Genomic DNA, 144,179 nt, shown 5'->3' with positions numbered 1-144,179 from the left:
CTTCATGCAACAAAACTATGATGTTATTCAGTCATGCTTTATTTTTAATATCTGTGCGGTTTCTTTAAATTGCTAAAGCTGTGTTGTGTTTGGTTATGTATCACATGAATTAAATGATTAACTCTGAAAATTACATTAAACTTTCAATAAAACTTCCTGTTTTGACATTTGGATATGCTTTACAGCCTCTTGGTCTCTTTTGTTTTCGTGAAAAGTTGTTATCAAGGCATTTTTCCCACCTCTGTCAAAGAAAAAAAACGCATGTTGCTGTCTAGGTGGGGGAAAGGGGGTGGGGCAAATGAGGGCTTTACTCTGAGCTCCAAATAGCCTAGTCACTCATCTGGGTTAACGAATATAGGTAATAACAGCTACAAATAATAAAATAACTTTGTCAGTCTGTCAGAGGTCACACTGTTCTTGTGACCACAGCAGCTCTGTTTTCTCCTATGTTGTTAAAGAATGCAGACAATTAACAGCTTTCACGTCTCTCAGTGACAAATAGCCCTGAAAATGTAAAGCAGAAAACAGTCTTTTTTTCTCTTAGTATCTGCATTGATGAATGAATCCAACAAAGAAAACAGGTGACAGTTCTATTTCTCCCAGCTCTCACACTTGCAATGACTGTCAGCAGGTAACAGTTACGTAAGAACCATACTTTATCTTAAAACCCATCCAACTTATGGATTGCCAAGTTTGCCAACATAAGGTAGAATTAAAAACATGGTATAGAATACAATAGGCAGCAGCTTAGTGAAAGTGAAATGGTAAAATGTCTATGAAACAAAGTTCACCAAACAAAAATTGTTGTTTCTGCAGAGGGACAGCACAAAACAAATATTCAGGTAGTAGGGTTACAGTTCAAGACATTCTGTCTGTGTCTCTTACCAGACGTCTGATCAGGAAGTGATGAATACGAATGTATGCTGCTGACATGATGGCACGTCATTTGGTTGGCATATTTGCTTCAAAACAAAGGTGTGTCTATTGTTGGATATATTACTACTGCAGTACCATAAACTCAGAACTTTGGAAAATTAAGATTGCTGATGGCTGTAAGCTGGGTGTAATTGCTCAGTCACTTCTTGATGAAGAAGCACTACAGGAAGAACTATACCTTAAAAGTCAGTGGTGTACAGAAGAAAAGGGTTAAAACTAAATGCAAAAAATGTGCAATATTAATAAACAACTCTCAGCTGTAACTTACAATATAGCCAGTACTCTACTATAAATTGACATAGTAGTCAGTGATCTTGGCATCTTCACTGACAAGTTCCTCTCCTTCTATCTCTATGTAGCATTTGTATTCAGGAAATCCTTCTATCTAGCCATATCATCCGCGTCCAAAGAAATTATCATGTCGGTAGTCATTTCTGATCAGACCAGTTATGGAGTACAATACCCCCTTAGGCATGTATCTATCCAGACACATAATACAGCTTAAAAGACTCAGAGGGTTTTAACAAAAGTAATTCCTGGTTTAAAGGACCTTATCTATTAAAACAGACTTTTCCCTTTAATCTGCCTCCTATAGACTCCTAAACAGAGATCTATGTATCACATTCTGTGCCACTAAGAACTCAACACTATTTAATATTTTGCACCCCCCCCCCCCCCCAGGAAGACAAACATCTTTACTGTTACTCAAACTAAGGATTTAAATCTCTATCAAGACATAAACAAAATAAGTTGGAGGCACAGATATATTATCAAATGTTTACAATGTCTGTGAAACAATTGCATTTACATATAAAATTGCTTGACACTGTTCCATCCTTCAAGACAAGCTTGAACAAATGTCTGAACTTCTGCAAATGTATTGATCTAATAAGATTTGCCCTTCTGAAAACTGGATGTACTGGTAAGGCTGTTAAAGCATATGCAGTCACTAGACGTTATGATCCTATGATAGAATGAAACAGCACTGTAGTCTGCGGCTCAGATGATCAGAATTCTGACACATGAAACCCACAGAAAGATGCAGAGTTTTTGTGTGTGTGTGTGTGTGTGTGTGTGTGTGTGTGTGTGTGTGTGTGTGTGTGTGTGTGTGTGTGTGTGTGTGTGTGTGTGTGTGTGTGTGTGTGTGTGTGTGTGTGTGTGTGTGTGTGTGTGTGTGTGTGTGTGTGTGTGTGTGCGCGCGTATGTGTACGCCCATGCGTGAGTTTGAGTGAGTTTATGTGGGAGTGTGGTGGTATGTATTGTTACAAACTGAAAAGTTACTAGCTGCTGTCCATGCTTTCATTGCCAGCTGAACCACCAAACCATAAACAAAAACAATATAAGGGTTGCTTTTACTATTATTTTTTTATTAAGTTTCAACAGTTAATAGAAACACAACTAATGTGGACATGCCATGTGACCATCAAACGATATGCAGTTTAATTGTAATTTATTTGATGATTAAATAGAGTGCTTATTATACTGGATATCATGAAAATGACACCTGAATGTCTATTACTTCTACACAAAATACATTGTTATGTACACAAAGCTATATTCATGAAAGGAGGGAAAGAAACAAAAACGAAAGAAAGAATGACATTAGCCCTGGAACTAAAATCAGTTTATAGAACTTAATTATGAAAACTAGTAATATACTTAGTACGGAAGTATCAGGGACCTGGGGACCCAGGTTGATAGTAGTCTGTCATTCGACACCCATGTAGCTAAAGTAGTTAGGAAGACCTTCTACATTGCCCACCTTATCATGAAGGGATTCTCATCTAGATCAAGGGAGGTCATAGTCTCCCTATACTCATCACTCATCAGACCAATGATTGAGTACAATGAATGTATCTGACCCGACACTTGCAGCAGCTGGAGAGGCCACAAAAGTTCCTCACCAAAAGGATAAAGGGTCTCAAACATCTGTCCTATGCTGCCCGACTGAAAGAACTCCAGCTCTATTCAGTCGCCACCGCTTGCTCAGAGGTGACCTTTGCCTAACATACAAGGCCATGTCAAACCCAGATTTGATGAATATGCTTCACCTCAAAAATCTAGAGATAGATTCATCACCCAAAGACTTGAGGCAGAGCACTGGCCTTGTTCAAGAGAAATCTTGACCAATGGATGGGAGATACTGCTCAACAGAGGCACAGCAAAATAATGGGTATAGTTCCCCATACTGCAGATAGCCTAGTATGAACCTATGAACCTATGAACCTATGGAAGATTTAAAAGGAAGCAGAGCAGATGAGTTAGAGATGGCCTATAAAAAGAAAAAAAGAGTGGGAGATATGATGCCCAGCTGGTTTACAATCTAGTCAGGATACTGATGCCAGGAATTTCTGGCAGAGATCTCATTTAGCATTGTTGTGTTTTTTGGCTTTTCCCGGTTAGGGGTCACCACAGCGGAACTCCAGACTGCTAATGATTGGTAGTTGATTTTTACGTGCCGAGTTACCAGCCCTGATGCACAACCTTCAACCCATTCATGCATGTCTCCACGCAGAAGACGCTCTAGCTGAGAATTGTACCTCTTTATATTTCCTGGGGTCTTGTACTTTTAATGCAACAAATCTGGCTACATGATAAGGTATAGATGTCAAAAACTGTTTTTGACACTGACCGCAAGCAGCTTCTACCAACTTTGTTCCTCTCCTCATTTAAAAGCCAAAAGCTGAATAGGCTATGACTACTGTGGATAAAAGTAGCAATGCAATCTTTCAGAAGTGTCCTGGTTCAAAACCATGATTTGACAGCATTATATGAAATGTTATGAAGTCTGAGTGTATGTTCGACAGGATGAAAGTGCTTAATTTGTACTTTTATTAAACAGTGAGTTTCCACTGTTTCTGTGTTACATTTCATTAGTAATGCATTTTGGAAAATCTGCAGGACAATCTGTAAAAATAGCTGACCATTTTCAGCAATACACCTTGCCTCAAGCCAAGGTAAATGCACAGTTTTGTGGTACAAGTCACCTGACATGTTTAATGAATATGGGGAAGGGACTATAATACCCAAAGACAACTCTCACAGCCATGGGGAAATATGTAAAAATCTCCAAAGCGAATACACGAAGGTGAGAAATTATGCATGGACTGAAGAGATATGAGGTAAAAATCATATCCACTGAATCATCACCATGCTGCCCACGGCAAAGAAGCCCACTAATCATAGAATAGTTAAGCTCTTTCATCTCTACAGTAACCCAAGACATTTTCAGAACAAGCCAACAGTAAATGTGTATCAAAAAATACCAAGGGTAAAAACATGAAACCTCAAAACAACCAAATGAAGCATTTGAAATTATTAATACCAATCATTGAAAAACACAAATTGTTACATGATTTTTTTAAGTATACTGTTTTGAATACATTTGAACACACACACACACACACACACACACACACACACACACACACACACACACACACACACACACACACACACACACACACACACAGTTGCACAAATACCCTTCTGTCTGTCTCTCTCTGTCTGTAGTTGCACAAGTATCCACACACGCACGTATATATATATATATATATATATATATGTATGGGATCCAGACACATGCTCAACTAGCATATGTCCGAATCATAAAACATCGAACACACATACACAAAAGCGCTTAACATCGACAAGCGCTTCCATGTATGTGTGGCTCTTTTAGTAGATCGGACTACAGTGCGGATAAGGGAAAATTCCCTTTTCCCCACTGTAGTGCGATCTTGGAGTGAGAATAATAAAGTAGGGGGGGTGTGGGGGTGCAGGGGGGTGAAGCCCCCCTGCAGAAACGTAGATTTTTTTTTAAAACTACATATACACGGAAGCGCTTTTCGATGATAAGAGCTTTCATGTATGTGTAGTCGATGTTTTGTGATTCGGACATACGCTAGTCGAGCATGTGTCCTAGACCCATACATATATATATATATATATATATATATATATATATATATATATGGGTTACGGACGTTTGCTCAAATGAGCAAACGACCAAAACCCAAATGGCCGGGCATACCTATGCAAAAGTGCTTTTCACCGAAGAAGCACTTTCACGTAAGTATGCCTGTTGCTGAGGATGTACTATGGTGCGGGTAAGGGAAATTTCCCTTTTCCCCACTATAGTGTGGTCTCAAAGGGATTATATTAAAGTAGGGGGGTATGTTGGGTGCAGGGGGTGAAGCCCCCCTGCTAAAATGTAAATGTAGTGTTTTATTTTTTTCTTTGTAACACACTTTAACGAAAGCACTTTTTCGATAAAAACACTTTCGTTAAAGTGTGTTTGGTTATTATGGATTCGAACGTTTGCTCATTTGAGCAAACGTCCTAGATCCATATATATATATATATATATATATATATATATATATATATATATATATATATATACATGTCTATATCTATATCTATATAGGTATTTTTGTGTGCGCATTTGTGCAATAAGGCACGTGTGTGTGTGTGTGTGTGTGTGTGTGTGTGTGTGTGTGTGTGTGTGTGTGTGTGTGTGTGTGTGTGGTACAGATATCACTGCATACACAGGGGGAGCTGTAATGCATGATACTGAAGGGCGACGGACTTGCAATTTCTGGGTATGCAGCAATATTTGTTCCTTGTACACCCCATTTACCTCATTGTACTTATAAAATGGACATCTGTGTTTTGATATATTATGAATTCTATATTTAGCTATTTGTGTGTGATAATTAGATGTTTTCTAGTGCATTTTACGTTCAAATAGCTCCCTTGCTTATTTTAAGACATTGATAGATGTGTAACATAAGTTTTTAAATGTGTAGAAAAGGCTTATTGCACATCCCAGTTTACAAGCATGCTGTAAAACAACACAATACCTGAGCTGAGTTCTGGCAGGTGACTGAGCTGGATCAGGACATTAATATATCAGCAGCACAGAATATTTAAGGAGATGTAAAGTCTTACCTGGTAACACAGACCAAAAATTTTCTGAAGAGTAAGTATTTTGATGGTAACTCCAGCAACTGCAAGCCACATGTATACAAGCAGTAATGAGCCATTCATCATGTTTAAGTTGTTTTTTTTTTCTGACAGTATGCCTGCTGTACCCAAAACATATTCACAATAGGGTTACCACCTGTCCCATTTTGCGAGGGACAGTCCCTCTTTGGGCAGTTGTGTCCTGCAAAAAAATTGTAAAAATAGCCAATGTCCTGAGATTTTAGGGCAAAATTATTTCCTATATTTTATATAATCGTTGTATAAAACAGTTATTCTGTATCTGAAACACCTAAATGTTATCAGAAACAGAATAAGCAACTAAAATGCTACAAGAATAAGCTTTTATTTAGGCAAAAAGTGAAGTTTTGTCCTTTGTACTGGCCATGGGTATGTTTTGGCCTGGAAAATCTGATGTTTGTATCACAAATGTCCCACTTTGGGCATTTGAAAAGGTAGCAGCCCTAATTCACAAAGGTAATTAATGTACTTTTTATTTACTTTCCCTTCAGATTTATCTCTTAGGTCAGATTATGCTAAGCAGACTCATTTGACAGCATATGTATCTGTCACATGTATGTAATCTGACTCCTTCATTAGGATGTCTGCTTTCTATTGACTATTGTGACTGGTTTTGCTTCAAGTTGTTCACGTCTTATCTCTTCCTATACTGTTCATTTTCTTCTCATGGAGTTTATGCTTTTCCTTTCTTCGAGATTTTTGGATTTTTTTTACCTTACTGGATGTCATTCCTGCAACTCCTGTTTTTTTTTTTTTTTTTCTTTTTTCTTTTCTTTTTACTATTACTGTACTAACTAGCCCTAGGTGGCATACAGTATGAATTTGAGTTTTTAGTGATTTTGTTACAGTAAAGTGTGTTTAATTTGTGTCACAGTCCTGATTTTTGTTTTATTTCTTTTAATTCTTAACACTTTTTCCATGATACATACATTTTCAAGATGGTGGCAGTTTATTAAATTTTGAGTCTATGAGGAAGTAAGGCTCTAACTGTGTAAGGGAGTAGGATCTATGTGTAGAAGGAAGGCCCAGGTAGCCTGCACTAGCTAAATCCTGTCAAAAGATCAGATATGATGCAGAGGTAGCTGGCATTTTGTGTGTGTGTGTTTGTAAAAATAAATGTATGAATATATGGATCCGTATCACTTCATTGAAAAGCCATTTCACTGACACTCATTTCACTGAGACTAAATCACCTAATCTTCATTTCACTGAAGTTTCATTTCACCTTAAACTCATTTCACTGACAAGTAGCACTCTAAGGCAAGTCAAATGTATATGTCCATTTCTCCACTGTAGTGCGATCCTAGTGTTAGTATATATAGTTAGGAGGGGTGTGTGGGGCACAGCACCCCACATTGGATGGTGTAGGGGGTGTAGCCCCCCACTTAATTTGATTTTCTGTTGTCTGGTTTGGTTTTACATTATTTGGTAAAACCCAAGTAGGTGGGGGGGGCTACGCCTCGCACACCTCCTAATGTGAGGGACTGTGCTTCCCACACCCCTCCTAACTATATATACTAACACCAGGATTGCACTACAGTGGGGAAAAGGACATATACCTTTGACTTGTCTTAGAGTACTACTTGTCAGTGAAATTAGTTTTAGGTGAAATGACATGTCGGTGAAATGAACTTTAGGTGATTTGGTCTCAGTGAAATGAGTGTCAGTGAAATGGTCTTTCAATTAAGTAATATGAATCCATATATATACATTTCTAAGAAAAAGTACATTTAGTTGAATGTTCTTCAAATTCAGTTGATCATAAAAACGTGGGAGCATCCTGCAAAAAATATCAGCAACCAATGTATCTATTTCCCTTTTAAAATATTGTTGGTGTTTCCATCTCTAAAATCAGGTCTCAGATTTTCCACAATTGAAAAAAATAAACTTCTTAAATTTTACACATTTTAGACTACATCATAACATACCTTAACAGATTTTTGCTTTTAATCATGTATGTGTGCCTTACTCTCTATGCTTACAACAACCCCTCCAGCTGACACAGTATTTCCAGCAATACTTCCAGATCCCACAATAAGTGTCACCTAAAGTGTATTCCATTTAAGGCTTTCTGAGCATGCTACCTTACATGATGTAATTCTATCCCTGTAACTCTACAGTTAGATGTAGTGATGCACCACTGAAGAGGTTGACAAAGGTGAGAATAATGACAGGTTCTGTATGAAGTGACAGAATGTGTGACATCACCAAGTATGCATATGACCTGGTTACCACTCATGTGGGAGTGAATGACCTTAGATTTTTTAACTTGGAATCATGAAGAGACACATTGTTGAGCTTTCAGTGCATGTTTCTGAGGTTGGAAAGAAACCTGTCTTGAGCAATATGTCGCTGTTACCATGAACAATACCAAAATAAAAACAGCAACAAAAAAAGAAAAATGATTTCAACATTTGGCTCAAAAAACTGGCTTTATTCATTAGACAGCCAATGTTCATCAGTTTTGAGTGAAATGGTAGATGGTGTTGTGTGTTTCATCAGAGGTGGTCTTTATGTATCCTACAGGGCTTCTAGATGTTGGGTAAGACGTTCTCCATCCACTTAGTACAATTTTTGTGCAGTCAGCGTTCTACACCTACCAACTTAAAAAATCCCATTAAGGCCCATCTTAATGTCCACTGCTTAATTTCCCAAATTTAATCAAGGAAGCAAGACATTCAAAGTTTTTCTGGACCTTGAAAAGCTACACCTTTGTAAAACAGAGCAAAACTGGTTCAAGTGTGATGACAATACTCCATCTTTACTGGAATTTAATGCCCATTACTCATTCAAACCATGTGATGAGGGTCATTATATTTCCACTGAGGATGTGTCTGTCCTCATAATCTCATCACCTCATGGCTTCTCTAGCTGAATAATGATAAATCTCCCTCATATCCTGGTATCTATCCTGGTATCATTGTTAACTATAAAACCCTTTCCATGTCTAGCACAATCCATACCACATACCTAAATAAACCCATTCCCTTAACTATTAAACTTAGCACATTCATTCTGGGAGATTTCAACTATGCATCCATAAAATGGGCAACATACACCAGCAACAACAAATGAGTACAGGGTTCCCTAGACATCATCAGCATTAATTCAGTAAAGAATACTCTCCTTTATAAGGTGCTTAAAACTATGTGAATTATTCTTGCAAATATAGAACCTCAGTTCTCTAAACCTGTAGGTCTCTTATCATAGATCAAATAACACTACGATGCTATTTTTTCTTCCTTCTAAAAGGAACCTGCCTAAGATGCCCTCCAGTCCTAGTGTCTTCAGAGACTTCTCTGTGGCTAATCTTCTAGCGATTTCTGATGATGTAAGAAGATTTAAAAGTTTTCCAACACATTGGGGCCCCATAGCAAATGTGGGCAATTATACAACTGATTAGTAAACCTATTTAAACTGCTGCCCTGATGCATCTATCTCCACATGCTAAAAGTACAATGCCAAATTTAACCAAATTTAAAAAGATATGCCCATGTGGTAGAATCCTAGGATAAGGAAACTTTAAAATAAAAAGAAAAATGCTGACCCCAAGAAATAAACATATATCACTCAAGTTAAGGAGTGACATCATAAAGATAATCAAAGAACTCAGGTGAAGGTCAAGCAAAAATTAAATATTGTCACTTCATCCAAAGATAACCACAAAGCCTTTTTTTAGTTATGCCAGAAGTCTTAGGAGCAGCACTCAGCAATGAACCAAACAAATCTGCAGAGGTATCACCTGTGTGACATATTAGCAGTTACATTTGGTTCAAACTTCTCCCTTCTGTCCACTCTTTGTTCTTTCCCTCACTCTAGTCAGGCCATATCTCCACCAATAATTACCACAGAACAAGTTTTAAAAGCCACATCAAAATTAAAAACACTAGCTTTTCATGAAATCATATGATGCACCAAACTGCCTCTTTGTTAGTATAATACACTGCTTTGCTGAGTCCATCTTAAACCTTCTGAATCTCAATCTCTCACTAAGTATGTGGCAGCAGCCTAAAGGACAACTTGTGCATCCCCCCCACAACAAGAATAACCTTAACACTGACCTTGAGATGTGTAGACCAAATAGTCTTACCATCATTTGTGAATTAAGAAAATGTATCATTGTAGAGCACATAAACAGTGATTTTGGCAGATTATAGGTCATCCATCATAGTCACTTTTTCTTCATGAAATATAAATATTGCCCACTAAATTTGTAGAATTTATTTGAGGCAATCAATAAAGCACTGGATAATGGCAAAGGTACACATTGCCTGCATGCCCTTAACCAAGCGCTGCAACACTATCCCAGACTCAATCATTACTGAGAGGCTGACCAAATTATATATGACCCTGTAAATATCTTTCTGGATAACAAATCGGTTCCCAAACAAGACACAAATGTCCAAGACTGAAGTCCAGCTCATTTCCTAGTAAACGCACACTAACAGAGACTGCTGCAGGGTTATGTTTTGAAGTCACTTCTCTCTGGCATATACATTGCTGCTGCCCAACCCAATATCAAAGGTATCTGGATATTTTTGTTGATGACTTAAATCTTACAGCTGTCTTCAACTAACCAGATGATATCCATATTTTCCAAAAGGGCCATATTCACTCATACTCCTGGTGTAAGGACTGTGGTCTAAAGCTAAATGCAAAGCAATGCTATATTTCTCTCCTTAGGAAGTAAGAATACCTCTGCACCTACCTCCCGAATGATACCCCCATCAAACTAGATATTATCCTGCATGATTTGGAGGCATTCATGGGCAACAAACACTCTTTTGACCAACTAGAAAAACTTAACTTTTCCTTCCCAAAAAATGTCTTGGATATGAGGTTGCTAGGCTACATGGAAAACCTAAAAGCCTTATCACTCTACTCTGTTTCCTCACGATATCTATGTGGTAACTTCTGATTGGCTTACCTGGTTGAAAATGACCCTGTCCTGCATGATCTTTTGTGCGTTCATAAAACTGGTCCCCATCGTTACCCATTCTAAGAATCAAAATCTACATTATTGCATTAACAGAACTTATTTGTTGTACAGAGGTCTCTCCCAAGTTATCCCCTAACTATGGAATAAACTACCACTGTGTATAAAACAAAGTATGCCCCTAACTCTCTCCAAATCTTACATGGATGAGTTGATGGCTATCTAGAAATCCACTGCTTGTCTAGATCCCTAGCTCAAGTTAATAGGAATTGTAGTGGCTAAGTTCCTATTGGTGTCTTTCATTTATAGCCTAGCATACCACTCTGAACCTACAAGGAGTCATAAAACAATGCTTTCTAGCATTTTTTCTAAACCTGTAAGTCCATTTAGGCTTGAAACTTCCAGTGGCAACACTGTACAAGCTTTGTATCCTTTAGTGAAACTGTTATAAAGAAAATTATTTAAATGCAGGTCACTCAAATGGGATAACATCTTTTTGATGAAAGTATTAAGGGCAAATAGACTTCTAAGAAAGCTATGTTTTTATTAACTTCCAAATGGTATTACTACTGATACTGACAGCTTTATTGAGATTCTGTTGCTTTTTGGCGCAATGGTCGAGGTCTTCACCTCCCATGCACAAGGTACAAGGTTTGATCCTGACCTCCGATGAATGCCTGTTTGGAGTTTGCATGTACTCCTTGTGCCTCTGCAGGGTTCCTCCCACCTCCAAAAAACATACTGAGTTTTTCCATCTCAAAATTCACCAATCAATGGAGCTGTGCACTGCAGCACAGACTCTACATGGTGCCCTATAGGGGGAAGAATTGTACAGACCAACTGCTTTGGGCATCTACTGTGGTGCTGAGTATCCTCAAGATAGGAGGACACAGATCAGAGACTGAGCACCGTGGGAGTGCTAGCAATTTGAAGGTGTAATAATATGGCTCTGGGTGATTCAGTCATGTTGATTAATGTCACCAAAATGGGCATGAGTAGCTATGGGTGATAAGTGTGTTCAGGACCTGGCCTACTCCGATCTACACCCGGGACCCATGTTAATAGTGTAAGGGTTGTATGTGCCTCTATTTGCCAGTGTGTCCCTGCCATAAAGCCCAGCAGCTCTGGGTCAATAAGCTACTGGCCTGGCTGGTCAGTGTATGGTTGACCAGCCTGGGTTACCTGGGATAGCTCTGTTGAGAAAAAGCTGGATGCAAAACCTGCCAAATATGAACTGAGAATTCCTACACTTAATGTAGGTTTACTGAGAGGATGCAGCTTGGAAGTGGATGACATGATGACACAGAGGAGGCTGGATATTCTGTGAATCCAAGATACAAGGCTGAAGGGCAGTGCAGCAAAACCACTTGGCTTGGGATCCAGAGTCTCCTACTCAAGAGGGGGACAGGCTAGAAATGGTATGGGAATTGTGGTGAGAGGGAAAGTCTTCAGAAGGCAGTGAAGGATATCATCAGAATTAATGACAGACTCATGGCAATCAGACTCCAGTGTAATGATAGGGCAGTACTCATAATCTCAGCCAATGACCCATAGCAGAGTTGTGATAGTGAGGAAAAGGCAGCAGTTGCAGGACCTACTAGATAAAGCAGGACAACATTAACTGTTGTTGATAATGGGTGACTTGAATGCACATATCGTGACAGACAGAACAGGATATGAGGACTGCCTGGGCTCACATGGGTGGGCAACAGGAATAAAGAATGAGACCTTTTAGACTTCTGCCTGGCAAATGGCTTGATAGTAACCAACACATGGTTCAGAAAGAGAGACAGCCACAAGATCACATAAAAGAGTAGCCAACATGCAACTCAGGTAGACTTCCTCCTAGTAAGGAAGATACACTAGGGTAGAATCCAAGATTGCAAAGTCATCCCCACTGAAACAGTCAGCCACAGCAGAAACCACTGGTTACCATAATCAACTGTAAGCAGTGGTCAGAGAATGCTCTATGGTCAACAAAAACCGGGCTGAAGACCTGGAAGTTGACTGGATAGAAAATAAAACAGTTGAAGGAATTACTCAGGGCTCCAGTACCCCAAGAAGATGAGGACATAATGGAGTTGAATAAGAATGGCAGCGTCTGAAAACAGCGTGCGTAGGGACTACAGAATAGACATGTGGCCAAGCCAGATATAGAAATAAGGTACATAAGGAAATCTGGTGGTGGAATGTAGAAGTCCAGGAAGTGATCAAAAGAAAGGAGGAGTGTAGGAAAAAATGGGAGATAAAAAAGACTGACCAGGCTAGGAAGGAATACTGGTTGGCTAGCAAAGAAGTTAAGAAAGGAGTTGCAATAGCAAAGAATAGGGCATTGGAGGCACTCTACCAACTTCCGGAAAGTGACTCAGTAGGTGGTACAAAGAAAGTATGTCAGGTTGCAATGCAAACACAGAAAGATAAAGAAAATAGTCAGACACCCTTCATAAGGGATGCCAGCAACAACCTGCTCACCAGTCCACATAACATCAAAGGTAGATGGAAGGAGTATTTCCAGCAGCTTCTGAATGAAGAGACGCCACCGAAGCTGTACTACCCCAGAAAAGAAGAGGAGCCCACCTTTGAAGAAGTAAGAATAGCACTATGGAAAATGAAGTTGAGGAAAGCAGCAGGCTCAGATGAGGTCACAGCAGATGTGATAAAGATGCTGGGCAAGATAGGAAGAAATGGCTCCTGAGGGTACTAATAGCAGTGTAGAAGGAAAGGCGTATCACAGATGACTGGAGAATAAGCATACTTATGCCAGTGTACAAGAACAAAGGGGACATTCACAACTGTCAGCCATACCGTTCTGAATTTCCTATATTACACTTGGTAACTTCAAAAGCTAATAGAATAAGGTTTGGCAGCAATAAATACATATCAAGGGACTCCAAGCACTGGAACAATCTTTAATATTACTCATTACTTAAAAAGTTAAAAGCATGAAAGGCATGAGAAGCGTGGTGGGAGAAAACGAAACAGCAGGAAACTGTTTAATATTACCCTATACTACTTACAAAAAAAAAAATAATTCAAACTCTATACCATTGGTAGAGAAAGTAGCTCATTAACAAGGCAGAACTTTAGTCCTCTGTAGTATTGGAAAACTTAATCACATTTCTAGTAATCACAGTAGCTGCTACATTTGGCCGCAGCAGCAGTGTCCCCCAACACAGAGTAGACCAGGTAATCGTTTTTTATCGCACACAGTGGTGATGGACTGTAAGGATATAATATGACTTATAATTTGTTAGACTAGATTTTAATCAATATACTTTTTTTGCTTTTCAAAAGCAAATATTATAGACAAAAAAGGAGTTGCAATGGGAACAGCTTGCCTCTGTCACTTGTCAAACTAGTTTAATGGAAGGTGCACTAACTTTTTATATAAGCTTGATGTATTTAGATATATTTCCTTTTATGTTCAAGTTGAACATCAAGTTCATTCTGTGCCTATTTCTTACACTTTACAAAGCAATAATTTGAACAATGTATTTTAACAAATAGTGCCTGAGAATAACAATAATAATAATAACATCAGTAAATTTGCTAAAGACAGTTCTTACTAAATGTTAAAGAAATATAATAGGCAGTAAGTGGCAAAAAAAAAAAAAAAAAAAAAAAGAACTTTATTTCAGTGATGAAAAGCAATGTTACCATAACAGATAATAATGTTTACTGCCAAGGCTGATTTTTAACTGGACATAAAATTTAAATTAGATGCTGACAGAAATATATCCACATATATAACAATTCAGAACTGCAAAAAGCTAAAAATATTCTGTCACAAAGAGTGATAGAAATCTGGACTGGGAGAACTAAAACAATGACATATTCAGACAGCCATACAGTTATATTAGGGTTTGAAACCCATGAACTACAAGACACTTATCTCTGTGAAGACAATCCATGACACGGCTGCATCCCTTCTCCTCCAACTCCAGCCTCAGATCACACTGTTTTAGTATTTTGTTGGGCTGGCACATAGCAATTGCTTGATGACATTTTATCAGCACAGAATCAAAAAAGAAGTTATGTTCTTACCATAACGTTCCATGTTAGTTGTCTTCTTCTCGCCTTCTTCTTGCTGGATGGGTTCGGAGCCGACCTCGGCTCCGACTCGGCCACTCTAAAAGCTCGAGAGTTGGTTCTACCGGCTCGAGGCTCCCCTTATATCCCACAATGCTAGGCGTGAGTTACCTCAGATCTCGTTTGTAAGCTAGGCCCAGCCTATAATAGTAATAGAATAATTAGTAACAAAGTCCACCTCTATAAATAAGGGAGAAGAGAAGGGTGACCTACATCCTGATCCAGGAAATATGCACAGCAGAGCATATACCTAAAGTACAGAGGTGGTAGAAAGAGAGGTCACAATCACAACTCCTTTAGGTCTGTCCAGGCCAGGGGGCAGGAGGGTGGGACGCAAGAAGAAGGCGAGAAGAAGACAACTAACATGGAACGTTATGGTAAGAACATAACTTCTTTATGTTAAGTTGTCTATCTCGCCTTCATTCTTGCTGGATGGGACCCGTCCCTAGCACCTTGTCCCGGGTGGCCTAACGGAACAGACTCCTGAGAACAGTGGAACCAAAGTTAGCTCTATGCCTAGAAGCTAAATCCAACTTATAATGAGAAATGAAAGTGTGAGGAGTAGCCCAAGTAGCGCTGCACAAATGGTGTCAATAGGCAGTCTGTCTTGGAAGGCTAAAGAAGTAGCCAAAGCTCTGGTGGAATGGGCCTTAGGTTTATTAGGCAGCTTTTGGTGTCTAATTTCATATACAAGGGAAATCAAAGATGTTAGCCATCTGGATAATGATACCTTTGAAACTGAAAGTCCCTTTCTGCCTTCCGCATAGGAGACAAACGGCTGGTCAGATTTTCTGAATTGTTTTGTTCTATCCAAATAGTACCTCAATTGACGATGAACATCCAGGCAGTGTAATTTTTGTTCAGACCTATTGGAGTATTCTGGAAAAAAGACAGGGAGGTCAATGCTTTGATTTAGATTTGACGTCGAGACTACCTTAGGCAAAAAGGACGGGTTCGTTCGTAAGGATACCCTGTCCTTATGAAACAATAGATAAGGAGGTAGACAGCTGAGTGCTTGAATCTCTGAAACTCTTCTAGCTGAAGTAATAGCTACCAGAAAGAGAGTCTTCCATGATAGCAATTTTAAAGAACAGGAGACTGCAGGTTCGAAAGGGGGAAGAATCAAAGAAGTAAGAACTAAATTTAGGTCCCAAGGCGAAGGAGGATTTCTTATAGGAGGTCTGAGAAGAAAAACTCCTTTCAAAAAGGCTTTGCAAAGCTTGTGGGACATTAAGGCAGATTCAGAAATACCCACATGAAAGTTAGAAATAGCTGCCAATTGAACTTTAAGAGTAGAGGGAGATGAACCTGCATGGAAGAGTTCAGCTAGAAAATCAAGGACTATTTGGATGGAAGCAGTGAAAGGATCTATGTCCCTTCCTTGAGCCCAATATGTGAAGCGTTTCCACTTACTCAAATAAATCTTCCGAGTGGAAGATTTATGGGAAGCTATCAAAATGTCTCGAATGGAGTGAGATAATTGAGGAAGCCTGGCTAAGGTTGGAACTGGAGGAACCAAGCAGTGAGGTTCAGAGAGGGGAGGGCGATGTAACTGACCCGACTGATGGATCAAAAGATCTGGAACTAGGTCCAGATGCCACGGTCGCTCCAATAGAAATTGATGTAGAAAGGGGAACCACACCTGTCGAGGCCAGTAAGGAGTAATGAGGATCAATGAGGCCTTCTGAGCGATAGCTTTCTGTATCACTTGAGAGATTAGTGGGAAGGGAGGAAATGCATACAGAAGTCCCCGGGGCCAAACTTGGACTAGAGCGTCTCTGCTGGGTTGGCCTGGTAAAGGGAATAGAGTGAAATATTCTCTGCACTTGCTGTTTTGGGGAGTAGCAAAAAGATTGCAGCAAGGCTGACCCCACTTGAGGAAAATTTCTCTCACAACAGAGTCTTTCAGAGACCACTCGTGAGGCATGAGGATAGCTCTGCTCAACTTGTCCGCAATTTGATTGGACTTCCCGGGGATGTGCGTTGCTATCAGAAACCGCTGAGAAGAAATCACCCATTGCCACAATCTGAGTGCTTCTCGACACAGGGGGTATGACCTGGTTCCGCCTTGTTTGTTGATGTACCACACTACAGACATATTGTCTGTCTGGATTGCAATCGTTCCCAAGGGAAGAGAGTCTTGAAGGGCTTGCAACGCTAAAAGCACTGCTCTCATCTCCAGAACATTTATGTGCAAGTGGCATTCGTTTGGTTGCCATGTGCCCTGGACCGTCCTGCCCTGAAAATGCCCCCACCCGATCAGGGAGGCATCCGTTGTCAGAGTAGCAACCGGAGGGTGGAACAAAGGGTCTTCCCAACAAGAGCTGAGGGGAAGACATCCACCACATGAGATGATTTCTGCACGCCTGCGTGATCATAATGGTGTGGGACATTGGAAGTTGCTGGTATGACCATTGTGTAAAGAGCATCCATTGAAGGATCCGCATGTGGAATCTGGCTAATGGAAGCAGAGGTATGGCCGCTGCCATAATTCCCAACACTTTCAGAACTAATCTGGCTTTGATTCTGTTGTTGTTGAAAAGGAGTGAGACCAGTTTGTGAATGTCTGTTATTCTCTGATGTGTTGGTCTCGCAGACATGTCTACTGTGTCTAGATTTGCGCCTATGAAAGTAATAGTACGACAAGGCGACAAAACAGACTTTTCGCAATTTATTGAAATGCCTAACTTTTGACAAATGCGAAAAGTGTAATCCCTGGCCATCAGAAGGAGATGCTTGGTGGGAGCTGTGAGGAGCCAGTCGTCCAAATATGGAAACACCTGGAATCCTTGTCGTCTCAGGTGAGAAGCTACCACTGCCATGCATTTGGTAAACACCGGGGCAGTGGTGAGACCAAAGGGCAGGGCCCTGAACTGAAAATGACTGGTTCCCAGCCTGAAGCGGAGGAATCTTCTGGAGCGTCTGTTCATTTTATGTGATAGTACGCATCCTGAAGGTCTATAGAGCACATCCAGTTTCCTTTTCCCAACAGGGGAAGGATGGATTGCAGCGTGACCATCCGAAATCTTGTTTTCTTGACTGATCTGTTCAAGATACTGAGATCCAAAATTGGTCTCCAGTCCCCTGTTTTCTTTGGAACTAAAAAGAACCTTGAGTAGATTCCGGATCCTTGCTGGTCTGCTGGAACTGGCTGAATTGCTCTTTTTGCAAGCAGTTTTGAAATTTCCAAAACCGCTAGATCCCTTTGAGCGGGTGGAACATCTGGAAGGGATTTTTTTGATTGGTTTGGAATCCGAAGAAAGGGGATAGAATAGCCTTCGGAAATGACGGACTGTACCCATTTGTCTTGAGTGAGGGATAGCCAGGCTTCTGGGTAGAGTGACAATCTTCCCCCGACTGCCTCCGAAGGTGGGCAGTCGGGCAACACCTCAGGGATGCTGAAAGGGCTTATCAGAGAAGGCTTCCCGATTGCCCTGGTTCTGCGGAGCCCCCCTACCTCGAGGGCGACGTCTACCATTGTTATTCCCGCCTCTGCCTCTGGCGGGGAAACGACTTTGTGCGTCAGGCGAAGTCTCTTGAGATTGTTTACGGAACCACATTTTCCCACTTTTCTGGCCTTTGGGGTAAGGCCTAGAAGGAGTAGAAAAACGGACTCCGACGGCAGAAAGAGTTTTGCCATCAGTCTCGCACCTAGTCAAGGTTTCTTTCACTTGAGGACCAAAGAGAGATGATCCATCAAACGGGGAGTTAGTGAAAGACGTCTTGAAGGGGTCCGCAAAATTGCATAGCCGCATCCAGGCATGCCTACGTAAGGCCACACCTGTCCCTGCGGCCCTACTCACTCCATCAGCCACATAAGAAAGGAGGCGCATGGAGGAGTTGGTTATGGAGTTAAGGGTAGCCAGCTGAGTGTTCATCTTATCTTGAAAACCCGCAGCTGTAGGGTCCTTCAACATGTCACTCGCTTCTTTAATCAAGTCCCTTTGAAGACGAGTGAAATGGCACAGGTAGTTCAGCGAACGCATAGTAAATGTCGCTGACGAGAACATCCGCTTCCCGTATCTGTCCATGGACCTAGATTCCTTGTTAGGTGGATGGACAGGTACTGAAGGATCAGCTAGTTCCTTCTTAGTGGCAGCAGCTACCACCATAGCATCCACAGAAACTCCTTTTGTCAAGAACTGTTTGTCTGCTGGTGCCGTTATGAATTTTGAGGGTCTCCTGGGAGTGGGGTCCACTGAATCAGGAGCCGTCCATGCCTTTTTAGCTACCACCTGCATGAGGGGGTCAAGGGGAGACACCCAGGAGGTGGAAGGCGAGCCGAACGCCTCAAGGTACACAGATTCATCCTCCGAAGGGCTGAGGGCTGGCCAATTTCCCCTCTGTTTGAGGATTTCGAGAATGTCTGCAAAGGAGACATCTTCAGAAGGGGAACAGGGGGAACCCTCGGAATCATCTAAATCTGTGTCAGATGTGATGGACTCAGGTGAGTCAATGTGTTTCCTCTTACACTTCCTCTTCCGAGGGGGCTCTTCTGCCAAATCAGGAGAGGCCTCGGAAGAGGATGAAATCCCCACAGGGGGTTCCTGAGGAGCTGGCTTTCTGCGGTCCGGGATGAGGGAGTGAGTCGACTTGACCTGAGGCACCGTAGAGGAAGGGGCGGACGGAGCCGACTGTGGAGTAGAGCCAGGCTCTAACACACTCCGCATGACCTCGAACGCACCCCTGTCAGGCAAAGCCAGAGGTCCCCGCTCCGAGAAGCTGAGAACCTCCCTCAGCACCGACAGTGATGGCTCCGAGGCCGATGTCGGAGCCGAACTCACCAGCGCCGAAGCTCCGAGAGGAAGAGCAGGGTCGGACAAGGGTCCGATGCCACTCACCCCCTCGGAGCCGACGAGGGAAGTCCGGCGCCGAGAATCCTCAAAAGAAGAAATCGGAGCCGACGATGGAGCCGAAGACACCTGTATTGGCTCCGACGCTGCCACAGTCTCGGTTCCGAAACGCCCCGGCTCTGAGCTCAACGGAGTCGGAGGAGGAATATATTGATGGACAGGGGCAGGCATCGACTGATGAGTCGGGCTCTGAAGCATTTGGGCCAGTGCCTCGGACTTAAGAAGTCGACTCACTACCCTCTGGAGGTCATGATCAGACAGCCTCGATGACCTAGAGGAGTGAGATTTATGGCTCCGTTCAGACAGCAGAGGAGATGCTGGAGCCGAATGAACGGAGCCAAGGGATGGTGACCTGGATCTCTTCCTAGATGTCGGCTCCGAAGGTCTGGTCGGAGCCGACAAGGAATTTCTACTACCTCGGCTCCAGCCGGAGCCGAGGGAACCACAGAAGCTGTAGACTCATCGGCTCCAGCCGGAGCCGATGCAGACATAGGTTTTGTAGCTTTAGGTCTCGGCTCAGTAGCTGGAGCCGAGGACCTAGAAGCCTTAGAGGGCTTCCCAGAGACAGAAAGGGAATCCTCAGGCTTAAGTAGACCCCTTAGGATCAACTTATTTTTTCTTTCGTGCAGGACCCTGGGGCTGAAGCCGTGGCATACAGCACAGGAGTCCTGCAAGGTGCAAAGGACCCAGGCAGTAGACACAAGAAGTGTGACCGTCTGTCAGAGACATTTTCTGACAGCACGCATCACACTTCTTGAAGCCTGAGACCTTTGTGTCTTTAGACATCCTAGACAAAAAAGTGTAATCACACACACTCAAACAGACACACTGATTACACTAATCTTACTTTTAAAACTCAAAAATAAACAATTAATTAAAGTTTAATTAAGAGTAACACACACACACCACTAGGGGATGGAGAAAGGCCAGAAGGCCCGAGAGAGAACTTTAAAAGTTCTTGTGGGAAAAAAATGGGATTTTCCGGAAAACAGGGGTAGAAATCCACTACACTAAGGGAAATATATTTAAACTTAAAAATATAGGGTTTTAAGTATTCTAATTTTACAAAAAATACACTTACCAACAAGCCGGTAGAAAAACCAACACCTCGATGCTGTAGCGGCAAACGAGATCTGAGGTAACTCACGCCTAGCATTGTGGGATATAAGGGGAGCCTCGAGCCGGTGGAACCAACTCTCGAGCTTTTAGAGTGGCCGAGTCGGAGCCGAGGTCGGCTCCGAACCCATCCAGCAAGAATGAAGGCGAGATAGACAACTTAACATTCACTGTTTTTTCCCCCACAGCCAATATGTCTTCCAACATAGTCATTTTAAGTTATTTTTGTCTAGATGAAAGATATGGTTCTTTTTATTCTGTCACTTACAGAAAACAGTCATCTCTCCAATGAAAATGTACATAAAAATGAGACTGTGAGACAGGGACTGGAGAAGAAGCCGGGGATGAGAAAAGAGTATAAATGGGCATTCCTTTACTTGGAGAAAGCATATTCCAAGAAAGCAGACTTGTACAGCCTTATGATAGTTCAAAGTCACAGAAACATTGGTGGCATTAGTGCAGGCTATGTACAGCAATGCAGTTACACAAGTGTGGATAGTGTTCAGACTTACAGGTTCCCTGTGGCAGTGGTTGTACAGCAGGTTTAGCTCTGAGCTCACTGCTGTTTATGTGAGTGGTAGACTACATTTGCAAACAGTTTAAAGGGAAACAGATCAATAAAGCTGCTGAAAGAGTTGATGGGACATTCCAAGCAGTATACAGACAGAAGCTTTATTAATTGATAGGGGACTGGACAGTAAAACTGAAGACACAAGGGATGAAACAGAGTATAGACAAAGTAGTTTTTATATCTACAAATTGGGGAAATCAAAATAAGGTGAAAATTGACATAGAAGGGGAAAAGAATGGAATAGAGTAACTGCTTAAAGCATCTAGGAGGTGTGGTTCAGGACAATGGGAGTATAAATGATGAGGCCAAAGCTATAACCATAGGTTACATAGCCAAATGGCATAGTGTGTCAGAATTAGTATGGGACAGAAAAGCGCCATAGAAGCTAAAAAGTTGGTATATAAAACAATGGTGTAACCAGTGCTTCTGTATGGTACAGAAACCTGGGCAGTGAAGACAGAGCAGTTGAAGAAACTTGAAATTATTGAGATGAAGTGCCTGAGATGGGTGCACACTGTGGGATAGATGTAGTAAAGAGGACATCAGAGCAGAAGTTCATTTACTTACTGACCCTATCCATAAAGGACACTGCTACTAACCCATATTACATTTGAATAGAGTAAGAGAAGATCTTTGCTTTGTGTGGAGGAGCAGATGGTTTCATAGAAGGGGTATCATCTATGATACATAACTAACTTTCCAAAATGTTCTATTATTTTGCAAAATAGACTGAGATCCATTGAGTGGTTGTTCACTGTATCACTGCACTTATGAATGTGTAATAAGTCTGACATGATAAAGTCTGTTCTACTCTCTATATGTGAGGCAGGGATTGGCTCTTAGTAGCATTTATGAGATCAAGAAGAGAGAAAAGAATCTGAGATTATCTGCATCTATTGTTTGTGATTTATGCCCTTGATATATTTAGTGAGAAAACATTGTGGTCACTCCATTTTTAACAAGTGTTTGAGCAAGTGCACACTAAAGGGGTCATTGTATTCAGTTAAAATAATTAGCCCAATGAGAGTCAAGTACAGTGGAGGGATTACATCCCTGGACCTGGACCCTATACCTTTACATATAAGCTGCACAGTGAAAAATAAGAAAACTTTTGTTTACTGAGGATGCCTCTAGTCTTGGCACTTATTATTGTCTTACTTACAAACCAAATAGCTTCATCCTCCCTATCTGTCTCATTAATGCAATACGCAGATGACACCACTATTATATGTGCCACCCCCACCCTAAATGAGCTACAAAACAACTTTGCTTTAGCTGAAGCATGGTTCACTAACATTAAACCTATTCTTAATAAAAAAAAAAAAAAAAAAAAAAAAAAAAAAAAAAACTAATACTCCTTAGTCCTGGTTGATCACCTACTCCAAATAATGAATTTACCATAAAATCCATAGACAATACTCAGATCACCCCAACAACACACACAAAATTGCTAGGTGTTGAAATAGACAATAATCTAAAATTCGACATACACATAGCACAAACAATCAAGAAAGTAAACAAAAAGCTTGGTCTCCTTTATAGGAGCAAACAATCACTAAACATACCAAAGCCACTATTGCAAGAACTCACCTCTTATCCATCCTCCTCTATGCCTCACCCATCATCACTAATCTCCAACACACAGAACTAAACAAAATGGAATCTTGTTACAACAAGATAGCCAAGTTTGTGACTGATGCCTCCTATAGATCCCACCACTGTCTATCCCTCAAGCAACTCAACTTGCTGGAGTTGCCTCACCTACCCCTACTCAATCAACTCTCAATAGCACACAAGCTCTTCTACCTTCCTGACAAAACCCCAGCACGTCTGCAAATAATTCAGCCCTACATGACCACTAGTGCCTTAAGATCTACTAATCAAAACCTCATAAAAGTCGCCAAACACAAAAATGATTCTGGGAAATCTCTCTTTGCATGCACTATTGCCAGAACCTGGAATTCACTCCCAAGCCAAATTACGTCTACCACCGCTATTACCCATTTTAAAAAATTCCTGAAAACTCACTACGGAAACAGTTGGCTTTGTTCATGCCACACCTCTAGCTAATCCACTCCACTGCACTGTTGCAAGGATTCCATCAGAGATCACCTGTTTCCCCTGGTATACTTGTTTATCCACTGATATGTACCTTTCAGATTCAGTGACATAAACTGTATAGAACAAATACCTATCTTCCAAAAAATGTATGTGATTTATGTATTTTTCAATCATTATCATGTATAATGTACTATATACAACAAGAACTTGTTAATAATCACTGTAAATATGCTCACAGGTATTTCTTTCATAGGTGCTAATATGTATTTTTTTATATTTGTTTATATGCTTGCCTATATCTTCTCTCATATATGTACTGTTATATAGAGGTTTTCTCCCCGGGTCTCCATTGAAAACAGACCTGTATCCAGTTGGACTTCCTCAGTTAACAAATGCAAAATAAATAAAACAAAATAAATAATATTCTGCACAAATTCAATAGTCAGCTAGCCCATGGAGAAAATAAGGATCTCTTTTTGTCAACATTCCTTTTTGAAAACAAGACAGATAAATGTTGTCCACTATCAATCCTTACTCTTTCTGTGTTTCCAAAAGATGCAAATATTCTTCTGTAGTCCAGTAGCATTGCATGTGAAACTGTGGAAAAAAAAAGTATACAGTAGGAAATCTTGGGTGTTCAGATTGGCCGATACCAGTCAATGAACAACTTGCTGCCTGACTGCCTAGCACATTCTGATTGTCATGGTTATAGGTTCATAGGTTCATAGGTAGATACTAGGCTATCTGCCCTAGGGCATTTATAAGCCTAGCCAGAGTGTATTTGGCTTCCGCCTCCCTATTAGATTAGCCTACTGTGCCTCTGTAAAGTAGGTCACAGAAGGTACCCTTTTAAGATTAGTTTACTGTGCCTCTGTCTAGCAGGGACACAGAAGAGATCCCAGGGGTGAATTAGCGATTTCCCATCCACAGGTCCAGATTTCGCTTGAAGAGGGTCAGCGAGGGGTTATGTCTAACATGAATTGGGATTCTATTCCAGAGTGAGGGGAGCCTCTGGGAAATGAATCTGTCCCTCCAGCATGTCCTATTTATTTTTGTGCTGAGGTTTAGGTTCCTGGAGCATGTAGCTCTAAGGGACTTGGATTTTTTGAGGTGGAGCATGTCCATTAATTCTGGGTTTGACATGGCATTGTACATCAGGCATAGATCACCTCTGAATAGGCGGTAAGCAACTGAGTAGAGCTGGAGTTTCTTTAGTCGAGCTGCATAGGACATCTGTTTGTAGCCCATGATCCTCTTGGTGAGGTACTTTTGGGGTCTCTCCAGTTGCTGCAGGTGTCGGGTAAGTTACATCCCAAAAGGGGCATTGTATTCAATTATGGGCCTGATGAGTGATGAGTAAAGGGGAACAATGACCTCTCTTGATCTAGATGCGAATCCTTTCATGATAAGGTGGGCTATATAGAAGGTCTTTCTAACCACTTTGGCAACGTGATTATCAAAGGAGAGATTACTATCTACGTTGGTCCCCAAATCTCTAATTACTTCTTCCATAATTAATGGATTACCAGCTATGTGGTAATGTGTGGGCACCTTGTTTTTCCCAAAGGGGATGACTATGCACTTTTTAGCATTTAGCTTGAGGCCGTGGCTCTGGCACCAAGCATCCATCTCTGTGAGACCCTTTTGGAGGATGCTTGTGTCAGCTGGAGATTCGATTATGGCCCCCAGTTTGCAGTCATCTGCGAACTTTGTCAGCCATAATCCCCCATGTTAGCCTGAACCTCAGAGAAGTATATACCAAACAAGAGAGGTCCCAGAACTGAGCCCTGTGGGACGCCACTTGTAACTGGTTTGAATTTGGACATGGCACCTGCGATTCTGACCATGTGGGTTCTATCTCTGAGCCAGTTTGCAACCCATCTTGTGATATAGGGGTTGATATTTAAGCTGGTAAGCTTATTTATGATGCCTGAGTGGGGTATTGTGTCGAAGGCTTTTGCGAGGTCCAGGTAGGCTGTGTGGACTACCTTGCCCTCATCTATGGCTTTGGTAACTGTTTCAAAGAAATCAACTAGGTTTAAGAGGCAAGATCTGCCCTTAACAAAGCCGAATTGGGTAGGGTCCAGTATCTGGAGGCTCCCAATGTCTTTGTTTATGAGTTCCATGATAATACGCTCCATAGCTTTACAGACCAGACTAGTCAGGCTTATAGTTTCCGGGGTCCGTTGTGGCACCACCTTTGTGGAGTGGGACCACTGTAGCTGTACGCCATTCTTTGGGTACATATCCTGTAGTAAGGCTAAGTTTGAACAGTGACTTAATGTGAGGGTTCAGTTCTTCTTGGAGCTCATGTAAGACACAGCCTAGGACACCGTCCAGTCCCATAGATGCTGTGTTTTTTGCTTTGGAGAGGGCAGCTTTCACCTGTGCATCTGTGATGTCAGGGAGGTTACATTCAGTTGGGATAGGCATTTGCTCCTTTGGGGAGGAAGGGGGGGAGAAGTTTGCGCTGAATCTGTCTGCCAGAATGTTGGCTATATCTGTAGGTTCGGTATATTTTGTACTGTTATGCAACAATTCAGAGCATATCTGGGAGTTTCCGCCCATGTTCCTAACATAACTAAAGAAGGTCTTGTGATTATCTTTAGTGTCTAGGCAATTTTTCTTTTGAAACTGGCCTTTGATGATTTTATGAGGGATCAAAGTTTCTTGCTAATACTGATCAGAGATGACTTCCCTTTTTGGGATTTTGCTCTGTCATGTAGTAGCTTCCTCCTTCTGTTGTATAGCTTATTTATAGCCGGGGTCCACCAGACCGGTCTCCTGTTTTTGGATGAGAGAGTCTTGGTTTTATTTGGGATAGCACGATCCATGCATTCCTGCAGGTGCTCATAGAATGCATTTGTAAAGGATTCTGCAGATTGGGCTGTATTATCCTCTGGCCCAGGGGCTTTGAAGGATTCCACCTCAGTCGTGAGAAGTGCAAAGTTGGCTTTTGAGAAATTCTTTACAGTGATTTCCTTGGCTGGGGGTGGGGACGGGATATGGATGTCCAGGGAAATTTGTTTATGGTCTGATCTTACCAATGAGGGGTTTACCTCTGGTGTGGAACATAGAGTCCCCATGTTGGTGATAACCAGATCCAATATGTTGTTCCCTCTTGTGGGAGTGGTGACCAGTTGTTCCATTGCATTAGAGTTTATAAATTCAAGGAACCGTTGGGCAAGGGTGTTTGGGCTTGAGTAGTTTTCCCAGTCAATGTTTGGGTAGTTGAAGTCACCCAATAACATAGTGTTTGGAGAGACCTTCATATTCTCCAGTGTTCTCAGGAATGCCAAGTGGGGTTCCTGTAATAGGGAGGGTGTTCTGTAGTAGGCCACAAACTGAAAGGCAGTTTTGCCCGCTGTTAGTTGCACATGGATGGTTTCCGATGCTCCGTGCAGTGCCAGTAACCTGGAGGTGTAGGTATCTTTGATGAATATAGATACTCCCCCTCCTTTTGTGCTTCGGTCCGAGTTTTGGGGCTGAAATGCATGGTATGAGTTATAACCTGGTAGTGCTGGGGTGCTCTCAGGAGCCTTGAACCAGGTTTCTGTTACTGCACAGACATTGATTTTCTCCATATTGAGGAGAGCCTCGAGTGTGTGCATCTTGAGGTTTACACTTCTGGCATTGAGTAACATTACCTTTAGTTTTTTTATCCTTGGGTTGTCTATGGAGGTGGGTTTGTCCTTTGAGCCTTGCCTAAAAAAGGCACTATGGGGGTGCAAGAGCCTTGGCCAGTATACGAAAGCCTAAGGGAGACAGGTGCAAGCTGTCCCTAGCGAAGCAATGTGGCTTGTCGAGCATGTCATCCCAGGCTGACAGATACTGGATCCCCTTTGAATGACACCAATACTTTAGCCAATTGTTGAAACTGATCATTTTGTCTTTATACTGTGGCATCATTCTTGGTAAGGGCAAGATGCTACTCAAGGTCAGGGTCATACCAGCCTGGGCTACATGGTCAGAGAGCTCTTCTATGTCTCTTTTCATGTAGTCCAGGGAGGTACGTCTCAGGTCATTCACACCAGCATGGACAATGATGGAGTCATACTTGTACTTGTTTTGGAGTGACCTGAGTGCTTGCATTATGTGGCGGATCCTGGCACCCGACAGGCAGCTTACAGTGACCTTCTCCTTCTTCAGTCTGGTGAGCGGGACATTAGTGTGCCGGACAATAGAGTCCCCTATAACAAGTGTATTTGGTGTGTTGTTTGGCCTTAAGGGTTGTGACTGTGAGGCACACTGATTTTGTGATATATGTGATTCATGGGTATTGTTGAGGGGTGGCTGTTGCTTGGATATCTGCTTAGGAGGTCTTTGCTGTTTAGGCAGATTTTTATTTAGAGCCTCCGAGTATGTTTTTGTGTGTTTATGTGTTGGGTATGCAGATGCAATAGGTCTGTGTGAGACTGGATTTGTGGTGTGGGTGGTTACCTTTTCCTCCTGACTGACTGTGCCAGTCTTGGGTTGAGAGAGCTCTGCCTCCAGTTTGGCTGTGTAACTGCATCTCTCACATGTATTAGAGTTTGTTGGAAGGAGGAGAGGGTTGTCTGAGTACATAAGGCAATTGTAACATTGCCTCAAAATTCCCAGATTCACCAGCTGGACTGGAGAGTAACCTTGAAATTGACCCTTGGACATACCAGATTAGTATAGGGAACTTTTTTTTTACTGATCAGATTAGGGAAGGGAACTGATTTTTCACTTGATCAGGAAGGACCAATCGGGAGCCTAATACTTTTGAGAAGTCAAGGAGGGTGTAGTGCTTTAGTTAGGTAGTGTTTCCTTATAAGAGCTGAGCAAGTGCATGGCTTTAGAAAGAGAATAGAATGATTACTTTGAGAGTTTGAACAGTTCTAAGGGAAAAAGTGAAGAGCAGTCTTTGTGGAGCCTGGAATAGTTTAAACCCTTTTTAGGTGGCGCTGCCCGATGCTGCTCAGTGCGCAAAACCGCTCAAAGAGAGAGTTGTAGGGTTTTAAGAGAGAGAGAGATCAAGGAGTTTAGAATTGACCCAAAAAGGCCAATAAAAGTACAGCTTCTAGGTAGTAACCACTCCTCCAGGGACAGGCAGGCTGTTCAGTGTTAACCACTCCCACTGTTGAACACAGAGACTTCCCTTTAGCCCAAGCAAGCACTGGCCTTCTAGAAACTTCCAAACAGTTCAGAACAGGAAATCTGTAACTGAACTTTCTTAACTTTCAGAAAGTGGGAAAAAAAGCAAGATTTTTTTTTTGTTTTTGTTTTTCTTTTTGTTGTAGTTTAAAGGTAGCAGAGATACACAAGCAGCAAAATAATCACAACAGTGCAATAAATGACCCCACATGAGTGCTAGGCCAAAATCAGGTAAACTGCAGTTTTTAGAGAAAAAAAACGATTATAAATTAAGTGCAACACAGGAAATGCAGTAAACAGGCTCTAGATGTGTACCAAGGACTGTTACTGTTACAGATATAAACTTTAGCAAGCCGGAAAATGCCAAAAAGTAGGCGGCAAAGCAGTAAAACTTAACAAGAAATCAGAAGAAAATACGTTCTTAATATGCTTTGCATTAGTCAGCATGCTAGGCTGCACCTACTCCAGGTTCATTACAGGCCACACTTTGTACCTTATATTAATTTATCATGTTCAGACTTCTGCTACCCTATGTATTCCTTCTCCTTCATTTCTAGTCTCCAAAGGGAAGATTCTTTTCTTATAAAACTATACTTGAAAAATAGATGACAGTAATCACAAACAGCGAGCTTAGGTGAAACTTTTTTATTTATATTTGCACCACAGCATGGCATTTATTACTAATTTTATTAAAGCATTTATTGGCGATTGTTTATTTTAGAACACACCACTATAGTTTGTCCAAGTGTGAGCAGTGCTGACTTTATTGTCATTCCAATGTGGCTGTCAATTAAGTGTGCTGGTTGGTGCATTTTTAAATGCTATTCCAATTCTCTGAGCAGTAAAAAGTTAAAAAAGGTGTAAGTGAAAAATAAAAATAAACTTTAATAACTGGTATTACTGACTTAAGTTCAGTGAAAAACAACTACACACATCAAGCAAGAGGGCTTACTGCCCCCTTGCACCTCCCCTGCAACAAAAAATGTTAAGTGCCACTGCCTTGCAGTCCTAGGGGGGTGCAGGGGATGGAAGATCCTGATGGATACTAAGCCGGCTATTATTTTAATATCACATCTTCTTTAAAAAGTCTTTATCACATTCACTTCTTGAAAAATGAGAGTAAAAAGAATGAACATATAATTTTAATGTCAGTCCACATCACATCAGGGGCAGAGTTTGCTGTTCAACATCCTGGCGTGTCCAAATATAAAGAATCGTCCACTTACTTTTGCTATTATAAGTTTCTTGTTGATGTAGTTCCAGTAACTGCATTCCTTTTAATCAAGTATTTGGAAATTATTTTATTATTATGAAGTTATAATGGCCTGTTTTATAAAATAACCTTTAATAGGAAGTAGCTTCTTTTCAAAAGGTTTGTGTAAATTGTTACATTGGCTTCTTGCAGTACAGATTTGGCCTTGGCTTTTTTACATCATATTTGTTAATATATTCACCAAAGATCTCAGGAAGACAACACAAGGGGTGTCATACTTAGCTTTATGCAGGTTTTTATTAATAAATGTGTCAAGGCCCAGACAGCATCCAAGAAATTTAGGGCACATTTTTTTTTGGCTACAACATATAAAATACTGGAAAACATTACTTTCAGAGAAAAAGATGTATGTTTTAGATGGGATATTATATAAATATTTATGTTTTGAAAGCATTAGTACTTGTCACACTAAACATAACTGATTTTTAGACAAATGTCTTAACGGAAATGATTTGTAGCTTTGCATTTTTTTTACTGCAAAACCAAGCATAATCATAGTGTTGCAATTTAGCAAACAACATACCTATTGAATATGAACATACAACATTAACACAGTTATCACATGACAATGAATGGCTCTGTAACATGCAACATGCAAAATTGATATTAACTTTACTTTAAGTATCTGCAATTATTGTGCAGTTCATTTAATCACTACAGATGTAATGTTAGTGTCACTTGAAACAACACACATTTTATACTGCATTTGTTATCGTCTTTTATTGCAGAAATTAAATATGTTTCGGACTAAAGATAGTCTAGAACTAATTTTTTTTTCTATTCAAAATGTTAAGATTGTAGATACTGTGCTGTAGTAGCTAATTAAGTAATGATGGCCATTTGAATAAGACAGTGACCCGAGCTAGGTTTGTATCTAGGGCTACTACAGAGAAATACTTGGGATTACTGCATTGCACTACTATGCAGTGGAGCATCTCAGTTGCTGGTTGGTCAAGACATACTCTAACATGAGTCTTTAGACCCATATTTGAAGTACTGAAGTATCCAGCTGCCTGCATTGCATGGGACTTTCATCTGAAGCCTGCTTTATATGAACACCAGATGACACCAAAGATGGGACTCTTTAAGCCAGCTCCAAAACTTATGGACTGTGTTTACTACCTGGGCCCTGCAGCCTACTCATTTTGCCTGATTTTTTTAAATGTTTGCATTAAATGGTCCTATGGACCTCAGCGACCTTCATACACTGACTTAATACACTATATTCATGATCTGAGCACACATGCAAGCCTGCTAAGAATAGTAACCTGGATTTTGTATGAAACTTCATGCATGGAGGTTGTCATTTTCCCCATGAGCTAGTGCCCTTGATGCATTATGAATATGAAACTTCACCATTAGTAAGCAGCAATGTGTCACCTTAACGGTGATGTGCTTCTTTGCTGTATTTTCTACCTTGCACATCCGTATTGCCAAATATGAAGGGATTATCCAAAGTCACAGGGTTGTAGCTGACAATAGTATTTAATTGAACAGAATAACACATGCAAGTCACCAGCCTTTTTCTTAATTGTGAGACATTGCCAGTTAGGTCACCAAAATCTTTTGCCACTTATCTTTTGAAGTGAATGGCCCTATACTGGAAGATCTAAGTTATTAAGCAAGGACGCCTTATAACTTTCTATAGTTGGGAGATTTCTCTTAGAGTAATGAACAGGCAGTGCCATGTTTAAAAGTGGTGAGGGACTTTCCTTTTCAACCAAGCTATGAGAAAGCATAATGCACTCTTGAAAACATGTGCTTTTATTTTTACAAGTATAGCAAAATCTTGACCATCTATGCCAACACTTTTACAAGATGCATGCCTGGACTTAAATTTGCACATAAAGTGCATTTCTCTCCTCCTTCACATGTTTTGGTTGAGAAATATCTCAAGGAATTTTACACTAACAGTCCCATGAAATGAAGCAAATTATTAGCTTCTGAACTGTATATGCTTACCTGGCTGAATGGGTAAGTGAACACAAAGTCAGAAGAATAAAGGTTTAGCACAGAACATAATTTTTATTGTACTCAGCCTACATAGAAGTGACAGCCTTAGCATTTGCCATTGGGGTCCTTTAAATGTAATCCCTTCCGTAACTGCTATAGATAAACGTCAATCAAAGAAGAGATGAAAGTTGTCTATTATCTAGGTATCTGGGGGTTCTAAATCAAGAAAATGCAGTGCTGTCTGTCTGCTAGTCATTGTTTCATCACAAAATGTATAAGGATCAGAGCTGTTTTAGTTTGGCTAGATTTTATCTGTGAAAATCATAAAAAGAGCTCCGAGTCTCCCTTAAAACTGGCTGTTCCTCTAATTATTTTTTTCATCAAGATTAGGTAGTTGCCTGCAAATAATAACACACTGGTTATAATTTTATATGCAGTTCAGTCTTGAAGATCTATGTAGTACCTGATGTACTGACACCTGGCCCTGTGCCTTTTGTTAGAAAGAAGATGGGAAATAGTGTTGTATTAGGTGGCATTCAAGCATATTGGTGATAATAAATACTGTGACCTGCTAGAATAAATTATTTATGCATATGCTCTAGTTAGGACCATGTGTATTTCTACCTAACAGAATCAAAAGATTTTTCAAAATTTACAAATATTATTAAAGCAGGAATGGCAACACTCCCTTGTGTTTGCATTCAGTTGTACAGGAGCAGACTTTAATGAACCCACATGAGAGAAATAAACTACATTAGACAAAATAATTTATAGGGGTTTTATAAGAATTTTTCCATAAATCTTGGCTTCAGAAATGAATAACAAAATTGTCTGCAATTCTTTACGTTTGTGGGAGGGGTCGAGATTTTGGGAAAACACTTGTCCTTGACGCTCTTGTGGAATAAGATATACGTACAAAAACAATAATAATGAGGGGAGGGCAATGGCCAAAAATCAAGGACATTTTTTTAAATATTCTTTAATTCACTTATAAAGTTAAGAGGACAGCAAGCTTTGCATCTACATGCATTTTCTCAACAATAAGAAGCATGACTGACTGTAATCCTCAGTGATCCTCAGTGATTTGCCAAAAAATCAAACATGTTGGGAAGGCCAAGGTACAAATGTGAGGCAGAATCAGGGATATCTCAAACTTCTGGGTAATTGAGAGAAATAATTACAAGTCTCCTCTGTTCCTGTAACAGCAAGCACATTTGGGTACTTGGCCATAAGATTTTTTTATGTAGGAAAGTCCTGGCTATGAGTTATTGTTATTAGTGGGCTTTACAATGCAATGTAAAACCTCTGAACAATATTCAGTGTCAGATCATTTTAGGGAAAGTTTTCCGTACTATACCTATGAATCATATAGATCAGGCCTGAGCTATCAAAGAGAGACTTGACACACTATAAAGGAGAGTCAAAAGTTTAAACACAGATTAATTATCCTCCGGACAAACATTTGATTGCTACTATATAGTGCACAACTTTGGATTACTGTAAGGCTTCTTTGGATAGCAAAAATGGTGGCAAAATGTTTCTGGTTTCTCAGATGGCAGATTAAATAAATAAATGAATGTCTGTTCTTTGTAACTTATGATGAATCATCTGGCAGTTAGCAGAGAGGATTAAAGCAATGCACTGTTAGTTAACAACATTCTGCATTTCAGGGTTTGAATCCCTCAGCCTCTATTTTTCTACGGTATGTCTCGTAAACATCCAGTGCTCCTGGATGAATTCTGAAAAAGGTCTGTATGGATCAATATTCTGCTTTGGTTTGCAAATTCAAATAATGAAATAAATGAAGGCAGGGAAATTGTTTGTTATGAACTTTGGCATTTGTAATTGGGCTGAAATTTAGTAACTGAATGCAGCATTTAAAATTATTATCATCATATTAACAATTCTATAGCTTAATAAAAATGTCAGAATGATGTAATGTAGGATCATACATGTTATCCAAATTGCTATTCTGTGAGTGATCTTGCAAACGAAAATTTACCAACTTACTTTTACAGATAATTAATTAAATGCCCAAAGTGCGTATAACAATATGTGATAAATCTAAACATCTTAATAAATGCAGCAGGTTGAAATAATCAGTTGAACTGCCCAGCCTCCTAACCTACATTCAGCTCTGCCTCTGTCATTCTATCTATTACCTCCCCAATAAGTGTCCTGCCATCAAAAACCTAGTACAACATCACTCAGCCACAAGGCCTCTTAGATCATCAGGCAAACTACTACTAGAAGTCACCAACAGCTACAATAGCTTTGGGGATGCACTATATAGTATTTCAGTGGCTAAAAATGGAACTCTGTCCCTACTAGCATTCAAAACACATTATCCAAAGCTTCCTTTAAAGACCTCATCAGGCAACATCTCAAGCAAAGTTGGCAGTGCCATGATTGCTCCCCAGGCTAGTGAAAGCGGATAACATATACATACTAAATCTAGAGCACTTGATAATAGTTATCAGTCTTACTCACAAACACTGGCTAATCTACAATGTATGTACTGTACCTGTGTACTATGTATGTATTCTACCTATGTTCCAAATTTCAGCTGTACACCACAAATCTATTAATTACCTTTATTTTTAAAATTGTCCCATCACAGTAAGACACTGTTCAGTTCAATTCTCAGCTAAAGTGTCTTCTGCGTGGAGACATGCGTGAATGGGCGTACCTTCGTTGAAGGTTGTGCGTCAGGGCTGGCAACTTGGCACGTAAAAATCAACTGCCAATCATTAGCAGACCGGAGTTCCGCTGTGGCGACCCCTAACTGGGAAAAGCCGAAAGACACAACAACAACAACCTTTATTTTTAAAATTAATATTTTTTTGTTTGTTCTCTCCACTGCAACTGTTTATGTGCCGCATACCACTGTAAAAACATGTCTCTTGTAATTTGTGTGTATACTGATCATGTCTAAATAACTAAATGTGTTTGTAATTTTTCTTTGTGGAGCTTTTCTTCCCGGGCCTCTGCTGAAAAAGGGCCTTTTCGGCTCAGTCAGACACCCCCGGTTAACAAATGTAAAATAAAAAAATATATAAATAAACAGACATGCAAAAAAAAAACATTGTTAATGAAATCTGGCTTTATGGCTTGGATTCATATTCCTTTCACCAGCTTTGCATATATCATTTGCTAAATACTACATTTTGACAAAACAGATTTTGATTGCATTGGAAACTGTTGAATGAATGATGCATAGTAAAGCTGCAAGGAAATTCAATAGCACAATTATGTCTTCAAAAGTCAGAAAGCTATTTGTTTAAACAAAGTTAGCATTACAGACATGTAAGGAGACATCCCACGTGAATGTTGGAAGATGAGGAAAGAATTACATCTGAGTCTATCTAACCTTTCTGAAGAGTGAGAGAGTTTTTTTTTCAGTTTTCCATATTTCAGTTTAATTATCTTTTATCATAGATAATACCTCTACTAGACATGAATTTAATTCACACCTTTAAAGAACATTTAAAAGACTAATATTAAAGATAATTGCCAGCACTTGGAGAATGCAGTACTATTAACCCACCATGATTATGACAAAAATCTCAACTGAATAGTGTTGTGCTATGCAAATGAGAGGAGAGAAACACAGCAAATATAGCAGATAGAACTGTAACATACAGAGCATGTTAAAAATTAAGAAAGCTTTCCAGCGCAAAAATGAATTAGCAATCTGTATAGAAGTATGTGACAGGGAGGCATTCATGTAAAGATTGACATATGCTGAAAGCAAGTTATTCAAGCATACATCTGACTGGAGACTTGTAAACTGCTGATGAATTTCACAGATGCATCATAGCAAGGGCAGCTTCCAGTAAAATGCATAGCTCTTGTGAAAGCAAATATGTAGTAAATGCAAAACAATACATTTCATAGGTTCATAGGTTCACAGGTAGGTACTAGACTATCGGCCCAAGGGCCTAAGTAAGCCTAGCCAACAAGTTTCCCTGGCTTACGCCATCCAAGAAAATTAATTTCCTGTGTCCCTGTCGAACAGAGCCACAGAAGTAATCCCCGTGGTGTATTTCCTATTTCCCATCCACTCATCAAGATTTTTCTTGAAGAGTGCTAATGAGGAACTTTGCTTGACATAGATAGATAGGTAGCTTGTTCCAGAGTATAGGAAGTCTCTGGGACAGGAATCTATCCCTCCAGCATGTCCTGTTTATTGTGGTGACAAGGTTTAGGTCCCTAGAGCATGTAGCTCGGAGGGACTGGGATTTCTTTAGGTGTAGCATGTCCAACAGCTCTGGGTTTAACATAGCTTTATATGTTAGGCAGAGATCTCCTCAGAGTAGGCGATATGCTTCAGAGTAAAGCTGGAGTTTTTTGAGATGGTTAGTGTAGGACATCTGTTTGAGGCCAGTAATCCTCTTTGTGAGGTACTTCGGTGACCTTTCCAGCTGCTGCAGATGTCTTGTGAGGAACATTCCAAAAAGGGTGTTGTACTCTATAATGGGTCTAATGAGTGCCGAGTAGAGCGGAACAATTACCTCTTTTTTCCTGGATGAGAACCCTTTTCTGATGAGGTGTGCCACATAGAAGGATTTCCTGACTACTGTGGCGATGTGATTATCAAAGGAGAGGCTACTGTCCACCTGAGTCCCAAGGTCTCTTATCACACATTCAGCGTTACATTGACTGCCATTTATGTGGTAGTTCGTGGGTACAGAGTTTTTATCAAAGGGGATGACAATGCACTTTTTGGCACTGAGCTTGAGGCCATGCCTCTAATACCAGGCATCTGTCTAAGTAAGGCCCTTCTGTAGGGTGTCCACATCATTTGGGGACTCGACTATGGCTCCTAGTTTGCAGTCGTCTGGAACTTCATTAGCCAGAGGCCTTCTGTGTTAGCCTGTACTTTAGAGAAGTAGATACCAAACAGGAGAGGTCACAGGACTGTACCCTGTGGTACTCCACTTGTCACTGGTTTGAAGTCAGATTTGGAGTCTGCAACTTTTACAGTGTGGGTTCTGTCAGTGAGCCAGTTGGCAACCCATCTTGTAATGTAGGGATTTATACCTCGTTTAGTGAGTTTAGCTATAACTCTAGAATGGGGGATGGTGTCGAAAGTCTTGGCGATGTCAAGATAGGCTATGTGAACCACCTAACCCTCATCTACAGCTTTGGTGACTGCCTCAAAGAAGTCAATCAGGCTCAGAAGGCATGATCAGCCTTTCACAAACATGAACTGGGTGGGGTCCAGAGTTTGGAGGTTACCAATGTCTTTGTTTATGAGTTCCATGGCCTAGCACAAATGACACATAGCCCACAAACTCAATGTCCCACTCAACCACAGCCCATAAGGCATAACAACATACCCAACACTCTAGTCATAGGTGACTCTATAGTCAGGCACACTGATGTTCCACTCACCAGGGTAAACAAGGAGAAAGTTACTGTCAGCTGCCTGTCAGGTGCCAGGATCCACCACATAACACATGCACTCAGGTCATGCCGCAACAAGTACAAATATGACACTGTCATTGTCCATGTTGGTGTGAATGACCTGAGACGTACCTCCCTGGACTACATGAAAAGAGACATGGAGGAGCACTTTGATCTTGTAGCCCCGGCAGGTATGACCCTAGCCCTGAGTAGCATCCTGCCATCACCCAGAATTATACCACAGTATAAGGACAAAATTATTGACTTCAACAATTGTCTAAGCTTCTGGTGTCATTCTAAGGGGATCCAGTATTTGTCTGCCTGGGATGACATGATCGACAGACCACGATGCTTTGCCAGAGATGGCCTGCACCTGTCGCCCTTGGGATTCTGGATATATATATATATTCTGGAATATATAAAAATTCACATTTGCTTTACACTGTCAGTGCTTTAGGTTATTAATAACAATATTTAAAGTGGGTACAATTATTCCTGATTAATTTTAGGTTGTCCTCATTCTGTAGAGGGTTATGAATCATGTGAGAGCTGTGTGGGAATGCATTGTAAGTCTTGTTATTGGGATACTTAAGTTATGGATATGCCCATGCATAGAAGGATTGGTTTTAATGGTAAGGCACTGGGCTTTGGCAGTAATTTTATTTATTTATTTATTTTATTTAACATTTATTTACTGGGATGATTTGACTGGACAACATTGTCCATTTTCAGTAGAGGCCCAAAGAGAAAAGCTCCAGCAAAGTACATTTTTACTAATACATGTCTAGTACAACAAAGAAAAAGTTTACAGTTCATATGTATCTACTTACAGTCTATCAGAGATCAGTACAGCAATTAATATACATGGGAGATTAATCAACAAAAAATATATACATGACAGATGAGATTAACACATAAATAAAGTACAAATACAGTACAACATGTCTTAGATTTTCTTAAGCCTCTACAGTACATTTAGTATGTCATCTGACAGAATACAGTTTACAACTGCAAGGAAGACAAGGGGATATAGGTAAAGGAGAAGGAGGTTACAGGAGTTATAGAGTGGATAGAAGTGTAGTTAGAGGTTATATCTGAGTGAGGAAGACGTAGGGATATAGGGTAAGGGAGGAGGAGGTTACAGGAGTTATAGAGTGGATAGAAGTGTAGTTAGAGGTTATATCTGAGTGAGGAAGACAAGGGGATATAGGTAAGGGAGGAGGAGGTTACAGGAGTTATAGAGTGGATAGAAGTGTAGTTAAAGGTTATATCTGAGTGAGGAAGATGTGGGAATATAGGTAAGGGAGGAGGAGGTTACAGAAGTTATAGAGTGGGTACATGTGTAGTTAGAGGTTATATCTGAGTGAGGAAGACAAGGGGATATAGGTAAGGGAGGAGTAGGTTACAGGAGTTATAGAGTGAATAGAAATGTAGTTAGAGGTTACATATGAGGGAGCAAGACAAGGGGATATAGGTAAGAGAGGAGGAGGTTACAGGAGTTATACAGGGGATAGAAGTGTAGGTAAAGGCTATGTCTGAGTGAGGAAGACAAGGGAGTACAGGTAAGGATGAAGGAGGTTACAAGAGTTACAGAGTGGATAGAAGTGTAGTTAGAGGTTAGATCTGAGTGAGGAAGACAAGGGGATATAGGTAAGGGAGGAGGAGGTTACAGGAGCTACAGTGGATAGAAGTGTAGTTAGAGGTTATATCTGAGTGAGGAAAAGTTATCCAGGGTTAGTACATGAGGAGAGCCAGGTAGATGTTAGGTGATCCTTTAGCAGTTTCTTAAACTTGGTGGTGCTGGATGTGGATCTAGTATTGATGGGTAGAGAGTTCCAGATTTTGGCGATACTGTTTGAGTAGAGTGATTCACCAGCATTATTGCTACTTTTAGTGATGTTTACCAGGTTTTTGTTAGTGGAGTGCAGGGTCCAGTTCTTGGAATAATAAGTAAGTTGGCCTTTAAAAGCGGGTGTTTTTCAGATTGGTTGAGTATTTGGTGGACCACAGAGAGTTGGTTAAAAATTAGAAGGTTGGTTAATTCTAGCCATGAGAGTTCTTTTTGAACCTGACAGTGATGGGATCTGTTGCTGGCATCTGTAGTGAACTTTGCTATTTTATCATAGCAGCCATCTAGTTTGTTTGTGTAAGTTTTCTTGAGGTTAGTAAGGATGGGAGATGCATACTGGAGTGTGGAGAGAAGCTGGGTCCTGGAAATGGAGATTTTAGATTTGTTTGTGAGGAAAGGTTTGTTCCTGTGCAGGCTACCCACTTTTTGTGGACTTTTTGATTGTTTGATTTATGTGGTGATCAAAGTTCATGTTTTGGTCTATTACTACTCACAGGAGTGTTTGGTGTGGGAGATTGGGGTAATGATGGTATAGTTTGCTGAACTGATTTTGAATAGCAAAGAGGGGTCTGGTGATCCTGTATAGTAAAACAGGATGACTTTTGTTTTGTTGGGATTGAGTATTAACTGGGCATTGGTTAGCTAGGTTTCTACTTTAGAGAAGGCTTGTTGTGTTATTTCCTGAAGATGGTGGAGTGTTGGAGCTGCACAAATTAAGGCAGAGTCATCAGTGTATTGTATTAACATGGCTTCATTAGTGGCAGTATGTAGGCTATTAGTGAATAATGTGAAGAGAAGAGGGCCAAAAATGGATCCTTGTGGGACCCCTAAGGTGACTGACAGCAGTTGGGAGAGGGAGTTACCCCATTTGACTGCTTGCTGTCTCCCAATGAGATAGATCTGGTACCAGGTTAGTGTGGAGTGGCTGGTTTTAAATTTTGATAATGTGTTTAACAATCTGGAGTGTGAGACCATGTCAAATACTTTTCAGAGGTCCAGAAAGATAGATGAGACCAGGTTACCTTCATTTCTAAGAAGGTTGACAGAGTTAGTGAAGCTTAGAAGGGCAGTGGTTGTACTATGGTGTGGGCAGAATCCATGTTGAGTTTTGGACAGTAGATTGTTAGTGAGGAGATAGTGGAGGAATTGGGTATGGATGCATTTTTCCAGAATTTTTGGTAGTGGAGAGAGGATAGCAATTGGACGGTAGTTGGAAAGCTCTATAGAGCTGCCATCTTTATGTAGAGGAGTGGTGTGGGCTATTTTCCAGATAGCTGGGACTTGTTCAGTGATGGAGCAGTTTATAAGGACAAAGACAGCATATGCGATGGCTTCTGCAGTGATTTTGAGATAGTCTGTGGGTAGGTTGTCTGCAGCTAGGGTTGTTGGTTTAAGTTTTTTGAGGTATTTTTTATGGTGGCAGTAGGAATAGGTTGTAGAGAGAAGTTATTGTTGTTTTGTGCTGGAGAGAGAGGAGTGGGGGGCAGTGGCTAGTGTTTGTTAGTTTGAGTACAGAATTGGTGAAACATTTGTTAAACTGCGTAGATATGTCATCTATGGTGTTGTCAGTGTTTGGGGAGGGGGTAGTGATTTGACCAGGCTGAAGGAATTTCTTGAGTGCTGACCAGAACTTTTGTGGGTTTCCTTGGGTTCTAGTTGTATTTTAGCAAAATCTTTTTTTGTCTTGTCTTATATGTTTTTTTGGCAGAATTTCTTAGTTCTAGGTATTTCTGACGATTGGTTAGTGATTTGTTATGGTGCCAGTTCTCCCAGGCTTTGTCTCTTGCTTTTAGTAGAGCGCTGATTTCTTTGCTTAGCTATGGAGTGTAGTTGGGTTTTATCCTAATTGCCCTAGGCAGGGCAAGCGTATTTAGGATGCTAAGAAAGGTGGAGTTAAATAACTCCACTGCCTTGTCTAATGGAAGGTATTTGAGAGGTGCCCATCTGCAGCTTTTGAGTGTGTATATGAACTCTTGGGGACTGTATTTTTTTGTTTTTGTTTCTGATTTGCTGATATGATGGGGTTTTGGAAGAGTTTATTTGCTGCCGGAGTAGAAAGTTGGGGTGGTGGTCACTAAGGCTGTCAGGGAGACAGCTTGTGAGTTGAGAGAGGTTGGGTTGATTGGTGAGTATCTGATCTAGGATTGATTCTTTTTTTGATGTTTTGTCTATCCTGTTAATGTTTTGGATTAGTTGGGAGAAGCCATACAGATAAATGTGTTTTGTGGGTGCATTTCAGTTACATGAATACCAATTGATATTACAGTCTCCAAGTATAGATGTTTCTTGGGGGACTAGCTTACTTTCTCATTATAGAATATACTCGAGGGCAGGGATATTATTCCTTGGTGGGATGTAGACACCTACTATGTTTATTTGGTTTTTAGAATTAAGTAAAAGGTTTGTTAATAGTATTTCTGCATTAGTGACATCTGGGATGCTTATGTCCATAGCTCTGAGGGTTATATTACTTTGGTATAGCATGGCTACACCTCCGCCTGTTTTTACTATTCGATCTTGTCTATGTATATTATAGCCAGGGGGTGTTATCTCATGGTTGTTGATGTCTGATTTAAGCCATGTTTCTGTTAAGACAACTATATCAGGTGAATAGTGTGAAAGGGTGGTGTGGAGTTCACTGGTCTTGTTGAGAATACTTTTAAGGTTTATATTTAATATTAGGAGATTGGAGTTTCTTCTGGTGAGGTTTAGCGGGGTTGATGGTAGGGTGATAGGTGTTGTTGGGGGGCCAGGGTTGGGATGTATCTCTCCACTAAGAATTTTTTGTGATGCAATCTTAGCTATTACTTTTATGTATCTTTTTAATGCTTTATCATATGTCAGTGATGTAGGTGATTGTATTTTGAGGGGGACAAGGTGCAATCTGTAAAGGAAGGTGGTCTCAATATTAAAGATGTTAGCAGCAATGATAATGGAGGTTTCTATTTGTTTTCGCGGTTAGGGAGTTGTGGGGGGTTGCTGTTGCCATGTGGTGTTAAGATGTGCATGATACGATATGAGCTGTGCAGCTATTAATAGGAGGAGGAGGGTTGGAATTTGATAAAGTAGCATATTGTACTATCTGTGGACGTGGGTAAGTAGATATGTGTTTTTGTTTAATATGCGATTAATGTGAGGATAGGGTATTGGTGATGTATGCTTAGTGATTGGGTATGTACTGGAGGCTGTTTGCTGTGTACTAGAGATTAATTGTAGGTTTTTATTACCTAATTTAGGTTATAGGGTGGTTGTTGGGTATGTGAAGTGTTGTCACTGGAGGATGGGAGGAGTTATGTAGGTGTAGATGTAGGAGTAGTGGGGGCGGATAGAAATTGGGGACAGGATGGGGAGCCTGTAGAGCGAATGGAGTGGGATGAGCTGAGCAAGGTATGTGCAATTAAAAATTAAACTATTACTTGCTCTGAAGTCACATTTATAACGTTAGCCCTTCTTTTGATACTAATGCTTTGTTTTTGTTGTTGTTAAAAAGTAGTGTAACCCCTTTTAATTTAACCAGTTGGATGCCCAAAGACGTTACCTTGTCTGAGGGCTGTAACTGAACTAGTCAGCTATTGTTGACTCTAAGAGACAAACTGGAAGGGTAGTGGGGATATATCTCAGACAAGAAAGAACAGATGGCCAAACATTTCTTCAGAGACTTTAAGGGCTAGTATTATAGTTTAGAGTGGAGTGTTTTACAGACTTGAAGGTTAGAAACTAGGATGTTTCTGATTGGTGGTGGTGGTGGGGGGGGGGGGGCTGAAATCCCTACTGTGGGCTCATGCAGTTATGCTCAGTACATTAAGGATTACAGCAAAATAAAAAAATAAAACAACCTACTAATGCCTTTTGTATTATAATGAGACATACCTTTAAGTTCTGAAAGGTTCTTCTCGACAGTTGGAATTCCCACTGGCTTTAGTTATGTTAGTGGTGCTATTTGCCACAGGTTAGGTGCCACAAATGCTATAGGGTACAGCTGGGCTTGGGGCTGAGAAAAAAGACAGTAAAAGATGGTAGAGAACAGTAAGTTATTGTAAAGTTCCACAGATTTAAAACACAAAAAAATTAAAATACAGTTTAGAGAACAGTACCGACTTTTAAGAATAAGGGTGATGTGCAGAGCTGTAGTAACTACAGAGGGATTAAACTGATCAGTCACAGCATGAAGTTATGGGAAAGAGTAGTGGAAGCTAGGTTAAGAAGGGATGTGATGATTAGTGATCAGCAGTATGGTTTCATGCCGGGAAAGAGCACTACAGATGCGATGTTTGCTCTGAGAGTGTTGATGGAGAAGTACAGAGAATGTCAGAAGGAGATGCATTGTGTTTTTGTAGACTTAGAGAAAGCATATGACAGGGTGCCTAGAGAGGAGTTGTGGTATTGTATGAGGAAGTCGGGAGTGTCAGAGAAGTATGCAAGAGGGGTACAGGATATGTACGAGGGTAGTGTGACAGCGGTGAGGTCTGCTGTGGGAGTGATGGATGCGTTTAAGGTGGAGGTGGGGTTACATCAAGGATCAGCTTATTTGCAATTAGGGTTGCCACCTTTCTACTGTGCCATTTCCTGACAGACAAGCCCCGCCCCATGCACAATCAAGCCACACCCATTCCTTTTAATAGCCACACCCCTTTACTCCACCCTTCAGCATAAGTCTTTAATATCACATACAGTTACCAATAAGTAGAAAAATGTGCGACGAGTCAAAAGTAAATAAAAAAAACTTTATTTAGCAAAAACAGGTCAAGGTAAACATCACGGTGATGATAGACTAGAAAAGACAGTTCTACAGTCCAAGCATCCTATACAAATCATGTAATCATATATTCACTGTAACATCAAATGAGCTAAGCTTTGGTATAGACGGTATACCCTAGAAAACACAGATAAAAGGTAAACAGTTGTAATTGTGATGACAAACTAGACAAAAAAGCTACATTTAAGCCTCACTGTACTACGAAGACTGTACACCCTAGAAAGACACCCTAGGAAGAAACACAGGTCAAGGTAAACATCACGGTGATGATAGACTAGAAAAGACAGTTCTACAGTCCAAGCATCCTATGCAAATCATGTAATCATATATTCACTGTAACATCAAATGAGCTAAGCTTTGGTATAGACGGTATACCCTAGAAAACACAGATAAAAGGTAAACAGTTGTGATGACAAACTAGACAAAAAAGCTACATTTAAGCCTCACTATACTACGAAGACTGTACACCCTAGAAAGACACCCTAGGAAGAAACACAGGTCAAGGTAAACATCACGGTGATGACAGACTAGAAAGACAGATCTACAGTCCAAGCATCTTATACAAATCGCAAAGTCATTATATATTCACTGCAACCAAGTCCAAAACCAGATTAGAAACTGTTCTAGTTAATCACCACATGTTGAACATCTAGATAGTTACACACATCTTGTCACCATCAATGAATGAGATAGTGCCAGCACAGCTAGTGAATTAATATAAAATTAATATTTAAAAAATTCACTAGTAGCTGTGCTGGCAATATTTCATTCACCTTGTCACACTAATCTTTGAAAATCTACCTTAATTCCAAAGAATTAATCCATTAAAAAAAATCCACTTACCTCCAGAAAAATCAGCAGCAGGGCTACTAAAACAAGCTCTCAGCAGCAGAAGAGAACAGGCAGCTAAAGGGCCAGCAAGCAGGGGAACACACCACCACCCAGTCCACAGCACTTCTCCTCCAGCCAAGGCAAGACTCCAGCAAGCAAGGCAAGCAGCAGGGCTAAGGCAATCCTTCCAGGCAGCAGGGCTTCCAGGCAGGGCTTCCAGGCAGCAGGCAGGGCTTCCAAGCAGCAGGCAGGGCTTCCAGGCAGCAGGCAGGGCTTCCAGGCAGGCAGGGCTTCCAGGCAGGGCTTCCAGGCAGCAGGCAGGGCTTCCAGGCAGCAGGCAATCCACTGAAGACGACGTCCGACGGTCCAAGCAAGAATTTCAGATCTTAAAGCAGCACCCAAAAGTAAAAGGTAAAAACTTAAGCTGTAGTGCCGCTTTATATTCATAAATTTTCGCGGGCTTTGACTACTAACTCTACGTGTTGATTGGCTGCTTGCTGCATGAGCCTCGTCTGCAGCAAGCAGCCAATCAACGAGAGTCCAAGACGGGAATGTTTTTTTTTTTTTTTTAATACGCGCTGACGAGCCTGACATCACTATTTCCGGACTCCGAGTGCAAGAACCGGAGAACCGGAGTGCCCTACTGATTTCCGGGCACTCCGGAAAAAAAACAGAGGGGTGGCAACGCTATTTGCAATGGTGATGGACAGGTTGACAGATGAGATCAGACAGGCGTCCCCGTGAACTATGATGTTTGCAGATGACATTGTGATCTGTAGTGAGAGTAGGGAACAGGTGGAGGAGACCCTGGAGAGATGGAGATATGCTCTAGACAGGAGAGGAATGAAGGTCAGCAGGACTAAGACAGAATATATGTGTGTGATTGAGAGGGAGGATAGAAGAATGGTGAGGATGCAGGGAGTAGAGGTGGTGAAGGTGGATGAGTTTAAATACTTGGGATAAATAGTTCAGAGTAACGGTTTGTGTGGAAGAGAGGTGAAGAAGAGAGTACAGGCAGGATGGAGTGGGTGGAGAAGAGTGTCAGGAGTGATTTGTGACAGACGATTACCTGTAAGAGTGAAAGGGAAGGTCTACAAGAGGGTGGTGAGACCAGCTATGTTATATGGGTTGGAGACAGTGGCATTGACAAAAAGGCAGGAGTTTGAGCTGGATGTGGCAGAGTTAAAGATGTTAAGATTTGCACTGGGTGTGATGAGGGTGGACAGGATTAGGAATAAGTATATTAGAGGGTCAGCCCAGGTTGGAAGGTTTGGAGACAAAGCCAGAGAGGCAAGATTACATTGGTTTGGACATTTGCTGAGGAGGAATGCTGAGTATATTGCGAAAAAGATGCTAAGGATGAAGCTACCAGGTAACAGGAAAAGAGGAAGGCATAAGATAAGGTTTATGGATGTGGTGAGAGAGGACATGAAGGTGGTTGGTGTGACAGAGCAAGATGCAGAGGACAGGAAGAAATGGAAACAGGTGATTCGCTGTGGCGACCCCTAATGGGAACAGCCGAAAGAAGATGATGAGAAAACAGTAGGCAGTTGTGAAATACCACAATTTTAACAACCACAAAATAAACAGTTTAGAGTGTTAATCACAGTATAATGATTGGTGACTCAGACTTTCTTCGAGGGATGGTCTGGGGTATTTATGACACTCCATATTACATATTATAGATGGGAGATTTTGTTGACATATTCAATCTGATCAATGCAGATGGAGTGCAGAGGTTGGTGGAGATGGAAGGCCCTGGAAATAAGGATTAGGTAGCAGCATTGGCTGCTTTTGGTGGAAGGAGGCCAGGCAAGTTTAGGGCACAGACTGGAACAATTGGTTCCTGGGTTATATGTAACATACAGTGATAGTTTTGGAGAAAGACATGTCACAGACTTTGTCCCTGCTGGCTTATTTTCTTACAATCTGAGAGGCAGAGAGGCTGCAAGCTGGTAATGTCTGGCTGTGGTATGACCAGTGTTTTTATAAATGAGAAGCAGTTGACAAAGCCTTGCAGTAGTAGGTGAGGCATGCTGACATTTAATTAGTAGTGATGGTGGACAGAGGAAGGCACAAGTTAGGCAGACAAGATATGTTGGTGAAAGATTAGCGATATTAATTCTGGTAGACATTACTGGACAGTCTATTGGTTTAATCATATATGTTCTGAGTGAGGAAGCAATCACACAGTGGCCAAGGGCTGGTGCAAGTAAAAAGTTGGGTGGCAGATTTCATTGTCTTCCTAGGATGGGGTCAGGCAGTTTAATGTGAGGCAGCACATTCCCAGGGTCACAGGTAATTTTCATGGGCTAAGAGAAGTCCTGCCTTTTGGGGATCAGACAGGGAGGAAGACTTTCTCATTATCCCATTAATGTACAGGTACTTGCTACACCATTAAGTGGCTTTCCTGATACTGATGCAGCTCAGGAGCTGACTGAAGGCTTTGTACAGAGATTTTCTTTTGAGTTGGGGGGGCAGGAGGGGTACTTTGGCACAATGTGAAATCAGTCAAAGGGAAGGAAGAGATTGTTCAGGGCCTTTTGTCTAAGGAAGTTGAGCTTGGTAGGCTGGTCGATCCTTTCAATATACTACATTTCAAGAATTATTGCATTTCTCCATTAGGCTTGGTACCCAAGAATAAGTGGGTCTATATTAGAACACCGAAAGGGATGAATATCGAATGCTCACATGAGCGAATATGCAGGAACTTGATTTTTTTACTGCAGTACAGTGAAGATCGGAATATTTGCCCTTTCTTCACTGTAGTGCGATCTTGGAGTTGGAATATATATTTAGCAGATGGGAGTGAGGGGTACAGCCCCCCCCCCCAATAGCGATATTGGGTTCTTGTATTTTCACTCATGTAAGTGTTTGATATCTATCCCTTTCGGTGTTCTAATATAGCCCTGATGAAGCCAGGTGAGTTTAGGCTGATTCATTATTAACCTACCCGGAAGGATATTCAGCAAATGATTTCATTGCCAGATCAGATAGCCAGATTCAATATGCCTCCATGGATGGCACTGTGTACCTGATCATGGAATTTCAGGACCACAGGCTGGGAAAACTGGATATTGAGGTGGCTTTTCAGCTTTTGCAGATTAAGGACGAGAACTGCCTATTGCTTGGTATGTGTCTGGGTGGACTGTACTATTTTGATAAGGCGATGCCAATGGGGTGTGCAGTTGCTTGTACTACATTTGAGAAATTCAGTTCAGTGCTGCAGTTGATTTGGCAGAAGATGGGCTCTAATCAGAAGGCAGTCTATTATTTGGATGATTTATTATCGATTGGAGAGAGCAGGGATGCAGCTGAAGCAGGAATGGTGGAGTTTTAGGAGATGTGTTGCAGAAACTGAATAAGTTGTGCAATGATGAAATAAGGCTTGGAAGGGTTAAGATTTAAGAAGAAATGGAGGGGTGATTAGAGCAGGAAGTGAGGTACGTGGTGGTGCTGGTGGTGGTGGGGTTATGGTTTATAAGTCTAGGGGTGTTAGGCAAGCTTTTTTGGAGTGGTTCGAAGCAACTCTCCTTTCTTTCTTTACTTTTTTTTTTTCGGAATTTGATGGGTTTGTAGGATAGGGTTCCAGACCTTGTTATTAGGGTGGAACAAGAGGGATCATTCTGAACCCCTCCTTCATAAGTGAGCAGTGGTATGCTGCTTCAGAAGACTGTGGTGTGTTTAGAGTGAGCAATGGGATTTAATGATACATATATGGGGAATGGAAGGCAAACATTTTCTACACTGTCAGCTAAAATGGTATTCTGTTATTTGGTTGTAACCCTGATGAATACAATGGCTAACATAAAAATAAGTAATGTATTTATTGCATTTAAGTAATAAAATGGTCACAATGACCCTTTTAGGATGTTTATTGGAAAGGTCTTTGAGCAAACATAACCTCATTAATAACAGAAAAAGTTGCACAGCACACTTTTGGATAAAGATAACAAACAAACAACAAAAAAAAAAACATAACAACAAAAAAAATAAAGCTTTGCCTTAAATTCTTCTTACTGAGATATATCATCCACTCCAAAATTAGGCAAAAAATTACCCTAATAAAAAAAAAATATGTGAAGCAGCAAATAAACAACTTGTAAAGAAAATTTGAGTTTATTGTGTAGAAATTACTCCAATGTATATTAATCAAAGGCAAATGAACCAGCAAAATGTGAGATTGCATTCTGAGCCCTGCAAAATGGTAAACTGTATCTCATGTAGGTGGAAAGTAAATTGCCTCGTTAAAAACCATGCAAACAGCATGCCTACTAAGCTGTCTGAATGATCCCAGCAAAGACATTCCCCTGGATTTATTAAACTTCCATGCAGGAATAGCTTAGTCCTGCACGGAAGCGACCATTTAGGAGCAGGACGGCAGCGCGCCATGCATATTAATAAGGTGCACTGCCCGAGCTCCTAGGCTTAAATGGAGCATGTAAGAGTGCAGGGGGCATGTCTGAGAGCAGAGCTCTCAGAATGAACACGCCCCTGCAATGTAGAACAGTAGAAAGGGGAATGCAATGAGTGAGACCGCTCACAGATGTCCGCATATCCCCACCAACAGTCCCCCTTGTGTATAACAGCAACAGAATATAGTAATAAAATGAAGAAACCCTATTTTTTTTTTTAATCCGATTGAAGCTAATTGTAGGTGTATGGGTGTGCCCATCGCTTAGCTACGATTAAAGCAGCTTAAAAGGCTGAAGAGGATAACAAGGAAGATATATGCAAATGAAGCAGCACAGCAATAGTGTAGTGGGCAGAACATTCACCTACTGAGCAGGCATTCCCAGTTCGAGTTCCACTGCAGCACATTCTATTTTACATGGCAAAGCACGTTATGACCAATATTTTTTTTGCATAACCCACTGAATAACATATATTTATGAACTGGAGTACTGCAGTAAATGCACATGTGAAGTGTCAGAATCATAATGAATAAGGCACTAGTAAGCAGGTCTAAGCACAAATAAGCACTAGTAAGCATAATTAAGCACTAGTTAGCGGGCGTAAGCCAGTTTGTGCGGTGGTAAGAAATGCCTACACTGGCTAAGCAATTCTAAAGCTAACACTCTGTAAGCAGATGAAACGGCAGGTTAGCAGTGCTTACCATTGCACAAACCCACTTACAACTGCTCAAAAGTGCCTTAATTACTCTCTATCCAATGGCCTTTGTTCTGCCCATCAACAAAATAAACAGCCATGCAGATCTCAAACTCAGGACTCTATACACCATAGTGCCAGTAGCTATCCACCAAGCCATCACAGAAGTACAGAAGAATGAGGTAGTAGTAAACATGTCCCCACCATAGTATAACCAAACTGAACCTGTGAAATGCATCAGTATACAGTCATATGTGCCATAACCCACTACATAACATAAATATGTGAACTGGAGTACAGCAGTAAGCCCAGAAGTGAGGTGTAAGTGTAATGGAGTGTTGAAGTCTTCAATAAAACACAAGGACCCCACAGAGTGTATGTACACATCAATCAGGGATACCAGGCATACATATAACATGTAATGAATAATAACACAATGCCAAAAAGGCATTATAATGAAGGTCTAATGTAAGCAATGCTAAGCACTGCACAGGCCAGTGTAGGAGGTGTGAGCAAAGTGTAGAACAGCTAACTCTTTGTGCCCAGTGGTATACCCCTTTAAACAATGCCAATCTTAGGTAAGCAGGTTTGCCCATAGCTTAGCCTTTACTTAAACCTAAGAGGCAGGAATACATCTCATAACTGGTTGTAGGTTCCCCTTGCAGGCACTATGGTAGTAAGGGGAGAAGGAGTGCACTTCTGGGCACAGTACTGGTGCATCCAGGAGTCCAAGGTCATAGCAGGACTCCTAGTTAAAGACCATGCACAGAGACTGCTGCAGGGCCAGTACCAGAGCTCCCAATATAAGGTGGAGGCCAGGGACCATCTCGCCCGTGACCTCACCAGTGCCACTGGCATACCCCGAACTGGTGAGCAGGTCAGGCACCACTATGCCGACCTGAAGCGGTGGAAGGGGGACCTCTTGGAGGAGTGGCTCCAAGAGGCTAGAGCATCAGGGGATGTACCAGACATGTGTAAGTATCACCCCAGTATGTGTGCAATAAGTTCCAGCTCAGGTATATCATGGAAAGGTATGTCTAAATATTCCTCTTATGTCCCCCACAGCTGCAACAGAGGGGCTGCGAACCAGGAGGCCCACATCTACCACCTGGCATAGTTGCGATGTGAGGCAGGTCAGTAATACTCATGCTTTTACTGTCATAGGAAATAAAAATAAAAGTAGTAGTAAATGAATTGCTAGTATAAAACCTGTATTGTTCAAGGCAAGTACTGCATACACTAGAGAATATGGCAGGAAGAGTCTCATATTGTTTGTATGGCAATAAAAGTGTAATATCCTGACAAAACAAGTCTAACTGCTGGACTGCATGTGTATATTCTGGTATCATATGGTAATATAGATTTGCAATCATGTAATAGTACTGTAGTATTAAGTGCTGTTACCCACACCATGCACCATAAATTGAATGTGTAGGAATGCCTGTATATGACAGGTGTAATCCCCAGAGGCCATTTAGTACAACTGAGGGACACATAGATAGTAAAGAGGGAAAATGCAGACTACAAAAACCGAATAGCACATGCAACTGAGATATGAACTGTTTTTTTTTAGCACACACAGCCATGGTTCATATCCTGCCAGTGGTAGTAGTCTGCAAACAGAATCATACCCCACAACTGTACAGATATGTCAAGACTATCTATTAAAGTGGCCCATATCTATTGTCTATCAACTTGTCCCCTTGGGAATCAGTGGCATGATCCCAGACATATAGGCAGCAAACAGGAAATACAACTGATTGACACACATCCATGACAACAAACCTGGCACACTAGCAACTCCCCAATACCTTATGTGACTAAGAAGCCACGTATGTCCCATTTTCACCTCAACTTGTTAAGCTGTGGTCAGAGTGTGTACAGTAACAGAGTGAGATGTATGTGCATAATAGTAATGTGGAACCTGGTACTGTGTATGGGAACATTCAGGTAGTGCTAATAAACATCCCTCCCACAGGTCTGTCAGATACCAACACTGTGCCCAGAAATACAAGAATGATATGCAGCTGCTCTGAATAATGAGGTATTACACATCTCTGTCACCCACACTGTCCTACAACATATAACTGTCCAGGAAATCTGTATATGAGTGTTGTTATACAAGGTCAGAATGCATAAGCACAGGGGGATTAATAAGACAGAAAGCAGATTGGAGATATACAGCAATATCAACATAGTAGACACAACTGTGATGAACAGTGTTTAAGTTGTAGCAGACACAGCCATGATCTGAATCCTGGGAGTGGAATTAGACTGCATACAGATTCATATCCCACAACTGTACACATGAGGCCGGAATGTCCAGTATATGTGCCCATATCTGCTGCCTGTCCCCCTGGTAAGTCTGTGGGATGATCCCAGATGTGTAGCTAGCAAACAGGGAATACAAGTGATTGTCAACCATCATGAGAATACACCTGTCACTGTAGTAACCCCCGAAACCCCGGAGAGTAATATTTCAAGTATGTCCTATCTACACTTCCATGTTGTCAAGCTGTGACCAAAGTGTGTACAGTAACAGAGTGAGATATATGTGCAATATACTAATGTGTAATCTGGAACCTTGTGTGCCAACAGTCAGGTAGTGCTAACAAACACTGATCCCACAGGTACGTTGGATACGAACACTGTGCTGAGAAATACAGACTGATATAACCTGTACTGGTACCATCCACCCTGGTATTTTAGGGGACTGTGAGTGTTGCAGTTTCTCTGAATAATAAAGTATCACTGGTCACTGTCACCCACACTGTGCTACATAATATAACTGTGTAGGAAAGCATGTATATGTGTGTGTCAGGTCACTAAAGGTGGAAGAGGGCAATATTCTAGATATGTCCAGGCACACCAGCATGTGGTCAACACATGGCAAGAGTCTGTGCAGAAAGAGTTGGACAGCATAGTGCAAAACATCAACCCAGAATCCGGGCGTATGTGTACAAACAGTTAGTCAGTGTTAACAAACATTCCCTGCACAGGTATACCAGATAAGAGGTGTATACTGCAGGTAAAACCGGTTCATGTGTAATGATGTCGACAGCCATATCAGTGTCCAATATAAGTCTATAGGGTAGTGCAGTAAGACTTGTAAGGTACAGATAACAGCACTGACTAGGAAATTAATGTGGAGTACAGGAATATACTACTTGTTAATTCACATCTTTCTCCTCCCCCACCTTATCTCCAACAATAATCAACATACCCACCACAAATGATAATGTCAAATTTTTTGATAAATATTTTAATGGTTCCCATGCATGTGCCATATTGAATTATTCCAACATTTTTGGCATGGTGCCATCAATGTACATGCATGTGGTTCTTATTACTAATGTGGTCCCATATATGCATGTGTTTTGTTTGCTATGCAACTGTTCAGTATCTGGTGTCTGGGTTAATGGGAATATCTATGCATGCTGTTATACCTAACCCTGGAATGTGTTGACTATTACTAACCCATATATGATGATAAAATCTAAACACTATAGCACGCTTGGGAAGGCCGGTCCCAGCGGACCCACCTGTCCCACCTCAGCTGGCCGTGGCACCGGGCACCAGCATGTCTGGGGCCCAAACCCGGACCTCCCTGTCCGTTGGTCCTGCACCATCTTTGGGTGGAACCACCTCAGGGGATGGGGCTCACCCCCCCTGGGAGTGGGCGCGGACAAGCACCTGTCACCCACTGCCAGGTCGGGGTTGTGGTGTGTAGAATGATCAATGAGCAGTTCGGTGATCTTCTACACCAGCTCGAGGTCTGCGTGTCACAATTAGTCAGCCTGGCTCTGTGGCTCAGCTGCCAGCACAGCCACCTTCGGGGCTGTGAAGGTGCAGTGGTGACTGCCCATGGGTGGGGACCTCAGTCCCACTGTTACCACTATAGGGCTTGCGGGCTTCCGATATCCCAACACCTTTCCCCATCAAGGTGTTTACCCCCACATGTGTCATATACTGCCCCTGTATGCATCTTGTGTGTCTTGTCTGTTAACCTACCCAACCTACCTCCCCAAATATACATACTACCCCTACCCAACATCCCATCCTCACCTGAAAAAAAAAGAAAAAGGGCAATCTGTTCCCACAAAAAAATCACGCCCCATACATAGCTGTCCATTTTGCACATGTGTCCACTGGACACATCTAATCCAGTCTAACTGGCATCAGAACTTATTATTGTTGTCCTCACAACTCTCCCAGGGGTTTGAGTATCCAAATCTACCTCCAAATTCAGCATATATGCACAGCTGTTGCTGTAGAAGAAATTGGCAGATATGGACCTTCCCTACACCCTTCCTGTACATCCTGGCTATTTTCCCTACTGTCTTTCCCTCTTTGTGCCCCTTTTTTTCAGCACTTTCCTATCAACACCTTTTTCTTTTCTTTTAAAGAGATTAGCACAGGGGTAAGCAGCAGTAAGCACATTTAAGCAGCAGTAAGCCGGTTTAAGCCTGTTTGCGCAGGGGTAAGCAATGCCTACACACGTTAAGCAATTTAGAAGCTAACTGAGTATAAGAAACTGTAACCGGAAGTTAGCAGTGCTTACCTCCGCACAAACCTGCGCAAACCCACTTACAACTGCTTTAAAGTGCCTTAATCACTCTGTATCCAATGGCCCGTTTTCTGCCCAGCAACAAAATAAACATCCTCTGTAAGGATCGAACACAGGACAATGCATACCATGGACAAAGTGATTTATCATTAAGCCATGCCAGATATACATAAACCTGATGTTTTCAGAAACATATCATGCAGCCCAGTCATACAACAGTACAGAGAATGTATACCAACATTTAGATGTGTCTGTAAATATATTAATATCTAAAGAGATACAACATATCTATATATGTAGATATGTATATATATATATATATATATATATATATATAAATATATATATATATATATATATATATATATATATATATATATAGTTAGAAATATATATATATATATATATATATATATATATATATATATATATATATATATATATATAAACATATATGCATGCAAATGCCTACATCGACACATATATATGTCTACACCTATATGTCTACAGATACACAGCAAGTTACATATATGTATGCAGATATATAGCTATGTAGGTATATACGGACATAGCTATATATATGCAAGAAGATATATATAGCTATATAGGTATATATGGCCATACATCTGTAGATAGCAATGGTAGATTAACAGAAACATATATGTCCACATGCACCATTAATGGGGTTGAGAGGCCCCAAACAATATACGTCTTGTACGAAGTGGCATACCCCCCACCCACAGCCAAACACGTCCGCCCTGCAATACACTACCAAGTGTTGCAGATCCCATAACCAGGACTTGACACAACATGGGCACAAGATGTTAGCCGTACTACATCCCACCTGTATGATTTCAGGCTGGTATTGATAACATATCATGCAGTACAGACTGGCTCCCATAGGAAATGCAAAATGTGGAAGCTATCAACATCCCCAGGATATGTATACACAGACACATATATGCCGATGCAGATATACATATATGTGTGTGTGTATATATATATATATATATATATATATATATATATATATATATATATATATATATGTATATATATACACATGTGACTACACATACAAATGCAGAGATATGTACAGTAAGATACTTATGTAGTAGGTGCACACAATATGGTACAGCCACTATGCCTACAGAAAGCACCCTAACAACTGGACACTGGATAAGCCACCCATACAAATGATATTTGTTGCCGGCAACATATACCCACAGAGAGGTCATAGGATAAACACCACACACAGGTTTGCAGGAATGACATACCTTTATTTGTGTACTATTACAGATTTATATGCCATGTCATAAAGCTGTTCAGACACTGACATCCATATCAACAGAGTAATGCAACTGTGAAACAGTTATACTAATACAGTAGTCTGGAAAGGTCCACAACTGTTGCTGCCCAGGCCAAGCCCTTCAAACTGTACAATAGTAAAGACAGACTGGGCCACATGATACCGCACAATCAACAGTAAGTGATGCGGTTGTATATTCCAGCAGCCTCTCTTTACACTCTGTACACAATCACTAGGTGGTAAAGACTTCAGTTGACCAAATGGGATGCAACTGTTACATAACAAGGCATAACTGACACCATCACAGGCACACTGGCAAAGAGAACAGTCTGTATGGCAGGAGGCAGTAGGCCTGTAGTAACCCACTTTATGTAAGTTTAGTTTCATAGTTTCATAGTATAGTACTAGGCTATCTGCCCTGGGGCATTTGTAAGCCTTGCCATAGTGATGTGGCTTTTGCCACCCCATGAAATGGTACAAAAATGTACAGAATAAATCTAGAATACTGTGCCTCTGTCTAGTAGTGACACAATGAAGGTCCCCTTATATAATAGAATTAGTTTACTGTGCCCCTGTCTAGCAGTGACACAGATGTGACCCCTGGGGTAAACTTATGATCTCCCATCCACTCATCAAGATTTCTCTTGAAGAGAGTCAGTGAGGGGCTCTGCCTAATACGAACTGGGATCCTGTTCCAAAGCATGGGAAGCCTCTGGGTTATGAATCTATCCCTCCGCCATGTCCTATTCATACTTGTGCTGAGGTTTAAGTCTTTAGCTCTCGTGGTCCTGATGGATTTGGATTTTTTGAGGTGGAGCATGTCCATCAGATCCTGATTGGACATGGTCTTGTACGTCAGGCAGAGATCACCTCTGAGCAGGCGGTATGCTACTGAATAGAGCTGAAGTTTCTTTAGTCTGGCAGAATAAAACATATGTTGGAGACCCTTGATCCTTTTGGTGAGGTACATTTGTGGTCTCTCCAGCTGTTGCAAATGCTGGGTGAGGTACATACCAAATGGGGCATTGTACTCAATCATGGGTCTGATGAGGGAGGAATATAGGGGTACAATGACATCCTTGGATCTGGATGTGAATCCCTTCATGATGAGGTGTGCAAGGTAGAATGTTTTTCTAACCACTTTGGCAACGTGGGTGTCAAATGAGAGGTCGCTGTCTACTTGGGTCCCTAGGTCTCTGATTACTTTTTCCATACTCAGTGGGTTGCTGTCTATCTGATAATTTGTGGGTACTTTGTTTTTTTCCAAAAGGGATGACTATACATTTTTTGGCATTTAGTTTAAGGCCGTGACTACGGCACCAGTTGTCTGTTTCAGTGAGGCCTTTTTGTAGGATGTGTGTGTCTGCTGGTGTATCGACTATGGCGCCTAGTTTGCAGTCATCTGTGAACTTTGTCAGCCACAGCCCTCCCATGTTTGCTTTAATATCTGAGAAATAAATGCCGAACAAGAGGGGTCCCAGGACAGATCCCTGTGGGACACCACTTGTGACTGGCTTTGAGTCTGACATTGCTCCAGCAATTTTAACTTAATGGGTTCTGTCCTTTAGCCAGTTTGCAACCCATCTAGTGACATAAGGGTTTACTTTTAAGCTGTTTAGCTTATCTATGATGCCTGAGTGGGGTATTGTGTCGAAGGCCTTAGCCAAGTCCAGGTATGCTGTATGGACTGCTTTGCCCTCATCAATGGCTCTAGTAACTGTTTCGAAAAAGTCAACCAGGTTTAAAAGGCAGGATCTGCCCTTTACAAAGCCGAACTGGGTGGGGTCAAGTGTCTGTAGGTCCCCTATGTCTCTGTTTATGAGTTCCATAATGATTCTTTCCATAGCTTTGCAGACCAGGCTAGTTAAGCTTATGGGGCGGTAGTTTCCAGGGTCTGTAGAGGCACCCCCCTTGTGGAGTGGGACCACTGTTGCTGTGCGCCACTGTTCAGGTACATATCCCAAAGTAAGGCTAAGGTTAAATAGCATTTTTATGTGTGGGTTTAGCTCCTCTTGGAGTTCATGTAACACGCACCCCGGGATACCATCAGGTCCCATTGATGCTGTGTTTTTTGCTTTGTTTAGGTCGGTTCTCACTTGGACATCTGAGATGACAGGGAGATTACATTCAGCTGGGATAAGTATTTCTTCTTTTGGGGGTGAAGGAGGGGAAAAATGTGCACTGAACCTGTCAGCCAGAATGTTAGCAATATCTGTGGGTTCAGTGTATTTTTTGTTGTTGTGAACCAACTCTGAGCATATCTGAGGATTTCCGCCCAGGTTTCTAACATAGCTGAAGAAGGCTTTGTGGTTATCTTTAGTGTCCTTAGCGATTTTCCTCTCAAAGTTTCCCTTGGATGTTTTTATGAGAGAACGTAATTTTCTGCTAATGTTGATCAGAGATGTCTTCCCTTCATGGGATTTCGCTCTGACGTGCAGTAGCTTCCTTCTTTTGTTATACAATTTGTTTATGGCTGAGGTCCACCAGACAGGACTCTAACATTTGGTGTAGAGGGACTTGGATTTGTTTGGGATTGCATGATCCATGCATTCTTGGAGATGTCCATAGAAAGCATTTGTGAAGGATTCGGCATTGTGGGATGTGGTATCCACTGGCACAGTGGGCTTAAAGGATACCATCTCAGTCTTAAGAAGAGTGAAGTCTGCTTTTGAGAAGTTTTTCACTGTGGTCTTTTGTGCTGGGGGTGGAGGTGGGATATGTATATCCAGGGTGATTAGTTTGTGGTCACATCTCACTAGTGAGGGGTATACTTCCGGTGTGGAGCATTTTGTCCCCATGTTTGTGATGATCATGTCTAGTATATTATCTCCCCTAGTGGAAGAGGTGACTAGTTGTTCCAGTGCATTTGAATTTATGAATTCCAGGAACCTTTGGGCTAGGGTATTAGGGCTAGAATAATGTACCCAATCTATGTTTGGGTAGTTGAAGTCTCCCAGTATGATGGTATTTTGTGATACATTCATATCCTCCAATGTCTTCAGGAAGACTGAGTGGGGTTCTTGAGATTGGGAGGGTGGTCTGTAACATGCTACCAGTTGTATAGCAGTTTTGCCTATGGTTAGTTGCACCTGTATGGTCTCTGATGCTTCATGTGTTGCTACTAACCTGGAGGTGTGGGTGTCCTTTATGAATATGGACACTCCCCTCCTTTGTGGTTCGACCAGGTTTTGGGGCGAAAAGCATGATCAGGTATAGCCTGGTAGCTGGGGTGCTCTCAGGAGCCTTGAACCAGGTTTCAGTTACTGCACAGACGTCGATGTTCTCCATGCTGAGGAGTGCATCAAGTGCCTGCATCTTAAGATTTAGACTTCTGGCGTTGAGCAGCATTACTCTTAGTTTTTTCCATTTTGTTTTCTAAGGAGGTGGGTTTGTCTTTTGAGCCTTGCCTAAAAAGGCACTATGGGGTGGCAAGAGCCTTAGCCAATATCCGGAAGCCCAGTGGTGACAGGTGTAAGCCATCCCTTGAAGCAGCGTGGCTTGTCCAACATATCATCTCAGGCAGACAGACATTGGATCCCCTTAGAATGACACCAGTACTTGAGCCAATTGTTAAAGCTGATCATCTTGTCTTTGTATTGTGGTATCATTCTTGGTGAGGGCAAGATGCTGCTCAGGGTCAGGGTCATACCAGCCTGGGCTACATAATCGGAGAGCTCCTCTATGTCTCTTTTCATGTAGTCCAGGGAGGTGTCTCAGGTCATTCACACCAGCATGGACAATGACGGAGTCATATTTGTACTTGCTTTGGAGTGACCTGAGTGCGTGTGTTATGTGGTGGATCCTAGCTCGATAGACAGATCACAGTCACCTTCTCCTTGTTCAGCCTGGTCAGTGGGACATCAGTGTGTCTGACTATGGAGTCACCTATTACTAGTGTATCAGGCAAGGTGTTTGGCCTTAAGGGCTGCGATTGGTCGACACACTGATTTATTGAAGTATGTGTTGCATGTGTTTTGTTTTGAAGTGGTGGATTTTTGGATGTCTGCTTTGGGAGCCTCTGTTGTTTTGGTAAGTTTTTATTAGAGCCTCCAGTATGTCTTTGTGTTTTTATGTTTTTGGTTTGCAGTTGTGGTAGGTCTATGTGGGACTGGGATTGTTGTGTGTGTGGCTGCCATCTCCTCCTGTCTGGTCATGCCAGCCCTGAGTTGAGAGAGTTCAGCCTCCAGTTTGGCTATATAGTTGCATCTCTCACATGTATTTGTGTTTGTTGGGAGGAGGAGAGGGTTGTCTGTGTACATGAGACAATTGTAGCATTGTCTCAAGATACCCAGATTGACCAGCTGAACTGGAGACGACACCAGTAATCTACCACTCGACATGCTAGAACAGTATAAGGGAGTGGTATACCTTTAAGGGAAGTGGATATTCACAGGGGTGGTAAGTAGATGTAGTGCTTTACTTAGTACGAGAGTGCTTACTTAGTAGAGAAGTATTGAGAACAAGTGCTAGGCTTATAATACAGTGAGTAGTCTGGTTATACTAAGAGTAGAGCTTCCTTAAGGGAAAATTTGAAGAGCAGACTTGGCGGAGCCAGAAAAGGTTTAACCTTGTTTAACCGGCGCTGTGCTATGCGCACGACCACGCAAAGCCGGTAAGGTAATGGACAACACAGGACCTACACCACAGCCCAGAGAGGAGGAAGAAGAGTTGGAGTTAATATTTAATATGTTTAGCAGTAGGGGTTATCCTATTCCTATGTTAAAGGATGTTGTTGGCTATGTTAAAAGGCAATGGGGTATTAAGTTCTTACCCCTTTTAGGTACATCATATGCAGTTAACAAGTATATGGACAAGAGTGTAACTACAACAGAAGCCTTTAACAGAGTATGTGCGATAATGTACACTCCATACTCTAATTATGTAAAAGAAATATTAAATAGACATTGGGACTTGATCACAATAACAGATAGTATAGGCATGACTTTAGGTAATCATCCCAAATGTATATATAAAACAGCCCCAAATATTAAAAAGTTATTAGAGAGAACAACACGTTCAGAGAAATTTAAGACGACATCTAGAGGAACTTCGAAGTGCGGCTCCTGTAAACAATGTAGATACATTAATGAAGCAGTGGGAATTAAGTTAGACAATATAAATAAGACATACATCAAGTGCAGAGCAGGCAATTGCAATACCAAACAAGTTGTTTATCTTGCAAATTGTACAGCCTGCCCAGCATATTATATAGGAAAGACGGAGAGAAAAATCAAAAAACGAATATATGAACATTATTATAAGATCCAGATAAAAGATATGAAGAATGCTTTATATAAACATATATTCAGCAAAGGGTATCAACACAATTTTAAATTTTCTATTATTGAACAGATTGACAGTGGTGTATGTGGAGGGAACTGGAAAGTGTATTTAGCTATGATGGAAAGCAAGTGGCAGATATATACAGATGCCACAAGATTTCCAGGCATCAATGATAGCATCAGTATAAAACCTTTTTTAATACTTGAATACAATGTGTATGTCATGGCAATAGTTTAGTAGTAACATATACATATATATGTTTTATTTATATATATTAAATATATACATTTTTATATACATTTTCATACATTTTTATACATATACAAATTTTAGATATCAAATTATGTTTTCTTTTTGTATTCTTTGTATTTTATTATATTCATATATGCATTCAGATTTATTATATATTAGGAAGTACTGTGTGCATAATCAGAGAAAACAAAATATCTCTTTAAGGTTTTAAACATTTTTTGGCGCCAAATTGGTTATTTAAACTGTATGAGATCTGTGCTATTTGGTTCTGAAGAAGTCTGTATTCTAATAGATGAAAGTGCTTAACCAAATGTGTTGGAGTTTTATTCAATAAAAGAATTTGCCTGTTCGAGCTGCGCCGTAGATTATTTATCCTGCACCAGTAGTTGGAGATATTTTTGTGGGTACCTCTTAATGCATGACATATGTACAAAGGTTCACTGAGTTGTGGCTGGAAGCACATACACAGGGCCAATATTGACATATTGCTGTGATAGCATCATACATTTACTGTTGCAACAGGGTTTGTTGCAACAGATGTCCTATGAGGGATATGAAGTCAGTAACTGTCATGGCTTTCACCATTTACAGACTGCACTTGTCACACTACCTTCTGCAGTTCACAGATACATGCTCTGTGGGTAACACATGAAATGAAAGGCACCACACACTGCCCAGTCTGCAGATGACCCTACAAATAAGGAGTCCTCATAAGCAGAGAATTAACTTGGCAGGTATTAATACATGTAGGGCAGCCATATCCGCACACACCCCGTTAAACCAACATGATTCTGAATGCAGTATAGCAACACTTACACTCTGTAGTCAGGTCAGGCACATCCACCTCCTGTGTGTTGGCCTGTTTCCACAGTGTATTTTGTCAGAGGTAAACTCCAATCCATCTGAGATGCTGTTTGCCAAACAACAGATCGAGTTCCTGCTCACAGTGAATGACATGACCCAACACCAACATGATGTTCCTAGATATTGAAGTGTGTTTCCATGCAATTGGCTTTGGGAATGTTACCACAGCTGTTCCACATGCAATCAGCTAGGGGAGGGCTGCAATTCATGCAGGGACCATCAGCTGAGCATGAGCATTACCTAAAATACACATGCTGCTGCCTAATCAAAGTAGGTGTAGGTCTCCATATCTACCAGTGAGGGAATGAGAGAGGCAGACAGAGGCAAAGACAAGTCAAGGAGGGGTGGGAGAGTAAAACTTAAGCATGTTTGGGTCATACACCTGCCAGCACAGGGTATCAAACCCCTGACGACTATGTAGTTCTATCACAGTTCTATGCAGTTTTTGGATGCACTACATAGGTTACCTGCTGCGGAGCTCTCAGAACGTATATGTGATGGGGAGTGACATCTGCAACAGGCATACAGTAGCTATACGGTAGGTGAAGTACACGTGCCTGTCCACATGAACAAATGCCAGTGTCAACACAGCCAGACTCTCACAGGGACACACACACAGTGACACACTTGGCATGGCCAGGATTACAACTCATCATCACTAGTGAGATTGCCACAACACATTAATGTGCAGGTATCACATGCACCACATGGGCAATGAGGAGGTTATATGGGCAAAGGGTATGGGGAGGTGCTGACATCAGACAGCATGCTACAGTATGCCAACAGGGGTTGTAGTGAGTGTGGATGTGATCATATTCATCATACAACACACACACAAACACACTGGGTGCCAGTACTGACATGCATGGGTGCATTTCTGCACGGGTGTGTGGTGGTCGACTGTGCCAGATGGCTATACAAGGCTAGGTGATGGGCATACCTTGGCAACAGGCCACATGACAATGGTCTGCATTGTGGCTCAGGGCTGTAGTTTCTGCATTTGCCCACACAGGTAGGTATTGTAACCACCATCCAGTCACCTGGGTGACTATTGCATGTGGTCAATGCTGTGCATCACTTGCCATGCATGTGTTTATTAGTCCATGACATGGATGGTGTCTGGGTTGTGCATATCTCCCACATGCATATACAATGACATGTGGAACTGTACCTGGGGTGTCCGGCCCATGTAGTTTACACAGATTATCATCAGATGTGCCAGTCTTGGCCACCTGTGGTGGGAACTTTCAATGGACAGCAGGTTTACCCTGCACCTACATTGATAGCATGCTAACTGCATTCCCTGGTGTCAGTGGCATCTGTCCATACAGGGCATGTTTTCAGGCATGGTATGCCCTTTGTGGGTCACATGTGATAGCACCACAGGTGTTGCAGGTGTCCAGTGGGGAACATGCACTGTCTGCATGTACTTGCCTATTGGACAGATGGACAGGGTGACATGCCCTCTGTAGTCAACTGCAATCACTCCATAGTTACTATCAGTGGCCAATATGCAGTGTACTACAACATATTGGCTGCTGCCTAGGCATGTGTGCGTGTGTATGAGACATGGGTTGAGAGTGTGCTCTGGGTAATACTGGGGTTGCTAACTGTAACTGCCTGGCCTTGATGTCACATGTATGGGTATGGATTTGCACCCCAGCCTCTCAGCTATTTCACATCTGTTAGCCCTGTATGGTGGACATTGTGATATTTACTAGGGCCACCTTATAAGAAATTTGCAAAACCCACTCCACATTGGGCCCAGGTGTCACACCCACCTCCACACAGGATATGAGTTACAAACACACACACCTGTCATGTCTGGGAGTAGAACCTCTACTTAACTGGTTTATTACATTACAGATTTATGCAGTTATTGTACTCACCATGGAAATTACTGGAGTACTCTTTCCCCAAAGGTGTATATCACATTGGATGACATCAACAGGATTGCCAAAGTATGACATTCAAATCGTAGTGAGTATGGCTAGGCTAAAATGCATTGCTCCCTACACAGACAGTGACACACACACAAAACATCCGCAACTGACATGTGTGGGTATAGTACCACTAACAGAGATCTATATCACACTGCAGCATGGAGCTGTTATATGACACACCATGGGGTTTACCGGAGAACTCCTTCCCCAAAGGTGTATTTCACAATGAATGACATCACAGCCTTGCCAAAGTAAGGGATTTGAATTGTACTGAGTGCGATGAGCCTATAATGCATTGCTCCCTGCACAGACATTGGAACACACACAAAACATCCAGAAGTGCCATGTGTGGGAATAGAACCCTACCAGAGCTCTATATCACACTACAGCAGTATGCAGTTACAGGACATGCTACAGAGATTTCAAGGCTACAATCATCCAGGAGGTGTATTTCTAGGTGGATGACATCAGCAGCCTTGCCAAAGTTGAGCATTTGAATTGTAGGGAGTGTGACTACCCTAAAAAGCATTGTTATCTACACAGACTGACACACACTTGCCAAGTCTGGGATTAGAACAGCTACCTAACTAATTTATCACACTACAGCAATACGCTGTTATAGGATGCACTACAGAGATTAATGCACTACAACCTTCCCAGCATTGTATTTCTAGGTGGATGACATCAGCAGCCTTGCCAAAGTTGAACATTTGAATTGTAGGGAGTGTGACTACCCTAAAAGTATGGCTCTTTACACAGACAGAGTCATACAGACACACACACACTTGCCAAGTCTGGGATTATAAGAGCTACCTAACTAATTTATCACACTACAGCAGTACCCAGTTACAAGATGCACTATGGAGATTACTGGGCTACAATCTTCCCAGAGGTGTATTTCTAGGTGGATGACATCAGTAGCCTTGCCAACATTGAGTATTTGAATTTTAGGGAGTGTGACTACCTTAAAAAGCATTGCTCTCTACACAGACAGACATACTTTCCAAGTCTGGGATTAGAACAGCTACTTAACTAATTTATCACAGTACACAGTTACAGGACACACTACAGAGATTACTATGCTACAATCTTCTCAGAGGTGTATTTCAAAGTGGATGACATCAGCAGCCTTGCCAAAGTTGAGCATTTGAATTGGTGGGAGTGTGACTACCCTAAAAGGATGGCTGTCTACACAAAGTCATACAGACACACACACACTTGCTAAATCTGATATTATAACAGCTACCTAACTAATTTATCACACTACAGCAGTACGCAGTTACAAGACACACTACGGAGATCACTGGGCTACAGCTTTCCCAGAGGTGTAGTGGTGTAGTTCTAGGTGGATGACATCAGCAGCCTTGCCAAAGTTGAGCATTGGAATTTTAGGGAGTGTGACTACCTTAAAAAGGCATTGCTCTCTACAAAGACAGAGTCAGAGAGGCACACACTTGCTAAGTCTGGGATTAGAACAGCTACTTACCTAACTTATCACACTACAGCAGTATGCAGTTACAGGACATGCTATGGAGATTACTGGGCTACAGACTTCCCAGAGATGTATTTCTAGGTGGGTGACATCAGCAGCCTTGCCAAAGTTGAGCATTTGAATTATAGGAAGTGTGAATACCCTAAAAATCATTGCTCTCTTCACAGACAGACAGACACACACACAAACACACAGTTGCCATGTCTGGGATTTGAATTCCTACCTAACTAGTTTATCACACCACAACAGTACAAAGTTATGGGATGTGCCACAGAGATTACTGGGCTACAACTCTCCCAAAAGTGTCTTTCACAGTGGATGACCTCAGCAGGCTTGTCATAGTAGGGCTATGGGGAGGGCAGTGTGTGTGCATGGGCCATAACCCATTCATCTAGAGGTTGACACACCACATGTGGGCACACACAGGGTCATATTTCACAGGTACGAATATACAGCTGCTAGATGGTTACTTCCTTGTACAGTCATGTTGCACAGCTGGCATGTGCACCACATAGTCTGTAATGCTGACAGATACTGGTGGCTAGTATCTGCAGTGAGTGACATCTGACCCTCATGTGGTTGGGGCCCTTTGACTGTGTGCTGGGTGGGACAGGCCTGGATGGCTCCTAGTCAGGTCACCCTCTTCCACACATCTATGTACGTCTACCTTTGGCTTATTATAGTGTGTTGTTCTTACATATATGTCTGTATTCCTATCCACTGTGTGTGCAAAGCATGAGTGGTGCATACTGACGAGTGTCTGCACTAACAACTGTGACTGCCAGATATGTCTGGTCCACTAGTGTTTACAGACATGGCCTTTTGTGAGCATGCCCAGTATGACCTTTCAGTATGCTGTTGACGGACATTGCCTTCATGTCTCTAAGTGCGTGAGCATGCCCAGTATGCCCATTTGTATTTAATGTGTGGATCGAGTCCAGGTAGTTAGCACTGCAGTGCTGACCTTTGTGTTGTACACCGACGGATGGCATGCTGTTTTTGCAGGGTATCCATCAAGCATTTGGCATTGACAGTTCCTACATTTCTGCATAGGATGGGGGGGGGCTCATGACTATTTCTCCATTTCTACACAGGATTGGGGGGGCACACCTGACTGTTACTACATTTCTATGTTGGATGGGGGGCACACCTGACTATTTCTACATTTCTACACAGGATTGGGGGGGCACAACTGACTGTTCTTACGTTACTACATAGGGGGGTCACACCTGTCTATTTCTACATTTCTACACAGGGTTGGGGGTGCACACCTGACTGTTATTACATTACTATGTAGGGTGGGGGGGCTCACCTGACTATTTCTACACAGGATGGTGAGCACAACTGACTGTTCCTACATTACTACATGGGGGGGACACTTGTCGATTTCTACATTTCTACACAGGGTTGGGGGGGCACACCTGACTGTTATTACATTACTATGTAGGGTGGGGGGCTCACCTGTCTATTTCTACATTTCTACACAGGATTGGGGGGGCACACCTGACTCTTATTACATTAATGCATAGGATGGGGGGCACACCTGACACTTGTACACATTTGCTATGATTGTACTGGTATGTCAGGTACTCCATTTCATTCTGCATTCTTACCTATCATGCTGACTGGAAGCATACCAGTGTACTACAGATTGTAGCCTTGGATGCCCTACATATTAGTGTCTGACTTCCTACCCTTCAGAACTAACATCCCACTGCCTGACCTGCTGTGTCTGTGTAGGCCGGGGGGGGGTGTTAACCATAGCCATTATTCAGGGGCCATAGCACAGGCTCTTTTTGGGTTTGTCTACACCTGTCCTGCTGGCTAAGACTGTTGTTGGGTATGTGAACAGCCCTGACTGGCATGTGTGGGTCATAAGGACACACATGTCGCTCAGCACATATCCTGCAGTGGGTTTTGTCACCCTGTGTAGTACTGGCTACTATGGTGACTCCAGTATGTGTAACAGATGTCATGGTGCCACTATGGGTGTCTACTGTCTGCTGCCATAACATTCAGCCATCCTTTTCCCTTGTATGCTCACATCCATACCATAGATACAGGTGACAGCACATTCTACTCCATTTGGCAATTGGTAGGTTGATTGACTTACCTTGAGGGTGTGCCAGACTTGCAGATGGTGCTGGAGGGCTGCCTATGTTGAATGCACATAGTGCACTCCCTATACATAGTTGAGCGCAGGTAGTGTCATGTTTGGCATCCCTTTTACTGTATGTGCGAGTCAGAGAGAGGTGTCATTCCCTGGGTCCCTACTGTGTCAGTGTATGTGCTATACTTGTTTCTTTGCCGCAGCCTCAGCATACTTGGCATGCCTCCATCTGCCTACTGGGGCAGGCTCAGGTTGTTCCTCCTCTGAGTCACTCTGTGCCTGTGCAGGCCTTGGCATTGGTGGGAGGTTGTGTGGCCCTACCCCATGCTGTTCCTGCTGCAGCTGTTTCCACAGGATCATATTGTGTAGCATGGCACATACCATGACAATTTGGGTACATGTAGCTGGTGAGTACTGCAAGGCTCCACTGGATGTGTCCAGACACTGGAATCGTGACCTGGGCATCCCAAACACACACTGTATTATAAGTCTGATCTGTGCGTGTACCTCATTATGGTGTTCTTGTTCAGGTGTGTGTGCATTTCCGATGGGTGTTATCAGCCATGACACCAGTGTGTAACCAGCATCCCCCACTACGTGACTGTAGGGGATGCCCCCATTGGCAAATCTCTGGTACAGCTGTATCAGATGCCATATGTGGGAATCATCATAGCTTCCAGGGCAGCAAGCACACACATTCATTATAATGCCCAGGGCATCACATACAACCTGGCAGTTGATGGAGGGGATGCCCCTACGGTTGATGTAGGCCCCACCCTGATCACCAGGTGGTGTTTTGATGCATATGTGCTTGCAGTCTATAGCACCCACTACTTCAGGGTATTCTGCTATGTGGTGGAAGAGATGCATATTCCTGGCCAACACCTCATGGGTGTTGAGGAAATATATGTGCTCACTGTCATGTGCTGACATGGCATCCAGGAACTGGTTGAATACTCTGGATGCTAATGCCTGTGAGATCCCCATGATATCCCCAGTTGAGCTTTGGTAGGTACCTGTGGCTAGTATTCATAGGCCTACACATACCTTGGTATCCACTGGAATGGGTTCCCTTCGATCAATTTGGTGTGTCAGGTGTGGTCGGCACAGCTCAACAATTGGCTGTAAAAGGTCTCTGTCCACCCTATAGAACTCCACTGTCTACAGCTCTTGTAGCCCCTGGTAGGTTACCCTGGGTCTGTACACTCTTCTCCATCTCCTCACTGTGGGTTGATTGGCAGCATTCACATCCTCACCTCCCTCAGTTTCTTGCACATGTTGTTCTATCTTGCGTGCTGCAGCCCTTCTCATTTTGTAGGTTTGTTTGTTAAAATTTCCCCGCTTGTATACACCGGTGGTGTAGAGTGTGGGAAAAACCAGAGGAGAAGGTGTTTGCATAGTTTGTAGTAATGTTCTGGGCAGGGCTGGTCTTCTGCCTGTGTAATTGGCTGATTCTGATACATTTCACTTGCCAACTAAGCTAGTCCTCCTTGATTACATTCCTACTGCTGTTTTCCCTTCCCATTGCCTTCCTGTTTAAGCCCAGGTGTGTGCCGCACAAACACAGTGCTCAAATGTGCACAGTGCTGCTATTTCCTGGTTCAACTTCTTTTTTCTTCCTGTAAAACCTGGTGCGCGACGCACACACCCGCTTAGGCTTTGTAAAGAGTGCTAGGCAGGTTTGGACACACACCCTAGCTTAGCTGTGCTAAGCTAGGAGCAAACCCAAGCCACAGGGCTCCAATCTGCCTGCAGTATGCCTGACAACCCCCCTCCATGATGTCACCTAACTCCTAGGCTTGCACCAAGCTATTCCTACTCTTACACTGTTGGGACCTGGCTCACATGCTGGAGTAAACTGGGATTCACTATCCTTCCCCTCATTTGCATAGGATTGCCTGCTAATGCATAGTTACATGTCTCACACTGAGCCTCCCCCCTTAGCAACCACTACTCACTGGCCATGTTGTCTTCTGCCTGCCATTGACTTCATGGCAGAATACTGATTTTTAGTTAGAATGCTTAATTTAGGTTCATTTCGTTATTTTCCCCCCAATCCCATTTGCACGCCACTGCCCTGCGATTAAACAGCCATACTACATGATATGCAGCCTTTATTTGGAGCTATCACAGCTCTGTTTTGGATTTTGCAGAAATGTACTCGGTTACTAACCGAGTACATTTCTGCAGATAGCATTAGTCTTGCACGGACGGTTGCAAGCTTCCTGGATTGCAAAATCACCTCATTTGGATAGATTTCTTCTGTAAATGGGGTGATTTGCATACAAGAGCTTCCTCTGTGCAGGATTAGTGCAGGAGTGCTCGTGCATGCCCCTGCAGGCTGTTCCTGGATCGCACGGCAGACATATTACCTGCTTGATCTCCTACACCAATCTTGCATGCCGTGCAAGCTTTTGAGAATCTGGGGAATTGTTTATGTATCTGATATATCTGTACAGCGCACTACAAAGTTAACCAAAATATCGTACCATAACACACACAGCAGCGGGATATTATTAGCTGTGTGCAATAAATAGTGAACATGCCTGATCAATTTCAAAAATAACAACTAACATGCTGAACAGTTTAAAAAAAACATTTGTGGCAAGCTATAAACAAAAGACAAATATCAAGTCGGGGAACAATATTTAAGAAATCATACAGCATGTAATCAGCATACTGCAGCAAATAACATGCAAGCATGTCTCATAACAGATGCATAAACGTCATAATGTACAAACAACTATCACATTCTATACTAAAGGAAGGGAGAGATGGAAACATTCACAAACATAGGCATTGACACACCCACTCAAAATGCCAGTACTCACCTATCACCAGTAAAACACTATTACTGATATTGGAGACACACTGCAGGCCATTCCAAGATAAGCATTGTTTCACAAGTAAATACAAATAAGAAAAGAAATGTGATACTTCAATAAGTATAAATTAAAAAAAAAACTTTACATAAAATTAGAATATAATCTTCTCTCTCTCTGTTTCTCAGCCTATCCATCAATATATCTATATAGTTATACCAAGATTTGTCTGTACATAGAAAGATACATAGATCCAGCTATCTATATATAGGTGTGTCTGTATGTGCATATATGTGTGTGAATACATATGAATTGATCTAACATAACAATGATTGTAACACAGGTGATGAAAAAAAATTATCTCTAACTCAGTCTGTTTCACACAACTGTATATGTCCTGGCGCACTGCATATTCAATCAAAACCCACTCACATATGCATGCATACTCTGTATTATCACTCAAGACAACAATTACAAACAGCACACACAGCAACATAGACATTATTACTACCCATGTGCATGTGCGGGGTGCAAGTACCTCTTCACCCCAACACCCTACAACTTTATATATAACAACTCCAAGATTGCACAACACCAGGGCAGGGGCATATTCCCACTCTGTACTATAGTACAATCTCATTTAAAACAGATGTGGCAACTCTAGATTGACTATGTGTAATATTTAGCAACACATGCATTTGATATAATGTACCATACCTGAAAAAAACTGCAAACACAATATTGACTGGAGTACATTTGCATACACTTTTTCCATGCCTTATAGACTTTTTAGGGGACATTTCTGTCTTGCTTCCCATGCCATCAAAAACTTTGCCCTTGACCTCCTGTTTTGCCGCAAGTCAAACATCTCCTCCAACACTATAACCAAGGATATAAATCATCATCACCAGATTACTAAAATATGAAGGAGAGACAGTTCTATAACTCAGAATCTCTAAAACCTCTGGAATGAACTTCCGCTGCATGTTGAACATTACAAGTCACTATCTTCCTTTAAATATAAACTAGAAGACAGTATAGGCAACCACAAATTTACTGCAGGATTGTCTGGACTGACCCTCATGGAGAGAGGATGTTCTGCAAGTGAGAGGATGGTGGCCACTGACACTAAGATCAAGGGAGATAAACCTAATAGAAAAAAATGAGTACAGCTAACAGGAAAGTAAAGCAGGAGGTGTTTTTTTTTATCTAGGATTATATTTTTAGGATAAATCGCAGAATATTATACAGTGCTATAGTTTTTGAAAGGGGAAGTTACTGAAGAAAGTAATTATGAGTTACTAAACTTAAAATGAAATCACAAACTAAAAAAACACTGTAGGAAATGGATATTTAAAGTAGGAAATGATAAAATATAACCAAGGCTGCAGGACAGGATAGTGAACATGATTTTCTCATTGAGTCTTACTCCTGTTTTCAATCAAAGTATTGTCTTTCATATAGAGTAAGGACATGGAGGGAGTTCTACACCAGTGACTAATGTCAAAAGCACGTAGGACAGCAGTAGTGAAGTAACACATGGTCCTGTGTTCAGAAGTCACCTGGCAATGAACAGTACCAAGGCAAGAGTGACAGTTGGATTTTACTTGTCAGGCATCATGAAAAGGAGTACAACATTCTGTGATTCTTGTCAAGAATGTCAGAGGACTGACTCCATCCTGGATTTAAGATTCCATTGAGTCCAATGCCTAATATAGAGGTGCCCTTTCAATGCATGGCTGTGTACATAGTGGGATAACTAATAAAATCTTGTGAATGGTATCAGCAAATAGCAGTAATAATAGACTATGCCACAAAATTCACAGAAGAGGTGCCATTATGAAAAGCTCATATGAAGGATATTGTTAGAGAATCAGTACTGTTATCCTCCTAAGGAGGTGTCACTAGACATGTGTACTGACCAAGGCATTTGCTTTATGTTAATGATACTGTATCAGTTACGTTAGTGCTTTAAAAGCAAACAAAAGAAGACATTAGTCTGCCACCAACAGAATGATAGCTTATCAGAAAGGTTGAAGAAAACACTTAAGTCCATGCTAAGGAAAGTTAATCACACAGATGGTAAAAACTGAGAGCAGTTATTACCCTATTTACTATTTGCAGCCCAAGAAATCCCACAAACTTCAACTAGGATTGGCTAATTTGAACTTCTGTGTAGCAAGTATCTAGAAGGGTGGCTTTGTGTTACCAAGGAAACATGGGTGAAAGAGAAACCATCATTTAAAGTGTGATAGAACACTATTTTAGTTTGCAAGACACATTAAGAATTTGTATGCCCATAGTGAAGAAGCACATGCAAAAAGGGAAGGATATGTGACAATGAGTTTATAATACAATCTCTGACTTAGAGAATTGTTGCCCATGTGGTCAGGTATTAATATTAGTATCTTCCACAGTGAGCATTTTTTATTTTTGTCAAAGTAGCAAGGACCATTTGAGGTGAATGAAAGTATATAACTCAATGAACTATATGGTTAGACAGCCAGGAAAGAGAAAAATAGAGCAGCTCTGTATCTTTAACACACTAAAGCCATGGAAAGAAGTAAAATGTTCTGTGGTTAACTTGCAAGTGGAAGTTCATACAAAAGAGATCAGAGAATCTCTACCTGAAGTGCAGTTAGAGGAATGTGTTCCAGCAGGAAATAAGAAAAGTTCTGATTTACTGATTGTGTTGCATTTATGAGTTGAAATCTGCAACAGATTACAGGAAACACCTACCCACTACAAACTGTCAAATTGTTTGTACTAAGAATTCCATTGTCAGAGTTCTAGGTCACATTACATAGACTCTAGAAGTAAAGCCAAGTTGTGTAAGTTGAACGCACCATAACAGTAGACTGGTCACTGCTGTAGTAGCCTTAGCTGTATGGGTTATATTGTACCAATTTAACAAGGAAGAAAAAGCTTCAGGTTGTGAAATGACATAATTTTCAATTTGGGCACTATTAGAAACAGGCTTAGGAAAGAAAGATCCAGGACTGATCTCAAATTATTTTCTTTCTTGGGACTGAGAGCATCCATAAATAAAAATCCTTCTCCACCTAGGAAAGAGGAACTGGTTATATCACTTTTTGGGACAGTGTGTGATGAACATGTGGAAATGAAACAGTCTGAGCTCCAGGATGAGGAGTGACCCCTGGAAAGGAGGAATTTCCTCCTACCCTGATGAATGATTTTCAGAACCCATTTTTCTGAAATATCTGTCACCAAAGAGAAAAAAATGAGATTCAGACTTTCTGGAAGAGAAAGAGGGCCAGGGTGGGAGGGGGTTCTCTTAAATAGCCACTCAGACTTTTTGGATTGTCCTTTATTTGAGGAGGTTTAATAGTTCCTTTAGAAACTCCTTGCCTCTTCTTATATACCAGTTTACCTCAATTCTGTTGAGATTGTCTATTGTGTTTTTTTTTTTTCTTTTTTGCTTAAAATTGGAAGACGATCCCTTGGAAATTTTGGAAGAGGAGAACTGAAAACTCTTAGTTATTCCGTGGATCATCTTACCCCTTTCATCACACTATTTGATCACCTTTGCAGCAGAGGGGCCAGATATTAAATATATATCCAAGGGAGAATTAAAATCTCATTTTAACATCATCTGGAATGTTCTGAGAATGCAGCCAATCATCAACAGAGTCATACACACACTGCAAACAATAAGTAGTGACCTGTGCAATGGAAGGAACTAAGTTATTTAAAGTAGATTTTTCTTCACAAGAAGATATAGAGAAAAAAAAACATTCCTCCTACTTCCACAATATGATGAAATAAACTTTAACAAATGAGCCTGATAATTTAAAATTCTGAAATTCAAAGTTGCAGAAGTATAAACTTTTTTTCCCATATGTATTAGAATGTGTAGGATTGGAATTAAAGTGCTTAGCAGTAGAGGCATCAACTAAGGCAATAGCTGCTGAGTCAGGTTTCGGAATGATGTATAATAATTTAAATGACTGAGAAAATGAGGGTAGATACACACCTTTTAAGGACAGTTGGCTGACTATCACGAAAATTGCAGGCAGTAAGACACACATCCTCTAAAGCAGAAAGAGCAGAAGGAATTGGTGTAGGTTCTGGAAAATCCTTCTTTAACAACTCATAGTATTTTTGAGGGACTATGAAACTGCAGTGTTCTCCCGCTGAAAACAATGGGACATTATAGCAATAGTCTCAGAGAAAGAGAAACCCCCCACAGCGAGAATCAGAGAGAGATCCCCTCTGAATCTGAATCAGACATCTGAGGACAAATCCCTGAATCCATCCCTGTTTCTTGTTCAGATTCAGAATCTTGAATCTCTTCAGAAAAGGAAGCATCCCTCTGTCTTTTACCAGAAACTACTCTACAAGAAGAATCAATAGCCTGAATCAAACACTGAGCCAGTCCCAGTAAACTACTCCTATCCAAAGAAATTTGAGGAGGAGTAGATACATGCTTCGTTTTTTGTTTCTTTTTGATGGGAAAAATGCAGCTAGCTGTGTTACTAATGGCAGCCGCTGCTTTGCCAGGGATGGACACAGCATTCTGACACTACAGGAAAACATTTCCTGTTCCCTCTCCCATGACCGACAAGAGTGGCTCTCCCTGACCCCAGTAGCTGCATAGGATGTGGCGAACCTCAGGTCCATAGGGGCTGTAGATGTTACACCAGAGGGATCCAGAGTAAAAGATGAGTGGTCTGAGGTACACCAAATGGCCATGGCAGGGTCACCCACCTGCATCTGAGGCAAACTGCTAGCCTGCTGTGGTGGAAAAAGCTGTTTGCTTAACATTTTTCTTTTTGTGGCTGGAAGAAGGACTGGCCATGGCAGTGACAATCTGGTCCATGGTCAAGCTTAAAATGGTGCCTCTACCCTGGGGCAAAAAAGCAACAATGACAGTAAAGCTACCAGTCCACAAAAGATTTTTTTTTTGCCAGAAAAAAAACACAGTAAGAAGCACTTTCAAACACTGTAGTAGCTCCCCAACCTTAAAGTAAACACATTTTTTCCACAGAAAAAAAGTTTATCTGATAGATAACACAACTTTTAAACTGACAGAAACGAGCACTCTGTTTAAAAGTACATTACAGTCTCAAGGCAATCCATTAAATCACAACCCTCTTAGCTTTAAAATATCTTTCCTGAAGAGAAAAGTAATAGACTATCAGTAAAAAATAAGAAAATGGAAGTTTTTACCCGAAAGGGAACTTATCTGCCAAGCTACGGAAAGCACACGCCAACTGTCCATTCTCAAAAGACTCAGTGGAGTGTACTTTTCAGTGGCAGTAAAGCTCTGAAGTGCTTTGCACCCATTCTTGTCTTTTAGTCAGATCAGCTCAAGCTGCTTTACAGTTTAGATGCATGAAAGTTATCTGGAAGCCTTGGAAGCTGGCTGGCTGTTATATCCTTGGCAGGATATAGCCCCCATATGGCAAAGGTTACTGCAACAGTGATCATGAAAGGTATCTAGAAGCCTTGGAAACTGGCTGCCTGTTATATCCTTGGCAGGATATAGCCCCCATATGGCAAAGGTTACTGCAGCAGTAATCCATATGAAGAACATCTGGAGAGCTACTTGACCTACAATAAATAAAAACACAAGTTTGCTATACTTAATAAGCATAGTTCCACTGAAGTAACTAAAGAAAAAAATTCATTTTAATGAAAACAAACTTTATATAATTAGAGCATAATTTCAACAAAATGAAATGATAACAAAACTCCTTGCTCAGGATGTTTCATTTTTACTGGTTCACAATCAAGCAAGACTTCTATGCCACAGACATCTACATTGACTTCATTTATTGTGGCAATTAATCCCACTTCATGTGCCATGGCTCTGCTGAGCACATTATTTATGTATAACTACAAATTGACTGAAATACCTGAGTATTAACTGGCTGATATTCCTGGATTCTATAAAGCCAGTCTTGGAATACAAAAAATTTGGACTAAAATATACTAAGCAAAAGAGTGTTATTTCTTAAAAAATGCTCTTCTCTGTGGTTTAGCAACCTCTGAGGTGGTATGTGTAAGACTGGTCATTGTGGAAGGCTTGGTCTCAAAAATTGGAGGTGCAATGTTCATGTCCTGCAAAAATCCAGCTTTAAAAATGTGTGACATTTGCTGTCCTCTTGTATTTACAGATTTTTTTTTTTTTATAATTCCAAGACTCACACTTTTAAGCCTTATTACAATAGGGTTGCCATGAGATTTTACCTGCAGGCTATGAATTTTAGCCTCTGCTTCATGCAACTATTGATATTTCAAGAATCATTTATATCTAGGACATGCTATCTGTCTCATGCAGCTACTGATACTTCAGGAATCATATATATCTAGGACATGCTATCTGCTTCATGCAACTATTGATACTTCAAGAATCATATATATATATATATATATATATATATATATGTATATAATATGTATGTATATATATATATATATATATATATATATATATATATATAAAATATATGTGTGTATATATATATATATATATATATATATATATATATAAAATATATGTGTATATATATATATATATATATATATATATATATTTATGGGTCCACTTTGTAATTTTAAAATACTGAAATCTCGAATTTCAGTATTCCAAAACCACAAAGCCGAAAACCCAACCACAACTCAAAAACTCAAAAACACACAACCGCGAAATTCAAAATCCTGTACCCATGCTACACATACAGTACACACATAAACATACACAAAACTCCCCCCCCACAATTGAACAAACTAATCAAAACTACATATAAGCAGGGGGGCAAGACCCCCTGCAACTCCCATGTGGAGGGCAAGCCCCCCACACCCGCCTACTTATATATTCTAACTCCGAGATCGCACAAACAGTAGCACAAAAGAAACTCACACACACACATCTTACAGTCCCTCAAACATGCACATAACAGTCACAACACACACTTACACTCACTAAACCCCTAACCAACATACTTACACACACAAACTTACCAAAATTAAGCCCAAACATCCACATTCCGTACCACCGGAAGCAGAAATTCAAAATATCCGTGCTTCAGTATTTTGAATTTCGCGCTTATGCCGGTTTTGGAAATGTGAGTATTCGGCTTTGTAAACTCAAAATACTGAAATTTGAGATTTCAGCATTTCGGGTATACAAAGTGGACCCACCCATGTATGGATATATATATATATATATATATATATATATATATATATATATATATATTTATATATATATATATAGGGTGTGCCATCTCATACAAGTAACAGGAAAATGGCCCAGTCTTTTACACCTCCTGACACATGTAATAAATGCATTCATAAATAAATTAATTAATTATAATAATAGTAGTCATAATAATAGTAATAATAATAATAATAACAATAATAGTCACTTGACATATATAAGTAACTTTTAGCTATTATTTTATGCAATGAGGCAGAAAAATGAAGTACAGTAACACAGTCAACTTATGGACTTGCGCAGCAACATTAAAAACTGCATGGGGTCAGTATTCCAGGTTGTGTTAGGATAGACATAATAAAACATAACAAAAAAATAATTTACACAAAGCAAACAAAGGATTTTAAAATGTGTTACAGCAATAAAAAAATCATAAAAATATTTCATTTGTTAAGGGGAGTTAAGGGACAAAAAGCCTGTTTTCAGTTATCAAAAAATAACCAAATACACACACACACACACACACACACACACACACACACACACACACACACACACACACACACACACACACACACACACACAGAGCAACAAAGTAGAAGGGTGTAGGCTAACTCTAGTTATTCAAAATGTGAGATAAATTCTATAATAAAGAATACATGTCTGGGAAGATAACATTGTGAAAACATTCTAATTCTTCCCAATTGAATGATATAAGCCTAAACTTACAGGCAGCAGAAGAAAGTGAGTTTAAAGTATCAAGATTTTTGTTACCAAATAAAGGTTTGCTAACAAGTTATGAAATTCACTAGTCACAATGAACAAGCTGTATTTTTGTTATTAAATATATTTTTCTTAAATATATATCATGATATCTGTATTGTTGTCTGCATATTTGCTCTAGTAAAAATTTTACACCGGATGATCTTCATGACGTAACCCTCCCCATTTATCTGGGCTTGGGACTGGGACAGAAAATACACTAGCTTGTGCATCCCCCAGTGGCTGGGCAGTGTGACAGTAGTGAGGTCTGCAGTAGGAGTATGGATGCATTCAAGGTGGAGATGGGATTACATCAAGGATCAGCTCTGAGCCCTTTCTTATTTGCAATGGTGATGGACAGGTTGACAGACGAGATCAGACAGGAGTCCCCATAGACTAAAATGTTTGCGGATGGCATTGTGATTTTTAGTGAGAGTAGGGAACAGGTAGAGGAGACTCTGGAGAGGTGGAGATATGCTCTAGAGAGGAGAGGAATGAAGGTCAGCAGGACTAAGACAGAATATATGTTTGTGAATGAGAGGGAGGATAGAGGAATGGTGAGGATGCAGGGAGTAGAGTTGGCAAAGGTGGATGAGTTTAAATACTTGGGATCAACAGTTCAGAGTAATGATGAGTATAGAAGAGAGGTGAAGAAGACAGTGCAAGCAGGGTGGAGTGAGTGGAGAAGAGTGTTAGGAGTGATTTGTGACAGACAGGTACCATTGAGTGAAAAAGAAGGTCTGCAAGATGGTAGTGAGACCAGCTACGTTATATGGGTTGGAGGTGGTGGCAATGATGAAAAGACAGGAGTCAGAGCTAGAGGTGGCAGAGTTAAAGATGTTAAGATTTGTAATGGGTGTGACAAGAATGGACAGGATTAGAAATACGTATATTTGTGGGTCAACTCAGGTTGGTCAGTTTGGAGACAAAGCCAAGGAGGCAAGATTGTGTTGGTTTGGACATGTGCTGATGAGGGACACTGGGTATATTGGGAGAAGGATGCTAAGGATGGACCTGCCAGGCAAGAGGAAAAAAGGAAGGCCTATGATAAGGTTTATGGATGTGGTGAGAGAGCATGTGCAGGTTGTTGGTGTGACAGAGCAAGATGCAGAGGACAAGAAGAAATGGAAACAGATGATCCATTGTGGCTACCCCTAACAGGAGCAGCCGAAAGAAAAAGAAGAAGATATATCATGATAGCTCACATATAAGTACATATATCCGTGCCTGTTTATGTGCGTTAGGATTACTGATCTATGCTTAAATTGCTCGAAAGTTTCACTGAAGTCAGTTGGCTCATAATAACTCAACATTTGCAGATATGCCTGATATTCAGAGATGTAAACAAGAACAGTAACAGTCCTTTCAAATACAAATGCATTGTTTTAGAGTAAGGCAGAAAAGGCAGACAAACTATGAAGCATGTTCTACTAGTATTCTCCTGCATTCTTGTCAGATACTGTGACTATGGGTTCCAGGGAATATTAACGGACAAATAGACACCCCCACATATGTGCACACTTTTAAACTTAAAATTAGATTTGAAAAGTATTTTTTTTTTAGTTTTTTTTGTTTTAGTTTCATGAGTATATGAGTATATGTGCATTTAAATATGTGTGTGTCTATGAGGGGAAGCAAAGTACAGTTGATAGTTTTTAAAACGTTTCTACATATCTGTACTGCCTCGCCCATCAAGCTATGCTGTCTGCAGACTACAACAACATGTAAAAGTTTGTGTTGGGAAAGCTGATATTTTCAGTGACTACAGTGGAGTCGTCCTAGACTGTATCTGTACATCAGCAAAAAAAAAAAAAAAACTCTTCTTGGCTGCAAGGCCTTAACATGAACAATTTAAAGAAGCTTGGAAATAGATGAATTACAAGCCGGAAAAAATGCATGCAGTGCCAATAGAAAAGGAGGAAAAGAGCTGAATTAAGTAAACTGGCAAATTCAGATTAAACAAAATTACCTACATTACATCTACAAAAACAAAAAATGTATAGCTTCAACATGATTGATTGCAATGCTAACAAGAGACACACGCACACACGCACACAAACACATTCTAACAGTAGCAGTTCTTTCGCCAAACATTTTTTACGAAGTTGCTATATATTTGCAATAGTTGATTTAATTTCTGTAAAAACAAAATAGAGGGACACGAATGATATAAAGAAAGACTTTCACCCAAATCTCACCCACACATACGCACATTTAATGTAAACACATTCAGGAAATAGAATTTACCTTGTTTTGTTATTAGCTGCTATGTTTTGAAATGTATTCATCCTTCCTTAGTAAACCTACAGTTGTTAAACTTCTGAAGCAATTTTTTTCACAGAGGCAGAATTGTAGCCAGAAATTTTAAATTCGTGCAGTAAACCGGCATGTAGTTTCCCTTCCCATGATACATGTCCTTTGGTCCATGACAATTGTCCTGTACGTGTAGTTAATCATACAGAGTATGTAGTAAAATTATCGTAACAAAACTAATTACCCAGTTAATAACATATGTGTGCTGTGCACACGCTTGGACACCTGTATCTTCTTTGCTGGTGTGATAATACACTTCTGTTTCTTTTATGCCTGTGGACATTTAAGTGGCTTTCATGTAGTAAAATAATACCGCCTGAGATACTAATGACCGCAGTGTGGTTTACCTATTGCATGCCGACTAAGGATATAGTGGATCTGTGGACTTGATGCCACGTCCGGCACTCAGCATCAGTCAGTCCCTTAGCGGTGATAACAAATCCCGAGAAATGGCTCAGTCAAAGGGAATCTACTAGGGTTGCTATCTTTTTGAATGCCCAAAGTGGGACAATTGTGGTGCACACGTCAGATTTTGTAGGCCAAAACATGCCCATGGCCAGTACAAGGGACATAACTTCACTTTTTTTGCCTAAATAAAAGCTTATTCTTGTAGCATTTTAGTTGCTTATTCTGTTTCTTATAACATTTAGGTGTTTCAGATACAGAATAACTCCTTCATGCATCTATTACATAAAATATAGGAAATAATTTTGCTCTAATATCTCAGGACATTTGCCATTTTTATATTTTTTTGCAGGACAAAACTGCCCAAAGAGGACTGTCCCTCACAAAGTGGGACAGGTGGTAACCCTAGAATCTACTAGGGAAATAAAAAAAAGTGTGTGTGTGTGGGGGGGGGGGGGGGTAGGAGCTGTAAAAAAAGCCTCGGAATTAATAGTTATATTCTAAGGTTAATAATGGGAATCCGAATGGAACAGGAATTTTCCTATGGCAAATGCACAGCTTATCAGTTTCTAATAAGCGTATTTTGTATTACGCTGGGACTGGGTAATATATAAAAAGTCAATGAAACAAATTGGGAAGTAATAAAGAGATATATCCTGGACGTGCTTAGAAGTGTTATGTATTTTCTTGTTCGCTCTTACATTGTTACAACGTGAAAAACACGGCATAAGTGCATGAGTTTGTGAAGTAGCCTGATACCAGACTTGCACATATACCGCTGATCATTACAACCCCCATGCCTCTCAAGGTACCTCCTTACGAGGAAAGTGCTTCATTTAGTGTCTTAAAAAGTTCCTGCTCCTCAAAGTTCCTCGTTGACGGGGTCTGCCACAGATTCACCGTTAGGAAGTTTTAAATTGATATCCATGGTAAACAGAAATGAATCATATTACTTCATTAAAAGATCTTTTTTTTTATAAATCCTTTGACAATCTTAATTGAAGTTGTTAGTAAGCTGTTAGTAGGTATTCTACATTGTGTCCATTTGTTCAACATTATGAGGACTAGTGTTCCTCATTTTGGCGATGGAAGGTTGAGCTATGCCGAACCCACACACACACACACACACACACACACACACACACACACACACACGGCCTAAACGTACGGTACTATGATTGCATGATTGCAATGTATATAAGCAAAAAAAAGGGAATATTTTTATTTTTGTATAACATTATTGAAAGCGTAGTACACACCACCATATAAAAGAGAGTTGTTTTATTCGGAAGTCTGTCGCTTCAGGTCCAAATGACTGTAACACAACTTGAGTAATAATTTTCCTGCTCATGTCCACTATGTAAAGTATTGTAGATTAATAAGTACATTCTCTCCCAACTCAAACCAAAATGCTTTTCTAGTGCCTGAACATTAAAATACGTATCTTTCAAAATTGCATTATGTCATAGATATGGCTTCGCTAGCATAACTACATCTATACCTCTCAGCTGTCCCAGATTTTAGCATAATGCCCAATTTTTTGCCTCATATTTTTGGTTTGTTCCTCATAAAATTTGTGGTTTCGGGCAAATCACTGAGGATTGAAGGCACTAAATATGGACGTGCATTTGAGTTTCAGACTTCATATCCTTCGGAAAAAATGCATGTAATTCTAACAACTTCCCAAGTTTATAAAAAGGATATTTAAACGCTGTCCATATTTTTGGTCCTTTGTTCCTCGTGATTTTAGTCTTTGTCTAGATTTCTTGCCCTAAGAGCTTGAAAGGTAAACGAGTCTGACTTTCAGGATAAAGAAGGAATAAACTAACTCAGCGTATCTATTCAGCTGCACACACCTACTTAATATTTTCGATCCTGTAAACAACCCCTAAAGGGGTAAAGAGCGACATAATGTTTAACACAAAACGAATACGTATTTTAAAATGGGAGATCGAGGTACACCTGAACTGCACCTGTGAATGGAACGTTTGAGCGGTGAAGTAGCCTATCAGAATTACTTTTCCCGATAGGCAGGCAGGCCACCCGCACGCGCACACTCATACTCCCACACAGCTGAAGCTCGGCAGAGCCCAAATCAGCCCCGAGAGTGGAGAGCCAGAGGAGCGCGCTGGTGGCAGTCGGACGCATAAGGCATCAGTCGTGCAGAGCATCAGCACCTATCCGACACGTCCTTCCCCACTCCGCTGTGAGAGCGGCACGGTTTGCACCTGCTTCACTAACTTTGATGGATATTTTTTTCATTCCGTTCTGGAAAAATGCCTGTTATGAAAGGATTATTGGCTCCTCAGAACACATTCCTCGATACAATTGCAACTCGGTTTGACGGCACACGTAAGTCCTGCCCAGTTTTATCAGTATGAATTCCTTTCAGGCATTACAGCATCTGGTTTGCGATGTATAATATAGTAATCCCGCGCAAACTGTAGTTACTTAAGACATATGTTTCAAAATCGTCTGTCTGAACAATAACGGTTTATAGGGCAAAACGATTATACTTACACGCAGTAATGCAATAAGATATATGCCTTTTTAATTACAATACTCGCCATGCTGTTGTGTAAAGAGACATACAAGTTCACTACTCCAAAATTCTTATGAGCACTTGCAACCCATATCTCTTCACACACTGCGGCTAATGAGAGTTCATTGTTAAGCACTCTAATGTCATTCCATTTGGGATCATGTGAATTCTTTTTTGGGTTGCCACAGTCGGAATTAGTTTTGACACAGTAGTAAAGTGTAAATTGCGTAAATGCGCATGTGGCACTGTTTTACTGAATCCAGTGAATGCTCTCACGCCAGGTAATTTAGTGTTATTTCTTGTAAAGTGGCATAGTTCCATTTTTTAAAAACATGTAGTCAAGCAATACACTAGGGTATGAATCAGAGCAGTGAGCGAGCTAACAAATAACGTTTCAAGACCTTGTTGTACTTCAGCACGTTGGACAGCTCAGGGACAAGAGAGTCGAATCTTGATAATCGCAAACTTGCAAGGTGTGGTAAAATAGGCTAACGTAGAGCAGTACACCGACTTTATTGGTTTGTAAGCTGTCTAATGCATGGGCAAATAGGGCTTATTTTTATCCGGGCATGTGCATTCCATCTTCGCAAACTTGTAACGTGGTAAAATAAGTGGCTAAGGTAGAGCAGTACACACAGACTTCATGGTTCTATAAGCCTCCCCTAAAACAGGGAAATTGCGCTTATTTTTATCCTGGCGTTTGTATTACCGTTGCAGGTTTTAAATTACCTTGTTTGTACCACCCCTGCTCTACACTTACACCAAACAAATACTGGCGACCTGTAATTAAGGAGTATCCGCTAGATATTTTAAATCCCTTGGAAACCTTTTACTTTCTCTTTTGTAGTTGCGGTGGTTGGTGTACTGATGAGACTTTTGTTATCCCATTTGCTATCTTAAACATACAAAAACACCTTTTAAGCAGGCTAATTTCATCTGAATATAGATGACAATGTGGCATAAGAACTTATCTCGTTATTTAGTATGATGTGTACTTCCTTAGGCAAGACTTTGGAGAATGTGATTAAAAGCAAAACAAAGGGTAAAAAAGCTGCAAGAGAGTCAATAATAAAGTAATGTAATTTTAATAAGACAGTTACTGTATTGCAAGTGGATACTTTTATAAATCTTCCAACCTTGGTGCTGGCATTAACACTGAAGTACACATCACTATAGTATATATCGAGGTACATTGCAATGATGTTCCCTACTTAATTATTATTGTTTTTATAATGATGGGTTATGGTATAATATTTGTCTGCTTTATTAATTCCATTCACAAAATGCCACAGACATCAGAAGCATTCACAATGTTGCAAGGTAAGAGAGGTTGGAAGGCTTGTAGATATCATTAATTTAGAAGTGATTTTAAATCAGACTCTTGCAAAATACAATTCACAAAATGCTGATTTTATGGTTGCTAACTATACAGCTGCAAAATAAAGGACAACTGTCAATGCATCCATAATCTGTGCTGTCTATTGCATGTAAATTTCTACAAATTTATAACAGTTCAATATCCTTCAGCATAAAGAGTAAAACAAATATATGACATGAGTTTTGCCTGAAAGACATTGCACATTGTGTGTTTTCGGTGTTTGTGTTGGTGTGATGGCGGTGGTATGTAAAGTAGATGACCATTCATGGGACAAATACCTACATACTATATACTTTTATCAGGTAATTAACTGATTGTATAGGTTTCTAGGCTCAATGGAACTGTCTAGATGTGAACTTTCAAATCTAAGTATTTTCTCAGCAAGACAGAATGCATATCAAGATATGCATTATATGTATTAGCTTAGTACAGGTCACAGATAAGTAAAACAATTTTCCAAACCACATTACAAAAGCACAAATATTGCAGTGATGTTTCAGAAAATGCCAAGATATTCAACACCTTGTCATTACATCAGTTCTATTAGCTTAAAAAAAGAATGTGTTGAGCCACAAATAATTACAACATGCTTGATGTATTTGTGAATGTGAGGTTAGACTGATTGCTAAATTAACATACCTGGACTGAACAGATACATCATGTGGTTGCTTTAAAAGGTTATATTAAATCTTGTGTGTTTTTAATTTAATTTTTCGCACAGAGTTTCTTTCTTGTTTAGTTTCTTTGAGTATTTAGGTATTTTAATACCATGATGGGAATACACACCATTTCTAAGTCAGGGCATAATAATTAGAACATGCATTTACGGATGTGAGGTTAGACTGATTGCTGAATTAACATACCTGGGCTGACTGAACAGATACATTATTTGTTTGCTTTTAAAGAATGAAAAGTTAAATTACATCTTGTGTCTTTTTAATGTATGGATTTGTGCAGAGTTTCTTTCTTGTTTAGTTTCTTTGAATATTTAGGTGTTTTAATACCATGTCAGGAATATATACCATTCTTAAGTCAAGACTAAATTAAAGTTCATGAAATCAGCTTTGCTTCAGTCACTGATATTTGCCAAGACTGTGCTTCTTAGCACCTGTAATATAGTCAGATGTGTCTCTTTCTGTAGTTCACATGTGGTTACCTGTATTGCTAGCATCCATAAATATGCATGCAAATTCTTTTTTATTAGCATAATTGCTTTTGCTACCACTGGAGCTATCTGGGGTCAATATTCCTTCTAACTGAGTTTCTGTTTGCATGTCCTGATATTTTATGGGTGATGACTACTTACAGCTGTTCCAGTATATATTTAGAAATGAGCAGATAAATTAAAAAATAAATAAATAAAATAAAAAGGTTCAATCCAGCACATAAAAAAGGAAAAACACACATTCTTTTTGAGGCTTCCTGATGGGGGAAGGGCTGACCTAATTTAGAAGCAACCACATAATTTAGTTTTCTTTTTGATGATTATTTTTTGCAGGTCTCTTAGACTTAAATTATTTCAGTTTTGCTAAGATGTTGTTGATACCAACTTGTTCTGTAGGCCAGTTCTTCAAAGAGGCAATTATTAAATTAGACATCAGAGCCATACTGTGTTTACAGCAGCTGTGTGCGGGTTTGAATGTGAAAGCTTATTTCATAATCTTATTTTTTGTACTTTATGTTGCACAACACTGCCCTCATATACACTCAGAGTGATATTGCAGCTGTGTCAATAAAAGGCTGTTCTCCTCTATGTACATGTAGAAACACAATTATGACACACCAGCGGAAGTGTGGTAGAAGGAAAGGCACAGTGACACTGTAAAAGCACCATGCTTTCAGGCAAGGTGAACAGATTTTATGACATTAACTCTTTGTCTCATGTGTACAGCTGGCTGCTGATTTTGGCTATTTATTTCTTCCTACTAGTTGGTACACCTGTAAAAAAAAGTGAAGTAAACAATGAAGTGCATAGTTCAGGATTAAAAATGATATGTATGCAACTTTCTTATTTAAATTTTTAAAGTAACAAGATCTAGCTTACTTCTGCTAAGTCTGTAATATGGAATATTAAGTATTTATAAATTTTGCAGTGAATTTTTAATGGATCTCCACATTCCTCTGGCCAGACAGGGCAATTTACCTTAGTGATCTACTCTATCAACATTTGAATGTACTGCATTGTTATTGAAAATATATAAATGCAGACAGAAGTGACAATGCATTCATTATTGCAAATTTAGATATGATAAGCGGCATTTATGAGAAATGTAACTGGGCAAGCAATCTCTTTTTGAGTTTACATTTGCAGACTATTGCTCCATATTACTGATGTGTTTATTATATGGTAGTAGAGATACCACGAAGAAGGAACTTATTCAATAGCTGGTAAATGTCACATGGTAGTACTAAACTTATTACACCTTTCCACTCTTCTCAGCAAATTCATGCAGTAATCGCTGACAGCATATTAATTTCACATGCTATGCTTTACATATGAACTGTATTAGAATCCTGCAATTTGATGCCAAGGTGCATGAATAAGTGGTTTGTATTTTGCATTTGAAGATAAAAAAAAACTATCAATTATACATATCCACATGCATATTTATTTTGTGTGTGTGTGTGTGTGTGTGTGTGTGTGTGTGTGTGTGTGTGTGTGTGTGTGAAAGAGAGAGAGAGAATAGGGTGTAGACTGAATTTCTGTATAAATGTGTATAGTGTGTGTGTGTGTGTGTGTGTGTGTGTGTGTGTGTGTGTAGGAATGGAGGGTAAATATTATAATATCCTCGGATGCATTTTTTAATATTAGTTTGCAAAAAAAAAAAACATGCTACTTACAAAGATCCATTCGGTAATTACTTTCAGAATGAAAATATATTATATAAAGAAGAAATATTTTGGAGGGAATACTGAAAACAATTGTTGCCTGATTTGTACTTCTTTATTGCAATGTCTATACATAATATCCAGCAGTAGTTTTAAATATTGTATCATTGTTTACAAAGATTCAGAGAAAAAATACAATATATGTTAACCTTTTTTATATATCAAGTAGTTCTAAGAAAACCAAAAATTAAGTATAAGTTTAGGGTTAGGGATTGTGATTTAGCCCACTTTTTTAGTACTTCACATAGCTTTGATATTTTTGTTTGTACAGTACAGGCTACTTCTGTCTATCTATGCACCTTTTTACTTTTAGAAATTAGATTTAATAATGACATTGATTCTTGGCTTAGCACAACTTAGGAATTTCACTTAAAACTGTGCACAGATGTTCTGTGTTGATGCTGGGGTTCTTGGAATAAGGCTTATTAAGTTCTTATCATTTTAAGAACCTAAGAGTTTAGTATAATGCTGTCAATTGCTTTATTACTAGGAAGTGCTTTTTCTCTGCAGAGCAGATGTCCTTAAGTACTCCTAATAGTTGAACATTTTTTTTAAAGTCAGATACAGCAGTGTCATTTATGAGGTAGCATTTATCGCATTTATGGACTATGCATTTACTGCATTTGTTAGTGTGTTAACCTAGTGTATATGATTGTGGAGCTTTTCTCCCCGGGCCTCTACCAAAAAAAACACTGCCCAGTCAATTTGCTCTATGAAGTAGATTACTGACTTGTTTGTCTGCTGTTAAGCATCTATATTGGTGAACAAACAATACATCAGAATGCATTTATTAGTTGCTTTCAAATGGCGGCATAATATAATTCCATTCAGTAAGAAACGCATATAGCTATCAAAGAAGTCATCTAACAGCATTAGTTCCACAGAGACAACAACTCTCATGTGCATGGAAACATTTAATGTCAAATACTTGATACATGACATTTTCAAATGAATTTACATATGGTTAGACAGCAGACAGACATTTCTTAAATTGAATGTCTCTTTATCTGGTTAACTTAAGGTGGAGATCTGAGTCTGCATGCTAGAGACTAAGAATTCTTCTTCTTTTGGCTTTTCCCTGTTAGGGGTCACCACAGCAGATCATCTGTACATCCATGATTGGCAGTGGAGTTTTACAGTGTTGAGTTGCCAGCCTGGCACCCAACCTTCCACAGAAGGCACACACACTTACACCTAGGGCCAATTTAGAGTGTCCAATCCACCTACTGCATGTCTTTGGGATGTGTGAGGAAACTGGAGCACCCGGAGGAAACCCAAGCGACCACAGGAAGGACATGCAGACTCCACACAGTAGGCACCCCAGCCAAGAATCGAACCGGAGAACCTCTTGCTGTGAGGTGACAATGCTAACTGCTGCACCACCGCGGCTGCCCATGCTAGAAACTAAGAATACTGTACAATAATATAAAATAACTCCTTTCTGATTGCCACATATTAAAAATGCACAGATTACAAGAAAATAATTAAGTCAGTAACTAACATGCTTGAGAGCAATGTCCCACATGTTTTGTACACTCTTTTAATGCTCCACATGTTTTGTACACTCTTTTAATGCTCCACATGTTTTGTACACTCTTTTAATGCTCCACATGTTTTGTACACTCTTTTAATGTTCCACATGTTTTGTACACTCTTTTAATGCTCCACATGTTTTGTACACTCTTTTAATGCTCCACATGTTTTGTACACTCTTTTAATGCTCCACATGTTTTGTACACTCTTTTAATGCTCCACATGTTTTGTACACTCTTTTAATGCTCCACATGTTTTGTACACTCTTTTAATGCTCCACATGTTTTGTACACTCTTTTAATGCTCCACATGTTTTCTACACTCTTTTAATGCTCCACATGTTTTGTACACTCTTTTAATGCTCCACATGTTTTGTACACTCTTTTAATGCTCCACATGTTTTCTACACGCCTTTGTTAAAGGAGCTGAATCATCCACAACCCCCTTTTGCTCATTTTCTGCACGGGGTCAGGATGTCGTGGTAACTGGCACCATTTCTCTTGATTCACTGCCATACTTGTGCCTTCTTCAACATGCATGCCTGACTGTCACAGATCTTCTCTCACGCAATCCATCCACCTCTTTGCTGGATGTCCTTGTTTCCTCTCACCTTCTTCCTGTCTGTCCCAACTCTTCTTCACCAGATTGTTTTCTGCTTTTCTGCACATGTATCTGAACAACTGTAATCTGTTTTTTTTTTTTAATCTTTTCTGCAATCAGAGCTACTTTGGCTTCTGCTGTTGTGTCCTCATTTCTTTGTCTGTCCCACAGTGTGCATCCTACCACCCTTCTCAGGCACTTCATTTCCATCACCTCTGGCTTACTCATCTGCTCTGCCTTCACTGCCCAGGTTTCTGTACCATATAGTAGTACTGCTCACGCCAGCTTTTTTGGCATTCTTATGACATTCAGCATACCTGACACTGTATGCCAGTTGGCTGCAGCCCCTCTGCTTCTAGCTTTGATCTCTTCATTCAGACTTCCCTTCTCCTCAACCACCCCCTCTCAGGTACTTGAAGCTATTAACCTGCTCCACTAGCTTTCCTTCTATATAAATTCTCAACTGCTTCTGATTACCCCAATTTGCTGCCATTACCACTGTCTTATCTGTGCTTAGTTTCATTATATGTGACTTCAGTTTTACATTCCATTCCCATAGAATTTGCTGAAGGTCTTGCTTAGAGTCTGCCTGTAATGCCAGATCATCTGCATACATCAGCTTTGTTGAACTGTCCCCTCTGACCTGTTAGCTAAAAATATTGTTTAATTTTAAACAAGAGAAAGTGTTACACTGATATGAAAATTACGGTAGAAAACTATATTTTTACTGGACTGCCATTTTGTTTTCCCTATAACAGGCAACTGGATTCAAGATGTCTGTAGCAGAGAACTCATTTTACCATGTAAAATTACTTTATTAAGGTAAAGGAGAACAACATGTTATTAATTAGAAGAATTATAAAAAGGGAGATTATGGCCACCTACTTAAAGAATTTTTAGGATCTGCTTAGAATTTGCAACGAACATATAGCCATACCCAAATTAGCGATAGAAAAAATTAATTACTTAATTTCAGAGAAAATTATTCAAGATGATAAATGGAATAAAAATGAACTACAACAGCAGGCTGAAAAAAAGCAATCTTTTCCTGGGCTCATCAAAAGAAAAATTTGAGAAATAGGAATAGTGTACAAAAATCTCAGAATATTGATTAGTTGAGAGAATGTATATCTATGAAGTGTCGGAACAGGGTTTTATTATACACCAGGAAGTGAAATGTGCAGCAAAAAAGAAAAGAAATATGTGACTAGATTTTAGGATGAGTAAGTGTTGTGATCCCCAAAGTTGAGAAACATGACTAGATTTTTGGCTAATTAAATATTGAGATTCTACTGTACGGTGTCAAGATAGAATGATTAATACACTTTTTTTCTTTCTTGCTTGCAAATGTAGGCATTTTTGCAAGCTATATTTAAGCTCTGTTCAATCTGTGATGTATTTGCTTCCTATGGCTTAAAAATGTGTGCACTTTTGTAGTTTTTTTCTCTGTAAATGAAAAAAAATCTATGAATAGAAATGAATGAAACGTATTTAAAAAGTAATGAGTAAATTTCAGTGGATTGTCAGAAAGATCTTAATTGCTTGCATACAGTTAAGTCACACAACGGTTTACAGAGAGGAAAACCAATGGACATGACACATATAATCATAATGTACTTCAAAGGGACTGCAGCACAGGTCTATAAAATGAAGTGGACATTAATATGCAAACAGATCATACATATATCCGGTCTACTGTTAGTTTATCCTTTTTCATTGCTCTTCTGTGTGGGAAAGAAACCAATGATATATGTTGTAATATAATTACATTTAATTGTCTGTGGGAAAGGTATTGATGTAATTCCAATGATTCTTGTTTTTTGCGGGAACAGAATAATGACCCAAGATGTAAATATTTGGAACAAAAGACAATGAATTGTCTTAGACTTTGTCTTGTAATAGCCATAGGATACCTTTGGTATATTTATATAAGTTCTGTTCTATATTGTATTAGTTTCTGTAACTTTGAGTAGTTAGCTAGTTAAGGTCATTAGTTCCCCAATAAGAGACAGCTAGGGCTTATATTTATTCATAGATCAAATTTTCTCTACCCATTCTGTCGATACAACTGACTGCTTTCCTATTTTCTTGTCATTGTTTTGATCTCTGCATATTTAATCTGTATTAGGAAAGTTTTCTTTAGTAAGTAAGATGTTATTTATTCACTTCTAAAATCAAGTGACTGCTATTTATTATGTATATATTATTATTTATTATCTGATTAGATGGTTATCATTATATAGAGTTGGATACTGATAAAGGTGAAATACCCCCCTCCAATTAGATGGATTGCTCAGTCATATTGCCAGCAAAATATTAATTGCAATTATTTGCATTTGCCTAAAATCAAAAGTAGTGAGGAACTGATGTGTTTAGTTACATAACCATACCTAGGATGGTGTCATCACTTTGTTGCCAAGATAAACTCTGTGGGGAATTGAAGAGTTTAATCAGCTTTACCTTTGAAGAAGACACGTGACTCTTAAGCAATGTCTGATGGAATAGCACGTTTTCTGTTGCAGGTATTTGGGAGATAGTGCTGTACAAAGAATATTATTCTAAAAAGATACTTTGACCTTTTCAACAGTGGGTTTGGTGTTTCTTGACTAGAACACAACAAGGTAAAACAGCTGTGAAAAGGTGGAACTGAGAGAAATGGTTTCATAGAGTGAACAATTTTACAGCTTCTGTGCCTTAAGAAAATCAAGGCTATTGTGAACAATTTTACAGCTTCTGTGCCTTAAGAAAATCATGGCTATTTTAAGAGAAATGAGTGGCAATATGCTACTTACACTGCCATGTGAATATAAAATAAATGTTTAAATAGAGTAGGGGAACACCAAACATCACTAGAAGCAGTTGCATTATAATTGTTAAATGCATAGTAGGATTGTGAATTAAGCTGATTACATCTGGAGTAAGAGAAAACATGCAGGAGTCTGCTGCACATTTCAGGTATTTGCTTTCAAAGAAGCTGCAATAAATGCACATTAGAGTTATGTAGTGTCTTTGTGAGACCTCAGTACCCAAAGGGGGCCATATTCGTGCATCTGTATGACTATTTGGGTATAAAACAAAGTCTGCATTAAAATCATGTGCATGGGTGTCATCATGTTTTCATGTAGTGTATCTTACTGCTTAGACTTTCTTCCCTAACAGAGAGGAGGCAAAGCCTGCACATCTGAAACACAGTGATTTCACTTCTGCCTCGTGAGTTGAGAATAACAGAGTAGTTCATGCTCAGTAATACTCCCTACAAAAGAAACTGTAGAATAATACTAGCGACTGGCTAGTGTAGGTGATCACAGACCACTTGGCCTCATTTCAATCACACTGTTACACTGCAGATTACATGGAAGATGTGGCATTAGAATAAAGAAGGACATTATATACATGTTATAAACTAAGACTAACAAATTTTGAAGTATTAAAAGTAAATTAAAACAATTGTCAGATAGCATTTTTAGTCTATTAGTGCTATATGCCATGCTATCAAAGCTTGGGGAAAATGCAGTGACTTCTGAGGTAACTGAAAGACACTGAAATGAAAATAATAACGTGAGTTCAGTGAGTATAAGAATCCATTGCAGTACACTGAGCATGTTCATTAGGCTCAGAAACAAGAATCGGGTTATAGTCAGAATCATACAGAAGAACCTTACTATTACAAGCTTATTATAATGAGGCACTAATGTATGTATGTTTCCACTATTAGAAGGCATTGCTGCACCACACACTTGGCAGACACAGGTGCATTATTTTGGAAATAAGTCACCTTTGAAAGCTGTTAATGTACCTCACGTCTACCACTCATAAAAATGTGGCAAAGGAAATTGTCTAGCAGCTTTGAAAGCTGCTGGTTGATTATATATGCATTTTGCTTATGGTTGCTATTTGTGCAGCAGCATAAGGTATGCCTCAACATTTACAACTGTTACACATTCTGTAATCCTACACTTTTTCACTGTAATATATAAGGGCAGCTAACATTCTCCATTTATTACACCAAATCATGACAATTTCTCCAAACATAACTTCAGTTTGTTTTTGGTCTTGAAGTGGATTCCAAGAAATCCAAGTCTCAAGTCTTGCTCTTCACGTTAATTTCTTGGAATGGATTTCTTGATCAAAACAAACTGAATATGAACAGTGACCTGATCACAAAAAGAGTTAATTCAAAGCATGGTATACAAAAGGGAAACTTACCTTTGGTAAATACAACAGGAGTGCTCGGCCAAGGGATATTTGTGTTATATGAATGATAGTGTGTAAGTTGTGCACAACGAAGTCTGCAGTAGTAAGAATAACATTGTCTAATCCATATATTTGTATTCTAAAGGGTAGCAAATGCAATTTCATTTAAGAAAATCTGGCTAGGGTAAAAAAATATATCATAGAATGATGACAGTAGCTTATTGGAAGTGTATTTCACACCTCTGTAATGTGCTTTTTATTCCTGAGGAAAAAAAGTATCTGTAATATGAATGGAGTTAATGTTACCGATCTACTGGTTCATTATACATGATTCATTGGCCATATAAACTGGGTATCCCAGCTGACAGATTATAAGGTGGTGTAGTTAGGTTCATACAAATTATGGAGTCATTTATCAACATAAAAGTATTATGTGTTGCATATTTAAGCAGAGGAAGCAAGTTCACTATTGCCATTTTATTAAATCTAGCAAGAAAATCTTAGTGCAATATTAAACAATTTCAACTTTCATGAATACCAACACAATATTAAACTCACAGATCTAAAACATCCAGGTTGCTTTTGAAAAGAAGACATGTAAACTGTCTGAGGAACTTTAGACTGACAGACTAATCATGATAGTTTAAACATCTCTTTTCCTTAATTATTTTATTTCTAGATGTTACTTGTTAAATTCATGACATTAAATCTCTTTGAAGCATATATTAGATGCTTCTATATGTTGATGATACAGAATTATGAGTTGATTACTGTTGAGTGTGAAAACATGGTGGTCTCATAACTTGCTTGCATATGACACTTTCCTATAAGCTCTGATCACCATTACACAAGTAGTGTCCACACGTCTGAAGATTACCTTCATCACTTCAATAAGATGAATGGTGACAGATGAGTAAACTCACCTAAAGAAGGATATATGTATTAAAGGATGTCAGTAAATAAAACGTACTCAATGCAATACAATCCTTCCTGCATGGGAAGGCTATCCTTATTACCCTTATTAGGAAATTGTATCAAAATGCCAAATCATCTGATATTCTGGTAGTTATATTACCTTATACTATCAATACTATGATTTTTCATATAATAAAAATGAAATACTCAGATAATAACATGGAAATCATTAATGAACATCCTCAGGTTTAGTAGAGATTGATTTTAGTCTGCTAGGCTGTTTTTTTTTTTTTTTTTTTTAACATTCTCTAGTGTGATATTTCTGAGATTCTGATTTATTGGGCACAAGGGCACACACACAAATGGAAATAAGTATTCATTACATATTTCCATGAATCAGAGACTGTTTTTAACTTCCTATCCATTTCTGAGTAGCACACTTTGAGTAGGTATTTCAACAATGACCTTTAAATGAGTGTATGAAGCTATCTGTGAAGAGTTTTTATTAACTTTTATCTGTGCAGTCTGCTAATGTCTTTTGGATAAAACATAGAATATCTCTTATTGTGTTTTCTTTTGCATATGCAAGTGAAATATTGTGTTACAGTAATTGAGTAATACATATATATAGCATCATTCTGTGGATATCCTACAGCATTATATTTGTGTCTGGAGGAAGTTTACTGAAGGAACATTTCACTGTGGACTTTTAATGCATGTACTCAACTTTTTCAGTCTGTAACTATAACTAGAAAAGTCTGTATCTGGAAATGGTAGACATTCCTGTCTCTCTCTATCTCTGTGGTATTTGATATTTTTCAGTTTGCTGCATTAATATTACTACCTGATAGATTTGCTACCATTTAGGTATGGAGAGCCTTGTGGATGTTTCTTTATTAGACATTGTATCATTGTATAGTACTGTGATGTGTATCTGACTGGTTTTTATAATGTTACAATATTACAGTTGTACATAATGGCTCAGTACCTCTTACAATATTATAAATGTACATTATTCCTGGTTTTGCCATGTAGACAAAGGTTTGAACTAACTGAATTATTCGTCATTTGAAATGATTGAGATAACAGTATTCTTTCTCGTAATGGCAATTCTTTTGAAATGGTTGAGAGACATTAATATTATTTCCCCTAACATCAATTTGCTCCAAGGGTTAGGTACTCAAATATGAAAAAAAAAAGTATTTTGTCTTTCTATCAAGAAGGATACCTATATGCATCTATAAACTGTTGTTTTTTCCCTAACTGTGGGAAATAAAGTTTATTCACAGAGTTCTTGTAATGCTTCATCCTTCACACATTTATATGTCAAGATTAAATTGCGTCAATCTAATACAAGTTTATTTAATGCATCTTTAAAATAGATAATCTTTTATCATTGCTATGTAACCAGAGAGATGTAATTTGCTAAGTATATAATGTCTGGATTCTGTCTTAGTTACAGATATCCTTTAAGCATATAAGAATAGATACTAGTGCCATATGCAATCAGTGCATACATAATCAGTTCACAGGTGAATATTAGGAAATCTGTATGCAGACTATTATATGACTAGCCAATAACCAGACAGTGACCAAAAGTAAGAATCAGGCCCTGTATGTTGTTTCTGTACCTTGTGTCTGTGAGGTAAATGCCTTAAACATTATGGCAATCCCAACTCCATTGGAGTAATATAGTTATGCAGGGATGTTAACATTTCTTTATGTCTTGAAGCTATTGTTTGCAGTTTTTTTCTTTATCTTTTTTTTCCCTTTTGCCTGCAGAGCATTGAGCTTCTCCAGTATTCCCTGGTAGTGAGGAACTTCTTTCTGATCCATCAGGAAGATAGCCTGCATGTGGGATAATCATCCAGACAGAAATTGGTCGGTATTTTTGCACCTGCCATCATCCCAGGTATGAAAAATGGCTTTTAGCTATAGCCTTAAAATCCTGTTCTGGCACTGACATCCACACCTGTGATTCCTTCACATCCATGTACATATGTGGGGAGAGTAGCTACCCTCACTAGCGTGGGCAGCCACACTGCTCATTCCTACTGGACTGGCTCCTGCTATTAGTGCTTATGAGACCTTTGTCCTATGAGACCAGAGTGACATGCATGGCTAGCCAAGCAACCATCTCCCACTCTCTCCAAATATACACTGTACATCTTCTCTGCTAGCATATCCATCAATCAAGCTGTTACTTGAACCCAAATCACAGAGTCATAGTCAGGACTTCATCCTTCTGTTCCACAGGCCTGCTATTATCTATAATGTGTTTTTTGTAATAGAAAAGTATCTGCTAATTAGCAAGTTAACATTTGTTGTTAAAATGTAACATATCACTTACCATTATGCTTAGGTCTTTAACTTGCGATTATACTGATAATAATTCCTAATTAACAATACATGGGTACAATAAATTGTCATGACAAGAAGGCATAACTTTATATTTTTTTATTTTGAAAATGCACATTGTTATTCTGAGCCAACTTAAGCAGAAATTTCAAATGAATCTGCATATTTGCTTGGTCATTATGTTGTATGGGAATGTATAGTGTGTCACCTGGAATGACTTCCTGTTATGTGAATCTGTTTGGAGAGTATAAAGGTTTGTGTGATTTTTATCCTACGGATCTTTATGTTTCAATTACTGTAATATGGTATTTCCATTCATTCTTATCCCTGGTTCTATTTCTAGTTTAGTATTTTATTTTCTGACCTTGCTTAGACTTTAGAAAAAAGAAAATCACACCACCAAAGGTAGTCCAAATCCCAAACAAATTTAAAAACAAACAGTTGAATGTATCACCATGAACAGAGCACAGAATTCACATAAACACTTTAATGCAACAACGCCAATAACATAAGTAGCAAGACAAGCGCTTTCAGCCTTAGCCTTCCTCAGATCCTGTTTATTGAGCTTAAAACTGAATGTATAAAAGCTTGAATAGACCAGTCATGATCTTTTGAAACCATTGCATCACTTCCTCATGCAGTAGTTGTCACTCAAAGTACCACTCCTTCAATTTACGTCACTTCCTCATAATAGCTATCATTCATATGAAGCATTCTTTCAGAACTGGTTTCAACGGTGGTCTAAATGGGAGGAGATATCAATAGCTTTAATATTACTATCCCAAACTAAGGGAGTATTAATTTGAGTGACAGCTACTGTGGGGAATGTGTGTGCATGCTTGTGGGTGCATATATTATAGTTAAGTTATGCAATGCACACGTATATGTGTGTGATTGCGTGCACATGTAAATTACAAATTAATCATAAGAATAAAAGCAGAAATGCTAATTATATAATTACACTCATCTGTAACTTCTGAACTACTAAAGGATGAACCAAATTCAGAGTATGGCATGTGACATAACTAAGGAACTTTAAATTGTAGGCAAGCATCACAAGAGGCATAATGGTATTTTGACTGGAAATGACAATATATCAAGTCATTTTTATCAAGAAGAAGAGGCAATGGTACTTAGATGAATCATCAAGTGCCTATCAAGCATTGTATAGCAATCTTATAATAAAGTTTTATAATACTTGGGCTCCCAATTTTTGCTTCTGCCTCCAAGAAAAACATAGCCACACATCTCTACCAGCATCTGCTGAGTCATTACAAACTCATGTCTCTGTAAGCATCACTGTATCGCTCTACAAAAAAAAAATGGCTACCCACTAAGCAAAGATCTAACCTACATTTAGGATCCCAACTCTACAAACTACTCCAACTACACAAATTTAATCCTCTTGCTGCTAGACTTAATGAAAAATCCTCCTGTCGTGATGGTTGCTATTTTGTCTTGTCCTTAACCCTTTAGGCTGTGTACTTAACAGATTAGGTCTTGGTTATAATTTGACTCCAAGAAAACATCCACATGTAAACACTTTTTTTCATCTTGTTTTTGTGGATGACTTAAACTTATAGTTCATCAGATGAGGAGTTGAAAGCACAACTGAAAGTGGTTAAAACTTTTTCAGATGAGCTAAGACTGTCATTGGGTCTTGATAAATGTACAAAAGCAACATTTAAAGCAGAAGAATTGGACCATCAAGAAGTTATCAGTCTGGGATAGTAAAGTGATAAAAAGGAACATGAGCAGGAATTAGTGTATAAGTATTTGGAAACTGATGAGGGCTTGGCAATAAAACACGAACAAATGTGAATAAAACTCAGTAAGGAATATTTCAGAAGATTAAAACTAACATTGAAAATAGCCCTGACATCAAACCAATTTGTTCTTCCTGTTTTAACTTACAGTTTTGTTGTGATTGACTTGTCCCAAAAGGTATTGTATTAATTGGCAGAAAAACAAGAAAAATCTTCATGGTTATCGAATGAATGATATATAAAAATCACTGTATACCAAGACTATATATCTCTCATTCTAAAGGAGGTAAGGGCCTTCTCAAAATCGATTACATGTATATATCTGCAGTCGTCGGACTGCATACGTATCTGCCATCCTCACTAGATGAAAGTTCTAAAATGAGGGAAGCAAGTCTAAAAAACTTCTCTGCTTAGTTTAGCAGAAGCATGTCAGTGTCAAGCAGGAATGGAAAACAAAGCAAATGTAGACAAAAATTGGGCAGCAACTGAATGTGTCAAAAAAACAAATGAAAGTGAAAAATGAGAAGGCAAGAAATATATAAACAATGTAAATATTGGGGTAAGCACTGAAAAATCCTGGAACAACTTCATGTTGATCAGGAGTTGATGCAGGAATGGTTGAGGAAAGGTGGATTTAAACCAAAAGATGAAGGATTAATGTCAGTGGCCTAGGTTAATGGACTACATACATGTTGGATTAGAAAGTCCATTGAAACAGACAAATGCAGGTTCTGTAAAACAGGACTGGAAGCAGTTGCACATCTTGTTGCTGGGTGTTATACACTAATGGCAGAGGGCCTAAATAGTGAAAGACATAATAAAGTGGCAAGACTGTTGCACTGGGGATTGTGCAAACATTATAACACTGAAGTAGCTGAGAAGCATTGGAAACATGAGCCAAAAAGCATTATAAAGAATGATGATGTTTATATCACATGGGATCACCCATCACCAACAGTTCGCTTTGTTTGTCTTTTTGGCTTTTCCCGGTTAGGGGTCACCACAGCGGAACTCCGGTCTGCTAATGATTGGCAGTCTATTTTTATGGTGCCGAGTTGCCAGCCTGATGCCCAACCTTCAGTGAAGGCACACCCATTCATGCATGTCGACATGCAGACTCCACATAGATACAAGAAAACCATATATAATTCATAGGTTCATAGGCAAGTACTAGGCTATATGCAAAAGGGCATTTATAAGCCTAGCCAGAATGTGTTGGCTTTCTCCACCCCCTTAGATTAGTTCCCTGTACCTCTGTCCAGTAGAGTCATTAGTTACCTGTGCCTCTGTCCAGTAGAGCCATTAGTTCCCTGCACCACTATCCAGCAGAGCCATTAGTTCCCTGCACCACTGTCCAGCAGAGCCACTGCAGTGATCCCCCATCCACCCATCAAGGTTTCTGTTGAAAAGTGTTAGTGAGGGGCTCTGCCTGATGTATATTGGAATCCTGTTCCAAAGCATGGGGAGTCTTTGGGATAGGAATCTATCCCTCCAGCATGTCCTATTTATTGTTGTGGTGAGGTTTATATCTCTAGAACATGTGACTCTCTGGGATTTGTTTCTTTTTTTAGGTGGAGCATGTCCATCAATTCTGGGTTGGACATGGCCTTGTATGTCAGGCAGAGATCACCTCTGAGTAAGTGGTATGCAACTGAGTACAGCTGGAGTTTCTTGAATCGGGCTGCATAGGGCATCTGTTTGAGGCCAGTAATCCTCTTGGTGAGGTACTTTTGTCGCCTTTCCAGCTGTTGCAGGTGTCTTGTAAGGTACATCCCAAATGGGGCATTGTATTCTATGATGGGTCTAATGATTGATGAGTAGAGAGGCACAATAACCTCTTTTGTTCTAGATGCAAACCCTTTTGTGATTAGGTGGGCCACATAGAAGGATTTTCTGACCACCTTGGCAATATGATTATCAAAGGAGTGATAACTATATACTTGGGTCCCCAGATCCCTTATTACATTTCCTGTATTTAGGGGACTACCACCTATGTGGTAGTTCATGGGTACTGTTTTTCGGATGACTATGAACTTTTTGGCATTTAGCTTGAGGCCATGATTTTGACATCAGGTATCCATCTCAGTGAGACCCATCTGGAGGGTGTCTGTATCAGCCGGAGAATCAACTATGGCCCCTAGTTTGCAGTCATCTGCGAACTTGGTCAGCCATAGTCCTCCTATGCTTGCCTGTACCTCTGAGAAGTATATACCAAACAGGAGAGGTCCTAGGACTGAGCCCTGGGGGATGCCACTTGTAACCGGTTTAGAGTCGGATGTAGAGCCTGCAACTCTCACCATGTGGGTTCTATCCATGAGTCAGTTGACAACCCATCTCATGATGTATCAGTTTATGTTAAAGCTGGTGAGTGTGTCTATAATACTTGAATGGGGAATGGTATCGAAAGCCTTTGCGAGGTCTAGGTAGGCTGTGTGGACCTCCATTCCCGCGTCTAATGCCTTGGTTGTGATTGTGTCTTTCGGCTTTTTTCAGTTAGGGGTCACCACAGTGGAACTCTGGCCCACTAATGATTGGTAGTTTATTTTTACATGCCGAATTACCAGCCCTGATGCACAACCTTCAACAAAGGTACGCCCATTCATGCATGTCTCCATGCAGAAGACGCTCTAGCTGAGAATTGAACCGGACAGTGTCTTACTGTGAGGCTACAACGCTACCGCAGCACCACCACCGTGGGTCGTCTAATGCCTTGGTAACCTTCTCAAAGAAGTCCACCAGGTTTAGGAGGCATGATCTGCCCTTAACAAAGCCAAACTGGGTAGGATCCAAGGTTTGGAGGTTCCCAATGTCTCTGTTAATGAGTTCCATGATGATGCATTCCATAGCCTTGCAGACCAGGCCAGTCAGGCTTGTAGGACGATAGTTCCTGGGGTCCATTGTGGCTCCACCTTTGTGGAGCGGGATAACTGTTGCTGTGCACCACTCGGGTCTATATTATGTCCTCGAATGCTTAAAAAAGCGAACGCTGATTGATCAAACTTATTTTCGCAAAACTGCAAAGTATTAAAGCAGCAGAAACTCAAATTTTTTCCTAGGGAAAGAATTCGGTTGTCCATTTCTGTTGCTTCAGTATTTTCAGTGTTATGGTGGAAAGTTACCGGTCGGATTCAGGTAAGTGTGTGATTGTGTGGATGTGAGTGTTAGGGTGATTTAGGTGAGTTAGGGTTAGGGCTCAGGTTAGGTTTGTGTGAGATTGAGTGAACATGAGGGTTAGGGTGGATTTAAGTGAGTTAGGGTTAGGGAGCGAGTGAGGTGAGTGTGCGATAGTGATGGACCTTAGGGTTAGGGTTTGGCTTATGGTAATTGGGTAGTTAGTGGTGTGTGCATAGTTTAGTGTAGGGTTAGGGATCAGGTTTTAGGTGTATGTGTGTGGATTTCTGTTTGTTTGGTGTGTTTGTGTTGTGTGTATGTGTTTTGGATCAGCAATTTTTTTTTTTCCTGGGAAAAAAATCACTGATCTGACAGTTCGAGATTGTAAGCTTTCTCTTAAATTAGGTTGATCAATCAGCATTCACTTTTAAGCGTTCGATGATATAATATAGACCCTGCCACTCTGTGGGTATGTAGCCTGTAGAGAGGCTGAGTTTGAACAGTGTGTTTAGGTAAGGGGTTAGTTCATTTTGGAGCTCTTGTAAGACACAGCCTGGGAGCCTGTCTGGTCTCATTAAAGCTGTATTTTTGGCTTAGGATAGGACTTTCAGCTTTTTCCGGTTACTGACAGGGCCCTACATTCTTCTGGTATGATTATGGGCCCTTTAGGGGGTGAAAGGGGGGGTGAAGTTTGCACTAAACCTGTCTTCCAGAATGTTTGTAATATCAGTCGGTTCATTGTATTTTTTGCTATTCTACACTAACTCAGAGCTGATCTGAGAGTTTCCACTTAGGTTCTTGACATAGCTAAAGAACACTTTGGGGGTTTTCTTTGGAGTCATTAGCAATTTTTCTTTCGAAACTAGCCTTCGATGATTTAATGAGGGATTGTAGTTTCTTGCTGATACTGATCTCGGATGTCTTTCCTTCTTGAGATTTTACTCTTTTCTGTACTAGTTTCCTCCTTCTGTTGTACAGCTTGCTTATGGCAGGGGTCCACCAGACTGGTTTCCTTTTCTTGGAGGAGTAAGTCTTGGTTTTACTTGGGATAGCATGAGCCATGCATTCCTGCAGATGCTCAGAGTGCCTTAGTAAAGGTTTCAGCAGCTTGGACAGCATTGCCCTTTAGCACGGGGGCTGTGAACCTTTCCACCTTGGTCTTTAATGTGAAGTTTGCTTTTGAAAAGCTTTTTATGGTGGTTTCCTTGATTGGGGGTGGGGGCGGAATGTGGCTATCCAGAGTGATAAGTCTATGGTCTGATCTAACCAGCAAGAGGTTGACCGGTCGCCCATGTTGGTGATGACCACGTCCAATATGTTCCCTCTGGTGGGGGTGTTGACCAGTTGATCCAGTGCATTCGAGTTTATAAATTCTAAGAAGCATTGGGCAAGGGAGTTAGTACTTGAGTAGTTCTCCCCGTTTATGTTTGGGTAATTGAAATCACCCAGTATTAAGGTGCTTGGTCGGACCTTTATATTTCCCAGTGTCTCCAGAAATGTGGAATGGGGGTCCTGGGCCATGGTGGGTGATCTGTGGCAAGCTACAACTTGGATTGCAGTGTTGCCCATTGTTAGTTGCACATGGAAGATATCTGATACATTGTGCTGCACCACTAACCTAGAGGTGTGGGTATCCTTGCTGAATATGGATACACCCTGCCTTTTGTGTTTCGGTCCTGGTTCTGTGGCCAAAAGGTATGGTATGAGTTTTAGCCTAGTCATGCTGGAGTGCTATCAGGAGTCTTAAACCAGGTTTCTGTTACTGCACAGATGTTGATGTTCTCCATACTGAAGAGTGCCTTGAGTGTGTGCATTTTGAGGTTTAGACTTCTGGCATTGAGTAGCATTACCCTCAGTTTTTGGTTACTTGTGCTATTTATGGTGGTTGGTTTGTATTTTTTGAGCCTTGCCTAAAAAAGGGACTATGGGGGCAGCAAGAGCCGTGGCCAGTATTCGAAAGCCTAAGGGTGACAGGTGCAAGCCATCTCTTGAGAAGCAACGTGGCTTGTCGAACATGTCATCCCAGGAGGACAGATACTGGATCCCCTTTGAATGACACCAGAAACTTAGCCAATTGTTGAAATTGATCATTTTTTCTTCATACTGTGACATCATTCTTGGTGAGGGCAGGATGCTACTCAGGGTCAGGGTCATACCGGTCTGGGATACATGATCAGAGAGCTCTTCCATGTCTCTCTTCATGTAGTCCAGGGAGGTACATCTCAGGTCATTCACACCAACAGGAACAATGACAAAGTTGTATTTGTACTTGTTCTGGAGTGACCTGAGTGCTCGTGTTGTGTGATGGATCCTGGCACCTGACAGGCAGCTAACTGTAACATTCTCTTTGTCCAGCCTAGTTAGTGGGACATCAGTGTGCCTGACTATAGAGTCACCTATTACTAGTATGTTGGGTATGTTATTTTGCCTTAAGGGCTGTGACTGCATGGCACACTGATTATGTGAAGTATGTGTTTCATGGTTTGTGATGGGGTGTGAAGGTTGCTTGGATGTCTGCTTTGGAGGTCTCTGTTGCTTTTGCAGATTTATATTTAGAGCCTCTGAGTAGGTTTTCATGTATTCATGTGTGTTATTTGCTGGTGTTGGTTTATTAGGTCTATGTGAGACTGGTGGTGTGTTACAAGTATTACCCTTCTCCTCTTGACTGTCAGTTCCAGTCTTGGGTTGAGAGAGCTTTGCCTCCATTTTGGCTGTATAATTGCATCTCTTGCATATATTAGTGTTTGGTGGTAGAAGGAGAGGGTTGTCTGTGTACATGAGGCAGTTGTAACATTGCCTCAAAATGCCCTGATTCACCAGTTGGACTGGAGAGTACACTGGAAACTGCCCTTTGGACATGCCTGAATAGGTAGAGTAAGCCGTTTTGTGATTGACTGGTGGGGGCGAATAGAGACCCTTGTCCTTATGGACAGTATAGGGGGAGTCTAGTGCTAGGATTAATTAGCACTTGCTATGAGTTTTAAGCAAGTGCTTGACTGTGAAATGAATCATTTGAGTGCTAAAGTTGAAAGTTTGTCTAGTTTCAAGGGAAAAATTGAAGAGTATACTTTGTGGAGCCGAGAATAGTGTAACTCTAGCTAAATGGCGCTGCCCAGTGCACAAAACCGCACAAATGCAGTTTTTATAGCAGGGAAGTGAAAGAGATAAAAATTAGCCCACAATGGCTGATAAACTACTAACTTTTGGGCTGAAACCACTCCTCCAGGGACAGATAGGCTGCTGAAAGCTCTCCTCTCTCACAGGTGAACAAAGAAACTTCTTTCTATCCAAGTAAGGTATGGGCAATACAGAAACTTGTAGCACAGCCCTGGATTCAGCAATAATCTGAAAACTGGACTATACTAGACTATAGTAGTCCAGGAAAAGAAGACAAAAGTAGCATTGGACACTGAAATTGCTACACCCAGTGATTACAGTTCCTTACGTATAGAGGGACACAAAGCCATTTAATACCAGAATCTGTAGGTAGACCTGAGAGCAACATGGAAGAGAGATACCCAGACAGTTCCAACAGCAGTCGGAGCAACAGGACTCATAAATAAGAATTTAAAGCTGCATCTAGATGAGCTACCAATACATGTAACACCATATGAATTACAGAAGGTGTCAGTTCTGGGAACATTGTGAGTGCTGCACAGCTCTCTTTTGGCTAAAATCAGACTGAAAGAATACTAATTTCATAAACATCAATCATTAATGGGGTCTATTCCTGTCATGGTAATAGAAACACAAAAGACTTGGAGAAATTAAACAGAGTAACAAGTAATGTTCCTATAACCTTATAGCCAGTAATCGAAAAAAAAAAATATATATATATATATATATATATATATATATATATGTGTGTGTGTTTGTGTGAGTATGTATCTCTCTCTGTAAATATATATATATATATATATATATATATATATATATATATATATATATATATATATAAAATGTGTGTGTGTAGGTATGTATGTGTGTGTGTGTGTGTGTGTGTGTGTGTGTGTGTGTGTGTGTATATATATATATATATATATATATATATATATATATATATAGGTTTACTATCATATGTCTGAAATGCATCCATCGAATGATCACTTCCATGAAAAATAACAATGAAAATAAAAGCATCGTTCATGCAAATGTACAAAACTGGTAATGTTGACACATTGCCATTCAACGTACCCAACATTACCCAGCAAACCCTACCTACCAGCCATTTACAATTAACGTATTGCAGGGGGCCAAGCCACCCTGCTCCCCCATGCTAATTATATATACAAACTCCGAGATTGCACTACAGTGAGGAAAAGGATACATTTCCTGATCCCCACTGAACTGCAATCTCCAAGCAGAATGTCAACCTCACAAAAGCAAATGTACACTAGCATTCACTGTTGTGGAGTTGACCATTTTTGGTATGGCTTTCTGTGACCTGGAAAATATCCTTTCGACTATCCCTGTTCAACTGAATACCATCCCGAAATTTGGTAGCAAACATATATATATATATATATATATATATATGTGCTCCCTCTAAACTTTACCACAGTGGCAACCATTGCCTCATGGAATCATACATTAAAACCCATTGGTTTCACCAACTCAGCCTTATAAACTAATTTGCTATTTAATGGCAATAGACTATAAACTTGGTTAATAATCTCCAACGTTTTAATCAAGTTTTAATATATACCATTGTTTCTGTATATATGGTATGTACTTGAAATTTCAGAGCAGTGTGAGTCGACACTATATGCTGTCTTTATTTTGTAGATTTAGTCATATTTTATGTTACACAGTAGCTAAAATATTAGCCAATTTAGTAGAAAGTATGACAGGGCAGTAGCTTTAAGGAATACTAATCATAGTCAATGCTAAGAATTTATTTTAATAAAACCCAATAGGTATTCAAGATATGAATAATGGTTCTGCAGACACATCCTGATCTGTAAGATGGGTTTTACTGTAAAGACATCCTTTATTGAAATTCAAAACTTGTTTAAGTCCAAAGAGTTAAGTCTCTGCTGCCGGCCAAATAGTTCTCATTTTTACAGAAAGATGATCCATGGCTTAAAGAAGCTGTTTTGACTTTAATTGTATTAGGATCTGTTCATGGATGTAGAACCAAATAAGGTGATTTGAGTGCCTACCAGGATACTGGGGTACATACATGTAGTTTGCTGTTTGACTTAAAAAAAACTGCAACATTTCTTGATCTAGTGGTAGATTATGTCGATAAGGAAGACAACTATGTATTTTTTCAAAGAATGGAAGAAATATTAAAAGAAAAGCCTGAAAAATAAAGATAAGTTGAGCTCTGTCAGATTTCTTACAGAAATGTATTATTTGAACAAAGAAATCTTAACTGCAAATAACTGAATATTTTTACACTTTTATGTCATTAGTCTTCATGCATATAGAATACTTTGCATATGATTTGTATATCATTCTAGCCCTTAAAATGAAATACAACCATTGTAGTACTGTAGTAGGTCATCTGTGCTGAACAATTTTATGTGATGCTATATAAAACCTACAAGACATACTGAAAGGGCCTTGCAGCCTACCAATGCTACAGGTTGGTGCAAAATGCTGCTGTTCATTTTTAACACTGGCTCCTGAACTATGAATATGGCTGAAAAAATATAAATAAATAAGCTACATAGCTAAATCAAGGAAGTGAAATAATGAGCAGAAAACTATGAAGGATTGTAAAGACCTGGTCACTGTACACGTTTCTTCTTATAGTGATATCACACCAAACTGATATTCTAGTCTTGAATTTGTATTATTGCATGAATGAGAGTACATCATATTGTGGAAGAAGTTATATCACTTTCTTATCTTCTGCAATTTAAAAGGTGCCCACATCTGTAAATGAATAACTTACTCTGTTTTAAGTAAGATCTATATTACTTGTTCATTGCTTTAAAGCAGTACAGCTTGTTCATGCTTAGACCACTTTAAATTTAGGTTTTATATTTCCTTATTAAATAGAATGTGCTTTACTATTTATATAACTATTTTTGGGCCAAAACTTAAATTAAGTTATATTTTAGAATCAGTACCCATGGTCTTTCTTTGAGGTATGGACTATGAGATATTGCCAAACAGAAAAAAAAAAAAAACTTTAGATATGGGTAAATTAATGTTCATTTTTTTCCATCTCAAGTCTGAAGAAGCTAGTGCAAAGACATAAGCTTTAAGCAGTAAGGCTAAATATCTTCCATATCTGGCATCCCTTTACACAGTCATCTTAATAATGTATTCATTTATTTATTTAGTTATTTAGATATTTATTATTTGTTTGCCTTTGTTTACCAGGAAAGACAAACTGTGTACTGAATACCTTTTCATTGAAGGTCTGGGAAGAAAAGCTTCATTAACATTAAAAGACAATGAAGACAATGCAAACAAACATAGAGAACATTCATATATTACATCTGTTTGCTATCTACAAGCCTTATACAATAGACTTTTCAACTTTATGAAGAAAATATAGTTATTTATCAGTCTAATACATTATCTACTATTTATGCACAAGTACTAAACTATTACACATATAGGCCTTGCAGAGTCACAAATGCATTCAGTTTAGTCCCACTATTAAAAGTGCTGCAACATATACGTTGAGTGGATACAGTGCGTTTCAGAACACAGTATAATTTGGTGTATTAAAGAAAATCAGGGTGCTGTAAATAATGTCTATGTGTTATTAAGTATTAGTGTAAAACAGTGTTATTCTGTATCAGATGTTATGGTGCATTATGAATAATGAATATAGAATTGTGTTTGTTTTAATGGAGATCTCTAGAAAGTCATCCCAGGGAGGAACAGGAGCAGAGCCAGTGTTGCTGCAGAAATTGTTATATCTCAGATTTGAAGGTGGGTAGATTGATTAGTTTGTATAGTTATAAATCAGTATGCATCCTTCCATCTTAACTCGCATACACCACTTGTTTTGAGGAATGGTGCTCATTACATGCTCTGCTGGCCACTACTTCATACACTCCCATGTCTAGTGTAGTACTTTATTTAATAGAACATTTACTTATTGACTGGTGGGTAACAGGACATTTTAATGATCAGTTCTTAATCACGGACATAAACACCCTTCATCCATCAGAAATGATATGGCACACACACACACACACACAGACACACACCAAGCATATGTGGCAAATTAAACAGGTGATGCCAGGAATTGGGTCCTTGTTAAATTATCAAACATTTCAAAGTTTGAATATCATATGGTCGACACCATATGATCGAACTTTGAAAAGTTCGAAGGTGAAAGGCAATGGCTCTGTTACACGCAGAATAGGAAAATTTCCATTTTCTGCACTGAAGTGCGGTCTCGGAGTTGGTATCTTTAAGTAGGGGTGTGTGGGGGGTGCAGGTGGGCTTGCCCCCCTGCTCAAAGCGTTAAGGTAAGCGTTTTTTTTTTTTACACGTTTTTATTATATATTCAGAGATTTAAGTTTCGGTCATATGTTGTCAAACATATGAGGTTCCAAATTTTGAAGCTTCGAATATATAATATAGACCCCAGGGATTCATAGTGACACACTCTGGTTATTTTTATCCACATATGGCGCATAACCTGCAGAATTGAAAATTTACAGCAAAGAATGGGTGACACACACACACACACAGACACACACACACACACACACACACACAGACACACACACACACACGCGCGCGCACACAGACATAGATCTGTAAGTGTTTGCAGTCATCACACTCTGACTCACTGTTTTGGACAGTTAGGTTGGCTCCATGCTTTGCATAGCAGGGTATCGGGACACTTACCTAAGGGTTTATAACTTGAGCATCACATACATATCTTTCCTGTCCTTCCCTTTGTTAGTGTCTGTGTGTTTGTGTGTGTGTATTTGTGGTAGTGGGGCATATGAGTCACGACTCAGTTTTGCTAGAACTAGATTCACTGTATAATGCCCTACTAAAACTGCCATTTATGGTTAGTGTTCTTCAGTGCCTTGTTACCTGACAGTACTGTCACATCGATGTGCTGTACAGCTTTTCTTTCTTATTTGCCTCATTGCTAAGGTTATGGTAGAAAATGATCCTTGAAACTGGCAGCCTACATTCATCATTAAGATTATAGATACCTAGTTTTATCACTGCCTTTACTATCAACAGTATAAAAATGATCAGGTCTTTTCAACATTACCCCTGCATTCTCTCATTCTAGGCTATGCTTTTCTTTGCCCCATGCCCTATATACTTTATAATTGTGGCAATTAAATCCCTTTGAGCATTATGTAAAGATAGTGCAAGGAAAGCAGTTTTGGAAAAGTTGTTAAGTAAGAGTTAAGGGTTGTTTAGACGCAAAGTACAGACAAAAAGGTGATGTAAGGATGGGAGGAATTTTTGTTATCTTTGTATTGTTAGGATGTAGAATAGTTAGCCCACTTTGGCTTGGTTTTAGTGCAGACAAGATTTTTTAGCCATATCTGAGCAACCAGGAATCCAATTGTAGGACTGATAGTATGTAGCACCATGTAGATGATGTGGTGCTTTGCTTTGGGTCTCATCAGTTTGCGTAGGTAAGGGGCTTTGTTTTTCATCTTTTATTCAGCATAAGCAGATGACAGTGTTACCTAAGAGGATGTTGCAGTAATTGGCATGACATATAAGTCAATGACAGTAGTGGAGTTCTAGGGGTTGAGACATCATGGGGTTGTAGGCAGAATGGCAAGAGTCGGATTGGTTGAAGGCTGGTTGCTGTCAGCATAATTATTTGTTAAATGGCTAGTCCAGTTTGTTAATTAGTGGAGGTTCAAGATAATGAATTCCTTTCTGGTGGTTGGTTGGCTGGTTAGACAGAGTTTTCGTTGCTATATTTTGTATTGGAGAGGTAGTGTTTCAGTATATCTCCTGCAGTTATGCCTGTAGTCATCTGGATGGGTCTCATGTGTGTGAAACAGTGCCTTTTCAGCAGTTTGGGTTATATTCTTGGTTGGTGTTAAGTAGATGGATAATATATCTTTATTTCTGCATCCTTAATTTTTAAGTGGAAGTGGGTTTGTTTTAGAAAAATGATATTGCACTTGGACAGGAGTTTCTGTGATGGCTGTCTGTTTCAGTGGTCAGTTGCTATAGTAGTTGACCCACTCATGCATGCATGCGTTGAGCTGTGGATCGCCAGAGTAATGGATGTCTGCTGCAGGAAACTAAAGAAAAAGAAGAAAAAAAGAGCAAAAGGGTGATGGAGGATTTTGTGAAGTGGTGTACCAATGCCTATTGGCTGTTTATTAGCTAGGCTAGTTTATATTATGTGGAATCCTTTTTCATATTTCCTTTTGCAGGAGGATTGCTTTGATGGTTAGTGTAGTTGGGTTCACATGGCTTGATTATTTATCGTCCACCTCAATTAAGTCTAGATAGCAAGTGGTGAAGATGTTGCTGTTAATGAGGAAAGTGCAGGATGTGAAAATGTGCTGCTTTTCAGTCCTATAATGTGGTACACATGGTACGGTGGGGCAGATGGAGCATGGGAGGTGAAGTAGTGTTACACGATGCTCAGTCGTTGATACTATGGTGCAATGGCTTGCATCATACCTCTCAGCTGTCCAGCATTTCTCAGAATACACATCCATCATGAATGATATAAAAGTAGTCCTCACCTTGTTAAAAACAAAATAATTTTCTTAATTAAGATTAACAGCATACAGTTATTTGGAGTTTCCTAGATACATAGAAATGCAATTATTCTTGAAGGCTTATCTGTAGTTCTTTTTTTCTATATGTGGCTTCTACATGAGAAATGTACTTCTGAGAAACCCCGTCAAGAACCAGTGTCTGTAATAAAAGATAACTAGTTGTTAATGCTATATGGAATACAATAATACCAAGCATATGTGGCAAATTAAACAGGTGATGCCAGGAATTGGGTCCCTATTAAATTATCAAACATTTCAAAGTTCGAATGTCATATGGTCGACACCATATGATCGAACTTTGAAAAGTTTGAAGGTGAAAGGCAACGGCTCTGTACATGTAGAATAGGAAAATTTCCATTTTCTGTACTGAAGTGCGGTCTCTGAGTTGGTATATTTAAGTAGGGGGGTGTGGGTGGTGCAGAGGGGCTTGCCCCCCTGCTCAGAGTGTTAAGGTAAGCATTTTTTTTTTGTTACGTTTTTATTATATATTTGAAGATTCAAGTTTCGGTCATATGTTGTCAAACATATGAGGTTCGAAATTTTGAAGCTTCAAATATATAATACAGACCCCAGGGATTCATAGAGACACACTCTGGTTATTTTTATCCACATATGGTGCATAACCTGCAGAAGTGAAAATTTACAGCAAAGAATGGGTGACAGAGTACAAAGTACAAGAAACTTAAAACAAAAAGTACTTAAGAAACCAGAGTTCGGAAAGCATGCTGCTTTATTTGCTGCATGTACTACTAGTTAAAGAAAAATAAAAAACTTGCGGAGTTGGGGTATGGCATAATGGTTAAGGCATTTACCACACAGACAAAACATATACGGTTTGATTTTCACAAAGTGAAACTGGTTAGGCTTAAATGGTCCACAATGACAGCTAGCCTAGTACTTACCTATGTTTTCAAAGCCAGTAAAGCACTTGGCGAGTGTTATCAGACAGCAACACATCTTAGGTCAGGGCAAGATTTTGAGGCAAAGTCAGGGTCAAATTAAAGGCAGAGACACCAGGCAGCAGCACTTAACTAACAATATACACACACATATACAAAGCAGGGAGCAGTAACAAAAGTTTACATAGCTGTCAAGTGAAGTTGGGTTTACATTTGTGGATTTTGAAAGTAAAAAGATTTACCAAAAGCAGGATAGAAAACATCCTATAGATTATCTTTATGGAATATTTTACATACCTAGAACATAATAGTTAATAACTTATACAAGCTACTTATGCATGCAAAATGTATAACAATATCATTTATTGGTCACACAAAGAGCAGTTTGATATGGCAGATATAATCATTTCTGAAATCTCTTTTTTCCAGGACTCTTCTCATATGACATCCTTGTGTTAAAATCACAAATTCACAAATGTAGGACTTCACTGTTTATTTGTGATTGAGCTATGGTGGTGATTTGTTGCCTTTGAATTTACAATAAGGATAAAAAGCAGAAGATATATGCCTCCAGACTCAAGAAACAAAGGAATCATGGTATTTTAAAGTAGAGGCACTTAGATACTGCATATTTCATCTCTGGCAGTTTTTCCAAAATAACTACACGTCTGACAAATTCAAGAGATAATACCCATTTTAAGAAATGTGTGCAGTGAAAAAAAAACATGTAACTGCTTCACCTAATCTCCAGAATTGGTGTCAAATTCTTATTTAGCCACCAATGATTTTTAATACCCCAGACCACAATCCTACCCTTGACCACAATCCTACCCCAGACAAAAATCCTACCATCAGATGACAATCCTACCATTTCCTATCTTACTCAGCATGTAGCACACTGTATCTGACCAGTCTGCATTACCTTTGACACAATACTGTTTAGTTTATTACTGTTTAATTGTTACATGAGGCAAGTGAACATTTATATACCAGTTTACACATTGTTTCTCTTAATAATGGTTCTCACACATTACCTACTTTAATATATCACACCATTGCCAGTTATACCCAGAGATGTCCCTTGGACATTCAGTGTCATAGGTAGGGAAATCTGTGTCCCACTCTTCAGAAGTAAAGAGCCAGTATACCTAGGCAGCATACCTAAGCAGTCCAGCTTAGGTGTGTATTTAATGTAGCGCACTGAAGAATCTCACATATGCACAGCAGTCATTGATGACTATCAGTCTTAGTTATCTTGTTCAGAACATCTCTGCATCTTGAAAAGTAAGAAAATTCACCAAGAATATGAGACAGTCCATCCTGTAGGATGCCTTCCTGGGATACTTTACATCCCCAGAGCATTTGAGTCATAAGATAGTACCACAGGGTTCACAATACGTAATAGGTTGGGCAGGATGCCATATATATGAATAACATCTGAAAGGGAATGTGCTCTATTCCTGTGTATTACGCAGTTATATGTATATGTGTTGTTAGAGAGTATACAGCTGCATCTGAATGTAGCTTATTCTGTTATGTCCCCAAGGTAGGTGTACTGGTGATTATATCAAGGTTCATAGGTTCATACTAGGCTATCTGCCCTAAGGCATTTATAAGCCTAGCCAGAGTGTGTTTGGCTTTCACCACCCATTTTAAATGAATTTTGCTATGCCCTTTTTTGAGGTTAGTATACTGTGCCTCTCTCTCTAACAGTGACACAGAAGTGATACCCTGGGTAAACCTACTATCTCCCATCCACTCATCAAGATTCCTCTTGAAGAGAGTCAGAGAGGGACTCTGCCTAACCTGGACTGGTATTTTATTCCAGAGTGAAGGGAGCCTCTGGGTTATGAATCTGTCCCTCCAGCATGTCCTATTTATTTCAGTGCTGAGGCTCGTCTCTCAAGCGCGTAGCTCAATGGGATTTGGATTTTCTGAGGTGCAGCATGTCCATTAATTCCGGGTTGGACATGGCTTTATACGTCAGGCACAGATCACCTCTGAGCAGGTGGTATGCCACTGAGTAGAGCTGGAATTTCTTTAACCGGGCAGCATATGGCATCTGTTTGAGCCCTTTGATCCTCTTGGTGAGGTACTTTTGGGGTCTTTCCAGTTGCTGCAGGTGTCTGGTAAGGTACATCCCAAAAGGGGCATTGTACTCAATTATGGGCCTGATGAGGGATGAGTAAAGAGGCACGATGACCTCCCCTGATCTAGATGTGAATCCCTTCATGATTAGGTGGGCTATATAAAATGTTTTTCTAACCACTTTGGCCACGTGGTTCTCAACTGAGAGATTGCTATCAACTTTGGTCCCCAGGTCCCTAATTACTTCTTCCGTACTTAATGGATTACCACCTATGTGGTAATTTGTGGGCATACCAAATGCATTTATCAGTTTATTGTGTGAATTGTAAACAAAGAGGCAGATAAGAAGATATCACTCACTAAAACCTTTCTACATGGGTTAAAAACCCATTAAACTAAATATCTGGTTTTGCTATTGTTGCCTTCAGAGGTATTCTTTATATATATGCTTCCATATTAGTTGTTGTCTGTTAGTCTGTCTTTTTTCATGCATATAAAATGAAAAAGGATGTCCCAACATTCTCCTATATGATGTTAGTATAGATGGCCTGACCTAAATGCTCACTGAGTTTTCTCTCTTTTTCAATGATTATGTATTGTCTGTTTGTTTTTGTAGTTGCAGCTGATCTCCCTACAACTCCCCAAACAGCTTTATCAGGTGGGGGTCTAGCCAGTGATAAAATATGTGGGACCATGTTGCTTTGCTGTGAGCCCTGTACATTTATGGTTCACTGATACTACATATTAGGTGATTCCATTATAGTGAAGTGTTACAATTGTACTCCAAATTCAGGACAAAGACAGGTTTGTTCATAGGATCACAGGATCATAGGAAGTTACTAGGCTATTGACCCTGAGACCCTTATAAGCCTAGCCAAGAGTTTAGCCATGATTAGACAAGTCAGCACCCAAAGCCCCTGTCCAGCAGGGACACAGGTGGATTCCCAGTGGTGTATTTTCTTTTTCCCATCCAGATATCCAGGCTGTGCTTGAAAAGGGATACGGAGAAACTCTACTTGATGTGGAAAGGGAGTCTATTCCACAGATGGGGGGGTCTCTGGGACACAAATTTCTCCTGGCAACAAGTCCTTTTGATGTCACAGACCAGGGTGAGGTCGCGCATGTGGGTTACTCGAGTGGAGCTTGACTTGCGGATATGCAGCAGTCCCATAAAGGCGAGGTCTGAGATTGCTTTGTATGCTAGACAGAGGTCAATTCTGAGGAGTCTGTATAAAAATGATTAGATTGACGGGACTATCTGTGTAGGGTAGATGTTTGAGGCCCTGGATTCTTCCGGTGAGGAACCTCTGTTGTCTCTCCAGCTGCTGCATGTGCTTTGCGAAGTACATGCCCAAGGGGGTGTTGTACTCAATAATTGGCCTTATAAGGGGAGAATACAGGGATGTTATGGCCTACTTGTCCCTGGATGAGATATCCTTACTTATGAGGTGGGGAATATAGAAAGCTTTCTGTACAATGGAAGCAGCATGGTGGTTAAAAGTCAGGTTGCTATCAACCTAGATGCCCAAATCCCTCACGACTGATTGTGTGCTTAGAACATTGTTATTAATGTGATTAATATGTGGCGATGCCACTCTCCCCAAAGGGCATGATGTTGCATTTTTTGGCATTCAGCTTGAGGCCATGTTTCAGGCATCAGTCATTTGTTTGGGAGAGACCCTCTTGGAGGACGTCCACATCACTTGGGGAACTGATGACCATGCCCAGCTTGCAGTCATCTGCAAACTTGATCAACCATAGCACATTGGTTTTGGCCTGCACCTCAGAGAAGTATATCCTGAATAACGGAGGCCCCAAGACCAATCCCTGGGGTATGCTGCTCATTAACGGTTTGTTTGTTAAGCCTGTTTCTGGCATTGAAAATGCTCTCTAAGCTCTAATAGGTTCATAGGTTCATAGGTAGGTACTAGGCTATTGGCCCTAGGGCCTATATAAGCCTAGCCAAAAAATGTACCCTGGCTTTTGCCACCCAAGAAAATTATTTTCCTGTGCCCCTGTCAAGCAGACCCACATAAGTGATCCCTGGGGTGAATTTCCCATTTCCCATCCAATTATCAAGATTTTTCTTGAAGAGTGCTAATGAGGAGCTTTGTTTGACATAGATAGGTAGTCTGTTCCAGAGTATGGGAAGTCTCTGGGACAGGAATCTATCCCTCCAGCATGTTCTGTTTATTGTGGTGACAAGGTTTAGGTCCCTAGAGCGTGTAGCTCAGAGGGATTGGGATTTCTTTAAGTGGAGCATGTCCAACATCTCTGGGTTTGACATAGCTTTGTATGTTAGGCAGAGATCGCCCATGAGTAGGCGATATGCATTGCATTTCTATTTAATATAGAAAAATTTGGCGAGACAGAGTAAGGAGCAGCTACTACAGCAGTCATTATTCAGGCATTTACTCTTATGCAAGTGAGTACCTAACAATACCAGCCAATAGCACTGCCTATTCTGTCTCAAGCCTTATAAAAAGGTCAATACAGAAATTTCACGATCCTTCTCTCTGGAAAAAGTCACACATTATCCCTCTGCACAAAGGAAGAAATTCAACAGACATTAGTAACTTTAGACCTACAGAAATTGTATCTCCCCCTTGCTAAAATACTTGAAAAATGTATTCAAAAACAATTGCTAGACTATCTCCTGGCTTCCGTCCTGTCCTTACCATAGTACTGGCACTGCCCGCTCTTCTAACTTCTATAAATGCTGTCAATAGATCTATAGATAATGTCAACTAGTTTCTTCCTTATTTCTAGACTTGTCTAAAACCTTTGATACAGTTTGTCACAGCAAACTTTTACTTCAAATGTCCTCACTAGGTCTGTCTCAGCCCACCCTTTTGTGGTTCAAATGCTACTTGTCCATCAGTCAGTAAAATGGCACTCCACGCTCGCTCTCTTTACCTCACAGTCACCACTAGTGTACCACAAGGCTCTATCCTTGGTCCCCTCCTCTTTAACATTTTCACCACAACCCTCTATGGATCCATACAACAGGCCACCCTAATACAATACGCAGATGAGTTCTCTCTCATTTGCACATCTGACAACATTGTACATGTCCAAAAATTACTCAGGAAGCTTTAACATCTCATGTTATCACATAACAGTGGTCAGTGCCAGTGACTGCAGAACAGACACAAAGCTAAAACAGCTCTAAAAGCTGTTAGAGACTTTGCGCTGCCACAGTTTTAAACCAAACATTTGGCAAGGGTGAAACATTTAACAGCTTTTAAAGCTGTTAGTTTTCAAGAGGGATACCACTTCTGCCTGCTATATGAGTAGAAGCTCTAAGTGTTTTGGGGTTTCCAACGCTGTAAAACATTTTCTGCTCCATCTCTTAAAGAAAAATTATTCAATCTGTCTCCAGCCGTAACTTTAATTACGTGTTTTTGATATAGATGTTAAGACTCACCTCTTGAGTTTCACAGAGTTCCACTGTTGATATGAATTTATTGAAAACCATGTCTGGAGTACATAATATGTAGGCTATGACAAGAGATTTAGTTGTAATACTCTATATTATACATTTAACTGCACATTTGCACTACTGATTTTTAAATCACAAGACTTGCTTAACACTGACTTTTTCTGATAGAGCTGAATTAGAAGTTACTGTAGAACATTGTTGCTGTTATTGCTATATCCCTTAAGGCTTCATTAGCATCCTAGCACTTTTCTATTGGTCATGAACACAGATTATTCTTCCACAGAGGAAGTGCACAGTCAGCAAAAATTAAGCAAAAATGCTTTTTTAGCGCATTGTTGTACTAGTGCCATGATTTTAGAATCATAAATATGCATTTGATGTAACCTACACATAATAGAAATACATAATAGAAATTCTTTTAAAAGAGATACTCTTAGTTTAATCAGTCCTTCTTCTAGTCTACATTTCAGAAAATAAAATCAAAGCCTTCCTTAGTCCCTCAACTGTGGGACCTAAATGCAAAACTGTATAATTTAGTCAAGACAAAACCTTCTTTGAGTATTAAATTCCATTGAGAACAACACTCTGTTTAATTCTGTCTGAAGCATTGCTGGTCCAGATAGTAAGTACTTATCGTGAAACACCTGGCTCCATGTGACAGTGGTAGGTACATAACAAATCATTTATACAGTGTGATAAAAAATTCTAAATGGAAAATGAAAACCTGTTTCAAAATGATAAGTGCATACACATTCAGTTATTCTAAAAAAAGATAAGAACATTTTGTTTCATTTTTGATTAATGCCTTTTGTCCATCTCACCATTCTAAAATAAACAGATATGACTATACATTTCCAGAAAAAAACACAGTTTGACTTTGCATCTACAAGCTGTGTACTATTTCTGTCAGTGGGATTAACAAATGTACTTTGTAATGCAAAGATACTCTGTACTTAGAATGAGGCCACTTCAATGATGAAAAATGCTGTTCAGGCAGGTAATCCCAGGCAAGTGGAAATTTGTCGAGTTTGTCAAAAACCTGAGGTAATGGTGCAGCTCCATAACATAGAAAATTTGTCTACTGTCAGATGAAAGGCCTGTAACTATCCTTTCTTTTGTCTATCTCTGGTGTCACCTAGCATGTGAGTAATATTCATCTAGCATCTGTAACCACTCCTCAGTCATAATGGTCAGTAAAATGTTGTTTAACACTATACAGAATATGAACTAAGATCACACCACTGTAATTTATAAATGCATGATAGAGGTATAGAAATAATATTTAAATTACTTAAATTGCCCACAGCTGGAATATTTGAAAACTGTGTTTTGACACCTCAGAGATGAACATAAACTCCCGTACAAGTCACTCATCAACAAAATGCCACTTGTTTAAAATTATGATAAACTTAGACTTGAAATACTTGCTGGGGGAGATGTTGATATGGGGTGACATCATCACTATCAATATTACATGCTTTTCCATTTGAAGTGTTTTTTCTGACCATGTAACATGACATTAGCTGCACTTTCTTCAATATGGGGGATGCTCAGCCCCATGGCCACAGACCTGTGATTGCCACAAGTATGCCAACTGAGTCAGGCTCAGGCAGTCTTTATATATATATATATATATATATATATATATATATATATATATATATGGATACCTATCATAACATCGACAAGCGAAAATAGCAAGACTGACTCACGACAACTGAAATATAACAGGACAGCTCAAAACCGGTTTTTTTACCCAGTAAGGTGTATGGATTAAGCTCAAGCCTTTCACCATGGTTTAGGAAGTGTGGCAGTGTGCAGCCATGGTAGGCTTGGTAAGCGGAGTTACATCCCTTACCTGAGTAGCGTGTTTATTTCAGCTATGTTTCAGTTGTCAATTGTCTATTTTAAGTTTTCGATCTTTTCATAGGTACCCATATATATATATATATATATATATATATACATATGGGTCCTTGTCAGAACGTCGAAAGTACAGTTAATCGAACTGCACTTTGACGAACTGACTAATGAAAGTACATAACATCGAATATGCACTTTCGCTAAAACAAAGTAAAAAATGAAAAAACATGCAGTTTGCATGTTTTGTTAGTTGTACATCAACATATTCTGTTGATGTACAACTAACATTTCTTTTGTGGAGATTGTGGTACAGTGGGGAAAAGGGAATATTCCCTTTTCCCCACTGTAGTGCAATGTCGGAGTTAGAATATTAAAGTGGGGGTGTGTGCAGTGGGGCTTGCCCCCCTGCATAGTAGTCTTTACATTTTGTTTTGTGTGCATTTTTTAATTTTGTTTTGTTTACTTTAGCGAAAGTGCATGTTCGATGTTATGCACTTTTGCTAAAATGGGTTTGTGAAAGTGCAGTTTGATGAACTGCACTTTCGATGTTTTAACATAGACCCATATATATATATATATATATATATATATATATATATATATATATAGATATATATATAACACACACACACACACACACACACACACACATACACACACACAGTACACATTCGCACTGCCTAATAGCCCTATCCCTGTTCTTGGAAACATAGAATGGTAAGTAAACTAATATCTTTATATTATAAAACGTATAAAATGTTGTCTTTTTATAAGTAAGTTCAGGTATTTATTGCCAGCAATGACGTGCTTTTGCATTTTTCTACTTATCTGTAGCATATTTCCAAACTATAACTTATGAGCAAAACCATGAGATAGTTAACCTCCTCCATTTTGTGTAGCTACCTCCCCAACATGCGCCAGAATAGAATTCTCTATATTTAGCTGAAACTGAACCATGACCTCAGAATTGCAATGAATGTTTCACATCCCAGCTTTTTATATTCAGTCTTGAGTCGCTTGAGTCCATGCCAGAGACAAGGTCAAATGAGTAAAAAAGATCATCTCCAACAGAGATACCATCAAAAGGTCTTCATACTGTTTATTTGCAACCTTAGCTGCATTGTTATACATCCCATGAAAATTACACAAAGTAGTAGTAGCAAAATTCATCTTTTTGAGAGTTGGCACCCACTTTGAACAAGTTTGACAATGCAAAGATTGCTGATGTAGCTCCAATTTTATTCTTTCAACAGACAAACAACATGTAGTGACGACCCTGGTAGCCACTGCACAGTAACTCACACAACTAATCAAAAAGCAGAGGCATATGGGCCTGAAGATGGTCCTGTTTCTTTAAGTGGCACCAACTAGAAAGTATTTTCCACTTGCATATACATGATGTTCTAGTAGCAGGCTTCCAGCCTCCTTTAATACCATTGCGCATGTTCAGAAAAAAAATGTGCATAAAAGTAGTCAAAATTCGATCATCTAGGCAGCTAGTTGAAGAGTTTTCATATTGGAATGCAACAAACTCATCCTTTCTGTGTAAGTGAACTTAGTCTGTGAGGAAGCTTGGCCACATTGAAGAAAAGGGAGACACTACAGCTATGTAAGTAAACTTAGCATAACAGTTCAAATAGGTCACTGCAGTAGTAGTCCTGGATATATGTGTTATTGCTTACCTGGGATACAATGGGCAGCCAGCTTCCAAAGCTTAAGGGCACCTTTCGCATACTCAGATCAACAGCTTGAGCAAGGCAGAAGAAAAATCTGTGGACTGAGTGCCATGCCCTTCAGAGCTTTCAGGCTAACTGCAAGAAGAAAACTAGAGGCCTGAAAAAGATCAGTGCTAAGTTAAATAAAATCAGTGTTCTCACTCTGGCAAAAAAAAAAAATCATTCAAAACTAAGGAGGATGGAGGGAGTGAGTAGCTACTGCAGCAGTGACCCATTCAACCGGCTACTGTGTTCATCATCAGACCAGTAGTGCAGTGGCCTTAGCTATGTGGGTAGAATACTATACCTTAAGAAGTTTGAGAGGAGGAAGGATGAGGGTCCAGAAGCTCCTGCAGAATGGTCCTATAAACAGACCAACCAATGGGAACTTACTCCTGTGGGATTCACAGCTCTTGTATGTTCATTGATGTAGGCCCCATGCTAAATTTAAGTCCTAGAATTAAGGCATATGGAACAAAGGGACAGATTTATGTAACACCTGGTGTTGTATGCGTTTGGAAATTTTGTGGTTATGACAGTCCCTATATGGGTAAACCTTGCATAAGCTGTGTTTGCTCATCTAAAAATGTTTGCATGCTAGTCATTCCAAAAAATGGGAATAATGACCTCTGCATGCATTGTAAGACTTATCATAACTGAAAGAAGCTTTTATTCTTTAGAATGGGCCTCACCTGGCCAGTCACCAACTATTGAGCACATGAAAATAAAACCTATATCAAGAAGTATTTATTGCAAGGGCAAGCCTACTTTAACCCCCCCCCGACACACACACACACACACACTGAGAGCTGTGCCTGCTACACCCCTGGGACTTTTATATACTGACTTTAAGATAGCAGAAAGTGCAGAAAATTAAAAAAACAAATCCCTTTTCCACTTTGTCCAACAATTTTCTGCATCAACATTTGCAAATTGCATCTCCAATAAAGTATGAATCAACCAAAAAAAAAAAAAAAAACTGCTATAACATAACTAACATTCGGTTAATCAAACTGCATCCATATCTGTCTCTGTTTGTAAAATATGTAAACCGTCTGTAAAAAGTAAAAGGTCTGCATTGCTAAGACCGATTTTGCATAAGACAAGGCCTTATCATTCCCCATAGATTTAGATCTACCTTGAAACAGGAAAAGGTTATTTAAAAATCGGATGCATAATAAATATATGACATTATGATCCAAAAAGCAGCTCATGTAACAAAACATCTTACCAGCTTTATTCCATCAACGTATGGAAAATGAGTGAACAGAGTTGTAATATCAGTGAGAACCAACTGTGTATTTAATTCTACTTCATCTAGTTTGTCTTATCGTAGCTCACTTACAAAAGTACCATAAATCATGTAAGTCATATATTGCAGCCTGCTCCAAATCGTTAAGATTTGTATCTTTAAAAATTGCAAGGGATTTTATCTTGGAATGTCTGGCAGACATTGCAAGTCTAAACTCTGGGGGAAAAAACATATATGTTGATGTTTGAGATTAAAAAAAAAAAAAAAGGTTTCTGAGTAAATAAAAAATTATAAATATTTCTACCACTAAAGTGATTATGTAATATATTTATTATAAGATCATCAGTCTGACAGGCTTAAAAAAACTCATGTGTTTTTATTTTTATTTCTTATTTGTCAAGAAGTGTAGAACACTGATCCCCAGTGTACCTTTTTAAGTTTCAGCCCAGGTCAAAAGATATATACCCCTCATGGCTCACACTGTCATTTTAGAAATCAAAACATGGCTGCTTCTGTACTGACCACATTCATTGTTGTCTTCTCTCTCCATTTATTTACTTTATGAAGCTTACATCTTTAATTTTATGCTGCTTGACAGCTTAGCGCTCATCTGTAGTTAAATTCATAAATGTGTTGGTGTGGTTTGGTACAGTAATTGTGAATGTACATTTCACAAATGTCCAAAATGCAGAAAGCGCTTTGTATGGGAATACTGAAATTACTTAAGTTTCATAGCTTTTAGTCGGACTAGATAGAATAAAATAAAATATATTTCAACAACCATTTATGTTTGAGTTTATAAGTGAACAGTTTACGTTCTGGAAAAATTATATTTTTTAATTATATTTCTCATCGAGAGAATAAAGGAAAACATTTAAGGATGCTTAAATATTCATCTCTAAAGGTAAACTCATTCTGAACATATTCAGAATCATCTCCCTCTGTTGTTTTCTCCTGCCTTTTCCCCATCTGCTGAACTGCTCTGACCATCCCTACATTTATCTCTTTGTCTGTATTGAACCTGGGCAGCTGAGTAATGGAGTCCTGTTATTACTTCTGTTAATCCATCTAAAAAAAACCCTGAACTTTCTATCAGGGTTTTTTTTTCAATGTAAAAAAAAATTGGTAAAACTACAAATGCTATTAACAGAATATGCTGTGTCATTGATATTATTAGTCGTGTCCCTATTAATTTTTTATTTTTTATTAATAAAATAAAGTGTGCCTGTTTCATACTTTAATGTTAAATCATAGTTTCAGTCATGTTTGAAAATGTAGTTGCTGAATTAGGTCTATGTTTATATACTCAAGGTCAATCTTTCAGTGTGTCATATTGATGTCCTAATATGTATTTAAGACCTTATTAAATAACAAACCATTGTATATTTCACTGTGTTTCTGAGACCATTTGGTAATTTAATGAAATTCAAGCCTTTCTACACCCTTATACTTTGGTGCACTCCTGAAAAAAAAAAAAAGATAAAAACAACATAAGGGACTCATTTATTTAGACAAAGTTGGAGCTTTACCTCCCAAAAAATATCTCTGCTGATACTGCTACAATATGGTGGCACTGAGGTTATTGACAGGGTTATAGAATAATATGGACAAATCTTTTTTTTTTTGTAGAAGCAAGTTCAATTCCAGCATTTTTAACAAGCAGAGTACCAACAGTGGTGCAGCCTACTGACAGTCATGCCTTTGACTCAAACTGTGCAAGGTCTCATTTCACCATATATAATATATGACACTGCTTTCTACATATAAAGGTTCAGTATTGTGTGTTCTTTATTGCCTCAGGGCTTTTTCAACACAGAAGCCATCACAGTGATAATTAGCCGTATAAATAACCTGATTAGGTAACAAATGTGATTAGATGTCTAGCACTCTGCATTCCAATGAGTTAATACTAGTAAATTACTTGAATTTCTTAATGAAGATATATAGGGGTATTTATGCTGGCATACAAAGCATTTTACTTTGGAAAAGTTGTTTCAAATGTTACCCATATTGTATAGAAAAGGCAGTAATGCATGGTATAAGACTAGCTATTTTTTTATTTTTAAACAATTGTTTATTAATTTTAAAACAAAGATTAAATAGGACAAAAACTATTTACAGATGTCCACAATGAAATCAAACACAAAAAACGAAATCATTAAATTGTATAAAATAAATCACTTGATTCTGACCAAAATCTAAAGTGGTGAGTAATATTCAAAGTTCTCATGTTGACAGTTTTTGCAGACATTTTTTTTACTAAATTAATGTATTCAGTGAGTATTTTTCTTGCTATAGCTAAAATGAACTAAAGGAGAGGCACATGCACCCTAGGAATGGAATCTGGAAGTGGAGCATTAAATAAGATCAAGGAGTTAGAAATAATATGGTTATCTGTCCATAAATCTTGAGCAAAATTTCTAAATTCAACGCAAAAAGGAGTCAGTATATTACAGTCCAGTATCACATGAAACCAATCTGCATTAGAGACTTCATTACACCTTCAACAATTAATTTTCCCATAGTTATATATTAAAGCAGTTTTATGTGGAGTTAAAGAAACTCTATGAAGAAATCTCCATGTATATATTTTCCAGTAAAGAGAAGAAATAGATTTTCTTACATATTTAAGAATTAAGCATTTATCTTCATCAGAAAATGCCTTCTCATTAATCTTAGTTGAGTAATTCCAAAATGATGACTCTGTGGATTCAAACTCTATTATTATTGTTTAAATTATTGATGTATCTGATTTATTCTTATTTGAGTTACTATTGATTCTGAAAAAAAAAACCTTCAGTATCTTTCGAATATGTTTTCTTTGAAAATCCATGGAGATTTTGATTTTATCACTAATATTTTTTTTTTTACAATATTGTATAGTCAACCATGACACCTAATAAGAAAATCAAAAGTTAAAGAATATCTGCACATAGAGTAGGTTAAATAACAATCGAAAGTGTAGAGAATATCACACATGAAGTACATACAAATAAATAAACCATTCGTCAATTTTTAAAAAAATAAAGATATATATGAATATATATGCTACGGAAGTGAGGGGAGAGGGTGGTAAAAAGGTATATGAGGTATATGAAGTACAATGAAGTAAAGAGTAGAATTAGGAAAAGGAGTTAAAGGAGTTAAAGTTGAGGAGAGAAGAAGCTAGATAAAGTGGGGGTTAGACAAGGGCAGGACAATGTACTTGGAAGGAAAAAATTAAGTTCTTTTTTAAACAGGTGTTTTTGATGAATGCTTTTGTTTTGAGGGAGTGAGTTACAAGCATGTGTAACAGAATATTTGTAGAGGAACTTTCCTATATTTTTATTGTTTTTTTATATGTCAAGGCTGTGTTTGCTGGAAGTATGAAGGTGATGATGGGGGTTGCAGTAACTGACTAAGCTGGAGATGGAAGGGCAGGAAGAGGGGGTCATTTAGGATAGAGTTTGTAATATGAAATTGGGGTAGAAGTAGTTGTTTAAAGAATTCCGGTCATTGGAGTGATTTAAGGGTGAGACAGTGGTGGGATTTATAGGGGAGATTGGAAGCAAACCTGGCTATTTTGTGATAAGTTTACTCTAGTTCAGTGATAAGTGAAGTTTGAACATTAGTAAGGACAGAGACAGCATAGAGAAACAGAGTAGAAGAAGGGACTGAGCAAAGGAAGGTTTGGAAGAAGGTGACAGAAATTTCTGGTTGTGATAGAGAAGTCCAAGTTTCTGGTGGGTCTTTTTTATACATTGTTGGATATGAATATTGAATTGTAGATCATCATCAATAATTACTTCAAGTAGTTTGGTATGGGGTTCGGGTTTGATGATGGTGCTATTAAGAGAGGTGATAGAGAAAGAGGGTTTTGCTGGGTGAGTGTTTTACAGAAGAAGAGAAGGAGTTTAGTTTTTTTGGATTTAGTATTAATTGGCTGTCAGTGAACCAGGTTTTGACAGAGGTGAACATTTGTTGAGTGAGAACTAGGAGTTAAGAGATATTGTGGGCAGTGGTGATAAGGGTGGACTGATCGGCATATTGTAGAAGTGTACAGAGGTTAGTAGCAGAGTGAAGTTTGTTAGTGAATATATTGAACAGAAGGGAGCCTAGAATTGATCCTTGGGCAACTCCAGTATTTACAGGGAGGAATGGATGACAGTTTGCCTGCGGATAGATTATTGCCTGCTGGAGAGGTAGCTAGAGAACCAGTTGATGGAGGAGGAAGAGAGATGTAGATCACAAAGTTTAGGTAGCTACATAACCATTTGATGTAGGAGGAAGAAATATGTAGATCAGAAAGTGCAGTAAGGAGTTTAGAGTGAGATACACTATGAAAGGCCTTTGAAAGATCAAGGAATAGACAGGAGATGAGCAAGTTATTGTCACAAGCTTCAACTATTGTCTGAGTAAAGGAGAGTAATGCAGTGGCTGTGCTATGGTGGGGGCTAAACCCATGATGGGTAGGAGTAAGCAGATTGTTGTCAAGAAGGTGTTTGATTAACTGAGCAGGGATGCATTTTTCTAAAATTTTAGAAAGGGGGACAGGATATCAATGGGTCTAAAGTTAGAGGGATCAATAAAGCTGTCTCCTTTGTGAAGAGATATTGTGTAAAAGGATTTTCAGATATCTGGGACAAGGGCCTCAGAGATGGAACTATTACTAAGTATAGATTCATATTTTGTTTTACCTTTAATTTTACTGTTAGTTGTTAGAAAGGCATAAGTTTTAGACAAGCAAGCTCTATCCACCCCAAGGGGCATAGACAGCTAAACATTTACACAGACTGCATAGAGGAAAATCCTGAGCATATCTAAACAATCATATCTTGGTTTGTGATTTATTTAGCTTTACTGTTAAAAAGATGTGCAACTGCACATGACATAAAGGAATGACAGCTATTATCTGGCTTGTAGAACTTGTATGGTCAGAACAACTTTACTGCACTTTATTATTTAGTTGTATATTGCTTGATGTGATTTTTGTCATATAAGTTGATTTAAGTTCTGTTTGAATTCTGTGGATAATGATTTTGATTATTCTTTTCTATTGCAATATTTTATTTATTTGAAACTGAATATGGATTCCTTAAATGAGTATGCAATTAATTATTTGATAATGCACAAATATCTTGTACAATGTAATAAATGCTATGCATATTTAAAGGTAACAGCTAATAACACTGATGATCTGTGCTCCTTGTGTCAAAAGTTGAATGACTTGCTTACCATTGTTAGAAGTAAATCTAGACTTAATGAAGATGATTGCACTTGTGCAATTGGCATGGCTTGGAGAACTGTTTCATATATTAATGGCTGGACTGCGGAACTAAATAATGTTAGGCATAGAACAAATAGAACAAATTTAGGAAATGATGCATCTATTTTCTGCACAGATCATTCAATTCCTATTAAACAAGATGATGCCCCTGACAACTTTAGAATCCTGGATGCAGGTATTCATCAATCCGAGGATCCAGTTTGTTTAGAAGGAAACAAAAAAAGAAAGAAAGGAAGAAGTTCACAACAAATAACAAGGAAGAAAAATAAACAAGACACTGCTTTGTTATGCAACAAATGGAGAAGGTAGAAAAAAGAGGCAAGGGGCAGGTGAAAAGGAAGAAATCAAAATGGAACGTGGATGGAGTGAAGAACATTACAGTTAGAAAAAAGAAAAGAAAGACACGTTGGCCACATGGCTCAAGCTGTGGATTTACAATACCAGCTGGATGAGAATTTAATACACAATGTAAACAGTGGGATTAATAAGACTTATAGTGATGAAGATCTATCCTTCGTAACAACTGACAGAGCAGATATTACTGTATTAGAAGATGAAGATTCTTCAGAGCTGGCAGGAAAGATATTCTTGTAATTGGAGATTCAATTATTAGAGGAACTGATACTTATATTTGCAGAGATGATAATGAACATCGAATAGTGTTATGCTTGCCAGGAGCAAAAATAGAAGATATGAGACAAGTCTTGGAATGCCTTAATGTAAGGAAGTATGGATCTGTTTATATTCATGTTGGTATAAATGATGTCACCTGCAAGGATTCTCTGACTGTTATTATGGAACTGCCAGCCCTCTTAGATAGTATATCTAGTAATGGTGTTAGGACATATTTTTCACAAATCACCTGTAGAAAGGATAGTCAGGTTACTGCAAATGAAAAGACTTTTTGGGTAAATACCTACTTGGAAAAAATGTCCTGTCTTAAAAAATGGAAATGTGTAGAGCATCCAGGCCTAGTTTGGGCACACGTGTTCAAACAGGATGGTGTACATTTGTGAAGATCAGGGAAGAGAATTTTTTCAGTAGATATTTTGCAGTATTTGACAAACACTGGGCAGGATTTTTGCCAGGTCGAAAATTTTACATTTCACAGATAGTAAAATTTGATGCATCTGAGCATAGGTTCATAGGTTCATACTAGGCTATCTGCCCTAGGGCATTTATAAGCCTAGCCAGAGTGTGTTTGGCTTTTGCGACCCATTTTAACTTAATTTTGCTATGTCGTTTCTCGAGCTTACTATACTGTCCCTCTCTCTAAACAGTGACACACAAGTGATACCCGAGGAACCTATGATCTCCCATCCACTCATCAAGATTCCTCTTGAAGAGAGTCAATGAGGGACTCTGCCTAACCTGGACTGGGATTTTATTCCAGAGTGAAGGAGCCTCTGTTATGAATCTGTCCCTCCAGCATGTCCTATTTATTTCAGTGCTGAGGTTCAAGTCTCTCGAAACCGCGTAGCTTGATGGGATTGGATTTTCTGAGGTGCAGCATGTCCATTAAGCACAGATCACCTCTGAACAGGTGGTATGCCACTGAGTAGAGCTGGAGTTTCTTTAACCGGCAGCATATGGCATCTGTTTGAGCCCTTTGATCCTCTTGGTGAGGTACGGCATTGTACTCAATTATGGGCCTGATGAGGGATGAGTAAAGATCAACTTGGGTCCCCAGGTCCCTAATTACTTCTTCTGTACTTAATGGATTACCACCTATGTGGTAATTTGTGGGCACTTGTTCTCTTGCCAAAGGGGGACCTGGCACCAGTTGTCTGTTTCTATGAGGCCCTTTTGGAGGATGCTTGTGTGTGGCTGGAGTCGATGGATTATGGCACCAGTCAGCAGTCATCCTTTGAGGTCAGGTCCTTCCCCTTCCCTCCTGTTGGCCTGTAGAAAGAGATATATATAAGAACAAGAGAGAGTCCAGGACTTTATATTTAAGTAAGCTGGTGAGCTTATCTATATGCCCCGAGGGTATTGTATCGTCCAGGTAGGCTGTGTGGACCACCTTCCCCTTGTCAATGGCCTTGGTGACTGTTTCAAAGAAATCAATCAGGTTTAAGAGGGAGGATCTGCCCTTAACAAAGCCGAACTGGGTAAGATCCAGTGTTTGTAGGTCCTCAATATCTTTATTTATGAGGTCCATGATGATCCTTTCCATAGCTTTGCAGACCAAGCTAGTCAGGCTTATGGGGCGATAGTTTCCAGGATCCGTTGAGGCACCACCTTTATGGAGAGGGACCACTGTTGCTGTACACCACTCTTTGGGCACATATCCTGTAGTAAGGCTGAGATTGAACAGTAGTTTTATGTTTGGGTTTAGCTCTTCTTACACCATCTGGTCTCTGATGGTTGTTAATGCTAGGAGCATTAATAATAAAGTTTTTTTAATTGGAAAATTGGATACGTTCCCACAAGATTGATGTTGTTGTTTGTGAAACATGGTTAAAGAACAATGGCTGAAAGCCAGTTCTGTCAGAGTATAAATGTTTTTCCTGTAACAGACATTCTAACAAAAAATAAGGTGGAGGTGTTATGATAGGGATTAAAGATTGCTATGAGACCTGTGATTATTACATGGTCAGTGATAATACCAATACTATAGACTGTGTAACTGTGACAATAAAGACAACCCTTGAACATATAACAATTGTTGGAGTGTACAGACCACCAAAGTCAAGTGCAGATTATCTAGAGGAATTCATAACATTTCTTGCATGAAACACAGCAGGGAAGAATAATATTAGCTGGGGACTTAAATTTACCAGAAACAGACTGGAATAATATTGATTCAACAATGTTAGTAAGGAAATTATTCACAGCATATATTCAGGAACAATTGCTTCAGATTGTAAAAAAAAAAAAAAAAATTACCAGGAGACAGAACATTCTAGACATTGTTTGTGTTCCCAAATAAATTACTGTAACTACAAGTCATTTTACCACCATTGATGTGCAGTGATTATGGGGTTATAAAGGTTAATTTGTTGCTAGATAATTCTGCCATACTGAAATCTACGCCAATGCACAGAAGGTTAATTACAGATTATAAGGAAGCTAAGCATTTACTATGTCTAACTAACTGGAGTGAGGTGTTCAGTGGAAAAACTGCAGATGGAATATAGACAGTTTTGAAAGACAAGTTGTTTGAGTGCAAAAAATAAAAAAAAATTGGTTTAACATCAGAATCTAGGCATACACAATCAAGGAGATATATTTCCATAAGAACAAGATATCTGATTAAGATGAGAGACAAAAATATAAGAAATGGAAAAGAGGTCAAACTACAACTTTGAAAACTGAAATAAATAAACTGGACAAACAGATTAAGTATGGTGTGAGACAATTTATATAAAGATATTGAGCTTAATAGGAAACCTTTTTAAAGATGTGGAAGGAGTAAAGACACACAAATTGAAACTGTGTGCAGATTCTAAAATTTAATCTCGGACACAACAGATTATAGATATATTTACAAAATCTTATGCAAACCAGTTTGGCTCCACAAAAGGGGTGATAAGTTGTCTGAGTGACATCTAGGTCACTCCAGATACTAGAATCAAATTAGATTATACTGAAAATCAAATGCACAAACTAGATCACACAGGGAGGAGACAGAATTAGTAGCAATGACCTGTGAACACTTCAGCAAGAGTTTACAGTACTGTTGTGTCAGTTATTTCCTAGGTCATATAAATATGGGGGAGATTCCTCAAGATTGGAGACATACACTTATTAAGGCTGTCTTTAAGGGAAAGGGGAGTAGGACTAAGCCAGAATCATACAGATCCTTAAGTCTACTTTCATGTTGTGGATGTATAATGGAGAAGGTAATATTGGATAAGTTAATGTCCGAACTGGATAGGTTGGGACTTGAAACCATATATCAGCATGCATATGTTGAAAACAGATCTATTACCAACTGTAACATGATGTTCTATGACAATATAATAACAACTATGAATGAAAAATTGTGCTGTGATGTAATTTATATACATTTAACTTTAGCATTTAACAGGGCCATACACAAAACACTGATCAAGAAATTAGTACAGCTAGGTATTGATGTACTTTTGATAAGATAGATAGCTGCATGGCTTACAAATAGGACATGACAAGTATCATACAACAACGGGACAGGTGAAATCCTTGGTTACAGTCAGGGTGTCCCATAGGGCTCTGTCCTAGCCCCTTACTTGCTTAAATTTTATCTTTCAGACCTAACTTTTTCATCTGAGGTGTTGTACAGTCTATATGCAGATGACCTGAAATTGGGTAAACTGATTACATGTGTTACTGATAAAGCATGTCTGCAAAATAAATTGACTAAATTGACCATTTGGGCAAAGAGAATAATATGCTGATAAATACATAAAAAACTAAGCATATGAGATTTAGGAGACATAAATTGAAAGGTGAATATTTTAATACAGCACACAGTTATTGAAACTGTAGACTCATTTAAGGACCTGGGTGTATGGGTAGATTCAGCGATGTGTTTTTCAAATAATGTCAGCCAATTGGTTAATGATAGTTAAAGAATTATAGGTTGTATAAAAAGATTTATAAAGTCTACGAAATCAAAAATAATGAAGTCATTGTTTGTTAGTTACATAGGACCCAAAGCTGAGTATGGAAAAACAATATGGACTCCTATAAGAAAACAAGCATAAGTAAACTGGAAAGAGTACAGCAGAAATATACCAAGGACATTCATGGATGTGAAAATTTAAGTTATTATGAAAGAAGAAAATATTTGAACTTGTACAGTGTCTCTTACAGATATCTAAGAGGAGATCTTATTCAGATATATAACGCATTCAGAGACAACTACCACTGTGAGTAGTTATCAAAAAGTACAAGAGAATCATCAGACAACATATGTAGAAGATTCTAGAGGAATAAGAAGTGTACTAATTGGTTCTCTGACAGAGTAGCCGATGCATGGTGCAGACTACCAAATTACATTAAAGCGAGTACTAGTTTAGATATTTTTAAGAACATCCTGGGCAGGTGTTATGGGAACAAGTGTTTTGGTATACTGGCAAGCTAGAAGGGCATTAATGTCTGTGCTTAAAATATTTGTATGTATGTATATATTTATGTATGTAAATAGGTACTTCTTTATTTATCAGAAGTAGTCTGCATAGCAGTAACTGTCTAATTCATTATTTCTAAAAGTTATTTTTTCAGCTTCTTTCATGACACATTAAAACTAGTAATATTGTTTTAAACAAGCATTTTCATCACTATAAATGACATATTCCTCTACTATGATGATCTGCTGCATGAGTATATTTATTTACATTGTACTTATATAAAGGATACAACTTTCAATGAACTATAATCAGGATGACCACAAGATTTCACTAAATAGAGATTAGTACAGGTATCTTTAAGTCTGCAGACATCTTCTTTTTCTTCTTCCCACTGCATTCTTCTTTCCTTTTCTTCTTTTCATTGTTCCACATTTTGAAAGATAATGAGCATAAAAACTACATGGATATGTTTTAAAATTAACTAGATTAATTTTATATGTGCTATTTTTGTGTTTCTGTTGCTCATTTTAACATTCTAAAAGTTCATATCCTGTAAATTAGGGTTAAAGTTCAAAATGCATTTCCTGCAGCACAGGCAGGTTGAACGTGGTATCTAGACTGTTATAAGTTGAAAAAAGCTTGACGTATGTGAAAAAAATTCTAAAGCAATTTAACAAACACTAGGCCAGAAAAGGGACTGAAAAGAAACATTTACTGTAAAAACAATCAATAGCATGTCTAATTTTTTGAATAAGGGCCCAAGCAATGAACAAACACCACATAAATTAAACCTATTAAAAGAAAGTGAAATAATGTATATAAATGATTTTCATGCAGCCAAAACTACCCACTGCACATAGATAATGCTTATCACATGCAACCACATTCAACAGGTAGAGTAACCAAAAAATAAAATACAAATTGCGTGTAATTATGTATAAAAAGTATGTATAAATTAAATGGGTTAGGTAAACATGTTAATATACACCCTCCCCCTACATACACACTACTCTCTATGTTAGAAAATACTGTCAATTACCCCCCACACACACACACACACACACACACACACACACACACACACACACACACACACACACACTCTACTCTCTATGTTTGAAAATGATGTTAGAGAGAATTAATATAAAATAATAGTTATAAGTAATACTAATATTAACATATCAACACAGATACTGTAGAAATTGTATTTTGATAAAGTATAAACTTTTTTTGTTCATTTTACCTTTGTATTTGATGATGGACTGTAATAGATGACAAAACTGAATACCTGTGAGAAAGCTATTATGGCAAAATAGAAAAAGAGAACAACATTACTTTTCTTTAATGTTTTACTATTTTTGTCTGTCAAAGACCAAACATTTATTGTTGCTTGTCTCTTTAAGCTGTCAAGAGTTCAATGCATATTTTCTAACTGATCAACAAGTTTCTTTTTCTGAGAAGTCCACTGCATATTCTAGAGAATTAAAGTTTTCTAACCTTCTGGCAAATAGATCCTAATTCAAGCTGGAAAAATTATTTGAGCTTTAATGTTTAGCTTAAATCTTTTATGAATGGAGTACATGCTTTCCTTTTGGTCAAAACAGATGCAGTATAGTCATTTTCAAACCTGATAGTGTTATTTATTTTTATGAGGGAATTAACCCAAGTAGTCTTCAGTACTAGGTCGTTGTCTTGGCTGGAGAGAAATTTTACAATAATAGATTTGGAGAACAGAGGATTTTTCTTCAAAGAAGAAGTCCAAAGAGATCTATGAGTTCTCTCAATACCAAAAAAGAGAGCTTCTGGTAGATTTAGAATTTTAGGCATCCAGTAGTTAAAAACTGCAACATATGTCTCCTCCTTCCTTTTCTGGTTTTCCATATATCCTAATCATATTTCTTCTAGATCTACTTTCTAGGTTATCTAGTTTTTCCATAAGCAAAATGTTTTGTTTTAACAGGAATTCTGTGTGATTCTCACTCCCTACTATTCTGCTATCCAGGTCATTTAATATGTCTTCTACTGCTGAGATCTGAACATATTGTTGTTTTATGATCTCTTTTAATATTTTCTGTTTGTTTCTTGGAATCTTCTTTTATATTGTTCATTTTGATCTAAAAGTTATCAATTTCAATAGAAAGCTCCTGGATACTGCCCATTCTTTTTTCACTGAATTGTCTTGAGAGTTCACTTTTGAGTGGCTCATTCTGTCACAACAGTCAATAAAACATCTGACAGGAAAAAAAAAATTAAAGAAAAAACATAGTAACTTGATTTTTTTTTTCTTTCAAATAGTTACCCAAGTAAAGTTTTTGTTAAGTTTGTATAATAAAATCTTGTCAGAAAAAAAGAAAATAAAGCAAAGCTAAGACTTTGTGCTGTTAGCAGTTTGCCATCTTGGCCATATCCCCCCAGACTAGCTATTGTTCACTTTGGAAATAATATTTCAAGATGTTGACCACAGATGTGTTTTTATCAAATGTTATAAGAAAGCTGCCTCTAAAGTTTGAGTCCAGCTCTAATTCCCATTATTGATAAACAGTTTTAAATATATTCTTACTGGCTAATTCTTAAGTTTCAGTGAGCCAGTACGTTTTATGGCATTAATTTAGTAAATAGTCACTTAAGTAATTTATTTCGTAAAGTCTTGTGTTAGCCATATTGTGCACAGCTGTGCTGATTCTAATAAAGTGAGACTTTGGAATATGTAGAGTGAGACAAAGGGATGATAATTAATTGAGGTATGTTACTGGGCCAGATTCCAAAAGAGTTATTCTCAGTGTAAGTCTGTCCTGATTCCACAAAACCTGCTCTTAGTGTAAGTTATGTACTTCATTGTAAGGCCTATCTAAAAACAGGTTTACTATGGGGATCAGATTCCAAAACACCTGCTCTTAGCTTGACTTCAGATAGGTGGTCACTTACACGAACAGCAAGTCTTTTGGAATTTGGGACCACTATTTGTAACATTCAGTTTTCTATTTAAATCATTGCTTGCTATGCAATTAACATATCCTGGCCCAAAGACATCCAATATGCCCTTAAAATGCAATTGCACTTAACTCAGCTTTCTTTATCTCATTTTATTATAGTAAACCATTCATACAAATTCAGAGGAAACACATTCAGCCTTCCCATAATACATTTTATACCAAATAGTTAATAAATGTTGGGTTAATTCTTAATGCTTTTTCTATAGACATTACAGAACTGTTTTCAGAACTGTTTACATTTAGGTCAGTGGCACTAAAAAATATTTTTATATCTTTAGCTTGTAACTGAGCATATTACTGTTTCCCTAGTTAGTATTTAAAAAAACATTGAACTAAGAGCATGTGTTGGATATATCAGTAAATGATTGATTTTTGAATGCAGCAATTAATATTAATATTTTTCCAACTGGATATCTAAAATCAGATTTCCCTTTAGTAGTACAATTCATCAACACCTATTTTGACTTTTTTTAACATTTGTTTACCTTAATGTGCCTTTTTGTATGTGACTTAAAATGTGGTGTGATTTTGGCTGTCTCTGAGATCACAACTTATTGGAGAAAAAGAAGACCCAGAATACACATTTTAAATATTTTTTTATTTTCATCTAATTTAGCGTAATCTCTGAACTACTGTATATCAGCAATGAGTTGTTTGATCAATGACCTACACATTAGAGATGCAAAAATGAACATTTCCTTTTCTGATTTAATTGCACAGTTATAATCTAATATGACATTTTATCATATATTTTTCTTTATTAGTAATTTTATTGTGCATTTCTCATTTGTTGTATGGAAATGTGTTGTGTTGTATTGTGTTTCTATGCCATATGAACAGTTGTTTCAAAGAAAGACAGACATTTGTTTTTGGACATTTAGGTTGTACCATCATAACAGAAGCTGAAATTTAAGGGATGGTTCATAACTGGTTGCTTGTATAAAATAAAGCAAGCTGGGGATAAATGATGTTTGGAACAGACCAATTTGTCCTGGGACATCTTCAAGTGGGGTTAGATAAATAGAGTAGCAGGAATTAAGAGGATAAGAGGAGGATAGGGTTAAATGGGATGGAGGGATGTTTGGGAGGGAATGAGGTAAGGGTAGTGAGATGCTTAAAGAATGTTAGGCAAGTGTAACTGGGGTAGGATGGCTGGCATGAGTGTTACTGCTATTTTGTAGTAAGTAGAAATTGCTGGCTGAGGTGGCAGAAAAGATCGATTATAGCTCTTTATTTAGGCCCTTATTATGGGGGTTATCCATTTGGGGTTTGCATATCTGACAGATAACTTACAGTAGATGGGGGGGTGTACTGATAAGGTGTTGACGCATAGACAGAAGGTATAGGGTTTGAGACTTGTTTTGTAAAGACAGGGTGCTTAATCTATTTTTCTGTTGCAGATGATGAGATCCAGAATTTGAGGAGTCATTTGGTGGTAATTTGAAGGAATGAAGTGTGAATTGTTGTGGAAGCTGTTCCAATGGATGTCCCGGTCACTTTGGTGGTGCATAATGAGGTCACGGATCGGGGAGTGCTGCATGAGCAATGGTTAGTGCCCTGATGGAAATGGTTTTGGAAGGTTTGATGCATTAAAACAGTGATGGTTCAAACACACTTCTATGTTTTAAATGTTTGACCTGGTTGAATGGGAGTAGGTAAATTTGAATTAATTGATTTGATGGGGGTTCAATGTCTGATGGAAGCAGGGAATGCAAGCATTAAACCATTTGGTGCCCTTTGGTGGCTAGTGACAAAAGGAAACTGGGTGTTATGTTTCATCAGGTGCGGGGTTCATTGAGTACATGGTGGTTTGGTTAGTGGTACTGCATTTCCCAATCCTGGCTTAGTGCCTTTTGATTTGAGATGGGCAGTGTGTATTGCGTGGGGGATACTTGGTGTGCATGTGTGCCGTTTGACTGATAAATTGGGATGATAGTAGGTGGTTTAGGATATGTATGACCTCTAACAGTAGGTAGGGTTTGAGGGACCATTTTAGGTGGGCAGTTGTTTGGGGATAGGTGAGGAGGGAATCTTTCAGATGCTGGAATGAGGTTACAGTTTGGGAGTGCAGAGTGGGCATTAGTGGGAGGTCCAAAGGAAGTGCTTTGCAGTGATGGATGCAGGTAATATAATGGTTTCCACCACTGTGGTGGTGGGTAATGAGGTTGCAGGTAACTCTGTTTTGGTAAGTACGTAGTTAGGCATGACAGAATTGGGTGGATCTCTTGGATTGCATTTACAATTCCCATTCAGTGTACTGTGTTGATAGAGGACCTATAATGTGCTTTTTGATAGAAAGCTGACATTGTTCATAGGGTATGGTAGGTATTGTTAATGTTACATTTTTGATTAGGGTTTAGATGGAGTTCCACAGGAACCATTTCACCATGTATCCTTGAGTGAATTTGTAGATCAGGTTTCAGGAAGCATTGCAGGCATGAGGGGATGTTTGGCATACCTGGGGAACAGGGTGCTTTGTTTATGGGAGTGATGGAAGGCTTTAGCAAGGCATGCATTTGGAGTTTCCAGAAGGAGACCATGTTTTACTTTCCTAGTTACATTGTTAGCATGGAGGGGGGTTACAGTTATTTCTGAATGTTGGGGGTGTTTAAGGTTATACAGGTGTTAGGTGTTTCTAGCAGTCAGCACCTTAATCTGGATACAGTATTGTGTTACAAATTTGGTTGGTGTTCATTGGCTGGAGGATCAGCGTAGGTTGAGTGGGTAGATGGTCAGATGGGGGCTATTGTAAAGATGGGTTTTGTGTGGGGATTGGTCTTGGGATATTGAGTTCAAGGGGTTATAATTTCTGTGGCATTTGTTATGGTTGTAAGGCAGGGGTGATTGTTATGTGTTATGCTTGTATTGGTTGGTGGAGGGATGGCAGGATGGCTCTTGGATGAAGTTATATAGGGCTGCTGTTAGGGTTAGTTGGTAATTGCCCTTGTGTGGTTTCAAGTGACATTGGGTAATACTGGAGTGGGATCAGGAGTTGCTTGCAGTCATTTGGCCTATTGGCTACATTGGCATTGTATGAGGTATGGTTAATAAGTTGGGGGGGGTTGGGTAGCTGGTTTGTAGGAAGGAAGGATGATTGAGGGGATAGTTAGAGATTGGTTTTTGTATTAGGTTGGGTAAGATGTTCATTTGGGTTTGTTGGGGATTACGGTTCATGTTCAATTGTCAATATGGAATGTGTAAGTCTTGTGGTGGCTGGACTGATAAAATGCCATGATGGCCATTTAAAACTTTAGAAAGGATGGGGTACACCAAATGACATTCGGCCTGTGCCATAATGGTGGTAAGGTTGCTGGAAGTTTGGATGGTGAGAGGGGGAACAGCCTGTTAGGTTGCTGGAAGTTTGGTTGGTAAGAGGGAGAACAGCCTGTTTAGGCTGGTGGGTGGAGAAGAAGGACAGGCTTGCTGGGTCTATATAAGAAGATCAACTGTTTAGGTGACCGAACACCTAAATATCAATCTGCTAATATTAAACCGCACAGTGTTGAACATTCCAGGGAAACATGTCCCTCAGTCACAACACAAAAAGTATTACATCTAAATGAAGTGGGGGCTTCTCCCCCAACACCCCCCACACCCCCCAACTAAATATACCAACTGTGAGATCACTCAACAATAGGAAAATAGCAAACTCTGGCGAACGGCCAAGGGAAATCTTTCCCTGTGTTAAATCATCCGTTTGCCATTTTTTGCTGCTGATATTAGAAGATCGATGTTTAGGTGTTCGATCACCTGAACATTTGGTCTTCCAATATAGACCCAGCTTGCTCTCTTCTGTTCCCCCTCTGGTGTTGGACATTCAATTCAATAAGCTGGGAAGAAAAGTGAGTGGTTGCACTGCTTGATAAGTAAATAAGTGAGCAGAGCTGCTTATTTGGTTGGAGGTGTAATGCAATAAACTGAAGGTGAGCAGTGTAACGCTACCTTGTGAGTGTGAGGATAAGTGAGCAAATGGGGGATGCTGCTTATTTCAAGAGTGAGTGGTTATGCTGCCCTTAGGGCTATTTATTTTATGTTTTCTCTCCATGGATGTTGTTATTACCTTTGTCATGTTTTGGTTGAAATTAATAATTATCGGTTAACAATTATTTTTATGGAAGTTTAATAAAGGTTGTCAAATGTCATTCTGTGTGATGTGTTTATTGAAGGGGAACAGGACAAAGGGAAATTTTCTCATGCTTTTGTTTTGTATAGGCATATTTTTTTCAGGCGAACCCATTCAATGATAAATACCTGCATATACAAGTAAATATTGGGGAAATCACCTTTATTAATATGAATACAATCTGTTTGAAAAGGGGTGGGCATTATAAATTCTACATTACTTGTATAGATAAAGGCAATATAATAGGGCTGTACAGTGATCTCATCAAGAAAATAATGTATACTCTGTTAAATGCCTTTGATATATCAGGTGTCAGCATTGCTTATTTTTAGAAGTTCTTGCTGTTTAGAAGTTTTCTTGCAGTCTGTCTTATGATGACTTAAAGTTGATACATCAAGCAGTGCACTGATCTGCTGAGTTCATCTTTATTCTGCTTTTATCGAATCACCTCATTGTATCCACATAAACATAAAAGTCTCATTTCAGGAGATTTTCAAGTTATTTATTTTCTTCCTAGTTTTGTACTTGTACTTGAAATTATAATCGGGGCACTTCTGGCAGTGCAGAAGAATAATGCTTTCTGGGTAACCTGAGCTACATTTGCATTCATTTGAATGCACTAAAACTAATTACAAAATTAATGACAATAGAGCAAACATTTCATCCATGCAGCACCTTACAGTTGTTCCACAAAACCTACACTTCTTTTAATTTTATTTTAATGTTAGTCTTCCCATGGCAAAGACCCTGACAGTGCAAAGCATTATACATTTCATTAATCAGATATGCCATGTCAAATAAAAAATATCTCCACATTAGTTTCAAATTCAAACCTCTAGAAAAGAGCGAGAGAGAGAATCTTAATGGAGGCTGTCTAAGGCCTCCTTCAGCAGTGATTTTCTTCTCTTTCTTTACTTTTCTGTTTTTCTTTTTCTTGTTGATGTCAAGTTGTATATGCCCTAGTTTATTTAGTGGTTTAGGTGCATGTTTGATGACACAAGCATGGATGATGAGGGCGTTATCATGGAGAGAAGGGATATTATGTGTGGTCCTTTAAAGTCTGGTGGAGGCCTCACCCAGAAAGGATCCAGAGCCAGGGGTCTGGGTTGAGCTGAGTTGTTGTACCTCCTAAATTGATCTGCTGGTGCATCCTATCTTCTTTTTTGCCCCAGTCTTATGTGCACATACACTGACACATTAGATGAGGGCATAAGGACTAGGAAAACTCCTAGTCATTTCAGGATGATGAAGCTATTCCTGGTGGCTCGGCTCATGTGCCCTTGGATGAATCAAGTCAGTCAAGAATAAAGCAGAGCCATCATCTTGGAGGAACAAATAAGCCAATCGAGCATGCTGGGAGAGAAGCATGATGAGTGGAATGAGTACCAGGCCAAACAAAACTTTCATTGGAAACTTTGGATCAATAAGATGAGTGGAATGAGTACCAGACCAAACAAAACCTTCACTGGAAACTTTGTATCAATAAGATGAGTGGAATGAGTACCAGACCAAACAAAACCTTCACTGGAAACTTTGTATCAATAAAAATGTTAAGAAATTAAACAATGTAAAAATATGTGCTGTGAGAGTAAAAGTGTTTTTTGTGATATGCATACTCTATACAGGTTGATAGATGTCCATTTTATTTTCAGTTATAGCCATATATCATCTGCTAAATCTTTATCTTCATCTGTTTTGTCTCCACCTATACAAAAAAATTTCCTTCAGCAAACATTGTGGATTCAGCCTTTGTAGCCTTTCTATTTCTTTTATATGAATTTTGAGAGGCCTCTGCAAGCATTGCTTTTAAGGCCACTTTCTTAAAAATAATATCATTCCTTACACCTGGCATCTACCAGTCAGTCCTAGGGTTATCGATATGATAAAAATTGACAACCCCCCAAACACAACTGCTTACTGCTGCATATTACTGATTATTGTTGTCTTAAATGTTGCCCATTTGGAACTGAATGCTTTGTTGAGTAGTCAAAGTAACAATCTGAGACACATGTATCCATTGGCTCTGATATTTCAGATGAGGGAGTGGCAGAAGTAAATGGTGTGATTGGATCCAAATTTTAGATAAAATCACTACAGCAATTAAACAGTTACACCATGGAAAGGCTGAAAAAGTGGATGCTGCAATTAGACTGGAGACATTTGAATGTGATGGCTATTTTGGGATTGTCCTGTTTAAGATGTCGTTTCAATGTTGCATAAAAGGCTAGAAGAATATGTATTCCACTGTGAGGATTTGGGTTGCTTGAATCCATTCTATCATATCTGACATGCAGCTAACATTGCAGCTGATCTCATCCTTCAACTTTTAAGTTTTGTGCACGTAAAAATAATTCTATAAAGCAGTTTTATTCAGAGACTTGATAAATTACATGGGTCACTAACTTCTCACAGACAATATTCTCAGGACTGGCTCCAGAGATGATTTGTGGTAGTGGTATAAAAGACAAGGACCTCATTTTCATTTTAAAATCTCACAGCAGTCATGTTGTGAGCCGTTATTTCTCCATACAACCCTGCACTTCAAGGAGCATCATTTCAAGCACAATACTGCAGACAGTATAGGCCTGAGGTAACCTTCAATGCACATGACTTCTGTTAACAGATAATGATCCACTGAGAGCAGAATGTTAATATGCAGCTGAAAATCTGCAGTAAAGAGCTAGTTTACAAGACTGGACAAGGATGCTGCTGTTATTAATGGGTCTATATTAGAAGATCAATGTTTAGGTAATCGAACACCTAAACATCGATCTTCTAATATCAAAAGCAAAAAACAGCAAATGGCCGATTTAACGCAGGGAAAGATTTCCCTTGGCCGTTCACCAGATTTTGACATTTCTGTACTGTTGAGCGATCTCAGAGCTGGTATATTTGGTTGGGGGGGGGGGTTGTAGGTGGTGTGGGGGAGAAGCCCCCCCACTTAGTTTGGATGTAAAGTCTTTTTTTTTTTTTTTTTTTTACTGGCTGACGTGTGTGTTTCCCTTAGGGGGTTTGATATTCTTAGGTTCAATATTAGAAGATCGATGTTTAGGTGTTTGATCACCTAAACATTCTATCTTCTAATATAGACCCATTAATAATCATCCAGATTCAGCCACTGGACTATAGTTTGATGTGGTGAACATACTGTTCTCAGTAAAGCAGAGAAATGATGAAGTATCTTAATCTCTAAATCAGAAAAATCAGAAAATAAACTCCTTACAGCAAAGGTTCAGAGAACACAAGGAGAGGCACTGACACATAAGTAGCTAAAAAAACAGAATGAGGTAGGAAAGAAGATGCGGCAGTACTTTTATAAATGAAA

This window comes from Protopterus annectens, chromosome 3.part1 (genome assembly GCF_019279795.1).
Source record: "Protopterus annectens isolate FY-2018-M chromosome 3.part1, PAN1.0, whole genome shotgun sequence".
Classification (NCBI taxonomy): domain Eukaryota; kingdom Metazoa; phylum Chordata; order Ceratodontiformes; family Protopteridae; genus Protopterus; species Protopterus annectens.
This window is presented reverse-complemented; position numbering follows the sequence as displayed.